Source organism: Camelina sativa, chromosome 10, assembly GCF_030686135.1.
Source record: "Camelina sativa cultivar CO46 ecotype springtype chromosome 10, ASM3068613v1".
In the NCBI taxonomy this organism is placed as follows: domain Eukaryota; kingdom Viridiplantae; phylum Streptophyta; class Magnoliopsida; order Brassicales; family Brassicaceae; genus Camelina; species Camelina sativa.
The window spans coordinates 20,423,141-20,566,652 of NC_141889.1; the positions used below are offsets into that span (position 1 = coordinate 20,423,141).

The window sequence follows — 143,512 nt, forward strand, 5'->3', positions numbered from 1 at the left end:
AGAGAAATTGAAGGACTGGAATTAAGGAGAAAGAGCCGACCGACGCCGGAAAAGCCAGCGCCGGCCGGAAGTTATGGAGATAAAAAAAACGGTTACTATAGAAACGGCACTTTGAGAGAGAGAGGTTACAAAAATCGTTCAACTTATACACCAAACTTACACCCGTAAGTTAGAAATTACAGACCCGTAAATTAGAACAGGATGCTAAGTCAGATTTGTCTTCATTTAATTGTGTCTGTATTAAATAATTACTGTCTTTTGATGGTGCATTATTAATTAATTTACAACAATGAATTAAAGACCACATGCATACAAATCAACAGAATAGCAAATATTACTCAGTTTTATGATTTGTTATTTAATTCGAAATATTAATTCGAAATACATCAATTTAAATATTTCGAATTAAATAACAAATCAACAAAATAACAACTATTAAAATTTAATTCGAAATACATCAATTTTATGATTAACAATTTATTTAATTTAAATTAATAAATATTTGATTTTTTTCTTCTTAAATTTTACAATTCATCATCAATAACTAATAAAAAAATACATAAAACATAAAATGCTTATTTTTATATATAAAAAAAATCTAAAACTTAAGTTAGATAGAAACACAGGGAGTAATAATTTGTGACAATTTGCTACTGTAATCCAGTAATAATATGTTTCTAAACATTTTATCTACATTAGAAGTTACATGACTTTGCTATTGACAATAACAAAAACAAAATAGCTGCAACCTTTTTACCAGAAAAGAAAAAGAAAAAGAAAAAAAGCTGCAAACCTTGTTACGAAAGTAGGAGATAATTTCAGAAGGAATATTTTAATCTTATTTAATTTAATTTAATACAAATTACTAATTGAGAATTCTTTTTTTTTTTCTGAAAACTATAGACTTTCAAGTTGAAAAAATTAAGATAAAATTAGGGGTTTCCTCTACTGACTACAACTCAAATTTAAATGATAAACTATTCATTATAACTTTTGTATTAATGAAAAAAAATATATGTTATATATATATCAGTATTAAGAATTAATGTTTTTTTTTTGTTAATAGGACTTGCCTACTACATACTGAGAGCAAGTTTATTGGGGGGTTCATATAAGGGGAGTTCTTAAATTTTTTATGAATTAATTGTGTACTGTTTGGAATATAAGAACTCATGATCTCTTAGATAAAATTTTCTCTTTTATTGGTAGGTTCTTATTTTGGGTCTCTTATTTTTGAAAATATTGTTTTTTTAAATTTTAAATAGAATAGAAGTGGTATAAATGTGTAAACATTAGAGATTTTATAAAACTAAAAAAATATTCCATTTTTATTAATTTTCAAACATACAAAACATAATAAAACATTAATACATATTACAACAGAAGTGCAATTTATAAATGGAGAGAATGATTAATTTTATAAACCTAGGAAAACAAAAATAAAGATATAGAACTCAAAACCTTGATGTATTGTCCTCACCAGCAACCTAATGTATTGTACTTGTTCTTGTCTTTGTTGGTAAACCGGACAACAAAGAGATTGGTACTCGATTTATTGTACTTGTTCATGTCTTGGTTGATAATACGGATCCTTCTCCTGTAATCAGTCTTTCCATCTACATAATCATGAAAAACATAAGTGTATTAGCGCATCAGTGATCTCTATAACAGAACAAAATGCTAAACTCTCACTCATTAATACTTAACCAAAGGTTATCAAAGTTAAGACAGAACAACAACATATCCATCTACATAATCATGAAAACAGAACAAAAAAGGCATCAATGATCTCTATAACAGAACAAAATCATCTTGAGTCTCAATCATTAATACTTAACTCAAGGTTATCAAAGCTATGACAGAACAAAAAACGTATCCATCTACATAATTAAAAAAAAAGAACAAAATACGAATCAGTGATCTCTATAACATAACAAAATCATCTTGAGTCTCAATCAAACATCTCATAAAGTATAACAACTCCAAAATCACAAGGCTTATACGCAAATCCCTAATTTTCTAACTAACATCAAATAACCCTAATTTAAGATCGAAAATCAAAGAACCCTAATCATAAAACAATCTGTGATTCATGCAATTGTACTAACAAACGTACCTTGTGATTCCAATTGCTTCAATCTCTTCCAATTTATTCGACTGAAACTCGAATCATGCAATTGGCGATTAGCTTCCAAATCGCCATCGCTACTAATCTTCTTCTCTCCAATCCCATCGAATCGCCTTCTCTTCATTCCCAACTGAATCCAAACCATTCTCGGTCCTTCGATTCAAACCCATGAAGCTTCTGATTCCAAACCGTTTTCTTGTTTCGGAGATTCCAATCGCGAGAGAACAAGAAAGAGAGAGAGAGAGAGAGGAAAAATAATAAAATCAATCAGATGAATTTTTTTTCGTTTTGTATTTTCTGTTCGCCCAACAGACAGCTGACACGTAGCAATCTCTTAACCCATGATCCAGTATACTATATAAGAGGAGATCTTACATATTTTCTTTTCTTCTGATTTATTTTTTTTCATCAAAACACTAAGAACTCCGGCCTGAACCCACCGATAATCATGGTCTGACATACATAATGCCTCAGTACGCCGCGTAGCACCTAAATTAATCACTTCTCTTCCTACTTGAGAGGGTACGTGTTTCGAATCCCGACATTGCGATCATCTTCGTTTCGAAGTTTGTTCGGTTTGATGAATCATATCGATGCTTAGCGTGAGTATTTCACTTCCCTCTCGTCTACTAAAAACTTTTGAGGTAAAAAAAAGTTATATACTCCGGTTGTAAAGGTAATTTGGCTAGTGTGTGATTCTAGGTTTTGGTAATTTGGGTCAATCATTTTTTTGTTTGCTTCTCCTCGTGAGTTTGAGGGAGAGAAGACCTCCAGTAATTTCTCACAAGAACCTTTTTTGCATTTCTCACTGGTGTCTTTACATTACGATTTAAAGCAATCTATTATGTTCTTAAAAGGTCCCTCTCTCACTCACTCTTCAGAAGAGTTTGTACTTGAACCTTGTTTCTACTTGTTTGGTTTACATTGTTCCTCTTATTGTTTTTCCTTTTCAGGTGTTATTAGAAGTAATATTTTCTTGTTTGTTTTGGCTGCTCTAGGCATTGGCAGCTAAATGGACGTAGAGTGAATACAATTCTTGCTGGCTTTAAGATCACTTGGACTCATTTTTCTGCTGATAAAGTTAATTGGTTGATATGGTTGCAATAAGCAGACTTCCTACTTATGACTGCTTCTGCAAGCGGGACTAAGACAGGTGATGCTGTCACTGATAACGTAGAGGCTGGAGCGACCACTGGAACTGGAACTACAAACTGCGAGTCAAAGAAGATCATCAATGAGCTAGGCTTGGCTTGTAAAAGCCAGCAACTTCAAGAAGAGACTCTAAAACCGTACCACTGCAAGGAGCCTCAAAAGGGTGCCTGATGTAGATATTGCTTCTAAGGGATCAGAAAAAACATTCACAACTCTTGAAAGTACTGGCTTGTCTTTGCAGTCTGGTTCAGAAGGGAACTGCCCTTTTATCGGTGAGAAAGTACTGCAAGACGGGTACAATTGTCGTAAATATGAGCAGAAACTGGTTAAAGGAAATGAATTTACACATTTTCAAACAAAACTTTAAGTTTCAGTTGCTTTATTATTAGCAATTGAATTGAGAACTGGTACTTCACAATCAAGTAGCAAAAAGGAGGATACACACAAGCAGAATAATCCTGAATTAAAAAGAAGGTATTGTTTGTTTATCGATGTTTAAGATTCTAAATGCATCTAGAACAAGCCATTTGCATCAATGTTCCTTCTGTTTAGTTTGTTATACGATTATTACGAAGAAGGAAGGTGGAATATGTAAACCGAAGTACAGTGCACTGGTTCACACTCAGTCATTGGTTATTGTTGTGAATGATGGATACTGATGGCGTATATATGGACAGAAACCAGTGAAATGCAGCCCTTATCCAAGGTCGTCTTTTAGTTTCACCCTTGTTTCTATTCTTATTTTGGAACTCCCACTTGCTTCAGTCTGATTCTCTTAATGGCCTGTATAGATGTTCAAGTTCTGGTAGTAAATCTAAGTAGTAAATCCGCATAGTTCAGCTCTTTTGACCATTAAAAAAGGCCAAGGCAGGAAAAATTATTAATAGACTGTATAGTTAGTTCTTCAGGCGGCACCAGATTAGCTAGTATACAATGCAATCATTTATTACAACAAGTATAGGAGAGCTTGTAAGACAAGATTGATGGATCTCCTATGATGTATACGACTGGATCCAATGTTTCTGATTCCAATGTTGTTATATGGTATCACCGCGTGAGGACCACGTACTCTAAACAAAAATGGAATAAGCCTACTGCTGCGACTACATATTGTGAAGTAATTAGATTGAGGAATAGTGACCAGGTTGATGTATATTTGATACTTTGGAAAAAATTCAATGCACAATAGAAAGCATGTTGTATTGAAGAAATTTTATCAAAGATAAAGAGTAATGAGAGAACAGTTTCCAGGGGAAGCACATTACATAGGGATAATGTATAAATGCAAAATTATAGCTTTTTATCTTGTTGTATCATTTGAATCAGGGGTTATACTCATAGTGGCAAGAACCATGACCTGTGACAATTATATCCAGATCAGATGCTGATTATTCACTATCTGCTAAGATTAAAGTGATATAGATAAGGAGAGAGCTTACTGGGGTCAAGCTCAGTGATCATGGCAGCACCTTTGAAGTAACAAGAACCACCTTTATGCTTATAATTTTGGTAATAACTATTGAAGGCAAAGGAAGCATGATCCCTGATTGTGTTGGGCAAAAAGCATGGCTGGTTCTCCTGCTGCATTTTGCTGCAGTCAGCTCCACCGCTACCGCATGCCCACGATAGGGCTGCCTGCAACTCATCGTCTGGCGTTTGTTCATCCGCTACGCACTATTGTTCCGACTCTGCCTCTGTTTATACATACACTCACATACATATCTTGTAAAAGCCTAAAAAGGACATACACTAGTGTGAACATTGCAGTGATAGTTTTACCTGAAAATTGCGGAAATGTCATATGACTAGCAAAGGAAGAAGTATCCTTATCAAGAAAGTTGACATCTTTCCCAAGAAGGCAATGAGTGGTACAGAGAGATTCAGATCTGATCTAGTTGATAAGTTTGAGAGCTATAACAATGAGTGCAATTTGACCCCTTTATACTAGTTAGAAAGAATCAGTACTTTCAAGATCTGAGTAGGGAATCTTGGTTTGCTTCAGATGCAATCATGTGCCAGATCTGCATTTAACTCGTTTTGAGGAAGATTTTGTTCTGCTTCTGGAAGCTTTTCGAAACACAGTCACTTATACACTTCCTATCATGTAATCAAAGGCCATAACTATTTGTACACAACATACATGCTGTTTTACAGTTAAAGGGAGTTTGAGTTTTATTCTAAGAATGAATATAATGGAGCTATACACTAGAAATCTGCTATACACACAGGTGGAGATCAAAGATGACAAACTGTCTATACAAAGAGAGTGACTGCGGCTTTCGCAGTTTCTTCGCATACTCAACCAGACGAGGTCTAATAGCGAAAGTGACCTGTGAAGGACAATCAATAATGGACTGGTTCTTGCCTTGACCTCAAGTTGAATTGCAGTGTCATGGATGTTCAAGATATACTACCCGACGTCAAAAAGCTCTCGGGTCGATATATATATATATATATATACTCCTACAAGGGAATGACTTTTCAGTCTTCCCTTTTAACACGGTTCAAAGAATCTTGCAACCGCTGTGTAGAGCACTTCCTCTTCAAACGGTTTTGATACATAACCATCCATGCCACATTTCATGCATTCTTCGTGAGTAGCCTGTATAACATCAGCTGTCATTGCTAATATCGGGACGTGCCAACTACTAAATTTACAGAACAATTCAGCAGAAACTTCTCCAGAAGCTATTTTCTTGTTGATTTCATACTCCAGATCACGGACTCTCCTCGTTGCTTCAAATCTGCACAAAAAATCATAAAATTACTAGGGACCACATTCAAGAAATCAACAAGCTGAAGGGACCAGATCGAAAAATAGTTAGTTACCCATCCATTTCAGGCATCTGGAGATCCATGAAGCAAGCCTCGAAGTTGTGAGGCGGCTTAAGCATTTCCAATGCAGCCTTGCCACTCTCAACACATGTAACTATAGCTCCATATTTCTTAAGTGCACCTTCGGCAACTCGTCTGTTCACCAGATTATCGTCCACAACCAGAATCTGCTTTTCTCTGAGCAAGTGTCCAAGATTTCTTCGTTTTCTGTTTGGTTGCCTCTTCTTGCCATTGACAAGTGTTTCTTGCAAGCAACATATTAAGACACTCATCCGAAGGGGCTTTATTACTACCTCATCGATGAGACCAGAAGACTTCATCTCACTTCGCTCAGTAAGAGTTGCAGAGGTCGCCAAAAGTAAAATCTTGGGGATTCTTGTTAAGGTTACTTTGCTAAAGGTAAACAACTTGTCAAGTGCTGCAAAGTCTTTCTTGTTCCAGGCGTCTTTGTCAATTAGAACCATAGCCAAATTGTCTAATTTGCTGCAAAGAGTCCAGAAAAAATTGAACGCTTTTAGTGAACCAACTATAATCTCTACAAATACAGCTTTCTTGCAAAGCAAAGCAAAGCAGTTGGAAAAGTAAAGAAAAACAGACACTAGTACATGTAAAGTACCTGACACAGGTGCATGCCAATCTAAGACTCGAAACAATGTCTGCAGATATTCCCAGTCTCCGAAGATGGTAACTGGTCACCTCAGCTCGAATGTTTCTGTTATCAATAACTAATGCTCTCAATCCTGTAAACTCTTGAATAGCTAGATCGAATCGTTCCAACTTAGTAACAGACGAATTTGTTTCTGCTTTACTGAAAACTCCAGTAAATGAAAAAGTACTGCCTATCCCGGGCTCACTCACAAACCCCATCTCTCCTTGCATGAGTTCAACCAGACGCTTGCTTATGCTTAAACCTATGCCAGTCCCACCATAAGTCCGCGATGTGGAACTGTCGGCTTGCATAAAAGGCGTGAATATTCGGCCTTGTGCATCCACAGGTATGCCCACTCCGGTGTCCTCCACTGTAACTAGTAACTTGATTTTATCAGAATTATGATTCTCAGTGCTGTAAAATGTCTTGAAATTCTTCCAGCTTCCACATGCATTTACAGCAGGAAACCCGCTAACTGTCTCACCGGACTCACTGCATCCTAGCGCTAGTCTCTGTTTGAGCACTGCATCTTCGATACTAAGAGGCTCCCTCACCTCATCTGCAAGATGCACCGAGATAAATATGTGTCCTCTTTCCTGTGTGAACTGTTATTACAGAAAGAACAAGTGAGTATTATAGTGGTCAAGAAGTATGTCGTTTTGTAAGATGGAAGCCATTTATCACCTTGATTGAGTTTCCAACCAGGTTTGTAATTATCTGCCGAAACCGACTTGGATCACCAACTACAACATCAGGAACTTGACTAGAAACATAAACGGCCAACTGTAACAAGAAACCAAGATTTCATTAGATATGGAATTTGTTTGCTATTTGAAAACATTAAGAAGCTGGAAGGTCATGCAGTTTCTAGTATACCTCAATTCCTTTTTCATTTGCCTTGCCAGAGAGGAGAGATGAAACATTATCCAGAATAAAACGCATATCAAAAGGCACATTCTCAAGCTCGAGCCTTCCTGATTCGATCTTTGCCTGATCAAGAACCTCATTTATGAGTGATGTAAGATCCTTCCCACTTCCGTGAGCAGTTTGCGCATAGTCCATCTGCTTTGCATCAAGATCCGTGTCCATCAGCATTTTCAGCATTCCTGTAACAGCATGTTTGAACTTTTCAGCTGATTTTCTAGAGAACATGCAATGACAAAGCTGGATCAGTAGAAGAAGTACCTAAAACTCCATTCATTGGAGTCCGTATCTCATGAGAAACAGTTGCTAGGAACTGCAAATAAGAAGCAATTCAGTTTTTAAAAAATGAAGCATTTCAGTGACAAAACAACTCTTGTTAACAAAAAAAAGGTTTGAGACTATTTGATTCACATAGTTGATAGTTCACCTGTGATTTTGCAACGTCAGCAGCCTCAGCACGGGCTTTGAGTTCCCTCATCTTCTGACAGTCCTCTTCAACTGTCGCAATTCGATTGAGGGCTTCATTGAATATATAACCAACAAGAAAAGTAATAACCAGAACTAAGATCGACGGTGTTATCGCTGTCCAAGGAATGGGAAGTTTATGCTTAAACCTATAAATGAACAATGCCATTTTCATACTTCAGGAAAGAGAGAAGTGAACATATCTTACAAAAATATCACAAGAATTAAGAGTTAACCTGCAGTGCATCTCATGATTCCTTGATGGATCACCAAAATCAAGGCTACTTATGTGCTGTTCACTTGTATCTCCAATTTCTGAGCCATACATCTTAATTAGACCTGAGGCGTTAGTTGTGTCATAAACATCCACAGCAATCGTCTGTTTGCTGGCAAGTTGGTGTAGAAGTTTCTCCACCAACGATGGCATATCGTATGATGCACCAAGGTACCTGTTTTAGGTGTACCGTATTAATATTTTCTAGTACAGAGATCAGTCTTTGCTACATAGGTTCAGTTTCTTGTGTCCAAGAATCATTTTCTATCAGCAAAAACCATTTATTTTTAAAGTAAAAGCAGTACCCAATAGTTGCTTCAATACGTTGTTCTTCTGTAGCATCGGGCACTAGGCTCGTGTCATACACAGCAAAGGTCAACACGACGCCAAGATGATTTGACTTAAGAAGCTTAAATGGAGATGTTAATACTCCTTTTCCTGATGCCCTTGCCCGCAAGATGTTTTCACGGTCTTCCTGCAAGACAGTAAGACTTTTGAATTCTCTTGTAGCACATTGGTTTGGCAGTAGGACAGGAAACTTTTAAACGTTACTGACTTCTCCAGACATCATGTCGACCGATACAATATGGGAAACAGTTTCTTGAGCAAATATAACTGGCGCATATTCGTCTTGAGTAGGTGCTGGGTCAAAATTTTCAGGGACACAATCTTGGACAACTGTCTGGTCCTCAGTTTCCATTTTCTTTATTGACCATCCATGCTCCTTTTCAAAGTTCTCTCTTTCCGAGTGTGGGACTTTTAAAGCATACGCTACACCACTTGTAAGAGGCCTCTCAAAGTTTGTTCTCTCAGTATATTCTTCAAATGTTTTCTGTAAATGTAAAAGACAATGATGATTAAACATAACCTTGAGATACGAAATGTAAGTAGCAGTAAGAAAAACACATCACCTGATCAATGGCAGAAGGGGATTTCCCATGGTGAAATGTAGATACAAGAATAGACAAGGCATGAACATGGTTGAGGCTAACATTGAACTGATCTTGTAACACGCGGGCTCTTTCATCACACATGTTTGCTAAAGTCTCCCTTCTTTTCATTATGATCTCCTCATTGGTGTCCCAAAACCACCATACGGAGAAGGAAACTCCTCCTAAGATACCGAGGAGAAGGATGTTCTTCCTCCATCTTCCAGCCCCTCTAGAAGAAGTCTGAGCACGTTGTTGCTGCTTCTTTTGACCTAAAGGCTCTTGCAGATGCACTCTTTCTTTACTCTCAGTTGGTGCTTTAGAATGAAATATAAAAATCTTATGGCACAGTAACACACCAAGGATTAGACACCACCATGCATTTCTTATATAAGATGATGATAAACCCTGATCCGCCCCATCTTCATAGTCTTTTTCTTCAATGTTTTCGGGGTTTTCGGGTTGATGTAAACTCTACCAATAACCAAAACATTCAAAATAAACTTTTGTGAGAGCTAGATAACCAAATTTGAAGGCTTCTTCACATATGCTAGAATCCAATGTTATCTTACCTGCTCAAGATTATTACAGAAATGAGATGTTGATGAGACAGAATGTGCTACGCCTGAAGGATGAAGATTCCAGGGAACCCCTCCAGTCTCTTGTTTCTCGGAAAGCATATTTAGGGAACATGTAATACCATAATTTGCCCAAATTCCAGGGGTTGATTCCTTACGACATTCAAAGGATAATACCTGCAACAGATGCAGAGAATGGTAAAGTATTTCACTTTAAGGCAAATCAGAAGCTCAAACAAAGTCAATTTCAGATAAAATTACCTGATCTGAATCAGAGAACAAAGAGACCAAATAATGAATCTCACTCTTGGTAACGTTTTGATGTCTATACAGCACCTTAGCTTCTCCATTACAAGAACATCTCTGCTCCTTCTGAGTCCTACCTAACCGTGAGAACATAACCAGAACGATAACTACCATAGAGCCACACAGAATCAAGAACAAGAGAGGCTTTTTAAGCCAATTCTGGCCACTGCTCGATTCCTTTGCCTTCTTTGAAGTAAGATTCGAGAGTTCACAAGTTATAGACATGGTCGACTTCTAGAAAGAACACTAATCTCAGATTCAGCTAGTGGGGTTGGGGTGAACTCAGATCTCTCCGAACCCAGAACTGTAAAACTCTATCAACAGAACAACAATCTCATGATGTAAAGTTGAGTTCTTGAAACCACCCCAAGAAGAAGCTGTGACATAGCCCGATGCGGAAAGATTTATTTTTGTTTGTTGGGTTCTCTTACTTAAGACGCAAGAGGACAAGATGAACCAAGCCCAGTGGTTGCAATGGGAGAAAGACATTGTTCAGTAAAGAAATGGAAAAGAGAAAAGGACAAAGCTTTAACTTCTTCTTTCATGGTTTCAGAGTAAAAAAAAATGTTCAAGCTTTCTCTCTCTTTCTCTGTTTCTTCTATTTTCAAGATGCTTGTGTGAAGAAAAAGACCCAGCTGGTGTCTCTCATTACCCAACTGGACTCAATGATCAGACTCTTTGGATAAAACAAGTGCATTTTGTTTGGAAATTATTATGACCAAAAAGAAAAATAAAATGTCACTTCTCTTTTTTTTTTTTTTTTTTTAATCTGATATTATTGATAATATTGGAAAGTATACATTGTAAACTACATTTTAAGCCGGCGGAAAACATGAATATTCTTGGAGTCTAAGGCTTAAGGCTAAGCCGACGGACAACGGATAAGTTCCCGGAAACAACTAAAACTTACAACAAGAGAAATTTAAAGCAGAAAGAGAACAAACCCAACAACTAAACCATAGACACTTCTCTCTTTTCTCTTTTACTCTATTTTTGATTATTATTTATTTATTTGTCTTTTTGGTGAAAAAATTAGAGGTTTTGAGTCTATAATTTGAGGTTTTGAGTCCATGATTATCTCATCATCTAGGTGGGGAAGGTATTACACAACATTTTTCAGTTAAATAATAAAAATGGATTGGCTAATGACAAATATAAATAAACTCAACTAGACTACCAAGAATCAATAAAAGTGGAATTGTTTATTTGTTTGTTCTTTTGTGTCTTTCGAAAATTGTTTGTTTTATCACCATAGTTTAAAATATAACGATGAGTGGGTTTTAAGAGAAGTGGGTAATTGATTGATTCTACATAGACACCTCTTATTTCTTTAATCAGTTTATGTATCTTTGTCTCCCAACCATAGTTTAATGATTCTCTGAGCCATTTTGTAAGAAACTACTATTCTTGAATCTTGAAGATTGTGATATTAGTATAACTAATTTATTTAGAAATCTACATGCATAAATTGAAATGGATTCAGATAAATAATCAAGTGGTTGGTGATAGAATTGTTGTTGTATGTTATCCTCATTCAAATTCATACTCGATATAATAATACATGTAGTTGATTAAAAATATATTTTGAAATGGTCAATCAAGCAAAAGTTTTAGAAGTGGAGGGTGGGATCGATTGACCCTATAAGTCTATAACCTTTATTAAATGGGACTAGACTACAAACTTGAATCAATTGTAATGTTAGACCCATTTTTTTCTCTCTCTAATATTTGCCGTTTTCTCTCTATTAAATCTTTGTTTATTCATTGTATTCACAAAAATGCCATTATTTATGATTTATTTGAATTTCTTGCGAAAATGTTTATTACATTCATATCCTCATCTTCTTCTTTTATTTACGGTTGTACCACCGCAATCAATTTTCCAACAACTATGAACAACCAAATTTGAAGCTCTTAATGCTTCCACAACCTGAATTTGTAAGCTTAAATAACAGTTAATGCTAAGAGAACTTCATTTTCTTCCATCTCCTCTCCATTTTAATCATAGAAAACATTTATCTTGTTATATATCATGATTCTTGGATAGTGATTAAGTTGGCGCTGGGTTTCTTCCGTGGTGACTTAAGACGACATCCTTGGTGTTTGACATTGCGAACAACCACCGTTAGGTAATTTTCCGGTAGATTTCGTGATTTTCCTTGTGTTTTTGTTGAAATTAGACTTCATTTATTAGTCGACCCATCATAATGTAATATAAAGTCTATTATTTGGTCAGTTTTGCAATTTAAAGTTTATCGAGTTTCGAGCCCGTATACTAAAATGTCAGTCTCCTTAATTTCATTTGGAAACAAAAAAAATATGTCTTAGACTGCATTATAATATTTCTAACGGATACTTCCTTTACAGTCTACTGAAGTGTATTTTTGCAATTGACCAAATTATTGACTTTTTAGTCCAGACTGTCAGACGAAGTCTTCGCATGAAAAAAGGTAGTAGACTTCTATAGTGGTTAGTTTTGCAATTGACCAAAATATAAAAGTATTGACCATAATATTATTTATAAAAAAAATTACCAAGTTGACTGCAAAAGAAGTCTACTAGTGAAAAAATTAAAATGTTGGTCAACTCCAAAAATGACTAGGGCAGACTGCAAACGAAGTCACCATTTCTGGAGACTTCGTAAGTAGTCTAATTGGGAAAAGTCAAATTTGGTCAATTGCAAAACTAACCACAACGAAGTCTAACTTTTATAGTTGACGGATTTACGAAGTCTACTTGTTAGATAGAAGTCTACTACAAAGTCAATAGTTTGGTCAATTGCAAAAATAACCAGTGTAGACTGCAATCGAAATTAACTATTTGAAACTTTCAAAGAAGTCTACTCTTTTTTATGTTTTGAATTGCAAAACTGACCCAAAAATTAACAAAGGAAGACAACAAAAGAAGTCAACAATAATAGTAGACTTCAAAAGGTGTCTGCTTTATTAAATTGTAATTGCAAAAATAGACCACAAGTAATAGACTTCACAAGTAGTCTCTGTATAGAAACTTGTTTATGTATACAATGTTGACATCAACATGAAGTCCTCAGAATTTGAAAACCAATTTGCAACAAGTTGGTGAATAATTTTAAAGATTTTCTTGTTGTACTCTTTGACATATGATATGTACTTGCTTCTATATGTTTTTGAAATGATTATGTATTATACATATGGAGAAATCAAGTTTTTGGTTTTCATAGGAAATTAGGTTATTAAATTATACTTATTTAGGAAGTCAAACTGTTGGATTTATCTCTAAAGTCTGTACAATTGAAATGGTCTTAATTGGAAATTTATAAAGAATTTTTTTTTGATTTTTTAGTTCGTTTGTGTTATATCGGTTATGTAATTGCCTATGTATATTTTGACGATGATAAATTTTTTATACTTTTTGCTTTCCTTAGAGGGTTGAGGGTTTAGGGGTTAGGGTTTAGGGTTTAGGGTTTAGGGTTTAGGGTTTATGGTATTTTAACTTGCTGCTTATTCTTTCAGGTAAATGGCGCAAATACCTGTTGTTTTCGGAGTATGGCTGACGAGAAATGGGTCTTGGCATTTGACATGGATGGACGCAAAGGTGGGAGAATGTTTTTTTTGCGGCACGGTTGTACATACGCTGAGCTTGTTGAAATGACTGTAGAAGATTATCTGATTGACAAAGAAACAGATATGGTTCAACTATCGTATCCCTTAACAGAGATGATGCTTCAGCAATTGCTTCAAGATACCCCTCCAGTCTATGTCACAAATGATAGATCAGTTCAAAACTTGATAGATTTTAGTTGTAGGAATGTTGTTCGCCTTTGCGTCTCTACGCAGTGCATGGATGGACATCCGGTTATGCCGCTCAACTCTCGTTATGTTGACAATGGAGAGCCAACAGCTGAATTTGGTAACGATGTAGAACCAGGTGCCGATGAGTGTGCAGATTAATGTGCAGAAGAATGTCATGAAACTGATCATACAGATGAGAAGCCGAAAGATGTTGATGACATGGATTTCGATTACAGTGAGTACGGGAAATTTAAAGATGAAGATGACGAAAGAGATGGAGATGACCTTGGACTAGATGCTGAAGAAGGGAAACCGTTTTTTGGTGGTATTCATGGACAGTTAAATAATCCTTGGATAGACCAACTGAAAGTAGGTCAATGCTTTGCATGCAAAGCTGACGTCATATCTGAGATGCGTATGACCGCGGTTATGTTAAAATTCTCTTTCTAAATTAAGAAGTCCACAAAGTCTTTGTTGGTGGTAATATGCTCTGTTCCATGATGCACATGGAGGGTCGTAGCCATTGTGACGAATGATCCAAACACTTTTTGGGTCACCAAATATCTGAACGTCCATATATGTTCTATTGTGGACCCTGTAGCTAACCGTAAGCGTTGCACCTCAAAATATATTGGGAGGCTTTTCGTCGACCGTGTAGGAATAGTTGGATTACACCACTTCGTACAGGGATTTACAATATGCGCAAGAATATGTGAGAGGAAGCGCGGAAGATGGATATTCAAAGTTGCCTTACTGTCTTCGGAAAATAGAGCAGTCAAACCCGGGCAGTGTCGTTGACCTTGTTGTTGATGACGAGCATAGGTTTAAGTATCTTTTCATATCTTTCGATGCTTCAATCCGTGGTTTCAATTACGTTAGGCGAGTTATTGTGGTTGATGCGACCCATCTCACTGGCAAGTATGAAGGTGTACTGTTAATCGTTTGTGCACAGGATGGTAACTTCCAGATATTTCCGTTGGCTTTTGGAATTGTCGACTCAGAGTGTGATGCTTCATGGAATTGTTTTTTCACCAAATTAAGTGAGTGTATCTCTGATGAATATCCTTTGGTTGTAGTTTCGGATAGGCACAGTTCAATAGCTAAGGCATGTTGCAATGTTATCCCATGGGCAACACGAGGGATATGTTATTACCATCTTCAACAAAACATAATTTCTAATTTCAATGGAAAGCAACTGATGTACTTGGTGAAAGGGGCAGCATATGCGCATACGCATGATGATTACAACCGCTACATGGCTTCGCTCACTAACATAAATCCGGCTCTTGCAGCGTATTTGAATGAGGCAGATCCAGCTTTATGGTCTTGAGTTTACTGTCCAGGAGATAGATACAATATCAAGACTAGCAAAATTGCGGAATCTATCAACTCCATGCTAAAGAAAGCCAAAGGTTAACCCATAACATATCTCATCGAGTTTATTACGAAAAAGTTAGGTAGGTGGTATTGGAAAAGACGAGAGGATGCACTAAGTCTGACCACCACTTTTAGTCGGGGTGTTGAATATTTATTGGCTGTAAGGGAACATTACGCAGATATGATGATAGTCGAACGCATTGATGGTTGGCGTTTCCACGTTCGTGGTGGGCAACATGACTGTTTGGTTGACTTAGAAGAAAAATCTTGTTCATGCGGGGTGTTTGGTGTTGCGAAAATTCCATGTTCACATGCAATTAAGGCTATCAAGTCCGCTGGATGGCATATATCTACCGTGGTGGAAGCTTACTATAGAAAAGATTATGTTTATGCATCGTACGCGGCTAACATTATGCCCAATGTCGAACACGCTCCGATTGGGCCAGATATCCGATGTATACCTCCAATACCGAAGCGGAAGCTTGGTAGGCAAAATAAGTCTCGTTGGCTTACATGGCTAGAGCTGTCACGTAAAAAAGGTATCAAGTCGCGGAAGACACAAAAGTCATATGCTTGTTCAAAATGCAGACAACCTGGATATACTCAACCTCATTGCGTGAGTAACATTCAATCAGATTATTTATAATGTTGTGTGGCTGTTTTTGGTGGTTATACTGTTAGATCTTGTTCAGGTTGCTGAATCTAAAATCGACGAAACAATTACTTAATATGACATAACTATACTACAAACTTGAAATAGACGAAACAATTACTTAAAAATATACAATATAATTTGGAATTTCTCTTATATTTTCTAAAAAGACACTTTTGTAAAACTTCGGAAAACAAAAATAATTCCGATTAGTTAATTTCTACAAATACTTTAATTAGGAGGTAGAAATTAAATAATATCCAATTTAACAGTATTTTAGCCGTAATTAGTTATTCAAATTTCTAAAAAGTTACAAAGGGGGAAATTTATTTTTGATGAATTCAGTAAGCCTAGTTAACCAGAATCAACCTTAAGCTACAAACATGCACTTGTTTGGGGTTTGGTGACTACTGATTAGTAAATGATCAAAAAGGTATTGAAGTGGTTTACTACTAGAGTTGAGATTCAATGCTTTGGGGGAGCAGACTTGACGCTTAGGTTGCCACGTGGGAGTTCTAGATCTCTTGTGTGGAGGGACAAGGGGATGATAGTGTTATTACAAGACACTAACTAATGTCTCTTCTCGGACAACGTTTCTATCTTTGTCTTTTTCTCCCCCAAGAGCTTAATCTCTTACCAGGTTCAAGATAACGAGCTTCACGTGTATTTGATCGTTTCTAACCGAATCCAAAATAAATAAATAAAAAACAATACAAGTACAAAAACACTGTTTGATCTGAAACAAATTGAAGTCGATGGAACTGATGAAACCAGAGTAACCCACATGTAGTAGATTAGCCAAACTTTTGTGAAGCAAGAGTGACAAGTAAAAAAGCAGAATGACCTTTGGCTACATTTTATACTAAGGTTAATACAGATAGAAGGAAATATAGTAATGTAAAAACAAACAACAAGTCAGACTATGTTTAATTCTTCAACATTTGCTAATACAACAGCTCCAATGAACAAACAGAGGCTTGCCTGTATATATAGTTCCTGACATAATAATAATAATCCACAAATATTTTGGATATAGAGTTGGGTTTCTACACTGAGTCAAAAACCGTTAACATTGATGATACAAAAGCTCTTACTCTTGTCTCTTGCAGCGACAGTGAATGATAATCAATCAGTTCCTGCTTCAGTGTGAAAGCAACTCCTCTGGTATAGCAGCTGGGTCCAAGTCCCAACAGTTTCCGGGCACACCACTAGTTTCTTCTTTAAGAAACCAAGATGGCACTTGATGAGAAAACCGCAGCATCTCTCTCCTCGGTATCCACTTTCTGCTCTCCTCCGTACCTCTCCTGCAATACACGGTTTTGTAACCCTCTACTTTCACCAGCGGGGCGATGCAAACCCCAAACTGTTCAGAATATTCATCAAGGATCTCAACCATTTCGTACTGGTGCCTCACTTCGTCTGGAGTTGAGTTGTTCCAGTTTGGTGACCAGTTCTTGTACACAGCCCAAATATCTCCGGTTTTGGGGAATATCCTAACACAACCGCCTCTTCCTGTTTTCTTGCCTTTCAAGAGATGGGAAAATATGTTAACATGGTCAACTATGTCAGTGTTTCGTATCCTGAAATGTCCACATGACTTTGTAAACCCGTACTGCACCCATTTCATTGTACCAAACTCGATGTCTGTCTTGGAGCTCAAGTAGGCTATGTCAATCTTAAAAGGTTGCACGGAGAGTACTTCCCGGACCATGCAATATAACCGTGGCATACCATCATCTTCATCATAAATTGCCCATATTTGCCTAGCCTCGAAGCACTCCTCTGCTCTGTTTTTATCAAAGTCATGGAAGTCGGAGTCTGGAACTGTTATAGGCCCGTTTATTTTCCGAGCAGATTGATGACCAGAGGAAACTGTTTTTCCTATTCTGGATACATCATCCCCTACCTTGGAGGAGGCACTTATTTGATCAAGGGGAGCCGCGTCCATAGTAGCCGCCGTTGCCTCTGAAGCCAATCTCATAATCTCTAGTCTTTGCTTAATATCTGTTTTAGCTTTGTTAATCAATAGCTTTCGCGCATCCAATCCTGTTGCAGAAGACCACCGTCGCATTGAACCATAACTTTGCCCAGGATGTTTAAACTCATGTTCCATGTTTGTATCCAAATTTGTTGCTTTTGATTCTGGATTAGATTTTGTAATGTTCTCAACAGATCCATTACCAGATGACCCCAAACCAATATTCCTCTTCTTCTCAGGTCTGCTGGCCTTAATCACTGACAGATCAGCAGACCAATTGGCTGGGCTTGGATATATCAGCTCAGAGGCCATGCTTTTCATTGAGTTCGTCCTGTTAGGGCCTTCTTTAACTTTTTTCCTTCCCCTACAGGCTACCCCATTGGTGGGCTTATAAGGATATCCATTGGATACTGACGACATGCGGTTTGACTCCAGATTCCCAGGAGGTGTTCCCACATATGAGCTCCAGTCATATGACTCATTTGTAACATATTCATATCCATGTGCAGGATACTGTCCTAAGAAATACGTAGAATTGGTAGGCATACGTGAAACAGCATCATAGCCATGACCTCCATAGCCATTACTTGTTGCATGAGATGGAGCTGCATATTGAATTGATGCACTAAGAGGAGCCGGCCCAGTCTCCAGAGCAATAAATGCTCCTCGGCAGTTCTTACATGACAGCCTCTTATTCACATACTTCCGCAGATACTCGTATTGCACTTTGCAAGAGGTGCATACAGTCCAGAAAGTATCAAGTCTTTCTGAAACTGGTGGACAACAATCGAATCCTGCGGGTGAGGGAGCATACTCTGTACTGTTCTTCTGGACCACCATGGAATCGATAACTTTCTTTCTTTTGTAATAAAAAGTGCTTTTCTTAAACTCAGCTGACAGGAAACTCCAAGCTTCAGATATGATCTGAAATGCCCCGTTAGCTCCAAGGCATTTGTTCTTGTCGGGATGGAGCAATACAGCCATCTTCTTGTACTGTTTCTTCACTTCTCTTTTTCCAGCTGATGGTTTTAGTCCGAGAACTGCATAGTAATCAATCTCCCCACTGCGCCTACTCTGAGAAGCTAAATAAACTTCGTACGTCGTGAGCATTTGAGACAAACCCTCCAAATCTGGAAACAGTGACTTGGCCCTCAACGCATAACTCCTTGCCCCTGAAAAATCCTTCTCAGCAAATCTTCTCTCAGCGATCTGCTTCGCTTTAAAAGCCTCTTCTCTGTATGCTTCCATGTAGAAATCAACTCAATTTCACCACCAAAAGTTCTGAAAAAGGAAACTAAGACCGTTCTGGGCAGCTAAATCGCACAAAGTTGTCCATTTACACGCACCATATATACCATTATCTGCAAACAACATTTCACCAGAGTAAAATTAATACCTTCGGGTCACTTCACTACAACATAACCCAATACTTAAACCAAAGAGCTCAAAACACAACATTATTATGACAATCCCAAGAACCCATCCCAATCACTAAAAAGATCACACCTTTGCTCAAAACTTAGGACTCGAGATCAATCTCAAGCTTAAAAAAAAAAAAAAAAACCCACTTCTCTACGGCTAACACTGATACAATAACAAAAACCCTCGAGTAGATTTGGGTATCTAAAAAAAGCCTCATCTTGAAGTCAAAGTAGCTTAAAAATCTCTCCTTTTTTTATCAGTTGAAACAGGTACATCATCAAATGTAAGCTATTAACTTCAACACAAAACCTATCAAGTAAAGATTTACATTAAAAACCCTTTTACTTTAGATTCGCTAAAACATCTCAACACACGACAAAATCAAATTCATCTTAAAAGAGCGAGAGAGAGAGAGAGAGAGAGAGAGAGATACAAGAAGCGATCTTACTGGGTAAAAATGGGTAACAACAATGCTGGCGAATTCTTCTTCCAGAGCTAAAGAAACAGATCAAGCTCTTGCAAAAAGAGAGATTTGTTGTGGATCTAACAAACTATAAATTAGGGTTTCAGATGAAGTGAAGAGGTTTCTTCGATTGACATATACACATCGCGGAATGGAATTTGCCGGCGAAAAACTCGAGAACTTCTTTTTTTTTTGCCGTCGATCGGAGAAATCGAAAATTTAGGGGAAAATTAACGATAAAAAAAATAAAAATTGGATTTTTATGTTTTTGGGTTTTTTATTTTTGATATATTTTGGTTTTAAGTAATTTTATTCACCAGTGAAAGTAAACGATGCTAATTTGCTAATTGTACTACTTCATGCTATCGTGCACTGTAATGAGCAGTGCGCATATTTATATACACATTTCTTTAATTTTGTTTTAAATCATATATCTAATATTTCGTTTCTTCATATAAAATTCTTAATGAAAGAAAAGGAGGCAAAACTTGAAAACATGAAAAAATAGTCTCCCGCCAATGTCCACACAAATTTGCGCCAACATGATTTTAAAGCATATGTAGGATCAGTTATATGGTTGAGCTTTTGGCATGACAAGATTTTAAGGTATGTAGGATCAGTTACGGTTGAGTTATTGACATGATATCACCAAGCATTATGTTTGTATTGGGGTGATGAAACAAAGACATGCTTGGCTTAATTAAGATCAGTGGTTGTCTTTCGTCCCTACTATTTGATATCCCCTTCATTGAATTGAAGATTGGTCAGTCTAGGGTGAGAGATGTTGGAAAGGAGGGTTCAATTTGAGTTTCCTTTTCTTGCTAGATCGCGGAGTCGAGGGATAGGGTCTCAATTATCTAAAATCATGCTATTCCAGAGATAAGTTCTAGGATTCGACGGGCTAATGCTTTGGTTGAATAAAGGAACTGCTAACTCAGGTCAAGAGCTCGAGGTCATCTTCATCACGACAAAGGAGTAGTTCTTGTTAGCGTCGGGTATGGTAGACTAGATTTTGGGTTTTCGATCTACCTCTCGTTTATCAGATTTCCTTTTCGGTGGTTTTCTTCTTTCGTCCCGACCCTTTTCCATAACTTTGTATTCCGATAGATCCAAAAGTCCAATGCCATTTAGATAGATGCATAAAAAATGTGATGGATGCAGAATTGGTAAAGGATGCAGAAGAAAAAACGAGTCGTAGAGAAAAATGATAGATAGAATCATATAGAAGCAATTAAGAAGAGATGAAAAGAATGTGAAAACCCTGAAAATGGAAAAAGCCATGGAAAGAATGTAAAAACCCATGAAAACACAACCCTTTAAACAATAAAAACTTTATGTATTTGCTTTTTCATCTAGGTGGATATATGATATGTTAATTTCTTAATGTACTTGTTCCATAGCAACATATTTCAAGAGTTGATTTCAATAATAACTAACACAAATGATCGAGTGAGAAGCATTGACTAAAGAAGACCTCTCGCACAAGGAGCAAATTTCATTTGTAAAAATCTATTGAGACAGCTCAATCGAACTCGGTAAGCTGATCGAGTACAATTGGACAGATCGGCTATCATTCGAGATGGTAAACTATGATAACTTAATAACATGTGGACGAATAACACATGACCAAAAATGCATAAATTAAAACTATGTGTATTGGTAGGTTTTTGTTGAGTTTGTCATAATTAAAATAAATCAAAAAAGTAATTTTTAATCAAAAAAGCCAAAAATGGATTCTAAAAGTTTCTCATTTGAGAAACCCATGAGAGGCTGTGACATGGTGAGTGGTGACAAATGTCACTTTTTAAGTACGTAGATTTTATGATCATAAACTAAATCCTTAATAACTTCTTTAATTGATTAAATAGTTTAAATATTGTTATTTTTATTTTTTTTTGGTAAATCATTAAAAAGATAAGCTATTTAACAAATTCTATTATGCATAATGTTAAATTATACATTCATATTATTTTAAATTAATATAAGTTGATATAATAAAAAATATTAGTATGATTAAAACAAATTATGAGAGTTGAAAAAAAATATATTAGTATTGTGACATTGTGACTAACTATATTAGTATTTCTAATTATGTTATTGATACAATATGATATATGGTATAAAATATAACTAATTAATAAAATTAAATATATTTAATAAGTAATTTTTTATTTCTAAAAAATATTAATATTAATATTTTTTATAATTTAAGATAAAATGCAAAACAAAATAACAAAATAAGTATTCAAATAAAATAAAATTAAAAATATTAGGTTACATTAAAGATACTGATATTATATTAATTAGAAACTCATATTAGTTTCTCACCAATGGACACACAAAGTTAAGTAAGGTTTTTGAAATTTTTCTACACTAAAAAAATTAATACTATATTGGTGGGAGACTCTTTGGGTTTCTCACAAATGCACATGTTCTAAGTGATTACTAAGAGGAAATGATGCAAAGAAAGATTGTGTCCTGGACATATGCAACTAATGGTAGGAGTTCTTGACTTAACTGATGATAGGTCCTGAAATTAATCCCATTAAACCATACATCACTCATAATCTACTAGGGTAGCACCTTTGGTCTATAAACAACTAGAACATAAAACACAATTAACAATAAAATTCCATGATTTTTTTCTTTTGTAGAAACTAAAATTAAGAACACAAATTTCAAATGTCTATGAATGTTTCAAACCTTTTCTAGAATTTATATTACTGAATCATGCACATTTATATCAATCTCAAAATATTTTCGCATAAAAAAGAGTAAAATCGTCTATATATTAAAAAAGTGTTTTTCTTTTCTAAATAGTATTTGGTTGACAAAAAAAATCAGTCACTTTATTATTTTATTTATTCATTTAATTCTATTATATTATCACATTTATCAAACACATTATTGACTATCCGTGTTCTCTTTAAACCAATTGCCAAACACAATTAAATATTTTATAATACCTAAAATTGGCAAATTTGGATACTTTTAAGTCCTCTATTATCAAGAAAATTAATATTTTACATATTTTTAATGCATATTAATTTTAATGCCTCAATATTTTTAATGCAAATTAATTTATAAATTGAATGGTTTCTATTTTAAATTAATTTGCATTATTACAAACTGGAGATAAGGAGTTTACAAAGGAAATTGCAGAAATTAATGATCTAAACGACCGGACAAGACAATTCGCCTTCAAATTCAACGAACGAGAAATCGTGGACAAGGAGAAGTGAGGGAAGGCGGTACAAAGAAGCTGAAAATCATCTAGAATATTAGAGAAGGCCGGCCAATCCTCTGGGGCATGAACCATTGCGATTAAATCTGCACAATCCGTCTCAAAATGCTGACAGGAGACGTCGTTGGCAAGGATGCACTCTATAGCCCAAATCAGAGCTTCCAACTCTGTAGCGGGGAAGGACTTTGTTAGAGAGATCTAGCACCCAACAATAAAGTCTGGGCATTACTATTACCACACCACCAACCGAGGCATGAATTTATCTCAGATGCTTTTCAGGAGCCATCTATTTGACAATAAAGACCAGGACCCGGAAGCCTCGAGGGAATCAAAGAGTCCGTAGTATCGGAACTAGCGAATGGAATCCCTGCCTGAGACTGCACATCTTCCCATAATATTTTTTCACTTGCAGCTTGAGTAATCACCTCATCTAAGGCGAGCTGCGTACCTTGAAAAATCTTTTTATTTCTATCCTTCCAAATCGACCATATTATCCAAGGCAACTGATTAAATGACTCTCGATCTCCAAAGAGAGATGCTCCACCCCAATAGATAAAGTCAAGATTCGAATACACGGAATCATAAGGAAAACCCCCTGAAGAAACCTGAAACGGTGTCAAACCCCAAATTTGACCTGAACGAGGGTATAGAAACAAAGCGTGATTAACTGTCTCACACGCTGAATCACATCTTTTACACCTGGTACCACACGGGATACCGCGATGAGCTAAACGATCCGTCACTGGAAGAGTGCCAAAGGCAATTTGCCAGAAAAAATGCTTAATCTTTGGAGGGACATGGAGTTTCCAATCATGAGCTCTTAAAGCCATACATGTTGGACAATATTCTAACTCTTTCGCCATCTCCCTAGTCAACCCATAACCAGATCGCACCAAGTATTTCCCAGATTTAACATAGTGTCATACCAACCGATCCGGCTTTAAAGACCTGCTTATTGTCCTTCTTAGAATAATCGAAATATCTTCCGGATCCATAAACTCCTGAAGAATAGGTAGATGCCACTCTCTGGTGACCGGATTAATTAAGTGATTAACCATTAAATTTGGGTGCAAAAGTCTACTCCGACCATTAGCGGGTCAAGGATGTTGATCAGGAATCCAAGGATCACGCCATACCAAAATATTAGAGCCAGTACGACGATCCATATTGCACCACGCATCACTAGATCTTTGATCAAAAAATGCTCTTCTAACCAAACGACGGTGAATAAGGCTTCTTAGCCAAAAACGGATTCTTGTTCCGGAAATACCGACCCCGCATCACCTGAGCAAACAAAGAGTTCAGAAATTGGACCAATCGCCAATACTGTTTAGCGAGCATCGCATTATTGAATTTATCCAAGGCTCTAAATCTCAAACCTCCATTATCTTTACCTTCACACAACTTATTCCAAGCCATCCAATGTAAACCCCTATCCTTATCGTTGGAGCTCCACCAGAAATTTGAAACAGCGCTAGTTAACTTAGACGTCAAATCCTGGGGAAGTTTGAAGCATGACATGACATGGGTTGGGAGGGCCAAAGCTACTGAGTTAATTAAAATTTCATTCCCACCCCTTGATAGATACTTCGCCGACCAACCATTTACCTGATCTTCCAATCATTCAGAGTATTCTATAGTTTTGTTGTTTAGTTTTCTAAAATCTTGTAAAGTGCTGCAACAATATATGTATTTTTGTGATATTTTCCATGACTTTATTTTGTGAAGAAAATATATAAAACTATGAATCAATAATATAATAATTGAATTTATTAACAATACTAGATTCTTTTGTTTTAATTGAATAACACAAAACTTTTATTAACTTTATAAAAGTTTGAAACCAATAACCCATATTTTATCTAATAATAACTGATTCTATGTAACATTTAAAGTATTTAACACTCTATTCAAATCTCAAACCAATAATCCTTGCTAAATCTTTTGAGATTGTTGTCATTTAGAAATTTTGATTAGCAACAAAACATAGAAGAGTCATTGATACAACAGAGAAATTTTATACTCCATTTCTCGTAACTGATTATGACAAAATAGTTGCAACATATATTCATCACAATGTTGTTGTGACTTTTTGTTACATTTTTTTTTCTTGTGACCATCGTTTTGCAACCGTTTACAATTTGTCACAGTATTTATTTTTTACGGAATTTTTTCCTATTGAGACAAAATAGTTGGTTCAATAAACTTAGATTTTTTTGTAGTCGTAAATTTGTGTAATGTAAGGACAAATAAATGTAGTATACAGTATATCAAACACACCTTGTAGTTTCGTATATAGAAAAATCGAATTGATCGTAGCAATTCATTCCGATGTATCATAAAAATGGGGATGTGCTTCAATAACATTCTTGGAATAATATAACAAACAACTCTTTAACTCTATATCTAATGATTCATATTTTCTATACCCTTTCTTTCGATTTTGATCATGTTTCTGATTCTCTGACAACACACCTCGTTACAAAAAGTCCAAACATTTTTAGAAATTATTACACAAAATAGAATCAGCTGAAGAAAAGAGAAAAAAATCGATAAATGAAGAATTGAGAGACAGCCCTAAAATAAAAAAAAAAAAAAAAAAAAAAAAAAACAAGAGCAATAAGCAAAAGTCCACTTTGTTTGGTTTTAGACAAAAACAGTAACGTACTTTTGGTCAAACTCTGTTGAAGGAATCAATCTCTTCCCTTGTAAATCTCACCCTCCTGTCACCATCTCACCCTCCGTCACTTTCCCAATTTAATTAAAAATCAGAAACCCTACATATACACCTAGGTTTAGGGTTTCGCCTTTTTCCAGAGAAAAAAAAAATACTAGTTTCTTTCTTTCTTTTTCTTCAAGTTATTAGTTATTACTACTAATCTGGTACGCTACAGCGCACCGAAATCCCACAGATGTATAATGCTCTGAGCCGTTGATGAAGATGAAGCAACTGCCACATGTCTTTCATCAGCAACAATGGCGTCAACTTCTCCTACTCTCTCCCTAATACTGTACAGGTACGCTCCACTCTCTACCTCCCACACGCGCATTACACCTCCTGCGCACATTAGCGCGTGCAGTCTATTCACACATCCCATCACTCTTCTCTGCGCAGCTCCGCTCACACGGAACTCGCACACCGTTTCTTGCGTGTTCACCCTGCGCACGCTAGCGTTACCTCTGCTGTCCATCCTAACGTAAGCCTCTTCGTTGGCGTCGAAACCTGTCACCGTTAGTCCTCTACGTTGCTCTTCGTCTTCTCCTATGATCACTCCTTGGTTTCTCAGATCGATAGCCATGATCCTCCACCTCGTGCATGCTACCGCCGTCTCGTTACCGGAGATTCTTAGGCGGCCAAGCGACGTTGTCAGCTCTGTTAACGTGTGCCATCCCATGACGGCTTCAGGGTCGGTGAGCGTGCCACCTACGAATGTTGTCTCTTCGCTGTTGCAGTCCCATATGTGGAAGGCACGACCTGGCACACCCGCGAAAAGACCCACCCACCAACGTCCGCAGCCAGTGAAATCAACCAACGTACCGTCGTTGACTATATCTCCCGCGTAAGCCGTGCGTGTGTGACCAACGCCGTCTATATCCGCCACGTGGATGTCTCCGTCCATTGTAGCGAACGTCAGTCTTGAGTCGGAGATAACAATGCCCGAGACGGCTCGTGAGAATCTTCCGAAGCGGTCACGAAGACGCGGCCGTAGAGTCCTGACATGGAGACGGTTGTTCAAGAGAAAGAGCCGGACGGTTCCGTCGGCGAACCCTGCTGCTAGATATATGTCGGAGAGAGTGAGACAGCGGCAGGAGAGACTGTCTGGCTCGTCCACATCAGACGGGTCAAATTGGAGTGTGAAGTAGGTGTGAGTACGCGTCCTGAAGTTTGTGGCCGTCCGATGACGGTAAATGAACTCGTTCCGCCACGTGTCGTGCATCAGATGTGTTCTAGCCCAAACTTGGCGAGAGAGGAGTTGCCATAGATGGTCGGAGCGAGAGACAGCTTGCCACGTGGTGCAAACCTGCAATTTAAAAAACATATCAAGATTATAATAAGTTTAATTAGTACATTAATTAAATGTATCAGTACTAACAGAAGCAAGAGATTGGTTGAATAATTAAAATAAATAGAGGAGGGGGGGGAGAGAGTTAAAATGACATAGAAAGAAGATAAGTAGGCCTGCAACGAAGCATGAAAGACTCTATATAGGGACTAGGAAGATAGAAAGACAACGACAGACTCAGACACAAGCTCTGCGTATATTTGTCTTACTCATCGAAAACACAACTCATTTTATAAAAAAAAAATCTATTTTATGACATATGTTCAATTGACGCGACTAATCAATCTCTGCAAAGCTACAACAGATATTACAACAGAAGCCCTAGTGTAAAAGGAATAACGAGAGAAGCCCTAGTCCCATGTCAAAAAAAAATAATAATAATGTGACAATAATACAAAACAGATGATATGGTTTTTGTTAATTTATTATAATAGCAGGACAGATGAGTAGACTTTAAATGAGTTGAGAGATGAACATGAGATTACGACTTTGCCAACAAGCGTGCCCTTCTCTCTTTCATTTCCAAGAAAGGATAGCTTTAAGCCTTTGTCTTGTTAAAAGTAGAGCTTCCCATAAATACTCAAATATTACACTTATATATATTTGTACTACTAAGTAGATTTTATTTTCTCTCCTCTCTCCAACAATCCGTGGACCTACATTCTCTACTTTCATGTGTACATTCTACACAGTACATAATTTTTTTGTTTCTCTATTAATTAATATTCATCAAAGAAAACCTAAAAACAAACTATTTTGAACTCTATTTTAAAAGCATTGCGAAGTCAAAATGTCTAATGTCTACTAGTCAGAAAATCAAATAAGACAATAATAATCGCAGGGCACGAAATGTATCATTTTATAAAATGACTAAATCTATGTTCACTGCAGATGGCGAACTCAACTTTTCTATAAGTTTATCTCAGTTGGACAAGTAAACTATGTTGGCATGGCCAATCCAATCGATTATTCTGCAAATTACCAATCAAAATCAAAAATCACATGTGGCTAGTAGGATTTATAAACACGGAAAGAAAGTATTTCAAATATTCCTGAGTTGTGTAAGATGACAAGATTCAGAATACTTCACTTTTGTATTTTAATGTCATATATATTTCAAATGTAAGAACATAATATAATCTAGGGACACCACGTGCTCTAAGAGACCCTTAACCTTAACATTGGGTTCCATGTGCTTTCCGGCATATGTAGTGCCCATACTGTCGTGTCTTTTGACTGAAAAATTAAGGAAAGGAGAAAAGATAAAAACCCACTTCGATAGAAAAGATGAATCCAGCCAGGAAAAAAAAGAAAGATGAATCCATGATCGATTTCAAAGTGAAAACAACAATGAAGACTCTATGTTTATGGCCTTAATTCTCTGACAAAAGTGTTATGCTGTAACCACACTGCAGTTTTCTTCAAATGCTATACTTTAGGGCAAATTTGAAAATTCAATTTATTAGAAAATAATATGGAATTAATAAAGATTTAGAATTAAAATAGAATACTTACATATATATATATATAGAGAGAGAGAAAAAAAGAGAATGAGAAGTTGTCAGAAGCTCTGCATGCATTACTCACTGGATCATAATATATATTGGCAGAGAAAAACTAATAAAAGCAGGACGCAAAAAATGTACATAAGTACTTATATACTATTCCTCGTTACTATATATGAGGAAAAAAACTTCAGCATTATATATATGTATTATTATTTATTTATTTTTGATGAACAAAAGAAAAAATAGCAATTTTCAAATATGACATAGGATTATGAAAAAGAATATATATGTATGGCTGATATAATACATGGATCATGTATATGTCGATGAATAGAGTTTGCATGTATGTAGATAATAACCTAATGTGGTAATATAAGACTAACATTGGCAAGGCAAAAAGACAGGACCTTACTTGGGTTTCCTTTTCAATCTCTTTTTAGATGTTCTTAAATGTGCAACGACATTTTCTAATTTTATGAGCCTGTCGTGAGAGGTCACTTTCTAACAGATATTTTATTTTTAGACAATTGAAAGATAAATACCGTTATAAATATACAAGAGAAAATATATTAAATGTATTGGGCAATGGACTAAAGACTACTGTGCCTAATGTCTATCAACATTTTTTGGAGCTAGTCAAGAAAGTGCTTAATTTGATTATTGTTGTAAGAACTTTTGAGTCAAAAAGTGGATTTCTTGATCTCAAGAAAAAAAAGAGGCTTTCTACATGCCAAGAAAGGAAGATTTAAAGCCAAAAAAATTATATCTAAACCTTGATTTTGTGCCCTAAGGGATCCAATCCATATTATAATATTAATATTAGAGTTACATATCCCAATTTTCACAAAGATTACACAAGCGAAATGGGGTTGTATGGTCTCCTTGGAGGATCCAAAAATAGACATTAAAAGGTATCAAAAGTGGACGAGAGAACAAAGGAAAAGAAATAAACTTATTGGGTAAAAACGGAAGACAAAAAGTTTCTAAATGAATAAAAAGAAAAACAAAGTCCCCAAACCATATGATATGTGAAAGAGACATCAAATTAATGTCGTCTTGTTAGACATAAAAAGTTGGACTTGGACCCATCATAGAAACACAGAAAGGGCGGTTACCTTTCCAAAGGTCAGTTTGTTTTTTTAATAAAAATTCTTTAATTTTGATTTGTCTCTTCAGAATCCCACCCTTAAAAACTACTTTCACATTCAATTTAAGTAACTTCATCACTTAATGATGATCTTAAATTATAAGAATTGTTTAATATAATACCAAAAAGAATTGGAACGGCGAAATCAAATCTAAGCTTAGAAACAACTAAAGTACAAGAGACTTGAAACAAGTAGTACATTTGACTTACGACCACTTTGACTTTGTATTGTCTGTATAAGATCTATGTCTCACTATATATTTTCAAGCTCAAGCTAGTAAACAAATTCAGATAGTGTAACGCACGTAGAGTGAGATCTACTTCTATAGAAATGAAAATAGTTTTTCCTACTTTAAGTATAGACACGAGAAAATTGATGTGTCTCGACCGTTATGAAACTAAAAGAAGGGTATTCAAAGAACGTCAGAACTGACCCGGAAAACGTTGGCAAGAGCCGGAGCTGCGGCGAGGAGGCCAGCGGATGAGGAAGCGTCAACAGCGACCTGAACGGCGAGAGATTCAAGAAAAGGCTCCGGCCAGACGTCGTTGGCGCCGCGGCGAGGGCGAGAAGGAGATGGGGCCTCGAAAACGCCGCCGCTTCCACCGGCGCCGGAGTCTCCGTTGGAAGAAGAGGAGGAGGAAGACATGAGAAGGAACAGGGGAGGAAGAAGAAGAAACGGAGAGAGAGGAGAAAAAGAATGGTGGGGGAGAGAGGAAACAAAGGACAAAAAGTGTAGATAAAGACATACTTCTACGAGGTGGGGGACCCAGGTTGTGGAGGGTATGTTTTTCTTTCTATTTTTTGTTTGTCAAGAATCAAGATACATGTTATTATTTACTTGTAAAGTATGAGAATAAGATATATATATATATATATATAAAGATTTGTATAGCACATTTTAATCATATTATCATCCTACTACATATTATTAATATTTCAGTCAACTATTGTAAAAATCACATCTAAAATATTGAATGTTCGGAATACTGTTTGGAAAACATAAAAGTTAAAAATGAAATATTATAAAAACGAAAATTGAAAATTTAAACAAAGAAACAATTTATAAGAAAATCAAATAAAAAAATAAATTTTTAAATGATTTTTTTTTTTTAAACAAGATGAATGTTGGAATTATAAAAGTTAATTGCAATTAGTCACTCATCTTCAACGACATTTAACCATGCCTATATCCACTATCATCTTCTACAATATTATGTATTTTCATATAATCATATTATCGATCAAAATCATTGGTTAATCTTTTATTTGTGACTCTCTAAATCTGATAATTTGAAAATTATTGAAATGGAAAACGTAAATTATATTTTGTTTAAAAATTATACTATTAATTATGATTCGTATAGTATTATGTTTGCGTTCACATTAGATTTTAACCAACTATGCAAAATAACATACAACTTAGGATCATAGTTCTAGAAAGAAAGAGATTCTTGAGCTATTCTATTGGCTACTCTATTTTCTTCACGCTTAGAAAACACCACCTTACTAATGTCGAAGTTTTGAAGAAGTTGTTGTATGTCTTGCTTGATCGGAGCAACAAAAAGTCTAACTTCTTCACCGTTCAACTGAGATACCAACTCTTGGGAGTCCGACTCAAATATGACACAAGGGTATTGAAGACGTACCATATATTTGCCACCGCACACTTAAGAGCTTAAACTTCTAAGTCCAGCACACACCTTTTCTTCGGTACCGCTCTAGCTCCCAGCTATAATATCATCCCTCGTTCATCTCTAAGAACCCATCCTATACAATCATTGTTCCCTCCTCTTGGCCATGCTCCATCAGAGTTGCATTTGACCCATCCTTGTGGTGGTTTGGTCCATCTTACTTTTGGCATTGGATCTATGGGATTAGAGATTGAACCTCTTTCTTTAACCCTTAGCTGCCATTCCTCAGCGTCCTCCTTAGCCAATCTAATTAGTTTGATTGCTTCATTCTCTCTCCCTTTATACAGGAGATCATTGCGGTTTTTTTCACAGTTGCCATGATATCTAGGGGGATAGATAGGAGGAGTCTTTGCACTGAGGATGCTCCTTCTGAAAGTTAAAAGCCCAAAATAAATTGGCATACACTAAGTCTGACCATTCCCCCCTCTTGAGGAGCTAGAATTGAAGAAATTGCCCACACCAATCTTGAAAAGGAGCGAGTAAATAACATGTGGTTGACAGATTCTCTAATATTTGGACATCAGATGCAACAACCTTCTCTAGAGATATGTCAATGGTAGAGGTTCTCAGCTACACCAATGTTGTTGCTCACACACTTCCATATGAAGTGTTGATCTTTGGTGGCACATAGAAGTGTTGAATCTTTGGCGGCACATCCAGCTTCTAGACCTGTTGGTAAATCCGATCCAAACTGGGTTGATCCACCAATTGTGGTTGAGCTCTCCTTTTTAGCACCTTATTTACAACCCAATAGCCAAATTTTACACTATACTGTCCATAATTTGAATAATCCCAAGCGTAGAGATCATTTGTGTTTGAGCCACTCGTTCTAATTTGTTTTATTTCTCGCTTGTCCTCCTCTTCAAACAGTAAGTTTAACAACTCCCCATTCCATTTCCTTCCATTCGAAAGAAGGAGCTATTTCGCTGTTTTAATTGAAGAAAAAACTCTATGATGCTACCTTTTGACCTGTTGATACTTCTGGCCGATTTTTCTTCCATCCACTGTTGTTGCCAGATATTAACATTCTCACCATTTCCAATGATTTCTCTAGCTCCTTGTTTAACTAGCATATGTGAGGCATGAATACTCTTCCAAGCAAATGATGGTCGCGATCTCAATGTAGTGTTCAAAGGATTTGATTTCTGGAAGTCTACTCTTATATATAAACCTTTGCTAACAAAGAATCCGCATGAGTTACCATTTTCAATAGGTGTTTTCTCAATAAAGCTAGATTAAAAGATTTTATGTCTCTAAAACCCAAACCACCTTCTTGTTTTGGTTTGCTCAGAGCCTCCCATGAACTCCAATGCATACCGCGTGATTCTTGCTTGTTCTTCCACCAACAATTAGACATCACAAAAGCCAACTAATGACAAATTGTTGTAAGTAGCTTAAAGCAAGACATCATGTGGGTGGGTAATGCCATAGCTACTGCTTTCAAGAGCACTTTCTTCCACCCGGGGACAAGAATCTAGACTGGCATCCATTCACTTTATGATTCATTTGTTCCTTGAGATGGTTCAGTGTATTTACTTTGGATCCCCTAAACGATTATGGCAGTCCAAGATATGTGCCTTCCCCTCCTTCCTGAGTTATTCCCAACTTTTTCTAATACTTTTGTGGTGCTTCATAGGTATTAGCTTCCCAAAAAATAAACACTGGATTTCTGATAATTAGCCCGTTGACCTGATGCTAGATTGTTCTCATGTATGATACTGACCACTTGATCCCATTCCGAGTATGTTCTCTTACAGTACATCATAATGTCATCAGTAAACAGGAGATGAGAGATAGCGGGTGCACCTCTTACAACTCTTAACCCTGTTATTTGTTCGTTTCTCTCATTTTGACTAGCATCTCCGTACAAATGACAAACAAGTATGGGGAAAGTGGGTCACCTTGCCGCAGTCCTCTCGTTGGTTTAATATTTAAAGAGATGTTAGTTGATGTTTATGAAGTAGATATCAAAGTAAGAAAAGTGATTGTAAAGAAATTTAATATTATTAACCAGATTTTGTTTTCTATAATTATACAGAGGTATATGCCTATATGGTATGTTAGTGTGTATTTTTATGAGTATACAATTGTTTTCTTTGGAATAATGTGTTGTAGTATGTGTAATATTTTGTAGTTCATATATTAAATAATTTATAAGTTAATTTTCAAAACTATGACTACAAATCTATATTATATGAAATAAACTAATAGTTTTAGTGCTGGTTCTATAGTCCAAATCCGCTATGCTAGGCGGGTGACACAACATGTTCAAAGATTTTTAGTCGACAAAAACTCATCATACGAAAACTGTGAAAATAAAATATAGTATGTGAGGCTAAAAGTCACTTTTTATCAAATCAGTTTTTCAAATTTTTAAAGAACAATAACTCTTCACTAAATAAATTAAAATTTTTTTGTACATGTTTACAATTATGTTTGTTAATTTTTAAAATATTTAGTTTCTATAAAAAAAATTGAATATAAGTAGAATTATTTTGTTTATTAAATTAATTATTTAATGTCAATGACATGCATGTAATAATTGCTAACTTCAGGATTTATTTTATAAATGTCTCCAAAAATATTATTATATAAAGTTTAATGTCAAAGTTACTCATTAACAAGATCTTGATATGTGTCAAATATATTGATTAGATGTTGACACATTTCAATTTTTTATTTTATAAACGTAGTAGGACAACTAATTATATTTACGGAATTTTACATGTTTATATTTTAAAACATTTATCTTGCTAAATCAAAAAGGAAAACTAACAAAATTAATATATTTTCCATTGTATGCTAATTATATTATATGTGTGTTCTTAATAAAATTTGACATGTGTCAGCAAAAATTTAATTTATCAAGAGGGAATATTAATCAATAAATAATGAATAACAAAACTAAAAAGAATAACATAAGTTATTTAACATAATTTTAGTCGGATATAATTTTTCTTTATCATTGTAATATAAAATTTTATTGTAAATAAGTACACAAAATCTTGAAAGAATAATAAACTTAAAAAAAAAATTCAATACATGATGTGTATTAGTATAGTTTTACATGTTTTATTTTAAAGATTTTAATGCATGTAGTCATATGAGAAACCTGGAGAAAAAAAATAAAAAAAATGATTTTGTAGGAATGAATTTTTGGTTAATTGATGAAAATTGACAAAAGTATTACTTATGAAATTATGACATATAGAAGAATAATATTTAGGATACTTTAGATTTCCAAAATTTTTGTGGATGTCAACTGATTTTTTACTGATTATTTTTACTGTTAAATTTAAAATATTAAACAATATACATATTATCTCATATGATGCTCACATATTATTTTTGTTATTAAATTTTTACCCTAATCCATGAAGAAGTGAATTATGGTTTTACTATGATATAGATAGTTAAATGTGATTACTAAACTGAATATCTAACGATGAAATTTATTTTAGAATAAAAAATTTCAAATATTAATATGTCATTTTTAAAAATCATTTAAGAATATCAGTAATTTTTTAAAATGTTTTATTTTATAATTTCAACAAATATATTTTTGTAATGCATATGCCAAAACATAAGATAATTCGAAATAAATTATAATTTATAGGAATGAATCTTCACTCATTTGATGAGAATGTCTTCTATATCTTTATATATTTTTTTATTTTATAAATTTCACTCATTTAAAATTGATTAAGACATGAGTTAAAAATTAGTACTTATGAGATAACAACATAACAAATATATCTTAAATAACTTTGATTCAGTTTTTTGCGAATTATATTTTGTTAATTTTTATTTTTATTTTCAATTCTTACTAAGATATAGATTTGATATGATGTATTAATTGTGTTTAATATAAAATATTTAGTTCTATGCATTAAGATGAACTGTGTAATTAAACTTAAAATATGGTTTATTATGATTGTATAGATATTTAAATGGTACTCCCTGTCCTATAAGAGTTTTAGGGTAAAAGCACAACGATTAATAAACAATAAATATTATGTTATTTATAAAACTTCAACCAATAGGAAAATATACTGCATAGTTCAAAATAATAAATATTGTATATAGAAATTTGAGAAAATATTATAAAATAGAGAAAAAAACACATAAACTCTTATATAATGGAAGTAAGAGAGTATTAAAATGAAATATGAGATATAGAAAAGATCTAAATATATATTCTTTGTTAAATTTAATTTTATTTTAATAAATTTGAACTCATCTACAACTATTTTCTTTAACTAAAAAGTGTATCTATTTATTCCTTTTTTTTCAACCAAACAATAAATTAAAAGGAAATTCTTTGGTTAGTTGTTCAAGCTGGAGGGAAGGAATTTACAAAAGAAACTTTAGAGATAAGAGAACGCGAAGCACGGCCAAGACAATCTGCCTTCGTATTTGACGCACGCGAGATCCAAGAGATATAGAATAGTGAGAAGGACTCCAGCGAGTTAAACTCATCGAGCAGGTTGGAGAAGGACGGCCAATCTTCAGGGACTGTATAATAGTGAGTAACTCAGCACAATCAGCCTCGAAATGTTGACAAGCGATCCCTGCAGTATGTATCCGCTCCATGACCCACAACAACACTTCTAATTCCGAATGTAGGGGGAGGGGCTCCATCATAGACACTTGACCCTAAACAACAAGGTCCGCTCCTCACCAACGCAACACCACCAGCCCAATCCTGAATGCACATTGGTTGCTTTCCAAGAACCATCAATCTGACAACCAGGTGAATAAACCTGGACATCCGAAGACAGAGATGAAGCTGACATGACCGCCATAAAAGAGAGCGCCACTTCCCATGCTAACTTATCGCCCCAAGCTTAAGCAATTTATATCATTCGCCTCGATATCTAAACCTTGAAAAACTTTTTTATTTATGGCATTCCAGATTGTCCATAAAATCCATGATAATTGAAAAAGTTGATCAGGATCACCATGTTGAGAGGCATTCCTCTAGAAAACAAAATCCAAATTTGAGTACACCGACTTGTATACATGTATTGAGATTAGATAAAATAATAGAAGGAAAAAAAGTAAATGATGATTTTTATAACAAAAGGGAAAAAAGTAAGAAACAATTATGAAGAACTAACCCGCAAAAAACTGTATTCGCAAATATATCAATAAAATCTGCTCTATCATGTGATTGTGAGTAATGCAAGTCAACCCGTGTATATTTAAAATAAATATGACAGCAAAATGAGTAATATTTTTTGTCACACTTGAAAATGTAATATTACAATAATATATTTAGTGTCAATTGAGAATATCAATTCTATTTAATATAAGAAATTAAATTAGAAGTTTGTAAGACAATATGATTTAGATAAACTAATACTTCAAATACAAAAACTAATAAAAAATGACCCATTATTCTTGTACAAAAACTAATTGTTGAATTTCGTTAATATTTTAATCTTAGTATTATTAGTTTTTGTACTTGAATAAGAGACATATAACAATAGAACTGAGGATGAGAATTACAAAATTTTCATTTACAAAAACCATAACACCCACTAAAACAAAACTTGTGTGTCACATAGTATTCACACATAGTATTTGACCAAAAAAAAAAATATATATAGTATAGTCTAAATATAATTTTCTTTAAGATACTATTAATTCAAGTTACTTAGTTGTTTTGTTGTTGTTGTGTAGCCAATCTCCCTTACTTCTCATCATCCAGACTTAATTCTTTTGCTCCATTGCTTTTTTCTTGTTGCCTGAAGCATACAATTTTCTTAAACCTGTTGTAATTATAAAGAAAGAAATAAGAATAATAACTTGATAAAGTAAACCAAAAACTCATTAGTACCTTGATCTTGTTGATCTTGATTTTCTTTTTGATTTTGTTCTCCACGACATGTGTTTTAATTTCACTCATGTTAACCACCTAACCAATGACATCTACAATAACACGTATTGATTTAGAAAATAGATGTATTGCCTCCAAGAATGAATGATCTTAACTTAATCCTTCAGCTTGTTTTAGATGGATTTTAAATCGGTTATTGTAGGAGGAACAACCATGATCATTAGCACCGTAAAAAAAATGAAGAGGAAGATATTATAATCCAGCCGATGTAGACCTCATATTTATAGCACTACGGGATAACACAAGCAATTAAATTTTTACCGTATCTTTTTTTTTTTGTATAAGTTAAGGAAAATATTTTATTTGATTTTCTAATTGTTTTCAGTGAATCACGTAAAAGTTTTGGTTTGATACGATAAAGAGAATATTTACTAAAGATTGAGATCTTACTGATTTGTGCAATAAATTATCTTGTTATTGAGTTGAATCTTTTTAGGAACAATAAATCACGTATTTTTTTATATTTGTTAGTTTCCTAAATTGTAGGAACAATATTATTTATCGTAACTATTATGGTTTATTTTTGGAGGAATTTATTGACGTTCTCATTTATGATTTATTTTTTGGGAAAACTTATTGGGAAAATTAGAAATAAAGGAGGTTTTTGCAAACCTTTGTCCATATACATTTTTTTTTGAGATTGTCAATTGTGACGAAAATATCTCTACTAATAGATATAGTGAAGTTCTTAGGAGTTTAAACCAAAAAACAAAAAGAAAACTCATCTTAGTATACAACTGTGTAAAAAAATGTTTGAAAAAAAAAATGTTTTGGGCGTCAAAAATCAGTTTGTAAATTGATGATTTCTGGTCTAAATTGTTCAGAAAAGACTTTCTACGATTTTTTCAAGTACTGAAACATTTAGATTATTCATTCTACAGTTTATACATGTTCTACAAAGTTTAGACGAAAAATTTGTTCTAAAAACTTCAGAACCTGAATTTTGTATGTTCTACAAAATTAAGAATATGTATTCTACATTTTTCTTCGTTCTACATCAATTCAGAATATATTTTCCACGTTTTACCATGTATACTAAAAGAAGTAGAAGATATATCGTAGATTTTTTAGAATTTATAATCTGTAATACTTAGAACACCTTAAAAATAGAAAGAAAATAAATTAAATAAGGAAAGTGAATTTTTTTTGAATAATCTTAATTTATGGTTACGATTCTGTATTTATTGTTTAGATATGTTCTAATATATTTTAGAATGTGTATTCTTAATTATTTAGAAGGTAGAAAAATACAGAAAAACGACATTCTAAATGACCTATTGGTTGTTTACCATCTCTTCCACCTTCTACGAAAATTTCACTTACCTGTTTATGATGCAAATCTATGTTACTTGTGGTGTATGGACACTGAATGCCAAAAAGGGGTTGAGATTTATTGATGATGAAGAAAAACAAAATTTGAAACTAATTTTGACGTTCTTTCAAAATTTGTTAATTATAACTTTGATGGATATTTGTTAGATTAGTCTAGTCATTGAATATTCACTTGGACTTTGGTTGCACACCATATGGGTTTCAAAAAAGCAAACTTGTTCACGTTTAATTGTTTTCAGTTACAAAAGATAACACAAGTGACACTAAGTCTCGTTGACACAAATTACAAGTGACACAAGTGCTAAACATAACCAAACCACTTTTGATTATTGAATCAAATAAATTATAGTTTTTTTTCTTTCAAATTACGATTTGGAGGAAAAAATCAATTAAAGGGTTAATAACTAATTAAGAGGTTTCCGTTCTAGTTAGAATAACTAATTAAGTAATTAAAGGGTTTCATTTCTTCAATTAAGTAATTGTATTTTTTAATTAAGGGTATAATTGACTAAATTTTTTTTTGTAAAACCTATTTCACCAAACTTATCTATATAAAGTATAGATGGACAAACTTTTAATAAAACATCCTTTATTTCTAATTTTCCCAAACTTATTTATGATTTATATTTTGGAAAACCCGATAACCCATTTATAACGTTGCAGGTATTTTTCACCTGAATCCAACTCTCTTAATTTCGGGTTATTTTTGTGAAATTGACCCGACCCGAAAGCACTTTTGTAATTCTCTTTTACTTATATAGGAATATCACATTGGACAACTCCGTGTATTTATTTATTTTCATAGATTATTTTTACTTACTAAATATATTTAATTTATATTCTTTGTTAATTTTAGTTTTATTTTAAAAACTGTAAACCCGCACATCGGGCGGATCCTAATCTAGTGTATATATATAGATTCTTGTGAGAGTAAATATTAAATCTTCCATCACAATCTCTCATCAGCCTTTCGACGAAAACAACACATTTTGTTTTTTCTCCTAACCAGTAACCAGAATATCACAATTGGACTCAACAACGTATTATTTTTGATTTTGTATGATCATTTGCATTTTTAGGAGGTAGAGGGTAAAGTTACAAAAATTGGCCACATGAAGGAATTTTTTGGCAAAAGTAGTTTTTATGAATAACAAAAATGACACTTTGAACTTATTATAGTGTTTATGAATAACGAAATTTTCTCCATCTAAAGTAGTTAAGTATAACCAGTGTTCAAGAAAGGGTCTAGGCGGCCGCCTAGATGACCACCTAAACCGCTTAAAATTACATAAATTTTATTTTAATATTTATTTTTGATTTTTAAATAACATATATTTAAATTATTATGTTTTATATCAATATACGTAACTATAAACATTTATATGTTGTTAATATAACTTAAATAAATGTATTTTCTTACTTTTTTATAATTTTTATAACATAGATTTTGATATAATTTTATATATATATAATGTTTTAGGTTGTAAACGCCTAAAACGCCTAAAAACTGTCTAGGTCCGGACTAAGCGTTCTAGGCGCTAATCACCGCCTAGCGCTTTCTTGAACATTGAGTATAACTCTCTTAACCTCTGTTTAGATTAAATATTCTTAATGGATGATGACCCAAGGTCCAAAAAGCTCACTGTAATTTCAACTCTCAACCATACACATAAAAATCAGAAAATTTTTCAAGTTTGAACTTGTTCATTTGGAATCAGTCAAACAAGCAACTCTAAAAGCTTATACTTTACATTAACATAATATTTGGCCAAGGATTCTATCTACAATATGAATCATGGTCCACCAAAATAACAGAATCTATGTATAATTTGGAAAGAAACAAATCACACATAGTTTTTGGCACCATATCATTTAATATCACCAAATCATATTGTTTCTGTCAAAAGCTTAAGCGTCTCCAAGATCTCCCCATCTCACATTGTACTTAGATGCAAGGTAATGTGCACCAACAGGACCTCTGCTCCCATATGGATAGAGCTCAGGAACAATTTTCCTCTCCTCGAGCTCCTTCAAAGCCGGTGTGAATAGATCCCATGCTGCATCTAGCTCGTCACTTCTGATAAACAACCTCCTCTCTCCTTCGATTGCATCAAGAAGCAGTCTTTCATATGCATCTGGTATCTCTCTTGGATACCTATCAACCCATAAAGAATAAAAAATAAATAACCTCAGATATGAAAATTATTGTCAGATATAGTATGTTACTGTTATATATATACCTGGATCGATACAGAAGGTTAAGGTCGCTGCGATCTAGTCTCATTCCAAGACCAGGAACTTTGTTGTTGATCCTTAGGTATATGCCTTCATCAGGCTGAACTCTGATCACTAGTTCATTAGTTGCGTTATCCAAATTAGTAGCAAAACTTTTCTTGTACAAGTTTCCTGGGACATGTCTGAACTGAACTCTGATCTCTGCTCCTCTCGTATGGAGAGCCTTCCCGGCTTTCATAAGAAAAGGAACACCGTCCCATCTCGCATTGTTAATGAACATGGCTGCTGCAGCAAATGTAGGAGTGAGACTGTGATTTGGAACCGTTGGATCGTCTGTATAACCTTGATAAGTCTTTCCTCCCTTGCTATGCCCTTTGTATTGTCCAACAACTACATCTTGAAGAAGTAACGGTTTCATTGATCGCAAAACTTTCACCTGACACCGGAACGCATTATCATCAGCAGAGTATTTTACATATTACCAACCTACATATTTGTTAGTGAAAAAGACTCTTACCTTTTCACTTCTTATATCCTCAGCATCTAAGCTCACAGGCGTCTCCATTGCGAAAAGTGCGAGTATCTGCAAGAGATGGTTTTGCATGATGTCTCGTATGATTCCATACTGATCAAAGTACCTGCAGTGACATAACATTAGATAAGGTTGTTCCATGCTTGTAACATTGTAAGTTTTCTATAAAAAGCTTACCCTCCGCGTCCTTCTGTTCCAAAATCCTCAGAAAAAATCAGTTGAACGTTGCGTATGTAATTTCTTGACCATAGAGGCTCGAAAACAAGATTCGAGAATCGAAGCACGGAAAGGTTCTCAACAAGCTCCTTTCCTAAATAGTGGTCAATCCTAAGTATGCCAACAGAACATTGCAATTAAGTTCCAACTTAGAAATGAAAAAAGATGGCGGTGATGTTTGTAGTGGGCAAAGGGAAATAGCTTAACCTGAAGATTTGCTCCTCTGTGAGATACTGTTTAAGAGATCTAGTTAACTCTCCAGATGATTCAGAGTCACGACCAAATGGCTTTTCGACAATGACCCTTGTCCAGCCGTTCGTAGAGGAAGCTCTAAGGCTTGCACACTTTACCACATCGACGAATATGTTTGGGGGTATAGACAAATAGTAAAGCCTGTTTGCTAGCTTTCCTCCCTAATAAGAAGAAACCAAGCAAGAAGGTGCTTAGTACCATGTCTTGAACAGAAACGATCACACTGACTTTGGTACTAGAAGTAACCATGGAGAGAATGTAGAAATTTTTACCTCTTTCTCTTTGAGCTTAATGTTTAGTTCTGCAAAATCCTCTTCCGAGTTATACTGACCCGAATGGTAAAAGCATCTTTTCAAGAACTGATCCATTTTGTCCCCACAATTTTCCCTGTTAGTCATATAACCAAACCATAGAGTTTTAACTGAAACATACAAACAAACTAAAAAATACATAATAGCAGAATATCTTCATAACCAAAAACAGTAATACATAATACCTTTGATCAATCCGGCAAGTTAAAGTTCTACTAATCATGTCACGAAGCTCGTCATGAGTGAGTTTGGTCCTAGCATAACCAAAAACAGTAAATTCCTGAGGAAGACAACCCTCATAAAAGAGAGCAAACAATGCAGGGAATATCTTCTTCTTGGCCAAGTCCCCAGACGCTCCAACCACCGTAATACTAAGAGTAGACTCTTCTTTTGTGACATGTTCCTCTGTAAGATGATCTCCGGCTGAAACATTTGGAAACATACAGAAGCTGTAAAAACTACTTCAACTCATAAAAAGAGAAACTTTACTAATTGCTACCTAATCTTCTATACTAAGTCCTAGAATAGTAAAAGACACAAAATTTACATGAAAAATGGTATCTTTGAGTATGAAAGGCCATAAAAGATACAATCTTGAACTAGTTTACATTACTATGATCTCTGTTCCAATTCTAACGACAAAATCAACGACAGGGGCAAGAAACTTCAACAAGCATTACATGTCAAAGAGACATAGTGATCTAATCAAGGAATTGGAGAAGAAAACTCACAGTCTTGTAAAGAAGCGAAATTAGTGGCACAGCCATTAGAGGACTCTAGCTGCTGAGAGTGTTTCCCAGCAAAGAATCTCAACCGAAACTGAGAAAACCAAGATTTTCTCGGGAATGTGAGAGATCTACTGAAGAGTGGTAGAGTCTCTTTAAACGGAGACGCAGTAGCAGCGAGAGATGAGGAAGAAGAAGAAGGAATGATCATAGAATGTGTCGCCATGCAAATCTTCTTGGATCGTCAAAAACAAATGTGAGGCCATTTGTATCTCTCTTAACGTTATCCACAACAGTAGTTTTATTATATCTCTCGCATTATCCACATCTATCTATATTACTTGTCAAAATACTCCAAACAAGTTTGATTTTTCCTACTTTAGCAAACAAAAAAAAAGTTTGATTTCTTTTTTGTACATTTTTTTTCCCAAAAAACCTTATTAAAACCCATAAAATTTTCATATGCATCTAAATTTATGATTACAATAATTCTATAAATAGCATAAAAAGGTAGTTAGGTTAATCACAACTAAATTTAATGTTTTATTAAATTTTCAAACTCACTAATGAAAATATGAAATTGTATAAAAATCTAATCTCATAATTCTTACATCTTGTTTACTTAATTCAAATTTCATTAAATGTTATCATCTCTGAATTTTTCCAACAAACAATAACACAAAAGCACCAATTATCCTCTCTTTAGGCTGAAAATGATATCAATTTAATGTTTCAAATTCTTACACATTTTCAATTACATTTTAAACATTTTAATCTTAATCCACAAATTTCTTAAGCCCATTATTTCCAAAATTTTCTTATGCTTATAACAAAATCAATATGAATTCAATTTTTGATTAATTTATCAATATTTGGATACATTTAGGTCAAATTATTTCCTATATATACAATGTATCAAAAATGAAATACCCACATTTTTTCCTTTTTAACACTCCAAATCATCTTCTATTTCTTTTACCTTATTATTTAACACTCATTTCAATTTTAACCTTTACAATAGTTTTATTTAATAAAATTCAACACCTTATCCTAGAAGTTTTATTTATATTCTTTTTTTTTTTTTTTAAATTTTGTAACTACAAAAACTAAAAATATCAATTAATTTTAAATTACAATTAAAAAATACATAAATTGTTAATAGTTTTATTTTATGTTTAATTTATATTTTGTAACTAATTTTTTAAAATACAAAAATGAAAACAACAGTTATTAAAACACACAAAGTTACAAATACTTCAATTGCAATACGATAAAAGTATACGAGAAACTAATGAAACACACAACTTAATTAGAACAATAAATTCAAGTGACAAACAATAAAACTTTTAAATCATACACAGAGACATAAACATCTCTTTAATCACGAAACATTCTGAATTTTGTCCATATGTGTTTGACTAGATCTTCTTGCAATTTGTGATGTACATTTGAATCACGTAATTCATATATCGCACGCACATGATTCGCAAATGTAGGTAATAACTCGGTCGAGAATGGTTGCGGTGTACTAAAATCACTTGCCTCAAATTGATCATAATCAGTCCAATGTTGAACATATGTATCTCGTTCATCCTCCACATTCATATTATGTAATATGATACATGTCTGCATGATGATAGCCAAATCGGTTATGTCCCACACTCTAAATGCACGTTTGATGTCCTTCCGACATCCTTCTTGATGTTGTGCAAACAACTTATCTGGTTCACTTTGAGGAAGTCGAATTGATTTGACAAAAAATGTATGAGAAGGATATATACCATCAGCTAGATAGTATGCCATATTATATGGGCGTTGGTTCACGAAGAATTTCAATTTTGGAGTATTTCCTTGTTCAATATCATCAAACAATGGTGAACGATCTAGAAAAAATTTATATCGTTCAATGTGCTGGGGCACCCGAAAAAGGCATGCAAGATCCAGAGATCATGAGATGCAACTGCTTCAAGAATAACAGTGGTAGTTCCCTTATCGCCCCAGGTAAATTGACATTCCCACGCCATAGGACTAATTTTCCACTTCCAGTGCATGCAATCAATACTTCCAATCATTCCTGGAAGCCCTCGCATCTCGCTGACATATAGAATTCTTTGTTGGTCATCTTGAGTTGGAGCTCTGAGATAGACTTGCTCATACAACTGTATGATCCTTTACAGAATCTTCATAAGCACTCAAATATTGTACTACCTTCTATTTTGATGTATTCATCGATTGCGTCAGCCGCCACAGCATATGCTAACATCTGCATGGCCGTGGTACATTTTGCTAATGGAAATATACCTTTTTTATTGGCTGCGTCAACTCGTTGAGAGAAGTAGTTGTCACTACTTGATAGGTCCTCAGCGATCCGAAGAAAAACATTTTTTCGCATTCGGAATCGCCGACGAAACATGGCATCGTTATATGTAGGTTGATTGGCAAAGTAGTCGTCAATCAATTTTTGGTTCGCGGCTGCATGATCTTTCTTGAAATATTTTGCTCTTGCTACGAACTGGATAATCTTCCTCTATTTTGTTTCGACGCTCTCTAAAACGGTTCACGATGCATTTCACTTCAATTTATGACTGTCAAAAGAAAATTCAGATGGATCCATTGATATTTTTTAGTAAGATGAGGATTTTGTTATTGGTATTGAGGATTTTTAGTAAGATGAGTTTATGAGAATTTGAGTGGTTGATATCATCGGGTTCCAACCAAACATTACATTTACTTAATTAATAGATATGGATTAGATTCTATGATAAAAGCCAAAGTCACAGACTACAACAACTGTTGGGAACAGCTGATGGCATGAATTTTTTTGGTGAAAACCCATAATTTGGTACATTTAGGGATTGATTTGCAGATCCGTTTTGAAACTGATAATTGTTAGGATTTGGATAGTTGAACGGATGATTAGAATAATTTTGATTGTTAAATGGATTATTACTGGGATCCATTTAACAAGAAGAAAAGTTTTAAAAAATATAAAGAGTTGATCGAAAGATAATAGAAAAGTTATAGTGAGAAATGAAGTTTGTTTTTTATGTCCAAATGAAATGAAAGTAGTCTTTATATATAGATTTTAAAAAAGATGAATTTTGATATAAATTTCTTTATAAAAAAAACTGATTACAACAAAATAATTTAGTACAAATAATTGGGAAGAGATAAGAAACACTAAAATCTGGATTACCAATAGAAAAACAACAGATATATTAAAAAAAAAAACTTTCTCACAAGGTGAAACTTGACATTCATGACCCTATTTCTTTTGCATTCAACATGTCTAAAAAATATTCAACAGGTTCATTGTTGATAGTCTAACAAAGAACATGATACATCAGTTCTATCGATAGCAGGTTGTCATACATACGTACTGCTAGTCGGATACACGTACCACTGATCGAGTAAATATGTACTAGACAGACGAATTAACCGAGGGAAGTGCAGACATGAATGATTGAGACTTTGTGCTACTATCAGACATTCACATTACCAACTATTGGACATGCACAATTACCACTATCGGACATGAATAATACTGCTACCGAACATACACAATATCGCTTAACTAATTGTCTACAAATCATCAGAACGATAGGGACGGTGGTACTAGTACCAAACAGAAATACAGAGGCAAAAGTTGTCGGATGATTGTGATTCGGAGGAATCTTGGTCGGCTCACTAAAATATAAACACAAAAGGATAGAAACAATAGCCGAACGGAAAAAACAAGGAAATCTCGGACATAAAAGGTTAAAGTAGTGTCTAGTATCAAGGGTGATCAGAGGTCAATTAAAACCTAATGTATACTCAACCACGATCTAGTGGTGTCGTCGTAACACTTCAGGGTCGAATCCACAGAGACCAAGCAATTTCACTATGAAATTATGAAGATTAAATATAGCTAAGACAAAAGATGAAGTTTTGTGAAACAAGTTACTATCAAAAACGGAAAGTGAATAAGCTGTTTTAAATCAAAAAGGAAATATTGGTGATGCGTGGTTTATTTCGCTTCAAAATCTTTTACCTTAAAAAGACCACACAATAGCTTCAAGTGCACATCTAATCGGTAGTAGTATTTAAGGATCGATCCCACAGAGAGAGAGTTGTTGTTTAGAGAATCCGTCGGAAGAGATGTAAGGCTAGGACTCAATAAAAATGGGGTTTTGGTTGTCACGGTCGTAGTAAGCAATAAACGAAAATAAAAGCGAATAAAAATAAATAAAACAGGCGTTGGGCATCAAGGGAAATCGCAGGGGTTTGATGATCTATCTATCTAGGAAAGTTTAGGATAAGTTTGTTTATCTAAAACTCGGACTACGAAACACGAATGAACCGTTAACTTATAGTTCACAAGCTAGCCATCTAAGATCCCTATACTCTGAGACTCAACTGTCGCAGGCAACGACGCATAGATCAAAGCATTTTAAACAGGTTCGATTCTAATCCATGAGATTCCATAGGTAAGGGGTATGTGCTTCCTATGACACCTCACACATCTAAGCTAGGTCAAGCACACATGCAAGCTTGTGGCAACGCACACACACTTTAGATCATAGTTAGTTCATGAGTCTAACTTAAAGCATTAAGCAAAGACTTAGAATTAAAGCATAGAATAAACTAGAACATAATTCTAACAAATCCTAAAAATTGCCACCTAAACTAAGATCATCTCCCCCCCTTTGTTTATCCCTTTAAACCCAACTAGAAAACTACTAAAGCATGTTTAAGAGAATCATCAAAGCAAGGTTTAAACAATTCATAAACATAAAAGAATAAATAGAGAAAAGGGTTTTACATATTACTTCAATGATTGTCAAACAAAGTGTAGGATCTTCTTCCTTTAGAAAACTAAGAACAAAGAAAATAGAATAGAAAAGAGTTTGTGGATCTCAAAGCTTCGAGAGAGGGACGAGAGAGAGAGCTTCTAGACGTCGGCTTCTCCTCTGGTCGTGTCTCTTGGCTGCTCCAATGATTGCACACTCTAAACCCTAGGGCTTAGAAGAGTATTTATGGGGTTTTGTCTAGGTTTAGGGTTTTGTAAGGGTAAAAACGTTTTTTCATGTTGATTACAGGACAAGGGGCGGCTTAGAAAACTTCTGGAACGTGGTGACTCCTCTGGGCCGGGCCGCTGTGATGGTTGCTAATCGGGCCGTCATTAAAGTCCACTTGGCTTCAAACTTATCTTCTCGTCGGTTTATAACACGTCTCGGTAAATCGGGAATAACTTCATGGTGAGTGAACGGATTGACCTGATTCTACCCCGAGGAGAAATATGACTCTTCCAGATTTCCATAGACACCAAGCACGTTAAAATGTGAGTTCTGAAAGTTCTTCAAAAGTTTCCTGTACTGTAAAGCTCTGAATCTGTCCTGAAACGTATTTTCTTTGTCTTTTTGTCCTTTTTGCTATAAAACCTGTAAAACCTTCTTGAAACCTAAAATACTTGATAATAGACATTAAAGCCTTGAAATCATACTAAACTCTTCCTAAATGCATACTAAAACTATAGCTAAAATGGGTAAAATAATGATGTTATCAACTCCCCCAGACTTAGACTTTGTTTGTCCTCAAGCAAATAATAAAACTAAATCATGGAAAAGAGGTTTTGAAAATAATGGGAATTCACTTATCTTTGGGGATATCGTTTTTGCACTCTTCTTCGGTTTGACATTAGGAACTTCCATTTGTAATCCACCATGAGAATCATCAACGCTCCTTGATCCCACAATTCTTTAGAGTCTCCACAATGTCCATTGTCATCTCTTTACATAAATTACAACAATAATAAAAAGTAAAATCTTACCAAGGGAAAATCGATCAAAGGCTTGTCGAATATCTTCAAACCAAGACTTTCTTCGTATGATTCATTTCCTCTCCCTTTTCTCACTTCTAAGGAATCTATTTCTCCCTAATTTTCTAGGGTATCATTTTTTTTTAGATCCCTTCTTCCTTTTCTTGTTTTTTTTGTTTATATACACTAGACAAGCGTCCATGAAATCCAAAGTATGCACGGGTTTACGCGACATCCCTTGGCTCACTTCTTACGCGACATCCCTTGGCTCAAAGTATGGTCGACATCCCTTTGCTCACTTCTTTGAGTGTAAGGCTAGGACTCAATAAAAATGGGGTTCTGGTTGTCACGCTCGTAGTAAGCAATAAACGAAAATAAAAGCGAACAAAAATAAATAAAACAAGTGTTGGGCATCAAGGGAAATCGCAGGGGTTTGATGATCTATCTATTTAGGAAAGTTTAGGATAAGTTTGTTTATCTAAAACTTGGACTATGAAACACGAATGAATCGTTAACTTATAGTTCACAAGCTAACCATCTAAGATCCCTATTCTCCGAGACTCAACTGTCGCAGGCAACGACGCATAGATCAAAGCATTTTAAACAGGTTCGATTCTAATCCATGAGATTCCATAGGTAAGGGGGTATGTGCTTCCTATGACAGCTCACACATCTAAGCTAGGTCAAGCACACATGCAAGCTTGTGGCAACGCACACACACTTTAGATCATAGTTAGTTCATGAGTCTAACTTAAAGCATTAAGCAAAGACTTAGAATTAAAGCATAGAATAAACTAGAATATAATTCTAACAAATCCTAAAAATTGCCACCTAAACTAAGATCATCTCCCCCCTTTGCTTATCCCTTTAAACCCAACTAGAAAACTACTATAGCATGTTTAAGAGAATCATCAAAGCAATGTTTAAACAATTCATAAACATAAAAGAATAAATAGAGAAAAGGGTTTTACATATTACTTCAATGATTGTCAAACAAAGTGCAGGATCTTCTTCCTTTAGAAAACTAAGAACAAAGCAAATAGAATAGAAAAGAGTTGGTGGATCTCAAAGCTTCGAGAGAGGGACAAGAGAGAGAGAGTTTCTGGACGTCGGCTGCTCCTCTGGTCATGTCTCTTGGCTGCTCCAATGATTGCACACTCTAAACCCTAGGGCTTAGAAGAGTATTTATGGGGTTTTGTCTAGGTTTAGGGTTTTGTAAGGGTAAAAACGTCTTTTCATGTTGATTGCAGGACAAGGGCGGCTTAGGAAGCTTCTAGAACGTGGTGACTCCTCTGGGCCGGGCCGCCGTGATGGTTGCTAATCGGGCCGACATTAAAGTCCACTTGGCTTCAAACTTATCTTCTCGTTGGTTTATAACACGTCTCGGTAAATCGGGAATAACTTCCTGGTAAGTGAACGGATTGACTTGATTCTACTACGAGGAGAAATATGAATCTTCCAGGTTTCTATAGAGACCAAACACGTTAAAATATGAGTTCTGGAAGTTCTTCAAAAGTTTCCCATAATGTAAAGCTCTGAATCTGTCCTGAAACGTATTTTCCTTGTCTTTTGGTCTTTTTTGCTATAAAACCTGTAAAACCTTCTTGAAACCTAAAATACTTGATAATAGACATTAAAGCCTTGAAATCATACTAAACTCTTCCTAAATGCATACTAAAATGGTTTTAGGATGAAATGGGTAAAATAATGATGTTATCAACTCCCCTAGACTTAGACTTTGTTTGTCCTCAAGCAAATAATAAAACTAAATCATAGAAAAGAGATTTTGAAAATAATGGGAATTCAGTTATCTTTGGGGATATCGTCTTTGCACTCTTCTTCGCCTTGACATTAGGAACTACCATTTGTAATCCACCATGAGAATCATCAACGCTCCTTGATCCCACAATTCTTTAGAGTCTCCAGAATCTCTATTGTCATCTCTTTACATAAATTACAACAATAATAAAAAGTAAAATCTTACCAAGGGAAAATCGATCAAAGGCTTGTCGACTATCTTCAAACCAAGACTTTCTTCGTATGATTCATTTCCTCTCCCTTTTCTCACTTCTAAGGAATCTATTTCTCCCTAATTTTCTAGGGTATCATTTTTTTTTTAGATCCCTTGCTCCTTTTCTTGTTTTTTTTTGTTTATATACGCTGGACAAGCGTCCATGAAATCCAAAGTATGCACGGGTTTACGCGACATCCCTTGGCTCACTTCTTTGCTACCTATATCCTTATTCTTTTCTTCTCTTTTATTTTTTTTTCTTTTTTCTTTTCTTTTTCTCTCTCTTTTTTTTAGAGTTACGAAGGGAAGAGAGAGGGGAACATACTTTTGAAGAAGTGCAATATCTTGTGTGGCTTGAATGTAGAGATCTAGTCAAATGTATACCAAATCCCTCGCTTGATAATTAAGTCCGGTTTAGGTCATATAAAAGTTAGAGACAACGTTAGATTATCTGAATATCAATCGAATAGGGACTTTGGGGATTGTTGAGTCGGCTCACAGTCTTTCCAAACTTTGGCTTTGTTGTCAAGCATAATCAAGAGTCATAAGAGTGTTAATCCAAATCAAATAAACCGTTAGAATAAGATCATAATCCCCTAATAGTTTTGACTCAATAAAAAAAAATGTGACTGGATAAAAACGTCAAAATAATTGATGTAAAAAGTGGGAAAAGGTCTCAAGTCAACAAAATAGAAAGTAGCATTAGTATAGGATGGAACATCCTTTCTCCCAGACTTAAATCACACCGTCCTCGGTGGGAAAAAAGAAAGAGTTAAGGATTAAAAATCATAAGGAAAAGTGTAGGGTTTAAGAACAATGTCACCTTGATGGAGTGATGTTGTGTCGACTCTTAGACATTTAATGTTTGCCAAAAAATTGTCTTAGAATTCGGCTGTGGTAATGAAAATATGGTGACTAAGCGTTTGTAACTTCCTTTGGTTGCTTGACATCGAGTTTGAACTAGGCTAAGTTCATTCGATTTGTGTTTGATATATCTCTAAATGCATCCTCCTTGAAACAAAAACCTAAAACCATCAATAATAATGATAAAATAAAAATAACAAAAACATACCTAAATAAAAGAATGGTGATGGTTGGTGGTTCAGATTTGTCTCGCGGTACACGGGTGAACAGTTGCGGACAGCAGCAAATGGTACGCTCACAAACATTAGCAGCTAACGTTGGACGTGGTACATGGTACATAAGACATGGCATCGGCTATGGTTGGTATGGCTGGTGGGGACTCTCAGCATCAATCACATGAGGATTGTGATTGATCTGTTGCCTTCGACATGCTTCGGACATGTTGAACATGGCTGGTCAATAAGTGGTACTTGCCACTAGAACTTAATTAATCCATGGACCTTCTTCTTCTCTCTTTTTGGCTTTTCTATTTTATATTTTTTTGTGTTTTTTTTTTATGAAAACCTGAAACTGGAATGTAAAAATATTAAAAATAAAAGAAATTAAATCCTAAAAATAAAAACTTACTAGAAATGGGTTTCCTCCCAAGAAGCGCGCTTGTTTAACGTCGTTGGCTTGACGTTAGCGTGCTTTCTCAAGCAGGGTGAAGAGATTCGGTTGTCCTTAGACAAGCTCTCTTGGATCTTTCTCCAATGTAGACATCATGTGGTTCTCTTGCATAATCTTCTTCTCTACATCTTCGAGTAGGTGGGTTGAATGGTTTAGCTTCATAGAAAATGTCTCCATTGATGTTGGTAAGAGTCATTCTTCGGTTAGGCCAGTCCATGACGGCTCCAGCTGTGGCTAGGAATGCTCCTCCAAGTATAAGTGGTGTAAACCTCCCTTTCTCGGCATTGATAATTTGAAAGTCGGTTGCAAGAAAGAAACGGTCAATGTGATAAATAGAACAAGCTTTTGCGAAAGTGGTACCTTGTGGAAGTCTCCCAACTGCTCGGTTGAAATCGCTTAGATCTCTTAGGCTTATCATGCGTGTGTACCAACGGTTGTTCAAGAGGGTGAGATGACGTGGTTGATGTTGAAACTGAGTTCCCTTGAATAGCTCATCTTCTTCTTCATAAATCTCCCCTTCTTCAAGTTCTTGTAAAGGTTGGGCTCCTTTGAAGGTTGTGATGGTGTTACAAGCCACATGGGGTATTGATTCTTTTTCTCCTTGTTGAGAGGTCTCGTGTGAGTTGGGGTTGAAGGTTTCGACCTCCATGGAACCTTTTTGCTTGTTCTCCACGAAATCCTCTTGTGTATTTGCAAAAGAAAAATTTCCTTTCTCTAAAAGAAAACTAGAATGTTTTCCTTTTTCGAGTAGGGTTTCCTTTTCTTCTTCTTCCTCCTCGTCAGGTCGAGTTTCTTCTTCGTGTTTGTGTTCAGCAACACATGAGGTGAGATCCTCAATCTTAGCAGCAAGGTCTTGGTTTTTCTCCTTTATTTCTGATTCAATCTCCTTAAGTAGCTTGTGGCTCTCCTTTGTGAATGTAGACTTTTCGGACATAGCTTCTTCAAAACGTTTTTGTTTAAACTCAAGACCAAACAGTTTCCTCTCGCCTTCAGAAACTCGGTTTGTAAGCTTCTCCACTTGCCTCTTTGTGTCTATATTCTTGTTGAATAAAAACCACACTTGGACTCATGGTCCATTGTTAAGTTGGTGACTTCATTGGCCAAGTCTCTAATGTTGATAACATTATCTTGAGCACTCTTGAGATGTCTCTCTTGTTTTTACTCAAGAAAATGGAGCTTCTTCTCCATGGCTTCAATATCTTTAGATCTTTGCTTCTAACTCTAACAGCAATGTCATCCATTTTTCTTGAAAGATCAGAATCGATTTTTTCAAGCTTCTCATGTAGCATCTTCAAAGTCTCATCTTGAAGGTCTGCTAACTGTTAAATTAAGTTCAGCATCTTTTCTTCTTCAGCTCTTTGATGTGTAGACATATGAAAGTTGTCTTGATAGACTTGGTGTGGAAGTCGGAAAGGGTCTCGGTAAGAATGGTTTAAATTGGCTTCGGCTCTCCTTGGATAGGGTCTTTGAAAACGTGATGGACGATGACTTGGGACAGGTTCCCAATCTTCATAGACTTCAAATGGTGCTGGAGATGGTCTGGTTCTAGGGTTACCTCGGTAGAAAGCTTCTTCTTGGTGGTGAAATTGTCAAAAATTGTAGTTTTCAGGAACTTCTTCATTAGGGATCCGAAATGTCATGCAACAGTAGAAGTCTTTGAGCTCTTTTTCTCCATATTCTTTAGTAGATGATAGATCATAAGACTCATCATTCTCTCTTGGCAAATCTTCATAATGGTTCTCCTTAGCTTTTCCTTCAAAATAAGCTTCTCCTTCATCAGTTTGATAGAACTCTTCTCTAATCCACTCCTTGGACTTTTTAGGATCGGTTGGGTACTCATGTGAGCAGCCCTGGGCGTTCGGCAAGAACCGAGTAAACCGAACCGAGAAAACCAAGTTTTTTGGTTATCGGCGCCGAACTTAAGAGAAAGAGTAAACCGATCGGCAGAAATTTTTGGGGATTTCGGTTATCAGTTCGGTTTGGTTCGACAAGCCACAACCAAACGGTTATTCGGTTCTCCTCCAATCATCACCTATCGTCGAAGATCCGCCGTAGTTAAGCTTTTGAAACGAGATCGAGTTGCAGATCCGCCGGATGATTGAAGAAAGACGATGATGGAATAAAGAAAAAAAATAAACAAAACATATAGGTTAGTTGCGTTTAAATAAATCTAGGTTTTTTTGGGCTTATCTAATGAAGAATATGTTATATGAATAAATTGTATGGTCTGGCCCAATATTATTACAACCGAGCTATTTAATATCTATTTAATAAAATATAAAACCCTAAATCTAGTTTATTATTCTTCCACTCTTGCCTCCCTCTAAGCCGTTTCTCTATTTCTTTTTGCCTCTCACAAATCTGAAATCAAAAGCGAGAGAACAACTCTCTTTCATTTTCCCAATTTTCAATTCTTTGCAGTTGAAGCTTCACCTTTTTTCAGTTCTGATGTCGCTTGTATCCTAACTTTTCCATCTAATCCCCTAAGCGTATTAAATCTATGAAGCCATAGTTTTTGTGTTTGAAGCTGGAGTTTGCTTGCTATCGAAAGCCATTGGATCTTATGATTTTCATAGAGGAATGATTGTTATTCATATTCGGTTAACCGAATTAACCGAAATAAAATACGAATCGGTTTATTTTGGAATAGATTTTAAAGCAGATAACCGAACCGAATAAACCGATTACCGAATGAACCGACCCGAATAAAATTTCGGTTTAATTCAGCAGAATTTTTTAAAAACCAAAATTTTGGAAAACCGTATAAACCGACCCGATTAAACCGAGAAAACCGAACGCCCAGGGCTACATATGAGGCTCCATGTTCTTCTTCAGCATCAATAGGTTGAAAGAGTTGATCATAACTCCAGTTGTTGCGTTCGTCCGGGTTGTTGAATAAAGTTTGTAAGGCTTCAATCTTCCATTCTAGGCGGCTCTCGATGGTGTCAATGGTGTAACCCATGTTGATAATCTTCGTCCTATCATCATCAATATACTCAATGTTGTTTATGACTTGGTTGTTGACAGCATTGATTTGTTCCTCCAAGCGTGTAACGTCCTTGGTGGTAGTCTCGAGTTTAGCTCCAAACTGATTACTCATATTATCCAATTTAGCATTTAGAACTTTATCAGCCTCCTCTTGACTTGATATAAGCTCTTCTATCATCTTCATGAGCTTGTCTTCAGTGTGAGAGCTCCTTGAAGTGATTGGTTTTCGAGTGTCATAGAAAAAGTTTTCATTGGCATCAACATTCATGACTTCTTGCGGATTAAGGTACTGGCCCGTTGCAAAGCATGGTACGTCTGTGTGGTACGGCATGTATGAATGGTCAGCTGGGCAGTAGGCTGGTCCCATAGGTGCTGGGCCTTCAGATAGTCGAGTAAGAGAACGACAACAAGGGCGCCTAGGTGATGGTACATGGACTGGTCGGGAGTGACCATGACATGGACCATGCATCGAGTGGGCTGACAGTCCGGATGGGTCTCCGTCCGTGGCTCGGTAATGTGACATGAGCTGTGCGATTGTGAGATTCTCAAAATCTCTTGGGAGATCGTCGAGGTTCATCCTCAGGGTCTCCTGAAACAATGAAAATCAAAAAGAAAAATTAAAAAGCAAGGTGTCCTAGACGTTACTCTAGTTCCTAGACTCTTGTAAACAACAATCTCTCCCCAGCAACAGCGCCAAAAAGATTGTGATGTGTGGTTTATTTTGCTTCAAAATCTTTTACCTTAAAAAGACCACATAACGGCTACAAGTGCACAGCTAATCGGTAGTAGTATTTAAGGATCGATCCCACAGAGAGAGAGTTGTTGTTTAGAGAATCCATCGGAAGAGATATAAGGCTAGGACTCAATAAAAATGGGGTTTTGGTTTTCACGGTCGTAGTAAGCAATAAACGAAAATAAAAGCAAATAAAAATAAATAAAACAAGCGTTGGGCATCAAGGGAAATTGCAGGGGTTTGATGATCTATCTATCTAGGAAAGTTTAGGATAAGTTTGTTTATCTAAAACTCGGACTATGAAACACGAATGAACCGTTAACTTGTAATTCACAAGCTAACCGTCTAAGATCCCTATACTCCGAGACTCAACTGTTGCAGGAAACGACGCATATATCAAAACATTTTAAACAGGTTCGATTCTAATCCATGAGATATCATAGGTAAGGGGTATGTGCTTCCTATGACACCTCACACATTTAAGCTAGTTCAAGCACACATGCAAGCTTGTGGCAACGCACACACACTTTAGATCACAGTTAGTTCATGAGGCTAACTTAAAGCATTAAGCAAAGACTTAGAATTAAAACATAGAATAAACAAGAATATAAATCTAACAAACCCTAAAAATTGCCACCTAAACTAAGATCATCTCCCTCCTTTGATTATCCCTTTAAACCCAACTAGAAAACTACTCTAGCATGTTTAAGGGAATCATCAAAGCAAGGTTTAAAAAATTCATAAACATAAAAGAATAAATATAGAAAAGGGTTTTAGATATTACTTCAATGATTGTCAAACAAAGTGTAGGATTTTCTTCCTTTAGAAAACTAAGAACAAAGCAAATAGAATAGAAAAGAGTTGGTGGATCTCAAAGCTTCGAGAGAGGGACGAGAGAGAGAGCTTCTGGACGTCGGCTGCTCCTCTGGTCGTGTCTCTTGGCTGCTCCAATGATTGCACACTCTAAGCTCTAGGGCTTAGAAGAGTATTTATAGGGTTTTGTCTAGGTTTAGGGTTTTGTAAGGGTAGAAACGTATTTTCTTGTTGAGTGCAGGGAAAGGGGCGGCTTGGGAAGCTTCTAGAACGTGGTGACTCCTCCATGCCGGGCCGCCGTGATGGTTGCTAATCGATTCCACTTGGCTTCAAACTTATCTTCTCGTCGGTAAATCGGGAATAACTTTCTTAGTGAGTGAACGTATTGACTTGATTACACTTCGAGGAGAAAAATGACTCTTCCAGATTTCCATAGACACCAAGCACGTCAAAATGTGAGTTCTGGAAGTTCTTCAAAAGTTTCTCGTACTGTAAAGCTCTGAATCTGTCCTGAAACGTATTTTCTTTGTCTTTTGGTCCTTTTTGCTATAAAACCTGTAAAACCTTCTTGAAACTTAAAATATTTGATAATAGTCATTAAAGCCTTGAAATCATACTAAACTCTTCCTAAATGCACACTAAAACTATTGCTAAAATGGGTAAAATATTGATGTTATCAATTGGGCACAGGGGGAGTGCAATTCTTGGACCTATGTGGTTAGATGGGGTTGCATTAGACACCGTTCTAGAACTCAAATCACTGTTGTAAAGCTAAACTACTTCTGCAGCATTAGCTATCTATGCAATGAAATCTACTAAACCCTAAACCGTCGTTTGGACCTAGCAAACCAAGCAAGCAATAAAAGTTTAGGTTTGATTTGTTCACAAGGTGCTTCAACTTCAACTTCCGTTGGCTAAGGTCCACCTTGCTCACCTATGTTCTTTTCCAGCAACTCAACAACACTTTTGGTGCCACGATGAGTTTAACCTAAGATCTTAATCTAGGTGATCAATCTAGCTTAAGCGTTAAGAACAACAATAGATGAAAGACAGAATAGATCAACCCGAAATCTAAAACACCATAGTTAGAAAATCATAAACCCTCTTTGAAACCAGAAACCCAATAGGAAAACTACTGAGACATAGAGAAACAAGAACAACAAATCAATGATGAAGAAAACATAATTAAATTGCAAAAGAAATAAAAAGGGTTCAGAAATCTTCTCCAAAGTATTAGAGAGGATTAGAGATCTTCTTCCAAAGTTTACAAGTACTCAAAAGCTGCGTAGAATAAAAGTTATCTTTTTAGAGGTCGTGCCTCATGCTTAAATAGTAAAATAAAACCCTAAAAGTCGGATTAAAACGTAAATAGAAAAGTTGCTTCGGGTTCGGGACTGGTCGATCCGAATGTGGATAAGCCGATCCAGGATTCTTTTTTTTTGTGTTTGCTCCATCTGCTTGCTAGTCCGATCAGTCTTCACCAAATTGGCTCCAGATGCATGTTTTCATCCCCATAACACTCAGTTCCCTTTAAAAACAACCTATAACCTGTACAAACTCATAAAAGACTAAAAAGACTCTAAAAGCACACTTCAACTCAATAAAAGACTCAAAACAAACCTAAAAACTATGGTTAAAACCTATAAAATACAGACACATCAATTCCGCCGGACTTGAATCTTTGCTTGTCTTCAAGCAAGAACAGACAAAAACTCAGGAACAGACAAAAACTCAGGAACAGAGAAAAGGTTTGAAAGTGGAAACTCACATATTCTTGGGAACCTCTTCTTTACACTCTTCATCAAATCAAATTAGAACTAGTTTTTGTAGTCTGCCCATGATTAGGATCAACACTCCTTACTCTGAACTCCACAACCTTAAAGAACCTTCAGTATCCCCATTGTTGTCTCTCTACATAAGATTAATGAAAATGTGTGGTCTCACCGAGGGAATATCGATCACTGAACTTATTGACTCCTTCAACCTTTTAATGCCCAAGACTTCCTTCATATGCTTCCTTTCCTCTCTTTTTTCTCACTTCCAAAGGATCGATTTTTAACTAATTTTCTAGGGTATCATTGTATTTTTTTTGTCGATCATTTGCTCTTTTCTTTAGGACAGGTTTCCATGAATTCCGAAGGATGCACGGGTTTACGCACAACCTTGGTTCACTTATTTACTACCTATATCCTCTTCTTCTTCTCTTTTTTTTTTCTTTTTTTTTATAGATTATTGAAGGGAAGAGAGAGGGGAAGCATACTTTGTGAGGAGATGCATGTCTTGTCTGGCTTAAGGGAGGAGTATTGTTCGGTGTATACCAATTCCCAAGGAAAGAAGTTAAATCCGGTTAAGTCTTTTCAAGCTAGAGACAACGCATGATCAACTTCTAGTTCTCTTCAGTGAGGGTCTTTTGGGGCGTGTTGATTCTGCTCATGTACATTCCAAGCTTCATTCTAAAATCAAAAGTACTAAAGCAATCATAAGAGTGTTAGTTCAAAGCAAAGACTCCTATAAATGATCATAGTTTCCCAACAATATATATATATATATAACACTGTCTCGATAACAAGACTCAATGAAAAGAAAAATCCAAAGAAAACAACCAAAGAAAACGACATCAGTAATCTGGAGACATCCCTCCCCCGGACTTACTTCACACCGTCTCGGTGTGAAAGCAAAACCAAGGAAAGAATGAAACCCACAAAGAAAATAAGAAAAAATGAAAATGAAAAAGAAAGGAAAAGAAACAAAAACCGGTGATCTCACATCTAGTGTTGGAGTGGTGTTGGCAAGGTAGGGACTGATCGGTCTCAGGATGGTATCGACCGATCTACAACATTATTGAACTTGGAGATACCCGCAGCAAACCAACAGGATCGACCGATATGTAAGGAGGATCGACCGATCTACAACATTAGTGGTCGATCCGAAGCTCCTAAAACAAAACCAAAATCCTAAGACAAATAAAAGTTAAAGGGTAAGCCAGCAAAACAGCAAAAACCCCATGGGTTGCCTCCCATAAGCGCTTGTTTAAGGTCTATAGCTTGACCATGGTTTCAGGTGTCAAGTGATGGGAGGATGAGAACTTGTGTCAAATCAAGCTCTCCAATTCGTCAGCTTAAGCTCCAAAATCTTTTTTATCATATCATCCATTGCTTCTTGGCCTTTCTCTTTAAACTCTGGAGTGAGGATGGCTTTGACTTTAGAGAAAGGCTGAGATTTTCCTTTACACTTCACCTTGTACTCAATGGTGTCTCTAACATATTTCTGGGGTACCAAGGTTATGTGAAGATCTCGTATTACTCTCTCTATCTTTGGCTTGTCTATCTTATTAACCTTCTTAGAACTCTTTTCAGAAGAATGAGTGTGTCCATCCAAGACTTCGTTGACCTCATTCTTCTCATCATTCTCTCCCATTATCATGGCATCCACCTTCTTCTCATTTTCTACAGTTAGATAATGTCTTGTAGCTTTATTTGTAGTGATTTCGTTGTAGAAGACTTTATCATCAATGTTAGAGAAAGTGATCCTCTTATTAGGCAATTCAACAACTGCTCCCACTGTTGCTAAGAAAGGTATCCCAAGAATCAAAGGCATAACATAACCCTCGCTCATTTCCACAACATGAAAATCTGTAGCAACCAAGCAACTCCCAACTTGAGCATCTAAATTACTAATGAAGCCTTGTGGAGTCGTGGTGACAGCATTTGCAAACTTAAGAGAGACCATAGAAGCCTTCATATCATCAATCCCCGACCTCTCTGCAACAGCCTTAGACATTACGTTCACACTAGATCCAGTGTCACAAAGGGATTCCTCAAAGTTCACTCCTAAGTTGGAGCATAGAACAACAAATTTTCCTGGATCTTCTAACTTGGGTAGTCTTTTCAAAGATGGAGAATGAATGTTCTTTTCTAGAGCAAAAAACGTCTTAACCTCCACCAAATCTTTTTCTCCAACCACAACATCATTGTAAACCTTCTTAAACAAAAAGATATGCTTTACTGCTTCTGTAAAGGGAATGTCAGCGATGAACTCACTCATAACTTCTTTGTACCGATCATACTTCTTTTCATCCAGAAGTTTCTTCACATGTCTTCTTGGAAAAGGAATCTGTTGCCTATAGGGCTTTGGTTCCACAAGAAGTGATTCCTTGGTATTCATATAAAAGAAATCAACATTTCTGGAAGTCCACGTTAAATCTTCTTGAATCTATAACAACTGGTCTTAGTTTAGTTTCGTCCAATGTTAAGATTTGTTTTTAAAATTGTAAGCAAAACTGGAGTGCCTGATGATGCTATGGTTTGATGGGTATTTTGGTTTCTACAATGAATTTTAGCTATATTAAATCTACTTTTTAACAGTGATAACATCACAAATTATACATTATATATGAGCAAATCAATGTATACGAAACCCGACCCAACACACATTTGTTTTAGAAATATGTGAATTTGTTTGATGATAAATATAATTTTAAAATATAACTCTATATACTTATTTAATCAATATCTCCTATATATTAATATAGAAACACAATTTCGAAAAAGCTGATGTGTCGCCGCTAGAGAGCTCTTTGCACCTTTTAGCAAAATACCGTTAAATTTTCTACTTAATTAAAAAAAACATTAACTGAATAATAATTAGATATGTCATCATTTCTCACACAAATTTAGATATCAAATATTAAAACTAATTAATTAATTACATACTATTTTAAGGCAAAATTTCACTAAAATTTACTTACAAATATACAAGTCAAAGTTATATTGATTTCTTAAAATCAATATCAATATTGATTTCTTAAAATCAATATAAGTAAAATATTCTAAAAAGGCTATAAAAACATATCAATTAATATAAAGTTAATAAAAGTAAAGAACATATAATTTATTAAAAATATAACTTATTAACATAATCTACACCTACAGAAAGGCAACGACTTAAACGTGAACTCAATCAAGCATACATTGACGAAGAGATCTTCTGGAAAATCAAAAGCAGGAATACGTGGACTCACGTAGGTGACAAGAAATGAGGATCTAACTAAAGAAGTCAACATTGCTGAAATCAAAAGAGCAGATTTTAGCATAAGGAAACATAAAGCTCCTGGACCGGATGGTTTTACTGGATTTTTTTATCCTCAGTTTTGGGTAGATATTCAACACACCATTATACATGAAGTGCGAAGATTCTTTGACGAAGGAAGAATGTCACCACATCAAAATCACACCAATATTTGTCTTATCCCAAAATCAGAAGCACCAACAACCATGAAGGAGTACAGGCCAATCGTTCTTTGTAATGTAAGTTATAAAATCATATCCAAGATTCTGGTTAATCAGCTCAAGAAACATCTTTCGAGGATCATATATGAGAATCAAGCAGCCTTTACTCCGGGAAGGATGATCACAAACAACAATATCATAGCACATGAGATTTTTCATGCACTGAAGGTGAGAAAGAGGCAGTCTAAATCCTACATAGCGATAAAGACAGACATAATGAAGGCATATGACAGACTGGAATGGATTTTTTTAGAACGAGTTATGCAGTATATGTGTTTCTACGGTTAGTTTTTCTGTGATGATAAATGGTACACCTCATGGCTCCATCATTCCAGAAAGAGGGATTCAGCAGGGAGATCCATTGTCTCCCTATCTATTTATTCTCTGTGCAGAGGTATTATCCCATATGGTTAAAAGTGCAGCGACATCGAGACAACTGCAAGGCATGAAGATAAGTGATCATGGTCCATCCATTACTCATCTTCTCTTTGCTGATGACTCATTTTTCTTCATGTTGGCCAATGATAAGTCTTGCAAAGCAATAAAGCAGATCTTAAGCAAGTATGAAGAGGTTTCAGGACAAGCAATCAATCTACACAAGTCGGCAATAACTTTTGGATCAAGGGTTAAACCATAAGTAAAGACAAGAATGCGACGCACTTTGGGTATTCATTACGAGGGAGGTGGAGGTAAATACCTTGGTCTACGAGAAGCAGTGACACAGAAAAAAGCAGAAATGTTCCAGTTTTTAACTGATAGAGTCAAAGCAAGAACACAAGGATGGAACAAAAGATTTCTATCAACAGGTGGAAAAGAGGTTTTTTCTCAAGTCTGTTGCTATAGCATTACCAGTCTATTCTGTGAATATTTTCAAGCTTCCAAAAGAGACATGTGAAGAAATTAACTCTGTCCTATCAAAATTCTGGTGGGGAGACAGCGATACTAAAAAGAACATGCATTGGTTTTCATGGAATCGAATGGCAAGATCCAAATCAGAAGGAGGTATGGGATTCAGAGACATTGAGCATTTCAACCTGGCTTTGCTAGGTAAGCAAGTTTGGAGAATAATTCAACATCCAACCTGCTTAATGGCTCGAATGCTTAAAGCAAGATATTTCGGTGATACATCAATACTGAATGCAACCAAAAAACGAAAAGAATCATTCGTTTGGAAATCCCTTATTCAAGGTCGAGATCTTCTCAAACAAGGTATGCGATTCATTGTCGGAGATGGTTCAATGATCAATACTTGGATTGACCCATGGCTTCCTTTACATCCACTTCGACCTCCTCAAGTAGTTAGTCAACAAACAGAATTTACTCTGGTTAAAGATTGGATTCACGCAGATACTGGCCAATGGAATGAAGAACTTATCCGTGAATTGGTTGTTGAAGAAGATGCAAATCTATTTCTCTCGCTTAAACTCTGCAATCAGAATCATCAAGACATTTTAGGATGTCATTATACGAAGAATGGGATATACACTGTTAAGTCTACGTATTGGTTGGCAAATCAGTTGTACTCTGATCCACACATCTGGCCACCACCAGGCAACCCGGCTCTAAAGAACAAAGTCTGGAAACAAGATACAACACCAAAGATCAAACATTTCCTTTGGAAAATACTGTCAAAGTCACTAGCAAGTAGTGAGAATCTACGACTAAGACACATTAGTACTCATTCTACCTGTCGAAGATGTTGTCAAGCAGAGGAATCCACACAACACATTTTGTTTGAATGTCCATATGCGCAAATGGTCTGGAGAGCTTCAGGTTTACCTCTGAATATAATTCTTATGCAAACAAATTCTCTAGAGGATAAGATGGAGGCTATTCTATCTGGTTCTATTGCACAAAGTGATCATCTTCTACATCAACTGGCAATTCGAATCCTTTGGAGATTATGGACGAGTCGAAACTATCTAGTCTTTCAGCAAAGGAGTTATTCATGGTTTTCAACACTGGTTAAAGCAAGGCAGGATGTTGAGGAATGGATACAAGCACAAGAGTATATTCAAAGTTGAGCTGTGAGATAGTTACTCCAGGTCCTATAAATAGGACTGCAAGAACTACCACGATGTGGCAGCAATCTCCGATTGGATGGATAAAATGCAATGATGATGGCTCTTACAATACGGTTACAAGTCAATCAAAGGCAGGATGGATTTTGAGAAATGAGAGAGGAGCATTCATTGATGCAGGACAAGCTACTGGAATTATGACTACATCTCCTTTAGATAGTGAACTACAAGCTCTCCTCATCGCAATGCAACACAGTTGGTGTAAAGGTTTCTAGAAAGTAATTTTTGAAGGAGATTGCAAAAGCATTTCAGAGATTCTTAATGGCAAAACTCTTAACTTCGGGTGCTACAACTCGATAAAGGAAATCAACTATTGGAAAACCAGATTTGAAGAAGTTGATTTCACTTGGACACCAAGAAAAAACAACCGACCAGCTGATTTATTAGCAAAAAAAACTTTACCAGATAATATTTCTTATGATGTCTATTCCTGTATTCCTACTTTTCTTCTGCATGATCTAAGTTGTAATAACTACTAAGTTTCCGTAATAAAGAAGCCGTTAAAAAAAAAACTTATTAACAGAATCATATAAAAACAAAATGTTATTTTTTTATGTTAGTATTGTTACAATAATTTAAATAACAAGCTTTCAATATTTATTATAATTGATTATAGAAAGAAGTATATCACCCCAGAACTCATTAAAAGAAACTTAATTCCCAATAAATATAGATTTATATATATTTATAAATAAATATAAAAATGACAACAAATTAGGGGATATCATGATGTGTGATTGTTTATATATATCTAAGTATGTAAACTAATTAATCTCAACATTTAGTGTCATTATTCATTAAAAATGGAAATATTGATAACCGAATAGGATTATACATTTTTTATTTGACAACAAAAAGATCAACTCATATGAGCCAATTGGGAGGAAAAGAATCTACAAAAAAAGCATGAGACGGATATGAACGCGCTTGGCGTGCCAGTGAATCCACACTTACATTTTCATTTCTTGAAATTAGAGACAAAGAAAAAGAAGAAAACTCTTCCTTATCTATCTTGATACCGTCGAGGTAGGTTTTGAAGGCCGGCCAGTCCTGAGGAGAAGACACCATCTTCACCAAGTCTGAACAATCTGTATAAAAAACCATATTTCGATAGTCATGTCCAATCATGCACCGCATCGCCTAAACAAAGGCTTCGACTTCAGCATGTAGTGGGGAAAGACTTCGTCGAAAATTGGCGGCTCCCCTCGTCGTCACTGCATCAAAAGAGGACGAACACATCCACCCTGCACTTGCAAAAACATCACCTGCATTCCACGAACCATCGACAAAACACCAATACCCTGAAAAAAGAACAGGATGGTGACTTGCGCGCCCCGACCCTGAAGCTCCAAAGGCACTGGGAATTGGGAATGATTCCTCATCCACATCCTCTGCCTGTGCCTATAACCATGTATATGCCTCCCCTATCGCTACCCTTACGACATCTTCCGGGTTTTCCATTTGATTCTCGAAGACTTTAGCATTCCTCGCCTTGCATATATACCACATAATCCAAGGGAAAACCGCTATCTGAGAACCCAGATTCGAAGAACCCAAAAAATGATCCACATTGGCATACAGAGAATCTGTGGGGAAGGAGACCGATCCGATAGGCACCTGAGCTAGAGCCCAAGCCTGCCGTGCCGGTGGACACCAAAAAATAGCATGATTTATTGTTTCCCGCATCTTACACACCCAGAATCACAAGAAATGCCTCGCCGCCGCAAATTTGTTGTGACCGAAACACACCCTGATAAAACTTGCCACATAAAATGCTGAATTTTGGTGGACAGAACACCCTCCAGACCCCTGCTAGAAGGGGAGTAATATCCGGCCCATACCGAATGACCTGAGTAGTCCGCTGTTTCGTTAAGCGCTCCGTAACATATCCTGATTTCACTGTGTATTTCCCGGTCTTCGTAGAATGCCAACCTAGAGAGTTTTCAGAATGAGAGCTACCCAGCGGTAAAGCCACTATCAATGTAACATCCTCAGGAATATACGTTCTAATTGTATATTCATCTATGTGCTATTAAAAATAAATGAGACAATAACCCTTATCATTTTAAATAAATTTAGTACCCAAAAAAAAATCACAATATATTTAAAATGAGTGACCATTAGATTATGCAAAATTGTTATAGTTACTCGATAAACCATAAATATAAATTTGATTTTTAAAAACACACAAAAGTATATATTGCCATAAATTGTAACATTTTTATAAATATTTTCTTTACCACATTCACATATTTCACGGGTGAAATGTTGATTTTGGAATTTCATTAACTTTTTCATAATGGTTTTTTTGGTAATAATCAGTCATTTATAGAAAATATTAACAAATCTACTAGCTCAAAAATTTTAAATAGCCTAATCAAAAAAATTAAATCAATAAATGAGATTATCTTCAGAAAATTTAGTTTAGAATCTGATTGTTACTAACATATAATAAAATTAAATAATAAAACTACCGAATAATTTAATATATATTGTTATGGTTACATAAGAAACATGCAAAATTGTTACGATTACAAAATAAAACATAAGAAGATATGAATTTGATTTTTAAACCACACAAAAAACATGTTGCAAGAATTAGTAACATTTTATCAATATTTTTTCTACCGTAAAACCTCTTACACATTCAAAGATTTCACGGAAGAAACATATTTTTAAATGAAAAATTGCAGCTTTGAATAAATAAATAAAAAAACTTTAGTTACAGATTATGTTTGACACAAACAGATATTGGTTTTAGGATAATAATTTTACTTATAATAATTTTCTTTAAATCGATTTATCCCACACATAGTGCGGGTTGTTACCTAGTTGTTAAAGTTTAATCCTACTATCATGTGGCATATTACAAAAATGCCATTACATTTTAATTAACTTAATAGCTATCAAAAGAAAAACTTATATTGGTTTATAAAATAATAAAACAATACTTTCGAAATTATTTAATAAAATTATTGAACAGACTCTATTTATTTGTTCAGAAATCTTAGGAAACAATAACAAAGTATTTAAAAAAATTATAAAACTTAATTTTATTGATAAAACTAAGATTAAATATTTATATATCTAAATCGTCTAATAATGACAGATATATTTTAAATTTAAGATACAATATTGCTTATATTTTTAAAATATCTCTATATACTTATTTAAGCAATTTTGTTAGAACTTTAACCAGCTTTGATGTGGCATATTACGAAATATGCTATTGTATTTTAATTAATCTAATAACTAACAAAAGAAAAGTTTATATTTGTTTACAAAATAAGAAAATAATATTTTCGAAATTATTTAACAGTGTGACAACCCGTCCCGCGGAACCCTCTAGCCCACCGCTAGCCTCCCCAAACAGACCCCAATCTGGCCCTGCAGGGCATCGATCCTAACCCCTCACCGTGGACAGGAACTATTCATCCAAATCCACCAGTAGGTTATTGGTGCGCCGAGCGTTCCTCAAACCCTGGTCCCCACCCTTTAACAACCTTCCCACAAGACAAGCTGTCACCAATTGATCGATGTCCTGCAGGGCCAGCTTGGGGTCCGTTGGGGCGGCTAGCGATGGGCTAGTGGAATCCGCAGGACGGGTTGTCACAAACAGATTCTATTTATTGTTTCAGAAATCGTAGAAAACAATAACAAACTATCTAATTGTAATTTTCACATATAAAGCTAATATATACTAACATGTTATAACAATAACTGCAATGGTGTTAATATTAACACCAATCATTATTGTAAAGTTGGTATATTAAGATATATAAACATGAACACATCGATTTGTAATACCAGATCACAGGTCAATACATGTTTTGATGATTTTGTTTTAGACTTTACCGAAATTATAATTAACAAATTTGATATTGCACACAAACCAAAATAGTAGTACTGACTACGGGTCAAAATCAGAGTATGAAGTTAAGTAAATTAAATATATAATTTTATAAAATGTACGGAATAAATAATGTTTCTACTATTATTTTGTAACAAACAATCCAATTTTACGTAAATACTTTCCACGCTATCTAGTTAGTTTGTAAACATATATAGGTTTTCTTAGATTGAAACTCATCTATTTGTTTTAACAATTTTAAATTTCAACGATTTTCTAATGATTAGTTGTAAATAACATTGTTTTGTATGTAATATGAAATATTTGAGAACGTAATTTTCATAAAATTATATCAGATTCTCAGTTTTCTTTTTTTAACAAACTTCTAAATGTGAAAGTTTTTCTAAATTTATATAAACGCAAATGACTGCGTTTGTAATGTAGTGAACAACTGGAAATATAATTTGGACAACATCTAAACACTTTGTGTTTTAAATAGCCGTGGGCGTTCGGTTTTCTCGGTTTAATCGGGTTGGTTTATACGGTTTTCCAAAATTTCGGTTTTTAAAAAATTCTGTCGAATTAAACCAAAATTTTATTCGGTCGGTTCATTCGGTAATCGGTTTATTCGGTTCGGTTATCTGCTTTAAAATCTATTCCAAAATAAATCGATTCGTATTTTATTTCGGTTAATTCGGCTAACCGAATATGAATAACAATCATTCCTCTATGAAAATCATAAGATCCAATGGCTTTCGATAGCAAGCAAACTCCAGCTTCAAACACAAAAACTATGAAATCATAGCTTTAATACGCTTAGGGGATTAGATGGAAAAGTTAGGATACAAGCGACATCAGAACTGAAAAAAGGTGAAACTTTAACTGCAAAGAATTGAAAATTGGAAAAATGAAAGAGAGTTGTTCTCTAGCTTTTGATTTCAGATTTGTGAGAGGCAAAAAGAAATAGAGAAACGGCTAAGAGAGAGGCAAGAGTGTAAGAATAATAAACTAGATTTAGGGTTTTGTATTTTATTAAATAGATATTAAATAGCTCGGCTGTAATAATATTGGGCCTGACCATACAATATATTCATATAACATATTCTTCATTAGATAAGCCCAAAAAAACCTAGATTTATTTAAACGCAACTAACCTATACGTTTTGTTTATTTTTTTTTCTTTATTCCATCATCGTCTTTCTTCAATCATCCGGCGGATCTGCAACTCGATCTCGTTTCAACAGCTTAACTACGGCGGATCTTCGACGATAGGTGATGGTTGGAGGAGAACCAAATAACTGTTCGGTTGTGGCTTGCTGAACCGAACCGAACTGATAACCGAAATCCCCAAAAGTTTATGCCGATCGATTTACTCTTTCTCTTAAGTTCGGCGCCGATAACCAAAAAACTCGGTTTTCTCGGTTCGGTTTACTCGGTTCTCGCCGAACGCCCAGAGCTGGTTTTAAATGAGGCCGATCTAAACACTAACATGACGAAAACGGCACGCATGTAGACTCTTAATACACGAGACAACAGTTATTGTGCTCCGTGCTTCAACCCGCCACGCAGTTCTCTTTATTTAATTAAAAAAAAGCATGGCGTTTTGACGCATCTATCTTCTTCCCCCTTCCTCTCCCAGCTTCTCTCTCAGACCACTGAGGAACATTCCAAAGATCCTTTCTCAGATAAATTTGTTGCAGCAAAATCTAAAACAAAACGAAACCCTAATGAAGATTCATTCGGATCCTTGAAATTTTTGGGGTTTTCTCTTACCTCCACTTCTGAAATTTCGAAAAAAGCTTTGTGATTCTTCTGCAGATTCGTTTAGAATTGAGTGATGTCATCGAATACTTCACGAAGCTGTTCCACTCGATCTAGACCAAACTCCCGAGTTTCTTCACAGGTCCTTGTCGATGCAAAGCTAAACAGAAGTTTCGAAGAATCTGAGCGTTTGTTTGACTACTCAGCTTCAGTTAACTTGAACATGCCGAGTTCTTCATGTGAGATACCTTCTTCAACTGTCTCAACTTACTTACAGAAGATTCAAAGAGGGATGTTGATTCAGCCTTTTGGTTGTTTGATCGTTGTTGATGAGAAAACCCTCAAATTTATTGCCTTTAGTGAAAACACTCAAGAGATGTTGGGTTTAACTCCACATACAGTTCCAAGTATGGAGCAGGTGAAATCATTGTTTCAGTCTCCAGGTTGTTCTGCTTTGCAGAAAGCTGTTGACTTTGGTGAGATTAGTATTCTGAATCCCATCACGCTTCATTGTAAGGCTTCAAGTAAGCCCTTTTATGCGATTTTGCATCGGATTGAAGAGGGTCTTGTTATAGATTTGGAGCCAGTTAGTCCGGATGAGGTGCCTGTTACTACTGCAGGGGCTTTGAGATCGTATAAGCTTGCAGCTAAATCGATTTCAAGGTTGCAGGCATTGCCTAGTGGGAATATGTCGTTGTTATGTGATGCTCTTGTCAAGGAAGTTAGTGAATTAACAGGTTATGATAGGGTGATGGTGTATAAGTTTCATGAAGATGGGCATGGGGAAGTGGTCGCTGAATGCTGCAGGGAAGACATGGAACCTTATCTTGGGTTGCATTACTCTGCCACTGATATACCCCAAGCTTCGAGATTTCTCTTTATGAGAAACAAGGTTAGGATGATTTGTGATTGTTCTGCTGTTTCGGTTAAAGTGGTTCAAGACAAGTGTCTCTCACAGCCAATAAGTCTTTCTGGATCTACTTTGAGAGCTCCTCATGGCTGTCATGCACAATATATGAGTAATATGGGTTCAGTGGCGTCTCTTGCCATGTCTGTAACAATCAATGGTAGCGATAGTGATGAGATGAACATAGATCTACAGACTGGCAGACACTTATGGGGCTTGGTGGTTTGTCATCACGCAAGTCCTAGATTCGTGCCGTTTCCGTTAAGGTATGCTTGTGAATTCTTGACTCAAGTATTTGGCGTGCAGATCAACAAAGAAGCGGAATCAGCTGTTCTGTTGAAAGAGAAGCGTATTTTGCAAACTCAGAGTGTGCTATGTGACATGCTTTTTCGCAATGCACCCATAGGTATAGTCACTCAATCACCAAATATAATGGATCTTGTTAAATGTGATGGAGCAGCCCTTTATTACAAAGAGAAACTCTGGTCTCTGGGGGTTACTCCGACAGAGACACAAATTAGAGATCTAATCGATTGGGTTCTCAAAAGTCATGGAGGAAACACTGGCTTTACCACTGAAAGTCTAATGGAGTCTGGCTATCCGGATGCTTCTGTTCTTGGGGAGTCAATCTGTGGAATGGCTGCCGTATATATTACTGAAAAAGATTTCCTTTTCTGGTTCCGGTCTAGCACTGCAAAACAGATCAAGTGGGGTGGTGCAAGACATGATCCCAATGACAGAGATGGTAAGAGGATGCATCCTAGATCCTCATTCAAGGCTTTTATGGAAATAGTAAGGTGGAAAAGTATGCCATGGGATGACATGGAATTGGATGCAATTAATTCTCTGCAGCTAATAATAAAAGGCTCGTTGCAAGAGGAGCATTCAAAGACTGCTATGGATGTCCCGCCTGTGGATAATAGGGTTCAGAAGGTAGATGAATTGTGTGTTATCGTGAATGAAATGGTGCGCTTGATTGATACAGCCGCTGTTCCTATATTTGCGGTTGATGCCTCTGGTGTTATAAATGGTTGGAATTCAAAAGCGGCGGAGGTAACTGGACTGGCAGTTGAACAAGCAATAGGCAAACCTATATCAGAACTTGTTGAGAACGATAATGCAGAAACCGTTAAGAACATGTTAGCATTGGCACTTGAAGGTAATGCTAACATGTTCCTCTCCAGTATGGAAGCAAAATTCCTTTATCTGGATTCTGGCTTCCTTTTATATTTTGTTTTCATCGTTTTTGACTGTTTTCGCAGATTTTCATCTGTGCCTTGTGTTCATAATACATAATAGGTAGTGAAGAACGTGGTGCTGAAATCAGGATCAGAGCATTTGGTCCTAAAAGGAAAAGCAGTCCAGTTGATTTAGTTGTCAACACTTGCTGTAGCAGAGATACGGCAAATAATGTTCTTGGTGTATGCTTCATTGGACAAGATGTTACAGGCCAGAAAACACTTATTGAAAACTACAGCCGTGTGCAAGGAGATTATGTCAGAATCATGTGGAGCCCTTCAACACTCATTCCGCCAATTTTTATGACCAATGAGAATGGATTATGCTCAGAGTGGAACGATGCAATGCAGAAGCTCTCCGGGATAAAGAGAGAAGAAGTTGTCAATAAAATGCTTCTTGGGGAGGTTTTCACCTCAAATGATTATGGTTGCCGCCTTAAAGACCATGACACGTTAACTAAACTGAGAATAGCTTTGAATGCTGTGGGTTCTGGCCAGGAGAACATAGAGAAGCTTTTCTTTGGCTTCTACCATCGTGATGGTAACTTCATCGAGGCATTGCTTTCAGCAAACAAAAGGACTGATATTGTGGGAAAGGTTACTGGGATTTTGTGCTTTTTGCAAGTACCTAGTCCAGAACTCCAATATGCTCTACAGGTTCAGCAAATATCAGAGGAGGCGATCACCTGCACGCTTAATAAATTGGCATATCTCCGCCATGAAATGAAGGACCCCGAAAAGGCAATATCCTTCCTTCAAGATTTGCTACATTCATCTGGATTAAGTGAAGAGCAAAAACAGCTCTTGAGGGCAAGTGTTTTATGCAGGGAGCAGTTAGCCAAAGTCGTAAGCGACTCAGACATAGAGGGGATCGAACAAGGGTACCAAAAACCTGATTCTTCTGTAGTTCTCATTAGCTTAGTTGCTAACTCTAGAATCTTCTGTTCTAATCCTGTTACTTTTTATTTATGGCTTTTAAATCAGCTATGTGGAACTGGATTGCAGCGAATTCAGCCTGCAAGAATCCCTAGAAGCAGTTGTAAAACAAGTGACGGAGCTCAGCATAGAACGTAAAGTGCAGATCATCTGCGACTATCCTCAAGAAGTTTCATCAATGAGACTGTATGGAGACAACCTAAGGCTTCAGCAAATCCTCTCAGAGACACTGTTAAGCAGCATACGATTCACGCCTGCATGGAAGGGATTATGCGTGTCATTCAAGGTAATGGCGCGGATAGAAGCTATAGGGAAAAGAATGAAAAGAGTGGAGCTAGAGTTCAGGATAATACACCCGGCACCGGGACTGCCTGAGGATCTGGTAAGAGAGATGTTTCAGCCGTTGAGGAAGGGAACATCAAGGGAAGGTTTAGGACTACACATCACCCAGAAGCTGGTGAAACTCATGGAGAGAGGAACGTTGAGGTACCTGCGAGAGTCTGAAATGTCAGCCTTTGTGATCCTCACACAATTTCCCTTGATTTGAAGCACAACACCACCTGTCTTCAATATTTCCATTATTGTTGAGAATAAAAGTGGTGCTTTTGATAATATATGCTTTAGTTACTGTAACTGTGTAACATAATTTGGATAACAGTATATACATTATTATATCATACTGTATGTTGTTTATCCTGATTGGCTTATTTGAGTCATACTACAAATAGTGAAAAAGTAAAGAATAAAATTAGTGGTGATAAACAGAACCAAACCAAACCGAACCAATTGAACTCAAACCAAACCCAATTTTACACTGTTCGGTTATGTTTCTTTTCAACTCAAACAGTTCGGTTCTATTTAAAACCAAACTGACCAATAACTTAATGTGCTTATTAAATATATTAATTAATAAAGTTGTAAATATATGATCTTAATTAGTACCACTTGTGTTTGGTTTCTATTTTTCTTTATTTTCAAATTTCTAATAAAATTAACTAAATATAAATATAAATTTAATTATCTTTAATATTTATTTTAATATGGTTAAGTTTTTCTTCCTTTTCTAATTTATTTGATTAACTCTCTAACAACTTGTTGATTATCAAACCACAATAATTTTATTTTGTTACATTAATTGATTTTTAAACCAAACCCAAACCAAACATAAACCGATGCAAACACAAACCAAACCAACTGTAACTTTGGTTGAGTTTAGTTAGAGTTTTACCAAAACCATATAAACCGAACCGAACCGAACCAAATCCAAACTTAAACCGAAATGACCATCTCTAAAATAAAATTAAAAAAACTGGTTCAGTTGAATAGTGCTTTGGGCCTAATTGATTTTAATTGAGCTCGACTGACTCCAATTTTCTCACCGAACAAATAAGAAAAAGGACGCCGCTCTCTCGAGTTTTACTTTTATGGTATTGCACCCAGTGGCGGATCCAGAAATGTTTTGAACTAGGTGCAAAAATTTATTTAATAATTAAAAAATATATATTTACAAAAACTTAATACTCTACGTTCACTCATAGACTGAAATCTCTTTATCACTATTTCATTAATGACATAATCAAGCAACTTTTTTCAATATAATATACAAGACAGTCACTTAGAAATGAGTTTTTTTTTCTCTAATCCTCTGTTTCACCGTTGAGAAAGGAATTCAATACAGTACAATTAATGTAGTTTAGAAAATTATGGAAAAAAAAATATTTGTATAAGGGATTTAATTAGATTTATAAGAAAATTGCCTATTATTATCCTCAGATCAAAAGAAAAAGGAAGAAACTTAAGTAGATTTATAATTTGGTATATCTATTGGGCTTTAAACATTGAGGTGCAACTTTACATTCAATGTGGTGCATAATATACATATATTTTTTTTTTAAATCCATATGATGCACTTGCACCCCATGTATATGGTGGATTCGTATACAACCCGCCGCCTACTATTCTCTCTGTCATAAAGCTCCCTTAACCTCTCCATCGATTCCGGTTTCGCTTCTCTGAGGTTTGTTTTGAATCTCAAAGTAACTTACGTAAAGATTGAGGATAAGTCAAACTGTTCCCAAGTTCTGTTCTATTCGTTAAAGATTTGGTCCATTTGGAATCCAAAATTTCTGCGCCATTATTATTTCTCGATGATGGATATGTTTCCAAAACTTAGGAAAAAAATATTGCGATTTTTGATAACTGATGGGGCTTATTTTTGTTTGTATTTGTAAATATGGGTGTCTCATGTCAGAGAAACATGCTATTAAATGGCTGCAGAGACTGCGGAGGCCTTAAAAGGGGATGAACGTGATGCGTTCACAGTGGTTATGGGAAGCAAGACCCCAGTTCTTGAAGGAGAAGACACATTGGATGCGAATGATAAAGATATAACGATCAATTCTTTCTCCGTCTTAGCTCGAGGGAAAGAACTTGTCAAGAACGCCTCCCTCATGATATCACTCGGGAAAAGGTATGGATTGGTCGGGACTAATGGAGTGGGAAAGTCCACAATGCTAAAGCTTTTAGCATGGAGGAAGGTTCCAGTTCCCAAGAACATAGACACTTTTCTTGTTGAGCAAGAAGAGGTGGTCGGTGATGAAACTAGTGCTCTGGATGCAGTTGTTTCTGCTAATGAAGAGTTGGTTAAACTAAGGAAAGAAGCAGCAGATCTGGAAGCTCTGAAAAGTTCGTCTAATTGTGATGATGATGATACTGGTCGAGTGAAGCTTACTGAATTGTATGACAAGCTACAAGAGTTGGGATCAGATATATGATGCTGAAGCGCATGCTTCCAAAATTCTCGCGGGGTTAGGTTTCACAGAAGGTAAGATAGCGATTCCAACTAAGTTACTCAGTGGTGGTTTGAGGATGCGGATAGCATAGGCTAGAGCTCTCTTTGTGCAACCTACTCTACTGTTGTTAGATGAACCAACCAATTATCTCGACCTGAGAGCTGTTTTGTGGTTAGAGGAGCGTTTGTGTCGCTGGAAGAACGTACACCTTAATTGTTATTTCACATGATGTTGATTTCCTCAACATTATCTGTACGGACATAATACATTTGCACAACCAGAATCTCAACCTCTATCTATAGGACATAAATATATGTAAATATAAGTTTAGGGATCTAAGTGTAAATATCTCAACCCTAGTCTCCTCCTCTGTTGTATAAATATGTAGCAACTCATTAACTTGGATATATAAGAAACATTCAGCTTCTATATGGTATCAGAGCAGCACACGACATCTCCCACCTTACGTTTCCTCCTCATACTCCAGAACACAACGGGATTTCAGAATGGAAGCATCGTCACATCGTCGAAACTGGCCTCACCCTCATGTCCACTGCCTCGGTACCAAAAGAACATTGGCCATATGCTCTTGCTACTGTTGCCTACTTAATTAATAGGCTACCAACACCTGTACTTGCTCTCCAGTCACCGTTTCAGAAGCTGTTTGGTACCCCTCCTAATTATACTAAACTTCGCGTGTTTGGCTGCTTGTGTTTCCCCTAGTTGCGCCCTTATACACAACATAAGCTTGATGATAGGTCTCGAGGCTGTGTTTTTCTTGGGTACTCGGCAACTCAAAGTGCTTACTACTGCCTTCACATTCTGACTGGTCGTATGTATACATCTCGACATGTCCAGTTTGTCGAGCACGTGTTCCCGTTTCATGAATTGCCTTCGCTTCCACAAGACTCCGCTGCCACTACCACCGAACCTTCGCTCTTGTTGTCCTCGTCGGTGGTTTCTCCTGTTGCTGTCCACTTTCCACCACCGACAACTGCTCCCACATCTAATCCTGGTCCGGCGGCCCCAGCTCCCGGCGGTTTTGATAATCCGCTGTCTCTTAACCGTGATAGACGCTTTACATATCAACGACGGAATCCCCGTGTCCAACATGGTCCACTACCATCGACTTTAGCCCCACAACACGACCAACCACACCACGATCAGGTTCAAGACCGATCTTCATCGTCGTCCTCTGGTGCAACTCCATTGTCCTCCTCCACGGTGTCACGACCTTCATCTATAGGACCCTTGTACTCTGATCCTCACCTGTCGACGTCTTCATCATCCCATGTATTACCCTCTAACTCTACCTCTTCTTCTTCCTCCACTTCTAACACGGAGCCCACTGCTCCCCATGAAAATGAATCGCAACCCACGATTCAGCCTCACCCTCTTCCTAACGAGCCCACTGATCCACGACAAAATGAGTTGCAACCCCCAACTTAGCCGCAACCTCTTCTCCATCCCCCACCACGCCAAGCTATCCCAATACAACCACAGAGCCAAAATAACATTGTTGAGCCACCACAAAATAACCACAAAATGAAAACTCGAGCCAAAAACAACATTACCAAACCTAACCGTAAATACGGCCTTCATGTTACCTCTCAGACCATTTCCAAAGAACCGAAAACAATAATCCAAGCTTTAAAAGACCCAAACTGGCGACGTGCAAGTTCAAAGGAGTATAATGCTTTAATAGGAACTCATACTTGGGATTTGGTTCCACCTAATGCACAGCAGAATGTTGTTGGTTGTAAGTGGGTCTTCACAACCAAATATCTTGCTAATGGTGATCTTGACCGATACAAGGCTCGCTTAGTTGCAAAGGGATATCACCAACAGTACGGCAAGGATTATGCAGAGACCTTCAGCCCTGTTATTAAGTCGACAACAATCCGCGTAGTACTTGATGTTGTTGTGAAGCTTGCTTGGCCGATCAAACAGTTGGATGTCAATAATGCTTTTCGTCAAGGTGAATTAACTGAGGAGGAAGTTTACATGTCACAACCGCCTGGCTTTGTTGACCCCGACCATCCGCATCATGTCTGTCGCTTACGGAAACCGATCTATGGTCTCAAGCAAACTCCGCGTGCATGGTATATGTCTCTAAAACAACATCTCCTTGATACTGATTTCACTAATTCACTTTCGGACACTTCATTGTTCCTTCGCGCTTCGGGTTCCACGCTCACCTATGTACTTGTTTATGTCGACGATATCATCGTCACTGGCAATCATTCCGCTGTTGTTGAGAAAGTTCTTCAATCTTTTGCTGAACGTTTCTCCATCAAGGATCCTACTGACATTCATTACTTTCTCAGCATCGAGGTCTCACGATCATTTGGTGGACTCCATCTCATGCAACATAAGTATATTATAGACCTTCTTTTCAAAAACAACATGCCTGAAGCAAAACCCGTTGCAACACCACTTCCTACTTCTCCAAAGTTAACCATTCATGGTGGTACCCCTCTTGAGGATGCCTCTCAGTACAGGTCTGTTGTTGGAAGTTTACAATATCTCTCCTTCACGCGACCTGAATTTCCTATGCGGTAAACTGCATGTCTTAGTTCATGCACTGTCCGACACAAGACCATTGGATTGCAGCAAAACGAGTCCTGCGCTATCTCGCTAGCACTCCCACACATGGTATATACATGAATGCTTCCTCTCCCGTTACTCTTCATGCCTTCTCCGATGCAGATTGGACTGGTGACATGGATGACTATGTTTCTACGAATGGTTATGTTGTCTACAATGGTCAGAATCCGGTCTCATGGTCTTCAAAGAAACAAAGGGGTGTTGCACGTTCCTCCACAGAAGCTGAATATCGTGCTGTTGCCAACATGGCGGCTGAGGTACGGTGGTTATGTTCTCTTCTCTCTGATCTCCACATTGTCTTACCCACCACACCGGTCATATATTGTGACAACATTGGAGCGACCTACCTTTGCGCAAATCCTGTTTTCCACTCAAGGATGAAACACATTGCTCTCGATTATCACTTTGTTCGGAATCAGATACAGTCCAAAATGTTACGAGTCTCTCATGTGTCGACTCACGATCAGCTGGCCGACACACTCACCAAACCACTCCCACGAGCAAAGTTCACTGACGCATGTTTCAAGCTGGGTGTAGCAAAGCTCCCTCCATCTTGAGGGGGCGTATATGACATAAATATATGTAAATATAAGTTTAGGGATCTAAGTGTAAATATCTCAACCCTAGTCTCCTCCTCTGTTGTATAAATATGTAGCAACTCATTCACTTGGATATATAAGAAACATTCAGCTTCTATACTATCGTGGTAATTTTGATGCTTTCGAAACTAGATACATTCAGCAACGTAGTGAGATGTACAAAAAGTTTGAGATATACGAGAAACAGGTCAAAGCAGCAAAGAGGTCTGGAAACCGTGCGCAGCATGACAAGGTAAAGGAAAGGGCCAAGTTTGATGCAGGGAAAGAAGCATCATCCAAGCTTAAGGAAAAGGATGAAATGCTATATGATTTTTGAGAACCAATCAACCTCCCTCGTTCTCTTCTGCAATTGAGAAGTTAGCTTCTGCTATCCCAACAGGAAAGATTGAAGGCTCTCAAATGTTGATTTAGCCATAGATATGGGGAAACGAGTAGCGATCTTTGGGCCTAATAGAGCTGGCAAGTCCACTCTTTTGAATCTTCTTGTGGGGAAGGGAGAAGCAGGAGGTTCAGATCCAACTGAGGGTGAAGTGATTAGAAGCCAGAAGGTGAGGGTCGGCAGTTTACTCTCAACACTTTGTTGACCAGTTAACAATGGAGGAGACACCGGCTCAGTATCTTCTTCGTATGTATCCTGACCAAGAAGGATGTAGCAAACAAGAGGTGGTGCGTGCGAAACTAGGCAAGTTTGGTTTACCAAGTACTAACCATTTAACTCCATTTGCGAGATTGACTGGAGGACAAAAGGCTAGGGTTGTGTTAGCCTCTATCTCAATGAAGAAGCCACACAATTTGGTTCTTGACGAGCCAACAAATCACCTGGACATGGAGACTATAGATGTGTTGGCAGATGCACTAGTTGGGTTCAAAGGAGGAGTTGTGTTAGTGAGTCATGACTCGAGACTCATATTTCGTGTCTATGAGGACGAAAGAAGAGTGAAATTTGGCTTGTAAATGACGGAACAGTGACTTTCTTCCAAGGCACGTTTGAAGAGTACAAAGACGAACTCATTGGAGAAATCAAAGCAGAGGTTGATGACTTATTCTCTTCAAAACAGAAGAAGAGGTTGATGAGTTCCCTGTGAAAATAATAACAATCCATCTATTATTCTTAATGTTGATCAACGACTTTTTATTAAATCTTTGTGTATTCTTAAATTAATTCGAGTTTCATGAACTACAATGTTTAAAGATCAAATTGAGATGAATCTTTTCTATCATAAATTCGTTATAATTTGATCATTTATATAAGAAAGAAAAAGATGATTCAAAAAATATCAACTAGTTTTTGGGAAGTAAACCTTCACTCTAAAATTTTGCAAGGGAAGTATTTTGATCAAAACATGATCTTCTAGTTTCACTAGATTATGAGGATGGTCCAGACCACACCACACACGTACGGGTCCCCTCGTCGAATTGAGAAGATGGTCCCCAATCTCCTAGTTTCACGACATTCCTATCGAGTTAATGTCACTTCCTACAACTTAAATTATAAATTAGTTAATCAAGAGATTTGCTTGGTAATTAAGCTGTTAATTCATTGTTTCAAGGTGCTTTGTACCCAAAACTTCAAACAAGAGGATGCTTAGCTACTACCTTTGCAACTGGCCGACAAGTGGCACCTGCTTTTTTTTTTTTGGTGCTTTTCTTTTTTTTTCTTCTTCTTTCGTTCCAAAGTTATTGATTGCATTATTTTTGTAATCTTGTTTACGTAATTTATAATAGTAATTTTGTATTAGGACCATTTTTTGTTGAACGCAATTTTTAGTCCTTTTTTTGTTGATTCTTTTTATGCCTGCTTGATCAATGACACTTTATACTGTTTGACATGCGTTGGTTACAAGCTAAAATTAGATATCTCTCTCTATATATATATATATAGATATATCTTTCTATTATATGTAACATATATTTTTGGCATCTAAAGGTTTTTTTGTGTGTTGAATTCTATAAACATGTGCATTCTTTGATATCTATTTTTTCCAAAAACTTTTTATGGTTTTTCGATTTTAATCTTTCTCTTTGTCTCGTTATTGTAGGTACGTGCAGAGAGATAGAAGATGTTCCAGTTTATATGCTACAATAATAGGATTGGAACGTTAAATTCATAAGGAGATTATAACTATACATCTAGAGGTGTGTGAATATAATTTGTTTCAGTTTCACTCAAAGTAATAGTGCGAACAGAGGTCTTGGTATTTTTCGGTGCGTGAAATTTATCAATTTTACTGTTTATCATCCAATTAATCATGTTCAGTTTTAGGGGACACATCCTCGTTCATAGCTTCCAAGAGTCTTTTTATATCCTTTTGGTTAGTCGTTACACACAAAATAATATGCATTTTTTGGTGTTTGCAAGAACAATATAAACTTTTTAATCAACAAAACATACATTCTAGACACCAAAACATACTCTATATATACAATATATCTATCGAGATAGGATATTCTATTTTCGCTTAAGAAGTACTCTACATATATCTTAATATCTAAAACTTGGTTTAAATGATAACACATAAATTGGTAAAAAAAAATTAAAACTAAACTAAAAAGAGGGAAATGAGAGGAAGTAACAAAGAAATGCAAGCAAGAGAGATTTACCTAAATTTCACCTCAATGTTAAATGAGATGGCAAATGTGGTCGGTGACAAAGGACGAAATTAGAGTCGGCAACATGGTAAGTGGCTGCATATAGTTTCGGCAGTGGCAGCGGCAAGTTTTGTGGATATCTGAGTCTAAGCGATTTTGTTTAGAGCTTAAAAAAGATGAAAATATATGTATATACAATTTAGTGATTTTTAAGGTAATTACTGGCGAAATATATGAGTTTTCCACTTTTTTTTGTCAAAAAACAAAATAAAAAACTTACCACTTATTAATTATTTTTATTTTAGTGTGTTTTGATAGGGTATTTGCAAAAATACTTTTTGTTTATACTTTTTACAAAAATACTTTATCTTGTAACTAAAAATCTTAAGTTTAAGTTTTAGCCAATGAATACTTTTTAACAAAAAAATTGGGAGATTTTTTATAAAATTTAAAACCCATGACCAACTACTTCGCCGAAGATCTAGCAAGTCTTTTTTTTTTTTTGTCGTAATTTAGCAAGTCAACTTAAGTAAACTTTGGATTGTAGTGAACTTTTTAGAGACGGGAGGAATTAAAATGTCGCCAGATGGTAATTGGTAAGCAGGGAGGGTTGCACATGGCTCACCGACACTCTCAAGTCTCAAGTCTTAAAAAGCCTTGGTGAATGGAGGAGCATTGAGCAAGTACAGTTAAAAGGTTTATTAGTTATGGTCTTTTTGCTCTTTTGGCTTCTGCGATTCGAAAAGAATAGACTACGAACGTTTTTTTTAATTTATCTTTCACTGTTTTTCTTTTCTTGTTTTGTAGTTTGTACTACAACATATTTGTCTAGTAAGAAAGTGTTAATTTTGTACTACAAAATTAATCTTTAGGCATGAGTGATATATCAAAAATATAATAGCAATATTATAGAATAATTGAATTTTGCTAGCGAACAAACTGAACCCTGTAACTTTTTTTTATCATAATTATAAGATGTTGAAAGTCTAGTTTTAAATAGATTTTTAGCTTTTTAGCGTTTTACAACTTTTCTACAAATTTTTTACCATGTTTAGCTAACCCACTATAGATTTTAGTTATTCATTATTTTGCTAATTTATCTACGAAATAGACCCATTATTGTATTGTATTTTATTTTGTATTGTTTGCGATATTCAAATTCCAGCATATTCAAACAAAAATGATCTAGTTTAATGTAGGGTGGTTTATCTCGAGATTCCAAATTTTCGTTAATGAGGAGGACTAGTTAAGGATTGAGCTGTTGCTCCTGATCAAATCTCGATGCAAATAGAAAGAAGAATATAATAGTTTATGCTCAATCTTCTTCCTATAATTCACCTAATTTATAAACCCTTTCACGTTTGATTATTTGAAGTACATTTACGTATTAAACTTTTTTTGGAGTCCTCTCTCTTTATTATACCCACTATTTCCTAGTGGAGTCTCTCTCTCTTTCTTTTTTTCTTCCAGATTTGTACATCTACTCATAGTTCTCTAGGGTTTTTGTTTTTGAAAAGTGTTTCAATCAAGCAACATCTTTTTGAGAGTCATATAAAATGGTTGAACTCTTGTTTCTTCTATCTTTTTTGGTGGAGCTACAAAGTAATTGCTTTCATATGAATCTTGAGAGCATAAAAATGAAAGAAGGGGTGAGTTATATTTCATTGCTTTTTAAGAGACCAGTTTCATGGTTGTCTTTTCTTGCCCCACTACTTCTTCACATCGTAGGACTTGGCTTCTCCCAAATCCTAGTTACCTCAGCTGCTTTGTTCTTCTCATCTTTCTTCTTCCCTCTCACAATCCAAAAACCAAACTTCAAGGTTCAAGATCTTAGTCAACAAGATCAGTACTCTCTAGGAGAGACTGAAGTATCTACGACGACCACTGATGATATTGTCAAAATTAAGGACGAAGACGACGGAACAATCCCTGATGAGGAAAGCCTCATAGAGCTCTCCTTACCAAGTGGTCACTACGTTGGCCACCGCTATAGTACTATGATTGTACAACAAGATCAAAAGGTCATGTACAACAACATCCCAGATTTCAGGCTTATCCAACTATCAGCCGAGTATGAAGACGATAATCTGATCGAAATTGACATTTCCATCGGATCCATCAAGTGTTCAAGGTTCCAGATCAAAGCCTGATACATCTTTCATATATTTCTATCACTATAAAAGCTATTAATAATATATCGGATGTATAGTAATATTAATTGCGGTTTATTTTTGCACGTCACAACTGCTCATGTTTTTTTTTTTTTGTTCTAAATATCTCCATTCATGGGGTTTTTCTATATATTATTTAGCTACAATACTTAATCCAAAGTTTTAGAAATTTTCTTTGCCTTTTTACTACTGATTTGTTTTCAAGATATTGCGTAATTAATTTGCATCACATCATGTGGATTAGTACTTTCCTTTCGTTCGATAAATGTATTAAACTCCAAAACTCGTATTCAGATAGCATAAATCATGCATAACACTTTCGCCACTATCTTACAAAGTAGAACTGCATCAGTGGAACCAAAGCTCTCTATCTGTATTGAACGGCCTCAGTGGAACAATCAAAATAATGGCAAGTTTGTTATGGCCGATCTCGGTGAATGAAATCCCTATCTGGTTACAAGATATTGGAGAGTGATACCACTCCAAGTGAAACACTAAATCGGATATATCAAAAGCATAGTGACACAGGTTTGATAATTTGAACTGTGAATCAGATTTGAAATTTCGAACAAAAGAGTTTGTGTATCCTAAGTCCCATCAAAGCGGGAGTTATGTAGTAGATAAAATGAAAACGATCAAACAAAATCACCATTGGCCAACACCAAAATGAAAAATGATTAAAAACTTAACCATACTGATTGCCAGAAGATCAGTTGGTACTTCAGGATTCAGTTGGAGAGAGGGTAAGAATTTGTCAATCTAACTTTTAAAGGTCGCACTTCGGTTCCCCGATGCCGGAAAGGCTTGACGACGTTTTCCTTGACCAAACTCTGACTGCTCCGGACCAGACCCCTTCTTTTTCTGACCTGCTCCAGCTTCTTTCTTTCCTTGCCTGCCCTTGTGCCCTTCCCCAAATTTCAACTCTTTCCTTGCTGCTTCATAATCAAACGGCTCTATGTTTATAAACTCCGTCTGCTTTTGGGCCTTGTTGCTCTTTTTCATGGAGTTAAAGCACTTCTGAAAGTTTGTGGACAACTCCGAGAGAGACATTGGTTCATCTTCAGTCTCAACTTTTTTCGCATCACCATCATCATTTTCTAATAGTATAGTATCACCAGTCTCGGAACTAGATACTTCACACACTGAAACTCTACCCGAAGTACCAACAATTTCTGAGGCTTCTTTTGAATCATCTTTCAACTCTGTCACACCATCCTCCTTGGTAACAGAGGCTGGCATAGTAGTGGACACCTCTTCAGGCTTCCCATGAACCTTCGATGTTCCAGTAGCTGACCTTGACTCGGGAAGTTTTTCTGTAAACGACGGGAATGACAGGTTTACAGATGATCTTATCTGTTCGAGCTTCACATCTTCCTTCACCTGTAAACATTTTTATCAATCATTCTGCAACCAAAAGCAGCTTTAGAGTTTTCAAATAAATAAACTCACCTTCTCATCAGTTCGAAATTTCTTCTTCGATGCTGCACTTCCCAGCAATGCTCCTAAACCACTGCTTGGTTTCTTAGAGATCCGAACAGCCGCAGAAACCTGATAAATGACAGACATGTCTTTGAAAGACTGGCATGGATCATAAAGAGCACCAACCAGAAGAAATAACTAGTAGTCACCTTAGCAGAACCAAATAAGCCGGTGCCTAAACCTCTCCCTTCACTAGTACTTGCTGCAACCGTATTTAGGCCTCTGGTACTTTCAACTTGCAAAGAATTATCCTTCAAACTTGGAGAAGCTACATCTCCTGTGTAAACGTCTTTCTTCTCAATAATAGGTTCAATATTCTTATCCATTACCTACAATCAAAGAAGGTCATAGTTAAAACAGACATGAAGAATACAGGAAAACAGTAGAAACCAAAAAGCAGCACGTGCACTTTGAGTCTGAGCTATTGGTGAGGTTTCAGAACTAAAAATTTGGATTCACATTTATCCCTTGACATTTTTTCAACTCTAGGCTATGGCTTTCTTTGCAGGTGAGTAGCAGAGGATTTCAATACACTAATCGGCTCTCAACAGAAAGCTTAACAATTATAACTAAAAATAAACAGAAAGAGACAAGAAAATAAATCAGTAGTGATATCTTACAGTTCCTGGAGACGCATCTTTTAAAGATAGAGCAGCAGACTCAAATGCAGCATAATTTTGCACCGACTGCCTGATGACACTGACCACCGAATCAACATTCCGCTCGATATAAGGATGCTTTGTTTTCAACATCCGGCGCAATTTGCCAACACTAAGAGGCATCTCCTTGGCTATTAGGATAACAACATTAGACCAAGTTAGTCATTGCCAAATAAATTCACTCTCCAGATGGTAAACTTGAACTGTCAGCTATATATACCTATATCAAGGAGAACTTTGTTTGGTAACACATAACCAGTGCTCTCGTCCTCTGCACGTGCAATAAAATCCCTCCATTCACAGAGCCCCTAAAAGAAAGAAAATTCTAAGTTAGCTTTATATAGTATAAGAAAAAGGAGAGTACGTATGCATCATTCATTACATCACATGAGAACATCGTACCGCAACAATGGCAAGTTGAGCTGCTTTGAAGCCCGCTGCTTGAAGCCTACCAAAATGCCAGGATAGTAAATATAATACTGGTTTACATATCTTAGCTTAAGAGAAGCCAGCTTATGAAACATCAAAACAAACGCATACAGTTTTCCTGCTAAAACAAAACAAAACTCAAGTATATTGATTCTCTCAAGAAAATATAACAAACCCATAGACATGAAGATATGAATTTTCGGTCAATAGCTCTTTCTCATATAGTTGTGTGCACACATCATAACTCCGCTTGTAGACCTGTAAGAAACAGTAAGACAACATATAGTGAAAATATTGAAGAGAAAGAGCATATTCTTCCTAGGCTATACATCCACTGGATTTAACTAAATCTAGACAAGCAAAGATGTTAATGAGTCAATGGAGTTATCACCAATTATAGACAAATATGAATACCAATAACCATAGTGAGTTCCCAAAATGTGGTCGGGAGATTTTCGACTGTGGTTAAAAAAAAAAAAGAATTTAGCCAGAGAGCTAGTTTATGCATGACAGATAACATTGAAAGTTCTCTTAAAAGTATAAGACTGATGCATAACAAGAATAACCTAGATGAGGCACGTAGTTTACCATAAGAACACTGAAATTCCAATTACTGTATGCTGTAACACAAATGACCAATTATCTAGAACTGACTAGTTCCTCCTAAAGTCTCTCTAAAAACATAAGAATGTTGTAAATGTGAAGAATCACCTAGAGTAGCAGCAAATATAATAAGAATATCGAAAATCTAATTACCCTACAAGAAAGCAAAACTCACCAAAATACACCCAACAAGACCACACATCATTTTCCACAAACAATAATACTATGCCATCAAGTTTTTTAAGCCACACAAATTCCTACTTGACCAGTGTGGGAAACTAACAGAAAGATAGTAAGAAGAAAGCTACTTTTCAGCATAATTTGATGATGACTACCTCAAGCAGAGGAGAATCGGTATGCGCGTCATCATTTGCCATTCTTTGCAGTTCTAGTCTCATTCCATCATATATGTACAAAAGGTAGTGGGTATCTTCTCTTGCATATCTGCAGTGAAATAAAAAAACTGTGAGCTCAAGTCAACTGATGCCAGAACAGTAAGACACAGGACGGAGAAGATTGACCTTATCATTTCCTCTGGAATGGGTCGTATTCTCCAGTCTGCATTTTGGTATCTACAGCAATAAATAAATAAAAAGTTGAACGACAAGTGAGAGACGAGAGTGAAAAAAAAATCCAGATAGGGCCAGCCTAGTACTCACTCTTTATTTGCAGTAACTCCACAAAAATGTTGCAAAAGAAACTCCAGGCTATTTCTCTCCAAATTTAGCACCCTTGAGGCCTGAAAGAAAATCTGAATCAGAATTTTCCTACTTACGGAAAAACGGCTAATAACTAAAATTTCTTTCCAGTAGGTGCTTCTTTGTCACCACAATATGAGATCCAAATTTTGACCTATTGACTAGTTTCTTACAACAGTCAAGACATACCAGAAGTTACTAAAAGTCAGGAGGGTGTTAAAAGCATCTGTTAAAGGACAAACCCATCGATGGCGTTAACTATAACCCTTTGATGGTATAGTTCTCAAAATAGTTTCTTAGTTCAGGGTACTTTTGTAAGGGAGAAAAAAAAAGGAAGAAAGCTGGACAGCCAGTTCAAATGCCCATAAGTTACCATCATCCTTCTCCCATGTAGCAAAAGTTCATTTTTAGATAGCCAGTTCAAACGCATGTTACGGAAAATGGATATACTATGTTTTATAGTAAATATCGCGCAAAACAAAAACAAAAAAGAAGAAACCATTGCTGAAAGAACATCAAACCTGTCCTGTGTCAAAGAGATTGCAGACATATATCCCGAAGTCCCTTTGAAGCCAGATAATATCTCGATCTGCTCCATGCATTACCTAATTACATAAACAGATTTCAGAGTACATAACATATATATAGGTCTTTTATAAAGAAGATTAATGTATAAAGGAAAAACCTTTTTCTTTTTGGGGTCTTTGAATATCTCCCTTAGGTAAGGACCAATGTGAATACGAAGCTTAAATGTATCAACTATATAATCTTCTGTTCTGGTGGAAATTTGCATCAAGCATGTCAATCCTTGAAAAGATCGATACTGATTATGCTCCAGATCAACCTAAACAAAGGAAAACAAAAAAAAAAGATAAATAATAATAATAAGAGAAGGGAGAGGCATCAGCCTTCGCAACTCACAAATTGAGTTGTTTTTGGTTTATCTAATCAAGTAAAAAATTTAGATAATGCAACTTTATATTCTCCAAACCAAAATGCTGAAACCCATATGGTAGTTTAGTATTATTTTCAAGAGGTTCTGTAAAAGTGAATGATCGAGTAACAAGCCATTACATAATAATGATGGAATTCTCAAACTTCTTACTAATTCTACCAAAAGACATTATGGTAAAAAATACACTCTTCAACACTACGCAAACTCTTCAACACTAAAGAAAATCAGTAAAGAAAATCAGAAAAGAAATTTACCGCGAGCTCTTCAACACTAAAGAAAATCAGAAAAGAAATTTACCGCAAACTCTTCAACACTACGCAATTTAGCAACTAATTCTTTCAGATCTTTCACGTCTTGAACAAACTTGAATGGAGTCTCTTCCAATGAAAGGGGCTTAACAGGTTCCATCTCGTTTACATCTTTGTCAACGAAGTCAATCACTGAAAGTTTCTCCTGCATAGTATTATAAAAATATAAGATGATAAGATAACTGCCAAGAAAAGGCCAAATGCAGACAGCCAAATATTAAGCATAACAGAGTTATGAGCATATCTATTCCCAAGCCACAATGTCATCAATACAATACAGTAAGCTTTCAGAGCCTAGAGTCTTAATGAATCACTTATAAACATAGATAATGCTAATCAAAAACACTACACTATTAGCAGCACAGGGCAGGTTTTTTTAAAAAATAACTTCACTACACTCAAATAAAAACTCTCTCATTCTACACTATACCATCAGCATCCTCCCTAATTAGTGTTGGTTGAGTCAATTTTCATATAAAGTTAAATTTTTCAAAGGTAAATCTAAACAGATGATTCTGAAGAAAACGCAAAACACTAACCAGGGGATGCATAACCCGCTGATCGTCTTCGCTCCGCTCCAACCAAACATGCTCAAAGGGTTGATTAGCGTTGTTAACCAAGATATTATACTCCTCTTGAGGCTTCTTTATGGTTGGTACATGGAAAGGAACTTTAGCTTTGCCAGATGAATTCCTCTCCCTCTCAGCCAACTTAACATCAATCATTGAACCACCACCGTCAGTATTCTTAGCCGCCGAGCCAGTAATCACATTACCAAACGGCTTCTTCTTCTTCCCATAAACCATCTGAAACCCATCATCCCCATCGTAAGCCACAGGCCGACCAATTTCCTCTTCTTTCTTCCTAATCCTCTTAAACTCATCAACCGAAACATCAAATCTCTCGATAAACTCATCATTCACGTTACAAAGCCAATCCTCGGCGTCAACTTCATCAACATCGCCAGGGAACTTCATCGATTTCTCCCAAACCTGCTCGGATTCACCGATCGTCTCGAGAACCGACTGCGAGGTTGCAGCTATCTCGTCGATTGGGCGTTTGAACTCATCGAAATTGTAGTAAAAATGGAAATCTCTACTCGCCGGAATCAAACGGGAAGACGATGAGAGTTTTGAGAGAGACTTCGAGAAAGAACCATCGACTAATGCTTCCAGGGACTTTACCTTCCAAGAAAGCGGTGAATCGTCGACGTCCATGTTACCGTCGCTCATTCTCGGCTTGAGAAAGAGAGAGAGAGAGAGAGAGAGAGATCAATCAGAAGATTGTGATTTTAGGGTATCTCGGCTTGGCTAGGGTTTTAGGAACACCATTGATTGAATAAAAGTACTGTGGGAGCTATTTTTAATTAGTATATACACTTAGGGCAATAACGTAATAATCTGGTCTTTGATCAAGATTTTTCAATAATTTGGTATTTGATTTAGGGCTGATATCGAAATATGAAAACTTTGTAGATCTTTTAGGAGATTTTTAATTAGTTAAAAAATTACTACGCTAAAATTTGTTAGGGTCTGAATGTTATTCGATCACAGCGGACAAATCCGTTTAAAGATCAGATCGCTCTGTTTTAAGTATGGACAATAAATCAATATAGTTCAACTTTATTTGTAAGTAAAAGCGGTCCGCACTTGGTCCACTACGGTTATATCTCTGTTGTCTTTGGACCGTACCATTGCGGGGTATACTTAATGAATAGTAGATACAAAATGATCTAATCCATAGATAGATTTGTCTGCCCCAACCGCTACAACTATTCATACCCTTAATGTGATATTTTTAACTAGTTAGATAATTTGAAGCGGTTTAAAGTTTACAAGACAACCAAAAATAGTTTACAACATAAACATCACAAATATGATATTATATATGAAAAATTATACAAAATATATATGTAAATATGAAATAGTCCATAAGAATTAAACAAAAAAATCATGTTATTCATACTAAACAATATATGAACATTTATAACCCACATAAGTGGAGTTAAATTTATTTTAAATATAAAATAGTATAATTTAAACATATGTAGTTAGAAATTATACACTAAACGAATTTTGTTTAGAGCATCTGGAGAAATCACCTTCATTTTAAGGGGATCAAAACTTCAAAATAAAAGCTTGAGGGTCACTTTCTCCAATCATACACTCTCAAATTCATTTTTAAATTTTTTTTATTTACATTATAGTCCATAATATTACTAATTATTAATTATAATGATAAAGCTTTCATATATACATATATAACATACAATTACAAAAATTAATTAAAAATATTAATGAATACAAAACCTTATATGATAATACAAAATACTCCATCCGTTTCAAAATATAAGATGTTTTGGCTAAAAGCACATATAATAAGGAATGCCTACTTTTAAAAAGTTTAACCAATCAAAAACAAGACTACATAAAACAACTAATAAAAAAATATGAAATTAATCTAAAAGTTGCCTAAAAAGTTGAAAACATCTTATATTATAAAACAAACCAAAACCTCTAAAACATCTTATATTTTGAAACGGAGGGAGTAATATATAAGTTTCTTAAAATAAAAAATAAAATTACATGTAAAAATATAAAATTACTTAATATAATTATTTTTATAATGCTCCCATATATGATTAATTAGTTTGTTTTAAAAAAATTATGATTATTTTTTTGTTGTATAAATTTTCTTCTAGATGGTATATCTTTCATGTATCATTAATTTCAACTTTAATTTTAATTTATTTAAATTTGTATAGATATATTTCAAAGAAATGAATTTAATAGAATTATTTGTAAAATATAGAAATGATAAGGACTCAAATGAAATATGAGAAAGATTTTGAGGGTCTTAATAGTGCACAATCAAATTTGAAAGTTCATTATTCAACCCATTTAAATATAAGGGTTTAAGGGGTTGTTGGAATTTAAAACTCCTAAATATTTGAAGGTTTGAGAGGTTGTTGGAAATGCTCTTACAAATGCCTATGACCCCTTAGTTAGCTATGATATATAGCTTAAAACACTAAAAACATAAAAATGTATAATTTTAATATGTAAAAAGGTATTTCTACCGTGTAAGTGATCATATGGGTCGTGTGAGCGTTTTAGCAACGCCTAAAATGACCGTCTAAATTGGTTTTCGAAAAGTTAATTTTTACCTTGTTCATTTAAGATTAACACAACTAAACGAGTGTGAATAAAATAAGAAAGAAAGGCTTTGGATGGTTCATCCATGAAGCATGATTGGGGTTTGATGAAGCTGGTGCTTGCCTGCTTGGTGACTTGGTGTAGTGTATGTCTAAATTCTAATGTCAAATATTTAGTGAGTTTGTGTTTTATATTCATACTTCTTTGAATAAACGTCAGGAATTTTAGAAAAAAATATATTCTTGCATGTTTTTATTCTTTTCTACACCAGATATCCTCCACCCTCGCCCAAAATCATCTAGTACTATTTTTGTGATTAGTGAAACAGTGTTGGACGACGGCCTATTCTTTAGAATTTCCTGAATCAGTTTTTAGATATGGGCGATATTTGATCAGTTCTTGGCTCCTAAACTTTGTTGTTCAATTTGTGTTAGGCTAAGCTGTTAAAATTTATATATCTAGATTTGTCTTGTATTGAAGAGCATCTGGTTTAACTTAGTACTATTTGCATGATAAAATAGTACCTTTTGAACCCTACCATGATAAAATGTGGTCTATTTGCAGTGAAAATTTGGATTTAAACATATGATCGTGAGATTTTATATAGATTTTAACTTTTAAAAACCTTTAATTTCTTAGTTTTTCTTAACCTCTTAAAACTATAACTTGCATTTTTAAATAAAGTTTTAAAGATGCATTTTTAATCTTTGGTATTCGGTGTTAGATACATAAGATATTTTTTTTCTCGACTTGCATCTAACCAAAGGCCTAACTAGAAACAACAATTTTAAATTTTCCAAGAATTTTCAAAGTTATAATCAATTCTCATTGTGTATGTCATCGATGACCACACTAATTCTATGAGAGATTTTGATATACCCATCAACACATCCACGTCAGTGTCTGATTCCGATCCAACCTCCTCTCATTGAATACGTAATCAAATAAGCTTCATTAACTCTTTTTCGTTTTTTTTCCACCTAGTTAAAGGGCCCAAGCAAGCAACCATTAGTGGTTAATTAAGGAACCAATTGAACCATTAAATATAACGTAAAGTAGAACCGAGTAATTGGACCGGTTTGGAAACTAACCCACCAATTGAATTGAGAAGTTGGATTAATCATCGAAGAGGCAGACAGTGAAGATGATAGAACCCTAGCCACGAGAAACCAAATTGAAGATTCTTGTAACCAAAGCTAGCTGATTTCTGAAGCTGTCAAAAATCCCCCTTTCTCTACAATTTTATTGATCTGATACAAGAGCGATCTCAACCTAGGGCTTTTTCCTTTCTTCAGTCACAAGTTTCTTCCTTTTTTTTTTTTGTTTTTCTTTTTGTCTAATTCCTGCAGTGACGCTGATCTGCAATGAGTGCGATAACGATGCCTTTGACGATGGAGGAGATGGGTTTTTGTACTGCCAAAAATGCTCTACTCAGGCGAAGGGGTTTCTCCAAACCGGCGACGACCGCGATGATTATCTTTATCTACACACTCGTCCTGACTTACCATTACCAAACGTAGATCAGATCATCAGTTACGAGGATTATTACAAGGAGACAAGAGAGAGATACGTCAAAGGTTTACTGATGATGATAACTTATCAGGGCGATGCATTGTTGAGAAATTTAATGTGACGCCGTTGATTATTGGTTTGGTCGGACCTATCTTCTTACGGTTCGTGTCACTCTCTGGCGTCTTCGATGGTGGTTGGGCTGATAAGGCCATTGAAGACTCCGAGCTTCAATCAAATGGTAATTGCTTTTTGCTTCTTCTCTATTGATCTTTAAAGTTTCCACAGTTCTGTTTGTAAATTTGGTTTGTTCCTAACTCTTCACTCTTTTTGGTGTTCAGGAGAAGTAAGGAATCGAGAGGTAAAGAGGTATAAAGCAGAAGAACCTCGCAACTTATATGGTAAAAGAGCAGTAACGTTATGGTTAAGTTAGCTTAAAAGGGTTCTGCCTGTATCGACTTCTCTAGCGATATCTTTCCTTGCTTGTCACAAAGCTGGATCACCGGTTCTACCCACGGATATAGTGAGATGGGCTCGAGAAGGAAAGATTCCGTACCTTTCTTGTTTTCTCAAGATTCGTAAGCATATGGGAGAGCGCTCAGCTGCGTGTCCTGTATCAGCAAGTGTAATGTTTAGACCTATTCAGATTATTTCTGCTCAGAGATTAGAAGCTCAAGCCGCTTCGATTGCTGACATTATTGGTTTGCCTTTACCTCCTGTGAATTTTTATGGTATAGCTTCAAACTATCTTAAGCGGTTATCTATCCCCGAGGATAACGTTCTTAAACTGGTGTGTCTCATTAAGAACTGGTGGATGCCTTCGGGTTTATATTTGTCGACGAACGAGCTTAGGCTTCCCACTCGTGTCTATGTCATGTATATAATTCTTGTAGCTATAAGGATGCTTTATAATATCAATGGTTTTGGTGTTTGGGAACGGAGTTTGGGTTTTGCTGAAGCTAGTGAAGTAGATACAGAGTTTTCAGATGTCACGAAAGAAACTGAATTTGACACTGAGGAGCTTTTGAAGAATCTTGAAATGAAATATTACGAGGTTGCAGCTGAAACAGTTGAGTATGAAAAGGGTCTCTTGTCATATTTATTACACGGGAAAGACGAGTTCTTTGCTGGTTTAGAAGAAGCATCAGCTGATGACACATACAGAATTGTTGATAACTTGTGGAATAGTTACCCGAAAGACGAGGTATATATAACAAGCTTATTTATCTATGTTCTAAACTCTACTGTCGAATATGTGAAAAATTAGATCTTATAGACTATCTCTTTTACGTGCATTTTGTAGGATTTTGAACGGTTTCAGACTCCAACCAAGAGGGGAAGAGACTGGGAAGATGATTTACCACTTAACCAACTGTCCCTGAACGATGACAAGTTGAGGGATGGAAACAATTCTTGTAGTAGCCATTCAAGAAAAAAGAAAACCGAGTCAGAGTATTGTGATGAGCCATCTTTGGAATGTGTTTCATCATCACCACATAATCATAATCACAAAGAGAAATCCAAGGAGAGAGTGATACGAAGACTAATAACAGACATGGGGGAGAATTTGTTCTGTTACATACCGCCTCGCGAGAAGGTAAAGAGAGGAGATTATCTTCAATATGGGAGGAAAAATATGGTGGAACATTGATATACGCGGCTCATGCAGATTACTACATTCTTTTACGGGTTTGCGCGAAGGTCGCGGAGATTGATGCGAGGAATATGCATAGAGCTGTGTTGAGCTTTGAGAGAAGATTGGCTTGGATTGAGAAAAAGATAGATCATGTTTTGCAGCTAGCTCCATCTTCTATCCGGAATAGAGACACAAAGACACATTTGTATGAGCCGAGCCTAGAGAGTAAATCTTTTTCAGAGTTGGATGTTTTCAGCTATTGTAAGGATATCCACATTGATTTGGCGAGTAGAGATACTGTCAGTGTCTGATTTGATGAATATATATATAATTATATGAAGTAATGTTAACAAATTTTTATTGCCATTGTCTGATCCGATAACCTATCGCCTTTTACTGCAAAGAGCACATATGCCTGGTGTCCCTTCATCCCAATCCAATGTATTAAAGCCAGCGGTTGTCTCTGCATCCAAGATAAATTCCTCTGTTTTCCCTGTCTTTGCTATTAAGACATCTCTTACCCCAGTGGGCTTTGGCTATAGGTTTGGCTTTACTTCTTTCCTAAAACAGATTCTTCGCCGGACTCTTTTGCCCTGTCACTGTCTGCTGATGCTTCTGACGCGGTTGACCTTTTTGAGTTATTTTTCTCTAGCGAACTAGCAAAAATTGATGTTGTAGCACCTCTTAATATTTGAATAAGATAGCACCGTAAGATAAGTCCGATTCATCGTTAAAAAAAAGGTCCTGCAAGGTGAAGGTGACATCTGAGATAAACCTTATCTTAGGTCAGCTTACTGTGGATGTCTACAAGTATGATGTCATCCATTTGTTAACATTAGTTCCTATTTTTATGTATTTCCAATGAGCTACTAATGCTTGTTTTTCTTTTCCATTGTTGCTGCAACTAAAAAGTTCATCTGCTTTATGATATTTTCTCATTCACAACATTAGGCTTTACTTAATAATATATACAACAACTACAAAATGTCCTTGGTTCTTCCATTGGTAGGTAGAGCTATAACCTCCCCTACCTGCAACTATCAAGAGAGAGGCAATGCACATAGTCGTCACGACAACCGACAAATATCCGGCCACCAATCATCACTGGTGAGGAGAAAATGTCTGCCTGCAACTCCAGCCTCGCGATTTCTCCTACTTTTGAGTCATGTGAATCTCTGATGAGTATGGGACTCACACGAAGGACGTGAACTATTCCCGAGCTAGAGCATACAGTCACCAACCTGGAAAATACATGGAAACACAAGGAGGTATCATCATACATCCATGATAATTACCTATGATGCACGGGTACGTCTATTTGGTAGTCGTCCCCGTACCGAGGACATGTTGGGGACGGAAACTCTACGGGGACTCTATGGGGACGCCTTAGATGCTTTAGGGGAAGATAACATCGAATTTTTTGATATTTGTATCCATTTCATTTCATTCAAAGCACTCTTATCATAAGCATATTTTCATTTCTTCATGTTTTTCTACTTTCTAGACTCTTTTCCCCTCTCTCTTTTTCCCATTAGCTTTACTAATCCCCTCTTATTCAAGGTATGGGTATATTTTCTTATATGTTTATTGAAGTACCCATACCGTACCCGTATCTATAAATTTTTACTTCACCGTTTTCCATCCCCGTTTCCGTACCCGATTCCTGTTCCCGTACCCATTTCAGTGCAACCTAGATAATTACATACTTTCATATGTGCTTATTCGTGTAATTAATACCTGTCGGATGCAAGCAGTTGATGCGATTCAAAATGCAGATTCTCATCGATGTATGCAGATGCTGTGATCGGTTCCCCGATATTGTATTCCCACACAAGACACCCGGATTCCTGAAGTGAATTCCACAGAACAGTCATGACTCATTATTCTGAAGTTTTGAAACTAGCGCCACAACAACTAATCCTCATGAACGTCCCTATCAACGTCAAACCTAATATAAAGGTGATTAACACAAAACTAAAACTGACTTCCCTTGGAATATAGTTGACTCCACTGATTTTGCTACAGATCCAAGTATATCTTTAGTGCATTCACAAGTTTCTTTCAAGAGAGTATCTTCCTTTTAATCTAAACACAGATATCAATAAGCCAATGAAGGCAGGAGACTCTATTAAACATGATGTCTCTCAGAATGGACTCCTTGAAAATGCATAGGAAGAGATATGGTTTAGACTATGCATAGACATGATAACGTTGTACTTGCATGCACATAAGTCTACTTAAAATAAAGTCTTATCGCACATAAGGTTAAAGAACTTTAAAAAAAAGCCCCTCTCACAAAATAAATATTGGTAGACAGGATAAGTGAACTGTACACGACCGATGTCCAAGGGATATAAGAACGTACCGGTTCTAGTGAATAAACACTTCCATTTCTACAGCACACAAGCACCTGCAGCAAAATAGACGTGTAATCAGCCTTACCGAGAAATCTCTACACAAAAACGGTGGACTGCAGATGTACTGGGAATCAAGAGCACCTGAGAAGGAAGCATATGTGACATACAAGGCCCAGCAAAAATTGGTCCACCAGTCCTATACTGCATCAATGTAACAACTGACTAAGTTTGAGCACTATGAGATGACCACGACAATCTGACAGGAACAAAAGATGTGGAAATCCCTTTTGACTAGATAGTAACTCCTAAATAGTGTAAGAATCAGGGAAAGCCATATGAACTTTATGATATCATTCAAGTGAACTGGGATCAACTCATACACATACCCTCCAAATAATAGTTCCAGACGGACTCATTGCGATAACGTGGCCATCAACTAAGCAGCAAATAACTGTGACAAAATAGAGATTAACAATGATACTGAAATCAAGGAAACAGAAAGAATATAGTTAAGGAGGAAGAAAATACCGCTTCGGCTTGTCGGGCTAATGCATAGGGAACCAAAAACCGGTGCCTCTAGTTCAAGTAACCACAAGGTGTGGAATGGAGAATCCTGCATTTGCAAAATTAACCCGAATAAACAAGGGTCTATCTCCAATATGGCAATATTAATCTATAAGACCAAATCTCCCTCTGGAGCCAAAAAAATGTTAAGTCTGATCAGTTAAGCTAAACATCTCTATAGGGTAAGGCAGGCAGACCATACATGACCAAATTCGGCCCAAATATTAGTAGTGAACCATTACTTCCAAGGACTGTTCTGCTTAATTTATGTAGAGCAGAAAATTTTAATTTCTACATCTGACATGGCCTATCCATATCGTAACGGGCGACTGGAATGCAAAAAATGGGGCAAAAACGGAATACAAAAGATATAGAAGAAAGCACATACCTCTATTGATACAGCTATCACGCGACCGCTTGTAGAAGCCACGTAAAGTGAACTATGACCCTGGGTGAGGCATCAAAGATGAATCAGGTGATATCAAGAGACTTCAGTTATCAAAAAAATATCTGACCACAGACGACATGTTTTAGCTGTGGACAAGCAACTATGCTTTGGATAGAGTAGTTAAAGTCTGCACCTCATCAATTATAGGTGAAGCAAATATGCTCCCACCACATTGCAGCTTATAAACACAGCGTTGACTCCTATAGTCAAGGGCATAAAGATTGTGGTCATGTGATCCGCACCTGCATGAATGATACAAAATAAAGCTTAATGGTTGGTGACTTTACAAGAACTCTAGGCAAAATCTAGTCTACAAAGTCAAAGAAAAACTTTAAGTAAACACACAAGGAGCTAAAACAGTAACACTATTTTACTTCAGTCACTGCCCCTAAATTTCTCTTCAAACTTCTTTATCAGTTGCTATTTATCTTTACTAAGGTAAATCCTTTCACAGACCCAGTTCAAATTGGTTGTCATAACAATTTTTCAAGGACCTCACGTATTTTCTATGGAAAAACAAAATAAATAATCAGCAGTTTAATGTGAAGAAAACCATAAAATTAACTATTGGTTACTATGAAAGTATGAATGTAAGGTCCACTCCAACAAAAGTAAGATTGGAAAGAAAATAAATATGTGGCACAAATGTTATGACTATGATCACAGAATCACTCCTCTTCAACTCAGTACAGTGACTTGGTGGGATGTGATAAAAGAAAAAGTCACAGTGTATTACCATATTAGTTGCGAAGATGTATCCATAACAGGTTGGCACTTTATCTTCATCCGAAAAAGAAACAAATTGTCTTAAGTCAGCTAGCCATCTGAGAACAATTTCTAGGAATGAACAAATATATGACACGGAAATTAAAGCGGCAATAAGGTAGACAAACAGAGTACAAAGCTATGAACGATCAGTTTTCATTCAGAGCATACCTCGCCACATGCTTGGAATGTCCAAGATAAGCTTCCAGTTGAGAAATCTAAAAAATATAATTTTCCTTTGTAGCATCCAATAACGACCTAGCATTGGAGATGTCACTAAAACTGTTCAAGTATATTAGAAAGGATACAGTGATCTATACAAATTGATGAGAAGACTAACCTGACTAAAATCACCAACTACCATGGCTGAACCTTCTATCCTTCCCTCTAGAATAGTCTCCCAATATATACAGCCACTAATTAGCAAAATAAAGTGTATCATTTGTTATAAGTCCAGCCTATTTCGTGAAAATAATAAACACAAACCTCTCATTTCATATTAGATCCAATTCCAGTGATCACAGTTCAATAAAAACTTAAAAATTCATATGCTAGATAGTGATTTTAATTTAACCAGAACGATGATGACACCTCTTTTATTATGATAACTTACATCTGATACATCAGATTAACAATGATGCATACCTTTTGGCGTCAATGCACGAAAATTTGCATGAGTGAGACCCAATGAATAGATAAGCTTTTGAATGCTTCAATACAACTAGGGGCGAGGCATCTACACAAGACTCCATATGAACTTTCCATATTTCTTGCATAGAGACCATTTGGTTCCTTGGAATCTCCACCGACCAGTTTTCTTGGTTTACCTCTTCATTACTACATGAGTTTGGAAAGTACACCTTGTTGCACCGACTGAATGCACATTGTATTTGAGAAAATCCTGAATCCCATGATTTATTTTCTTTCATTCTTTTGGGAGAAAAATGTTCTGAATCAATTTTCAATCGCTTTGGGGAATTACTCTCCTCACACTGCAATCCTGAAGGTGTTGGGCCTGACGTAACACCAGAATGAAGTGAAACAGTTCTACTAATCAACCCATTACCATTCTGACTCTCTGTCTTGAGGTCTAGTTTCTGAGTGGTGTTGTGTTGCATATCTTCTCTCACCTTACCTTCCGTGTTTGACAGACAGATCAAAAGCCTAGATGGACTTCGAAATTGGTAAATCAATCTCATATCAATACCAAGACTATGTGAAAGATGTGCTGCGGCTAAGGAGTCTCCACCAATCGCAAAGAAATCATCATCGTCTGAAACTTCTTTGACCAGTAATGCATCACAAACGGCCTACATCAAAAGTGAAGGAAATGATATAACTCCTCTTCTATCATCAATAAGATTCTGAAGATTAAAACAAAACAAACAATGTTCTCTACATTTTTCATAAGCATAATTACTCAACCAAAAACTGAGATTCTAAACTTCTCTATTCCCAAAGAATTTAGATTACCATCGTAACAAGTATTGCATTTGCTATTAAGTTCCTTGCACCTTATGTTCTCTACTCCGTGTTCCTACACTCCAGGCTCAACATTATGATCAACATTTGACAGAAAAATACCCTTAAACACCCTTACACCCTAAACAGTCACCTTTATTACCAGATCCCTTTGCAAAACTCTAGTTTCTCATTTAAATTATATCTCCCACCCAGAATGGCAACTGTCCAAAGGTTACCCAAAGAAAATATTCAAAGATTTCATTTTTAATATGGTTTAGAGAGAGAAAGAAGCAATCAGATACCAAAAAGGCTTACTCATAAGGAGAAAATAAAACGTGTATGTAAGCAGAGGAAATTGTCTGACCTTTTTAATAGTTTGCAGTAAACTATTAGTTACATTGCTATGCATCATATTTTGAGGAAGGGTTGTAGGACATTTCAACCTTGCTAGTGCTTCATAATCAACTTTTCCACTTGAAGTAAGTGGGAGTGACTCCACCAAAAAAAATTGGTTTGGAACCATCACCGAAGGAAGTTTTTCGCTCATCCATTTTCTGATAGCAAATATGATACCATCACTGGAATTGCTTTCCTTGTTCAGCACTAAAAAAGCCTTAAGTGATGCAAGCTGCTTCTCATCTCTGCTAAGTAGTACAACAGCTTCAGAAACATCTGGATTTAGTTCGAGAGTTGTTTCGATCTCTTCAAGGGCCATGCGTTTTCCATTGAGTTTAACAGTTCGATCCCTTCTCCCAATAAAAACCAAATCACCACAAGGAAGCTGTCGTCCATAATCACCAGTTCTATAATAAAGCTGGCTTCCACAATCATTCTTTAAGTGATTACAGAGCGAGTTATTATGTAGCTTTACGTAGCTTTGGGACTCTATCGAGGAATGCATGTACCCTTGTGAAAGACAGAGACCACCAACACATATTTCTCCTTCAACACATATATCAGCAGGTTTATCTTCGTCCCCAAGAAGTACAACTTTGCAATTGGAAATTGGCTTGCCAATAGGAACACTACTAATCTCGTCGGTCTTCAAGAGTCTTGGCAACCCACTGCAGTCAAAATAAGTGCAGTCCCCTGATACCTACTAACAAAACAGAAAGCTAATTCATACACTTTAAATTTCAACAAACTACTGCATAAGTAAAGAGAATGCATAAAGGATATATTATTACTCTGACCAGCTACAACAAGTTAGACAATGCCTAAGTATCAAATAAGTGAAATTAAGAAGTCTTCAAGGTATTTAAATCTTTCAAATCAAAAGCAGATAGTAAATCTCGACATCTTTTAAAACATAAACAATAGCTGGTACCAACCAGCTGACACTGCTACAAACTTTTTAAATACACCCCCGTAAGAAGATTTTGTAATATTAAATTATGGTAAGCATAATTTTCTCACCTCTGTACTCCCATATAGATTCAGAAAACATGTTTCAGGAAGTAGGTTGTGAAGTGAATCCCACAAGCTCACAGGAAAGGGTTCGCCACTTAAAACTACCAGCTTCAGGCACATTTGAAGCTTATTGTGTCCACGATGTTGTAAAGTTGGTAGAATAGCTCTCATCATTGATGGGACAGCTAGGAGCCTACTGATAGAATAGACCTAAAGATGGATAAACTTTCATGAACCTTACTTAAATGCAAAGTAAAAGTAATACAATGAAAGATAAAGCAATTTTCCTCTAATGATAGGAACCTTAACTCAAGCAACCAACAAGAAAAGCTATATCTGTTCTTGATGACGACTTAATTAGTTACATTATTCATGATCCAACAAAATATTCTAGTCACACCATATGCTGTTCTTGAAGATAAATTATAAGTAGATTGAAGTTAAATAAAAGAAACTAGAAAACTATCATTATGCAACATGGCATCCAATCGACTATAAGATATGATACAATACCACTTTAAGCATTGGTTATTGCTATAAGTTACCTATTTGATCCCAATATGCAGCCTAATGAAGATGCTTAAACCAATTTTCAGAGTTTAAAATGAATAGTTAAGAACAGAAAAACGAGAAACGGCTGATGAACAAAAATATATTGGCAACAAAAATAATTTGGTTAGGAAATATTACAGAGTTCTCAAACAACATGACACCTATAGAAAGTGGTTGTTTTTTTCTTTCCAGACTATAATAGAAAACACAACTCTCACCTCCAAAAAATCAATGATGGATATCATATTCTCTTTTAGTAGAGAAAATGGAGGGATGACTAATGGGGTGGAATTAAGAATAGCACCAAGAAACTCCTGCAGATGATCAACAAAACCAACTGAAGTCTTAAACGCCAATCGCTGCTCCCCGACAACAGGATAGAAATTTTGCATCCACAAGAAGCGATTTAAAAGTCCTACAGAGAAGGGACATGAATTTCAGATGTTATCATTTTGTATGAAAAAGAAGTGCAAAGACAAAAAAAACTATAGATGGATTCATTTCCATCAGCTACAAAAAAAAAGTTACCTACCATTAGATACACCATGTCACTTACAATAGATAGAAAATAAATCATAGAGTAATCAATCAATAGAAAGATTGAAATATATGAAACAGCTAGGGGGAAACCTTGGACAAACTAAATGTATAAGATAAGCTACAGATATGCTATTCCAACAAGATATGCAAATATCACAAAGGGTCTAAGTTTTGATGCAAGTCCAGAGAGTTATAGCTACCATCTTCACAAAGAACCAATAGCAATCCAACATTGCAAACTATATTACCTAGAAGGGAGAGGTATATTTTTCCCATCCATTTTAAGGTCAAACATGTGATCTACTATTGATAATGCCGAATGCTATAAGCATATCTCTTTATCGAACTAATAAGAACTTCGAATTTCAGGGTCATCATACCTAACAATTTATTTGCATTTAGCAGAAACAGGTTCAAACAGTTGTATAATGAAGAAGAAACAAATCCTAACCTTGCTCAGTGCCACAAACTCCTTTTGGCTTCCCAGTAGATCCTGAAGTATACATGAGATAACAAAATTTTCTTTGCCTCTCTTTCTTGCAAGGCCAAACAAAGCTTGAGCAACCAGTTTCCACATCCAATTTCTCATCCATTGAAAAAAATAATACAGGGCAGACGTTGCTCGCCACAAGCCAATGTGATTTCTCAGAAGAAGAGCCGCAAGCAATAACAAGAGAAACATTTGAAGAGGAAATAAGAGACAAAACCCTTTCTCTAGGCCATGAAGGATCTAAAGGTAAAAAAGCTTCCCCACACCTCAGAACAGAAAACACACTGACTATGTATTCAACTGAAGGTGGCATATATAAAGCCACCACCTTTGGAATATACACAGCTGAATCAACCTCTGCAATGTAAAAAGGTTGAAACTTTATCAGATAAGTAAAGAGCTTTAATACTCAGAGAACATTACAGTTATTAAAAGAGCCTAAATGGGTAACCTCGAGAATCATCGTCACCGAGGAAATGACGGAGACGAGAGGTGAGGGAATCGATGGATGAGGAAAGCTCGGCGAACAAGAAACATTTGTCTCCGTCGTATACAGGCGGAGAAGTAGAAGGTTCAGCTGATTCCGAGCTAATCCTCCTCGCCGTCAAGCCTGAAGCTTGAATCACGGCGATTTTATGAGGGTTTTTGGAGGCTGCATGGAGGAATTTGTGAGAAATGCAGCAATTCTCCGACTTGCCTCCGTTGCTTTCACTCATCTGCCGCCGCTTTCACCAGAAAGCTGTTTACTTTTTTTTTGGTGTAGAAATAAAAATTGAGAGGGTAAATGACAAAAATGTCCTTCGAAGCATCAGTGATTCAGTGACCTCATGCTCGTTGGTCAGCTAGTTCTCTCGACGTTCTTATTTCTTAACATCCATACCAAACACTCAAACACGTTTGCTCTTGGAGAAAAACATATGCTTGTTTACTATAAATGGCAGAAAATAACTAAATTTACATAGGATAAACGTTAAGGATACCTTGAGGATAACTTCAGAAAAGACAAGAACCAAACAGACTGTTGATGTTTATTTCAGTGAAAATCTGGCTCTGTTCAGTATAGTGTCATGCCATTGGCATTTAATATTTGGTTACCAAAATTCTAAAATCAATTCTGTGTAATATTTAAGAAAACCTAATTAAAACATATATGTGATTTTCGTTTCACTTTTATTTGATATTATATTTAAATTATTTTAAATAATTATATAATAGATTTAGTTAATAAAATTATTTTCTGTATGTATATATATATATATATATATATAACTTATTTAAAATCCCAAAGCCATAGACATTTAAAATATTTAGTTACCAAAATTCTAAAATCAATTTTAGGTAATATTTAAAACACAAGAAAATCTCTCAACCTAATTAAAACATAAATATTTTCACTTTTATTTGATTTTATATCTTGCCAAACATTAGGTTGTATATGGAAAAACCCAAAGTTGTGGTCTTTTTAACACTGTACAAAGCTGTGGTCTTTGGGGGTTTGCTTCATCATTCATGTGCGTTTTGGGATATCTGTAACATCCGTGTTTAGGGAATAAAGTTGGGATATGTTGAGTAAACCAAATGAGTGAATTTTAATTGATTTTTGGTTTAATTAAATCCTGGTTTATTCAAATTAAACCAAAAACCCTTAATCTCCCTCAAAGTCAAGCCTCCTCTCTCTTCTTTTGTGCTTTTGTCGACATTGTCATCTGAGGGAGAGAGAGATTGAGAGATAACTCTTGGTTATTTGGTGTAAAGGAGAAGGAGAAGGAGATCAACCTTTTTCCTTAGAGTAAAGAAAGAAACAGAATTGTCAGGGTTTGGGAGAAGGAGGATCCGACGGTCAAATCGTTTCAAAAGGTATTGATTTTTGGTAGGGTTGTAGCTAAGATATTTTCGTACACTCTCATTTTTACAGAAGTGAATTTAGGTTAATATTCAAGGAGACATGACAGTTTAGTGGAGTGTTTCGTCTCAGTCGCGGATTGAGACCAGCAGGTGTTTCGGGATCGATTACGGTTTCACCTGGGATCTGATTGTTCTGAAATTTTGTTGGAAGCTTCTGGACGTGTATACCCTGATTTTAACCGGAGGGATTAGAAATTTAACGGTTCGTTTTGATTTCGTAGTTTCACTTGTGAGGTTGTTCTTTTTTGTTTTTCTGGCAGTTTGTTTTCAATGTTTGTTTGTTGTTGTGATTGGTTGTAGGAGCGAGTTTGGTTGTTCTTGGATATTGTAGAGTCTCTCATTTGGTTGTAGTTAGTTTCATGAATCACTTGTTAAGGTAAGTGCATGACCATGGCTTAACTAAGCTAGAGATTCTTTGATCTGTTTATTTATGTGTTGTTTGGCTTGTTAGAACGTTGTTTAGATTTGTGTGAGGCTTTCTTGTGGCTTGGGATCGTGTCTTGTGGTTCCAAGAACGAAGATCCGGCGAGAAGCTCGGGGAAAACGATGCTCGGCATGTGCATCGGTCGATGCAAGTGCGAGGACGGCGCAAATTGACCTAAGAGCATCGGTCGATGCCATGTGGAGGCGTCAGTCGATGCAATTAGGGTTTCCGCGTGATGTCGAGCATGCGTCGGTCGATGCAATGGGAGCATCGATCGATGCAAGTGAACTTTGCATTGGTCGATGCATATCATGCGTCGGTCAATGCAGTCCCCAGTTGGTGTCGGTCGATGCAAGTTTGGTATCGGTCGATGCAGAGTCCTGGTTTGTTATTGGTTATTGTTGATTGTTGGTTGATGGTTAGAGATGTCTCTATTCCTTGTGTGTATAGCCCAGTAGATGGGAGGATTGCCTTACTGAGTGTTTATAAAATACTCATGCATTGCAATTTGTGTTTGTGGTGGAGGTAAAGGCAAAGTGTGATCGTGGAATCAAGGTAATGAAGAGGAGAATGTTCTAGGGACTCGATTGGATGTTGTCTGACATTGCTAGGTTGCTAGAGTTGGTTCTTTAGAAACATTGCTAGGTTGCTGGTTCTATGGTTTCTGTTGTTTGAATTTGGATAATGTTTTATTGGTTATTGGTATTGGTTATTTCCGCTGTTGGTTGTGGTTGTGGTTAGATGGCTAGTGGATATGGGACCACTAGTTGTAGTTTATTATTTATTATTTATTATTATTTATTTTAAAAAAAAACGGGTCAGGTCGTTTCAATATCTAAGTTCCGAAGTGTTTAGCGATGGCAGAATTTTTGTCTTCATTCTACACCTGTATATATGAGGTTGTGAACGATCATTCGTTGGATTCAATAATCTCGTGGGGCAAAAGCAAAAATAGTTTCATCATTTGGAATCCAAGAGAGTTACACAACAAGCTTCTTTCGATTTCGAGGCCCTCACGTCTTCCTTGCGCCAGTTTCAAAATGTTCTTCTACGACCTCAAGTATTATGTAAGTTTTTACAAATGATTCATCTCTCGTCTATCGCACAGTTTTGATGAATCTTGCTATATACAGGCCCGACCCTTCACCAATTCTAATGAAACATTCGTATTGGGCCTCAAATTTTTGAAGCCCATCTTGAAGGTTTTTTTAAAACTAATAAGGCCTCAAACCCCCCCCTCCCCCCGCCCCCCCAATTAGTAAAAAGGCCTCCTAATTTAAAATATGTCCAATAATAGGCTCCCAAAAAGTCCAAAAATTAGTTAAAAGGCCCTATAATTTGAAAAATATCCCATAATTAAAATTAGCAAAAAAAGTCCCATAATTAGGAAAAAATCTCAAAATTTTTGAAGTTAATATATAAAAAAATTTGATGGCCCCATATAGTTAGCAAAACAAATATCAACTTTTAGTATTTTATTATTTTGTAAAAAGAGAAAATTCTAATTATGGGAGTTTTTTTTGAAAAATATCCCATAATTAAAATTAGCAAAAAAAGTCCCATAATTAGCAAAAAATCCCAAAATTTTAAAAGTTAATATATAAAAAAATTTGACGGCCCATATAGTTAGCAAAACAAATATCAGCTTTTAGTATTTTATTATTTTGTAAAAAAAGAAAATCCTAATTTTGTGAGAGGTAACCCGAGCTCTTGCGGAAGATGCAGCGGAAGTCTTTTGACAAGAATCTCCGTAAATATCAGGCAAATGTTAGAGCAGAGGAAGCAGCGGCTCGCTTGCAACATTTGCGAATTTGATATTTTTCACAAGTTTGTTATTGTTGTTCTTCTTCTTCTTCTTCTTTTCATGCGCAAGATCTTGCTATTTACTGTAAGATATAGCTTTATGATTGTTCATTTGCGCTTACAACCAAAAAAATCACTCTCGGGAATTAGTAGTGGCTCCGATGAAACAAATATAGTTTCCAAGTAACCCTTTTGTTCAAATCCTGTGGTTGGTAGGGTGGTACTCTTTGAGTCGTCGTCTTGTGCATATGAGTTACCTACCCTACCAATGCCAGATATCACAGACTTTGTTTAACACCGAAGAGGTTTGGATTCATCAACTTCCTCGATATTGCTAATTGATCCTCTCTTCTCTCACTTAGCCCATCTTCTTGTGTTCATGTCGTTGCTTAATTATGATCATTCATTATTGCCCACCCTGAGAATTTGGACTAGCTCTTGTTCTATAAGGTATCATATCAGATCTTCCTCATGTATGTTTCGTAGCCACTAGATCCATCTGCACTTTAGGTTTAAACTTAAACCTCTCTCCCTCTCTCCCTCTCTCTCTCTCCCTCACTGATAAAAAATGCATTTCAGTCCAACATCCAATGCAAAACTGTGTGCAACTGTTGAATACTTGGTTGATTTCAAGTAAACTGTTGAATACTTGGTTGATTTCAAGTAAACTGTTGTATACTTGGTTGATTTAAATTGAATATTTTGTATAGCCTTAGTGTTGGTTTACAAATTCTTATTCGTAGCCTATATTTGTCTGGCCACCAAAATGAATTTTAAAGCGTTTGTTTAATTGTCTACCTCCCTAACAATTCCAAAACTGGTTTTGGCAGCTTCAGTTTATTTAGTTATGCAGTTTCACTTTCGTGCAATGCAACCATGTCTTTTGCAAGTAAGAACCCTCCATTTGTTTTCTTTCTTTAAGTTTCTTCTTTCTTCGTCTCATCATTTTATTAATCTTTAACTTTACACTAGTATTCACAAATGTTTTATGTTGGTTTTAGTACATCCAATACTCTCTTAGTAAAATCTTTGGCCTTCCCAAACCGTCGTAGAGGTACTCCCCGTGCTCCTAATTAATTGGTCTTAGAGTCAGCTTTGCCTATTGCTAAACAAAATTTGGAAATGAGTTCGACTTTTTAAAACTAGTTTTGATCATTATGTAATTTGTTAGAGATTCGAGGTGCTTCTCATATGGATAGCTTGGTGAGCATTTACAAGCAACGTGTTCTTAAGCCATAAAAAGCAATCACTATATAAGGATTAATTGGCCTTACATGTCTAGATAATATAGGTCTTAGTACAAGGTTCGTCGGCTCCACGGGATCCGTACGAGGTTCTTTGTGTATCAAAGGACGCAAACGATCAGGAAATCAAACCCGCTTACAGAAACTTAGCTCTCAAGTAAGCTTCTTATGCTTCAATGTTTTTTTTTGAATTTTGTGAATTCCATATTTTAGTATCGTGATGACTTGAGGAGTACTGTATAAAGTAAGCCTTGTGTTAGTTTGGTCCTAAGTAGTTTGTAGCATTGTTTCAGCTCAACAACTATTGTTGAGTGAGTACATTTTAACATGAAGTTTAGGCAGACAGAGTTGTGGATTCTGGATTGCTCTAGGATCCTAGTTTGACTTTAAGTTTGACTTTACCATAAACCTCCACACTCCAAAGCTACTGATCAATAAAAGTTTTCAAGACACGTCTAGATCCCACAAACCGTCATCACACACAAGTTCTAATTACTTTGGTCTCAGTTTCAGTCCCATATTCAACAGTCCCACATATATATATATATATATATATATATATATATCGCATTATAGCCATGTAGACGACAATATCAAGCATACTGCATACACATCGGGGCACTCATAACACCTGTAAGTAAACACAGACACAAACCATTATCAGTCTATGTGTCACACACTCGGCTACACAATTAAGCATGTTTGAACTGGAATAGTCTTAGGATGGGTGACCTTCCGAAAAGTGATTGTCCGAACTGTGTGAGTGAGGACAAAACACAGGAAAAGATCATGTGGTTATTTGTAGGGACGGTAACAAGTCTTTTAAACCTCTCGGACGTAGCAAACCGACCGTCGAATATGGTTGGGTCACGGGTCTAGAGAGGACGCGAGGCTCATTAAGGATTGTGGGCCCATGTACTGGGAGTGGATATTGGGCCCACTAAGAAGTGGCGGTCGGGACGTTACAACCACAAAACCAAATAGAGTTTTCGAGAAGATTCAGAACGTGATTAGACCGGAATCCAAATAGCTTTGCATTTTAGGTGAAACTAAAGTAAAGCAACTACACCATATTAATTAGGAAATTACCATTATCCAAAACGGATCTACAACATGACCACGATCAATCTAAGATTTGCTCTACCTTGAGTACTTTTATCATGTTTTTAGATGATTTAGGAAAAAAAATTCTGAAAGCATAAAATAAGATAATTTTTCATAAATCCACTTTTTGGTGTCTTTTGCATTTTAGCATATGAGAGAATCAAAGAAGAAAATCAATTCAGTAGATAATTAAGTTACTGAGTGTAACGCCCGCGAACCAAAACTCTGCGTTTTGGCGGTGGGTGTCGATCGATACTCATGTGGTGTCGGTCGACACCACTTATTTTCTGGTTCAACCAGATTGATTTAATTGTCGATTTTGGTCGGTTTTGGTCGTTTTGGTTTAGAGAAAACCATCTAAACAAGATATTTAAGTGTGGAAACGACCTAGGTCGTGTTTTGTTTTGTCTCAAACCGTTTCTGAGAACAATACAGAGAGAAAAGGAGAGAAACTGTTCTTGAGGTTTTAGAGAGAGTTTGTGAGATTTGAAGGTGTTTTTGGAGAGATCTTGCTGTGAGAGTGAAGATCCAAGGCTAGGAACGTGGTGGGAAGGTTTTTGTGGTGGTAGCTTCGTCTTTTGGGCTTAGATCTCTTTGTTGGCTAAGGTGAGTGTATGACCATGGCTTATCTAAGCTAAGATCTCTGTTTCTGTGATATTGTGTGTTGTTTGGTTGTTTGTTTGGTTGTATGTGAGTTTTTCGTAGCTCCTGAAGCTTGGATTCATTCCTGGGATTGTGTGGGACGAAAAGGAGCAGTTTGGAGGCGAGATTCGGAGGTTCTGTTCGAAGGAAATCACTACTCGACAGTGGTGTTGGTCGACACTAATGCGAGGATGGCTCGGGAACTTAGCGAGTGTCGGTCGACACCATGTGGAGGTGTCGGTCGACACCGTTAGGGTTTTGGGGGTGTCGAGCATGTGTCAATCGACACCCAAGTGGGGCTAGTCGACACCAGATGTCCAGTGTTGGTCGACACCTTCTGGTATCGGTCAACACCCTTCTGATAGTAACTGGATCGTGTCGGGTCACTTGTTCATGTTCCGGTTTGTTTTATTATTGTTGTTTGTGGCATGAGAGATCTTATTGCTTGTATGTATAGCCCAGTAGATGGGAGGATTGCCTCACTGAGTATTTATCAAATACTCATGCATCTCAATTTGTGTTTGTGGTACAGGTAAAGGCAAAGTGTGATCGTGGAATCAAGGCAATGAAGAGGAAGATGTTCTAGGGTCTCGATTGATTGCTGTCGTGCATTGCTAGGTTGCTAGAGTTGGGTCTTTAGAACTTGCTAGGTTGCCGGTTCCTTGTTTCCTATTGTTTGACATTAAAATGGTTAGGATTATTATTGGTTATTTAATTGGTATTGTTATTCCGCTGTTGGTTGTGATTGTGGTTAGGTGGCTAGTGGGTATGGGACCACTAGTTGTAGTTTACTATTATTTATTATTATGATTATTATTATTTATTATTTATAATAAAAAAAAACGGATCAGGTCGTTTCAATTTGGTATCAGAGCCCTTACGGTTCTAGGTTTGGGTTCATTAGGTTTCTGTTGTGTTGTCTGGGATTGCATGTCTTGATTGATTATGTGAGTTAGTCAATTGTGTGTGGCATGGAGTCCTAGAACATCTTCTTCGAGCCTACAGTGTGATTCCACGGTGAGTTTTTGTTTGTGTGATATGTTAATTGTGTGCTTAGCCTTCTGCTCATGGTAGTGCAGATGGTTAGAGAGGATGCTGTTGCTGGTCGTGGTCATGTACGCGGACTTGGTCATGGTAGGGGTAGGATCCCAGTGGTTAGTGAGACTGCGGACCAGAGTGTGACAGCAGAGGGTATCAGCGAGTCGCAGGGTGTCCAGGGGAATTCCGTGAGTGTGGCCGGAGGGGGCGGTGTTGATGCTCCAGTAGCCAGTGATGTTAGGGCCCCAGGTGTGGGTGTCCTAGTGGGTGGAGTCTCGGGTGTCGACCTTGCGGGTTTGCTGGCACAGTTGTTAGAGCGGTTGCCACCTGTGGTACCGACTCAGACTTAGGTAGTGCCACCAGTGGTGGCGGAGGAGCGGCAACCAGTGGCAGAGGAGCGGCAGCCAGTGGCTGCGGATGTGGGAGTCCATTCTCGTTATATCAGCATGCTGCAGAGTAGGCCGTATTGGTACCGAGCGGTTTTCAGGAGGTACAGATCCTACTGCTGCGGATGCATGGAGGAGAAGTGTGGAACGTAACTTCCATACTCTGAGGTGTCCTGAGGGGTTTTGGGTGGACATTGGGGTCCACTATTTGTCTGGTGATGCTTAGTTGTGGTGGAGTTCTGTGAGAGCCAGGAGAGTGCAGAGGGAGATGTCTTGGGCTGACTTCGTCTTGGAGTTCAACCGCAAGTATTTCCCTAGGGAGGCATTGGATAGGATGGAGGTGCAGTTCCTTCAGCTAGCACAGGGAACTCGGTCAGTGCGGGAGCTTGACTTGGAGTTCAGTCGACTTTTGAGGTATGGGGGTCGAGATTTCGAGTCTGAGGATGCTCAGATCAGGAGGTTCTTGAGGGCCCTACGTGATGACTTGAGGGTTCACTGTAGGGGGCGGAGTTATGCTTTGCGTGGAGAGCTGGTTGAGACTGCAGCAGGGATTGAGGAGGATATCCGGGCACAGTCAGTGGCGGCTAGCCTAGCAGTCCAGCCTAGTAGGGCTCAACAATAGGGAGGTTCTAGCAAGGGCGGTAAGCCTGCATAGGGAACCAAGAGGTTGTGGTAGGCTAGGCAGACGTCGAGTGGTGCGAGTTGCTTCAGGTGTGGGAGCAAGGATCACAAGATTGCTAGCTGTCCCAAGAGGAGTGCCCTGTTGACAGCAGATCGTGTGTGCTACTATTGCAGGGAGCCAGGGCACATCAAGCCCTATTGTCCCAAGTTGCAGCCGGTAGCAGTAGCAGCGTTGCAGCAGGTGCAACCGGGAGGGCAGCAGGTGGCACATATTGAGCAGGCGCCACGGGTTTACACGACTGTAGAGAATGGTGGAACCAGCGCCGGGGCGATCACAAGTATAATCTTTGATACTTTGTCTTTGTGAATTCTTAGTAAGTTCAAATTTTATGTTGTCCTGTGATAAAGTGTTAGGTTCTCAACACATGAGGTTTGTGTAGGGACCTTGTTGGTGGGCGGGTTTAATTCCCATGTTATGTTTGATTTTGGAGCTACTTATAGCATCATTACCCCGGAGTGTGCAGAGAGTGAGAGTATCGTGGGAGATCCCGGAGAGCGTACAGGAGTTGTCAGGTTTGCTAGAGGCAAGTTTCTGAGGGTCATTGGTAGAGCGAGGGGTATCGATATTCAGATCGCGGGAGAGTCTTGGCCTGCGGATTTGCTTATCAGCCCAATGGAGTTGTATGACGTTATCTTGGGGATGGACTGGTTGCATCAGCATATGGTTCATCTGGATTGTCATCGTGGTAGAGTGGAGTTTGAGCGTTCAGGAGGGAAGTTGGTTTATCAGGAGATTAGACCAACATCGGGAAGTCTCGTGATCTCGGCTATTCAGGCTGGGAAGATGATCGAGAAGGGCCGTGAGGCTTATTTGGTTACTATATCTATGCTATAGTCAGTGGGGAAGTCTACGGTTAGCGGTATCCAGGTTGTGGAGGAGTTTGAGGATGTGTTCCAGCCATTGCAGGGATTACCACCTTCAGGTCTGATCCTTTTACGATTGAACTGGAACCAGGAACGACACCGTTATCCAAGGCTACTTACAGGATGGCTCCAACAGAGATGGCAGAGCTGAAGAAGCAGCTAGAGGATTTGTTGAGCAAGGGATTCATCCGTCCTAGTGTATCACCGTGGGGAGCGCCAATGTTATTCGTTAAGAAGAAGGATGGGAGTTTCCGCTTGTGTATTGATTATAGAGGTCTCAACTAGGTCACTGTGAAGAACAAGTACCCTCTTCCGAGGATCAATGAGTTGTTGGATCAGTTGAGAGGTGCTACTTGGTTCTCCAAGATAGATCTGGCGTCAGGTTATCATCAGATCCCGATAGATGAGGCAGATGTGAGGAAGACTGCTTTCAGGACGAGGTATGGGCATTATGAGTTTGTAGTGATGCCGTTTGGGTTGACTAATGCACCAGCTGCGTTTATGAGATTGATGAACAGCGTGTTTCAGGAGTTTCTGGACGTGTCAGTCATCATTTTCATTGACGACATCCTGGTTTATTCTAAGAGTCCTGAAGAGCATGCAGTGCATTTGAGGGCAGTTCTTGAGAAGTTGCGGGAGCAGAAGTTGTTTGCTAAGTGGAGCAAGTGTAGTTTCTGGCAGCGTGAGATGGGTTTTCTGGGTCACATTGTGTCTGCAGATGGAGTTTCTGTAGATCCGGAGAAGATTCAGGCTATCAAGGATTGTCCTAGACCGCAGAATGCCACAGAGATCAGGAGTTTTCTCGGGTTGGCAGGGTATTACAGGAGATTTGTGCATGGGTTTGTGACTGGGAAGGTTGTTTCTTTTGTCTGGTCACAGGAGTGTGAGAAGGGCTTTGCAAGCCTGAAGGAGATGTTGACTACTGCTCCGGTGTGGGCCTTGCCTGAGTAGGGAGAACCCTATGTGGTTTATACAGATGTATCTATAGTGGCTTTGGGATGTGTGTTGATGCAGCATGGGAAGGTGATTGCCTATGCTTCGCGGCAGTTGCGGAAGCATGAGGACAACTATCCTTCTCATGACTTGGAAATGGGTGTTGTAGTTTTTGCCCTGAAGATTTGGAGATCTTATCTTTGTGGTGCAAAAGTACAGGTGTTTACAGATCATAAGAGCCTGAAGTATATATTCACTCAGCCCGAGCTTAACTTGAGGCAGAGGCGGTGGATGGAGCTGGTGGCGGATTATGATCATGAGATAGCCTATCATCCCGATAAGGCTAACTTGGTTGCAGATGCTTTGAGTCGGAAGCGGGCGGCTTCGGCTCATAAGCAGGATATGGATTCTCTGGTAGGAGAGATCAGTGCGTTGAGCTTGTGTGCGGTTTCTCAGGAGCCGTTGGGATTGGTTGTAGCTGATAGAGCAGATTTGTTGGGCAGAGTGCGGTTGGCTCAAGAGTCGGATTTGGGGCTGGTGAATGCCTCAAAGAATGTTGACTCAGAGTATCAGGTTTTGGCTAATGGTACTATTATGGTGCATGGGCGGATCTGTGTGCCCAAGGATGAGGAGTTGAGGCAGGAGATTCTGAGAGAAGCTCATGCTAGCATGTTCTCTATTCATCCAGGAGCGACTAAGATGTACCGAGATCTCAAGAGGTACTATCACTGGGTCGGGATGAAGATGGACGTGGCTAGTTGGGTTGCGAGGTGCGAGGTGTGTCAGCTAGTGAAGGCTGAGCATCAGGTACCATGTGGTTTGCTGAAGAGTCTTCCCTTTCCAGAGTGGAAGTGGGATATGATAACTATGGACTTCGTGGCTGGTTTGCCAGTTTCCAGGACATTTGATGCTATTTGGGTCATTGTGGACCGGTTGACTAAGTCGGCACATTTTCTGGCTATTAAGAAGACTGATGGAGCAGAAGTCTTGGCTAAGAAGTTTGTGAAGGAGATAGTCAGGTTGCATGGGGTGCCAACGAGTATTGTGTCTGATAGGGATTCCAAGTTCACTTCGGTGTTCTGGAGGGCATTTCAGGCAGAGATGGGCACTAAGGTGCATATGAGTACAGCTTATCATCCCCAGACAGATGGACAGTCAGAGAGGACGATCCAGACGTTGGAAGATTTGCTGAGGATGTGTGTGTTGGATTGAGGTGGCCATTGGGCAGATCACTTAAGATTGGTAGAGTTTGCTTACAACAACAGTTACCAAGTGAGTATTGGCATGGCTCCTTATGAGGCTTTGTATGGGAGGCCGTGTCGTACACCTTTATGCTGGACTTAAGTGGGGCAAAGGAGCATGTACGGGGCAGATTTTGTTCAGGAGACCTCAGAGAAGATTCGGGTTCTCAAGCTGAACATGAAGGAAGTTCAGGGTCGGCAGAGGAGTTATGCCGATAGGAGGAGGAGAGATCTTGAGTTTCAGGTTGGAGATAGAGTGTACCTCAAGGTGGCCATGTTGCGGGGTCCAAACAGGTCATTGACTGAGACTAAGTTGAGTCCGAGGTATATGGGTCCGTTCAGAGTGATTGAGCGAGTTGGACCAGTGGCATATAGGCTAGAGTTACCTGAGGTTATGCGTGCATTCAATAAGGTTTTCCATGTGTCTATGTTACGGAAGTGTCTCCGTGAGGATGATCAGTTGTCGGCTAAGATCCCTGAGGATCTTCAGCCCAACATGACTTTGGAGGCAAGAGCAGTGAGGGTTCTCGAGAGGAGGATCAAGGAACTTCGGAAGAAGAAGATTCCCATGATGAGAGTCCTGTGGGACTGTGATGGTGTTGAGGAGTAGACTTGGGAGCCTGAGGCGAGGATGAAGGCAAGGTTTAAGAAGTGGTATGAGAAGCAAGCCACGACTTGAGCTTGCCTAGACTGGTCCCATCTGTAGTCCATGGCTGGAGCGAGAATGGAGTATTCCAGCCCATCTCTCTTGTTTACTCGGTCGCTTGGGATGGTTGGTTGTGCGACTCAGTAACAAGATGAGGTGGTGTTTGGGGTACAAAATTCCCGCAAGGCAGTGTCTTGGAGGAAAGTTTCCTGATTTAGAAGTTTCTATAAGTGGAAAGTTTCCAGAAGTGGTAAGTGCTAAAAATGGAAAGTTTTATGTGAGTTAGAATTTGTCAATTTTTGGTGGCGGAGAGCTTGGGAGAGGGCTTGTGTGGCCTTTGTGGCGGGCTGTTTAGCCGTAGTGTGGCCTTTGTGGCGGGCTTTTTAGTCATTGTGTGACCTTTGTGGTGGGCTGTTTAGCCATTGTGTGGCCTTTCTGGCAGGCTGTTTAGCCATTGTGTGGCTTTCGTGGCGGGCTGTTTAGTCACTGGTTGGCCTTCGTGGCGAGCTGTTTAGCCATTGTGTGGCCTTCGTGGCGGGCTGTTTAGCCAGTGTGCCTGTTGAGGCGGTCCTTCGGGACAGTTGGTCTTCGTGACGGTCCTTCGGGACGAGTGGCCTTGGTGGCAGTCCGGTTTAGGACATTTGTTTGGCCTTGGTGGAGGTCCTGTTTAGGATATTTGTTTGGCCTTTGTGGCGGTCCTGTTTAGGATATTTGTGTGGCCTTCGTGGCGGTCCGTGGGGCAGAGAGATGATCCTTGTGTGGTCATCGGGTATTCTGGTGAGGGGATATGTGGTTGGTAGGACATTGTGTTGTCTTACGCGAGCCACAGGAAGGAAACCTGGTTAGGGATAGGACTCAGACGTGTTCAGAATTGTTTGCTCGCGACTCTTGGGGGACTTTGGTTCTCCTAGTACCACCATATTCTAAGACTTTGTGGCTTGGGAGTGTGGTTGGTATATCGACTTCGGACGACCGAGAGACGAATATTGGATTTCTCGTTATACATTTTGGCATGCGGGTTTAGGCCCGATGGGGAGCCAACATTATGGCATGCATACTTAGGTCAGATGAAGAGCCAATCAAAACTCTGTGTTTTGGGAGTGGGTGTCGATCGACACTCATGTGGTGTCGGTCGACACCACTTTTTTTCTGGTTCGACCAGATTGATTTAATTGTCGATTTTGGTTGGTTTGGTTTAGGGAAAACCATCTAACCAAGATATTTAAGTGTGGAAACGACCTAGGTCGTGTTTTATTTCTCAAGCCGTTTTTGGGAACAATACAGAGAGAAAAGGAGAGAAACTGTTCTTGAGATTTGAAGGTGTTTTTGGAGAGATCTTGCTGTGAGAGTGAAGATCCAAGGCTAGGAACGTGGTAGGAAGGTTTTTGTGGTGGTAGCTTCGTCTTTTGGGCTTAGATCTCTTTGTTGGCTAAGGTGAGTGCATGACCATGGCTTATCTAAGCTAAGATCTCTGTTTCTGTGATATTGGGTGTTGTTTGGTTGATTGTGTGGTTGTATGTGAGTTTTTCGTAGCTCCTGAGACTTGGATTCGTTCCTGGGATTGTGTGGGACGAAAAGGAGCAATTTGGAGGCGAGATTCGGAAGTTCTGTTCGAAGGAAATCACTGCTCGACAGTGGTGTCGGTCGACACTAATGCGAGGACGGCTCGGGAACTTAGCGAGTGTCGGTCGACACCATGTGGAGGTGTCGGTCGACACCGTTAGGGTTTTGGGGGTGTCGAGCATGTGTCAATCGACACCCAAGTGGGGCTAGTCGACACCAGATGTCCAGTGTCGGTCGACACCTTCTGGTATTGGTCGACACCCTTTTGGTCGACACCCTTTTGACAGTAACCGGATCGTGTCGGGTCACTTGTTCATGTTCCGGTTTGTTTTATTATTGTTCTTTGTGGCATGAGAGATCTTATTGCTTGTGTGTATAGCTCAACAGATGGGAGGATTGCCTCACTGAGTATTTATCAAATACTCATGCATCTCAATTTGTGTTTGTAGTGCAGGTAAAGGCAAAGTGTGATCGTGAAATCAAGGTAATGAAGAGGAAGATGTTCTAGGGACTCGTTTGATTGTTGTCTGGCATTGCTAGGTTGCTAGAGTTGGGTCTTTAGAACTTGCTAGGTTGCCGGTTCCTTGTTTCCTGTTGTTTGACATTGAAATGGTTAGGATTATTATTGGTTATTTAATTGGTATTATTATTCCGCTGTTGGTTGTGATTGTGGTTAGGTGGCTAGTGAATATGTGACCACTATTTGTAGTTTACTATTATTTATTATTATTATTATTTATTATTTATTTTTTTTTAAAAACGGGTCAGATCGTTTCACTAAGCCATTAATCTTATATAATAGAATAAAATTCCACAAAATCAAATTTAGGGGTAGGGTCATGTGTTTCATAATTTTCTGACATATCTCATTCTATTAAACATTATTATATAAAATCTATATATTTTATTAAGTTATTAATTGAAAATTCACTAAAAACTATTTTAGAGACATAGAAAACAATATGGAGTGTATATCAACACTAACACATTGGATATTATCGCTCAAAAGCTACGATCACAATTGAACATTGTCTCTTCCACCTATTTAAGCATTTGAGGTGATATGCATGCCCTCATGCGGTATATGCGAGAACATCTCCGAAGTGGTTAAATTCCACCAAACATATCGGTTAGTTGGTGTTATACTGAAAATAAAAATCGTCGGAAATAATAGGTTGAAGCTCCACATCAACAATGTCTTCAACCGAACTACAAAACTGTTTATAACAAAATAGAAGAAAATCAAAATTAGAAGAAGAACAAGGAGTAAAATCAGAAAAATGAAACTGCCGCCATGGATCAAGCATCTTTAGAGTTGTGTCATTCTATTAAATTTTAATGAATAAAATTAATTTTATTCAGTTATTAACTAAAAATTTGCTAAAGATCTATTTTAGAGACATAAAAACCAATTATACAGTATTAAATATGAATACAATTCCATATTTCTTTTATTTTTATTAAGAGAATATTATATAATGTATCATATGTTTAAAGGAAGACGAAAAACTATATGAAACTTGAGAATCTATACTAAAATTTTATACGAAAAAGACATTTTTAGTGAACAAAATACTAACGTGACAATAAAAAGATGGTAGTCTATTTTATTTCTTGTAAAAACACATACTTAAAAGTATTTTCCTTACGTTTTGCTTATATTTTACATATATTTTGCTAATTTGTTTTTGTGAATTACCTTTTTGATATTAAATTATATATATGTAAGATGTTATGTAAAAGCAAGATTTTATCTGTGAAATAAGTTGTAAAATACTTAATACGTTTTCAATTTTATGATGTTAGAAAACCGCTTGAGAAAACTCTCTATGGAGAAAAGGTGATATTAGATACTAAATATGTAAATCATAATGGATATATTTTAGTAATTTTAAGCAACATGTAATTTGTTCTCCATCAACTCTTTTGAAAAAAAATGTTTCTTGTAACAAGATGAAGAAGATTTTATTGTGATTTGTGAATAATAACTATATCTATTCAACATTTCAAAGAACCGGAAAAAAATAACTAATTTGTTGTCATATATAAACAATCACACCTACAATTTGTATTTTTATAAAATTTAATGTAAACTATACTCAATATATGTATCAAACAATCAAATCACATATATATATATATATATATATATATATTATATAATTTTATCACAATCATAAATCAATAAAAATATATAAACACCTAAAAATACATCATCCAGACCTCGCGTGGACAATCATCTAGTTATTTAATTACAAGGCTAATATATTGTCATTATAAATAATATTTTATTAACAAACTAAATTGAAACACACAAATTAGAACTAAACACATAATCAAACTGAATTCAAATAAATCAATTAAAACTAAACACACAATATTCTTGGTACAAATTATGAAGAGCAGGATAGATCTTGTTACAAATGAAGAGCATTTTCTCAATAGTTTGTGAACCCAATTATATGCTATTTTTCCCAATAAGGTAGTTAATTCCATATCAGTAAATATGATTTGTTATTTTTGGGTAGTTTTGACATTGTGAGTAATGATATTTGGGTTCCTAGTAGTGATTATCTGTTTGCACGTAATCACTAACTAGAAACATATAATCACTACTAGGAACCCAAATATTCGTACTCCTAGTGTCAAGCAACTATCCAAAAATCTTGTGAAGCAATAGATGCTCTACTAATGAACTGTTTGTTTTCTTTGTTTGTAAGAGGGATTGAAAATCCAACGACCATTTTTTTTTTCTTTTTTTTTTTGATCAAAGAGGTGTTCTTATATTAAGATTAAGGCCCAATACAAGAGGAAAGTAAAGCGTTTTTTGCAAGCCCATCAGCTAGCTGATTCGACTCTCTGGGAATAAAAGTGAAATTGCAACTACAGAAAGAACTTGAAAGGTTGGAGATATTGTAGAGAATCCCATGAAGATCCTTGTGGTGGAGATTCAGATTAATGGCCTTGATTAGCAGTAGCGAATCTGAGACGAAAGAAAGATGGGTGAAATCCGATTCGATTGCAACTTCAATCGCAGTTAAAGTTGCCAACGCTTCGGCCATCAGAGTTGAGCGGACTTCAGTGACAACACACGAGCCTTGGAGGATTGTTTGATCTAGGTGGTTCTTGCAGATCCAACCAAGCCCCGCTGTCCCATCACACCTCCAAGAGGCATCGGTGAAAACGGTTAATCCGGAGTTTAAAGGAAGGTTTCTTGATCTAAGGCAACCAGAAGGAGCAGCACCCAGTGATTGAGGTTTACGGGTTTGAGCCTGATTCCATTCCTTAGCTCTGGTAATAGCTAGGTTAAGGGACTCCTCCGCCAAGGTTGAAAGCTGATTAAATAGAAGTCGATTGTAGGAGGTCCAAATGGTCCATACGATCCAAGGAGAGAGGGGGCCATCATCGAGGCCTAGGGGGGGGGGGAGACAGGTAAGTCGATTGGCAAGTGTTATCCCATCCTGAACCAATGTCAGCTGTTGTAGATTGAAGTGTTCTTTTAAAGGGGCTTTATTCCATATCCGGATAGCAAAGGGGCACTTGAAGAGTAGGTGTAGTTCCGATTCCACCCCGTTGCAATGAGGACATCTGGCTGAATCCGTAATATGTCGGGTAGACAAGTTTTCTCCTACAGGTAATGCATTCTGGGCTGCCTTCCAGAGGAAGAGCTTCGTCTTAGGGGAAGTTTTAGCTGCCCAAATAGTTGATTTCCAATTAAAGAGGTTCGGATTTTCATGGCTAGAGGGTTCCTGCTGTTGGTTAGAATTATTCAGCGCTTCAAAGTAACCGGACTTTGTGGAGAAGATTCCATCCTGGGTAGGTAGCCAAGCCCATCTATTGGGAGCTGAGGATTTGCTAGGCTTTAGGCGAAGAATATCCTTCTCATAAGTGGGAAGAAACCGTCGGATCAGATCATTGTTCCAGATGGAGGAATTTGGTAGTAGGAGGTTTGCAAAGGTAAAGTTCTGTGAGTCTTCAGTGGGGGTCCTATAGGAGCTATTGGCTTATCTAACGATAACCAAGGAAAGCTCCAGATGGGGGTGGACAGGCCAGATCAAATGAGACGTCCAACCTTTGGTTTAAGGAGGTCGCGTCCTAGACAAATGCTTCTCCAGCCATGAGAAGCTGAGTTGGGTACTTTGTACTCCAAAAAATCTCCATTCGGGCAGTATTTGCTTAGGAGGACTCTAGCCAACAGACATGTCGGGGAGGTGAGGATACGCCAGCTAACCTTGGCTAGCAAAGCATCATTAAAGGTTTGAATATCCCTCAAACCCAATCCTCCTTCCTTAAAAGATTTCGTCATGGTTCTCCATGATATCCAGCACATGTTTTTCTTTTCCGCTTTATTTTTCCACCAAAAACGTGTTAATGCTGATTGAATCCTCTTACACAAGTTGTTTGGGAGCTTAAAGCAGGACATGGTGTATGTAGGCATAGCAGATAAAACAGACTTCAACAAGGTTAGTTTTCCAGGAGAGGATAAGAAGCGTGATGACCAACTGAGGGCTCTTTGTTTGATACGATCGACAATCATACTGAAAAGATCTTTCTTTTTCCGGCCAAAAAGTTCAGGAAGACCTAGGTACTTGCCATTTCCTCCCTCCTTTTGGATTCCGAGAATATTTTTTGCCTGATCCTTGGTGGAAGGTGGGGGGGCTTTTGCTGAGAAAGTTATCTGTTGCCCCGAGGCTTGTTCATATTGTTATAGTATTTTCTGGAGGATGGTGCAAGACTTGGCGTCTAAGCGACAGAAAAACATATTATCATCAGCAAAGAGCAGGTGATTAACTCGAGGGCTTCTCAATGAAATTCTGATCCCCAAGAGGTTCCCCCATGTCTAAGCTTTGGAGCAGAGGCCCGAAATAACTTCGCTACAGATGATGAAGATCAAAGGTGAGAGAGGATCGCCTTGTCTAATGCCTCTTCCTGGATTGACAGAGCTTTTAGCTTGACCATTGAGCAGGTAAGAATAAGTGACAATACAAATACATTGCATATCCAGTTAACCCATTGTGAATGAAACCCCATTCTCTCCATGGCCATTTGAATAAAATCCCATTCAAGCCTATCTTAACAGCCATATAACACCTTTTCTTTGCTCTAGAGGTCTTCAGGTAATGGAGGTTTTCATGTGGTATCAGCACATTGTCAGTGATGACACGATGGGGGACAAAAGCTGATTGATTCTCTGAGATACAAGTATGCAAAATAGGTTGCAAGTGTTTTGATAGGATTTTGGAGATGATTTTGTAGTAGACAAAACATAATGCTATTGGTCTATAATCTGACACTTTTTGCGGAGCATGAATCTTGGGGATGAGCCTGACGTGGGTGTGGTTTATTCTTTGAGGTAAGGATCCAAATGTGAATAAGGATTGGATTTCAGCACAGACTTTCTTCTCCACCACATTCCAGTTTGACTGAAAAAAGCTGGCAGAGAAACCATCCGGACCCAGAGCCTTGTATCCATGAACTGAGAAGCAAGCGTTTTTTATTTCAGTATCTGTTGGTAGAGAGATGAGTTTGTCATTCATCTCCTGGGTAATGCACGGGGTGAGACCTTCCTCAATAGTGGATCTTGCATCTCCAGGAGAGGAGGTAAAGATTTGTTGGAAATAATCTGAAATAGAAACCACTATCTCTTTTTCTTCAAAAACCGGGTTCCCATTAGTATCCTCGATGACAAATATGTTGTTAATCGCTCATCTTCCTTTTGTTGTAGCATGGAAGAAACTGGTATTCTTGTCTCCCAGAGCAAGCCACAAGTTTCTACTCCGCTGTTTCCAATATGATTCCTCCTTTTGATAGGCCAGAAGTAGTCTGTTGTTTAGGCTATCAATGGTTTCTTGAGGAGCTGTATCATCAGTCATAGCATCCTCTAGTTGGTCTTTAAGCGAGAGGATATCCAATTGGCTGTTTAGCATCTGGTTCTTGCTCCATTCAATGATTGCTTTTCTGCAAGCCGATATTCGTTGGTCCAGTGAAGCTTCCAGAAGTGACTCCCAAGTTTTGCTGACTATTTCTTTAACATCAGGGTTGTCCTTTAGGCGTCTGTCATACCGGAAGATTCCTTTGCTCTTTTTCTTCTTTGGATCAAAGTAAGTAACCAGAGGGCGGTGGTCTGAACCCTTAAAACAGAGGTATTCACTGCATCCTGAAGGATAGTTGAAGATGTACTCACTATTTGCCATAACTCTATCCAATCTACATCGAACCAGATGGAAGTGTCTAATACCCCGCCAAGACAAAAAGTTGCATGTGTGTCGAAGATCATATAAGTCACAAGACGACATAAAGGATCGTAAGTCAGAAAAAGAACCCTCTGATCTTGGAGGTCCACCAACTTTTTCGGAGCTATGTATGATATCATTGAAATCTCCTGTTATGATCCACGGTTCGGTTCTTGCTCCACATTGGTCCTGGAGGGTAATCCATGCTTCAAGCGTCTTTGCCCTATCAGGCTCTCCATACAGGAAAGTAGCAAAAAACCATTTGCCTTTAGCTTTGATTCTGGTATCAATAAAGTGGTTACATGAATTGATGATCTCTACTTCCAGGTTTTGTTTCCAGAACAGGGCAAGACCACCTGCTCCAGGAGTGGTAGGGGGAACCAGATGGTTGAATTGGTAGTCGAGTCCCTCAAGGTTCTTTAGCACTGTTTCTGAGTTATTCTTTGTTTCCATGAGGAAATGAAGGTCAGGGAAAATTTTTCTCCTATTCTTCCTGATTCGTTGGAACGTTATGGGGTTCCCCAGCCCACAACAGTTCCAACTCACCATTCTTAAGGAAGAGGGTTTGGCGGTTTCTGAAAATCCGCCTTGTTCTTTTTGCTCGTAGGGATTAAAGTGATACGAGGTGGTTCAGGGGGATATGGAAGTCGAGAAGAAGTATTTGTGGGATAAGTAGTGTTGTTTGCAGCAGGGGATACATTACTTGGTACATCGCAGTGGGTCGAGGAGTTAGAGGTCTGACCTGTTTTTGTAGATTTTCTCTGATTTGATTTAAGGACACCTCCCGTTGAGCCAGCCTTTCTTTCCACAGGTTTTCTAGGTGAGCCTTGAGTGAAGTTCCTCTTTTGAGTTCTAGCTCCCAATAGCTTTTGATTTTATTTGACAGTATGTTGCTTTTGTGCAGGAGGGCGGCCTCGTCCCCGTTTACTAGATTTAGCAACATCAGAGGTTCGAGTGGGAGGGGCCTTTTTGACTGAGTTTATGGGGGATAGGCACAAAGCATTCTCCGTGGTGCTGGTAGTCAGCAGGGGAGTATTAGTAGGGTTTCCAGCCAAAATCATATCAGCAGTCCGATTCATAAGGTCTTCGGAATCACTCTATAGCACACGCATTCGTCGAGCTGCACTCTCTGCCGGATCGGGACAAGCAATATATTGGATAGTGACCTCTCTTAGTTCTTCCAGCACCTGTTCATTTGAGGGAGGATTTACTGTCGTTTGATTAGGGAGCAAAGGTGAAAGGGTTTGCAAATTAGCTTTGGATTGCCCCTTTGGTGGAGGTGGTGTTTGGGGATCAGGACTAGTCATATTTCTTTCCAACGGTGGTCTTCTCGCTCTCGAGGAGACCGGGGGTTTTCCTTGAAGATCGACTGAGGGCAAGCTTTCCCTCTCCAAAGATTAGTACGAGGCGTTTTACGATGCTCGTGGGAGTTTGCTTGATAGTAAGACGATGAGAGTTCTCGGTTGTGGGAGTAACGGGGTAGAGGATTAGGTCTTAAACGCCTAGGGTGGTAGTGGTTGTAAGTCCTAGAAGGGGACTTTTGGAAGATGCTGAAGCCATTGGGAGATTCCAAGTGCTCGAAAGCTCTTTTCCTTGGACTAGTGTTCCTTTCTTGTCCTTGGGAGGATTGTCCTGGGGCGTATAGTAGTTGGCATCCTTCAGAACTCAGCGGCGTACACCATTTTGACTTCACGACGACCAGCCTTTAATATTGGAGCAAGGTAAGCCAACCCATCAACTGCGAGAAGCCTGACGATTTCAACAATAATATCATCAAGTAGATCAGGTAATTTGGTAATCGTAGGCGCCATTTTTTTGTTTGTGGAATTTGTTATGTTTTGTTTTCAAACCTTCTCGAACTGTTTAGACGGAAACAAAACTACTGCCCTTTATATTTGGTAAAAATATGAGGAGTTGGTTGGGGAGATATTCGAAAACCGTCTTGTACGACACTTGATTGATGACATCTTAGTTAATGCGTAATTTAATATTAGGAACAAGGAGTTTAAAAATAATGCTGGCAACAAAATAATAAGTAATTAAACACTAGGTACACCGTCTTCGAAGATCGTCTTGCAAGAACAGTTAAGTAAACTAATACCACATACACAACGTGAATGGTTTGAATGTACGTAAACAGTATTTATAATTTGAGTGTACGTACGTAGATACAGGAAACCGTATTATAAGAGAGACTTACCATCAGGACAGAAAATGGTATTAAAGAACGTAAATAAGAATTAACAGGAGGTAAAAAAGAAGACATCATGATTTACAACGTTAATGATGACATTTAAACGTATGCAATAATTAGAAAACAAAGGAACGTCAACATGAAATTTCTTAGTGCGATGTGTACGGAACAAATAGGCATTGTTAACCGCTTTAGAGTAGGAACGGGTTTCTTAACTGGTAATCGCGGTGAAGTACAGAGAGAAACATCTTATCTGTCGCGGAGCTTATGAGGATGAGGCGAGGATAAAATATTTCGAGAGGGACATTGTCAGACTGTCAACAACGACGAACAATCCCATACGGTATGCATTCAAATTATACAGCAAACACGCCTGGACAGCCAGAATAAATAACATAGGTCGCATTGGTTTTCATTCAATCCATAAGCAATCTCGCAGTCGATTGCACACGCGGGCCAAGGTATTAATCCGGATGTTGTTGGATAATGACAACTCTCGTAAAAACGGTGACTATGCGTGTACTGGAAAGTACACAACGTGTTCACCAAATCTTCTCCATACGGCCGTACACCAGGTCTAAACAACCGCTGATGCGTATCATTGAAAACTTATAGGTAGTGTGCAGCGGCTTCTTCTTCGCCAGTTAACATGTATAGTACTCCATAACACAAGGTGGCAAGGGACGAGTAGGGTACATTGCATTTAATCAGAACTAGCCCTCTGTGGATGTCCCCTTCTTGAACAACGATCCGCGTGCCTTCATAAAACATAGCCGTCTTATTTTCGGCGAGCAGACACCGCTCGAAGAACCGATGGTGCCTCCCCTCATGATGAACTTCGGTGTTTGGATGTGTGAATGTATTGTATAATTCGGGGTAAGTACAGAGCGAGTGGATGCGTGCAGTCTTGAGGACGTCGTCTCTGTATACCATATTCTGACCCCTGCGACCAGCTCTCAAGATTGGGCCTAATAACCACCACTGATCTTCAGCAACACGGCGGACTATATCCCCCAATATATCATCAGGGAGTTCAGGGGTTGACGGAGGCATAGGTGGTCGATACTGTATAAATAAGTTCAGGGGTTGACGGTTCGATACTGTATAAATAATTATAAAGATGAGTTGGGGTACATACAAAAAGTTTACATTTGATTTTCTTCTCGAATCGTTTTTAGCAACATAATTATGCTAACCAAATATAAAAATTAAAATATATATAAGTACCCCTATACTGTATTTGTTGGAATACATAGTTGGTAGACTTAAAATACTATTGTTCGGTTTACTAACATCATATCTATGAATAAATAACATAACACAATGATGAGATTTGGTTCATTTGTAAGTAAAAAATTCTACAAGACTTTGCTGGATAGATAGAGTTGTCAAATTAGAGAACCTATTAGTGTGATGTATGCTGCTACGGATTATATTATGACAGCATATAAAGGGTTGGCAAATCAGAGGACCGACTTTTTAAATCTATTTCATATTTTGCAACACAATATTAATGCAGAATTAACTGCAGCTCCCACTTATATTGGGAGATTTAAAGCGAAATACACAATAACACAACATATACATCTCAGAGGGTCAAGAATGAGTGAAACGCATAGTTTAAGTTCAGTATCCATGCCGGCCATCACTGACCCGGTATGCCATTGCGGTGAGTTTCCTGAAGTAATGACATCCTGGACTGACGGAAATCCAGGTCGTTCTTTCTACAAGTGTGCAGTCATAAACAACAGATTCAATAGGGGATGCGACTTCTTTGCCTGGGCAGACAACGAAGCACCTAGTGGTTGGCAAAAACTTGCGTTAATCAACGCAAGGGAGCAGATCCATAAACTGAAGTCAGAAGTCGATTTCTATAAGCATCAAAAAGCTGTTTCAGATGCAAAGGTAGAGAGCAATGATGGGTTGAAGAACACGTTTGTAGGGTTCCGGAGAACCAAGTCGAATAGCCTGCTTGGCCTTTCAGTCTTAGCATGCATGCTATCTGTTTCCGCTATAATCATCTCCCACACCAGCTAGTCAAATGTACTCGCCAATACGCAAGTTTTTAACTAAATAGGATTGTTACGCTTTTATGTGTAAAGCAACTTATGAAGCATGTAGTTCTTGGTACTAATAACCAATTCACATCCAATGATAATTTATTGGACACTCATGTTGAGACGTTATATAACGACCAATGTTGCGTCTTACTGTTATGTGTTTGGTTGTTTATAGACTATTCGGTCTACAAATTTTGTACTGCATAGTGTTAGTTCTATTGTCGCACACCAATCAGAAATCAGTAGGAGTGGATAAGAGTACAGTTTTGCTAGGGCGTATTCGTGACACCAAACAGCTAGACGAGCAGATGGCGTATTGAATATTGTGTGGTGGTTTATATAAGAAACTCTCTGGATGACATTCACTTATGAAGACCAATGTAATGGTAATGGTGTGATATTACTCAACTTGGCTTCCTCTTCCGGATAGTTAGCCAACCCGTACACCTATTACAAACCAATATAATCTAATGGAAGAGGGTTCAGAATTAAATGAGTGTACTGTGAACATTATACAATAAATGCGAGTACATAGAACACAATGATAGTGAACAAGCAGTGGTGAGGATAATACATCACCAAAGTTTGTAAGCTTGTACACCATAGATAAACCTTAAATCCTGGATGAGGGTACATAATTCAGCTAGCAAAAGCGTACACAATAGTGGAAAAGGGGACTCGTCAGTATGTGTACCAACCTGTGCGACGACCGAGTAAGTCATTGAGAAGGACACATGGGTGGGTGAAAAACAATACGCTGCATCCACAATAGACCAGAGATCCTCAACCCCACTATTATTAGTGGTCTTAATTGACCTACCACCACGACGGACGTCGACTGTGAATCCCCACCCACAATTATCATTCCGAATCCATCTTCCGGTGAGGACAATTATAATGACGACTAAATCTCCAGACATCCAGAAAATGTTTATATTTGTGAATGTAAATGTACTTTACTCAATACTGGCCTGATGACTGGATTGATAGGCCAAACGATACATTTAATTAACACCCAAATTATTTTAGGTCAACAACCGGTAGACAAACTATTAGGTGTCGTTCATTGGGAGTTTACGTTACTGTTAGCCCGACGTATCCCATAAAGAAGAAGGAGTGTTCGATGTGAAAACCAAAATCTCTAACATTAAACTAATATGATTTAGATTTAAGACAATCCCATGGGTTATACAACAATATGAATGTCAAAAGAATTAATTAATACCCTAATATCATTGTCAAATTTAATTATTGAATTATTTTTTGATTTATCCAACCAATAATAAAGACAGTTGTAGACACATTTTGACAAAAATGCAAATATAAGTAAGCTTTTAAGTCTAGGTGATCGATTGTCTGTTAATGAACAATACGTTCTTTTTTCTGTTGCGTACGTAAGGAAATACTATATAATATTTAGGTATATTAAGGTAAAAATGAAGATTCAACTATAGTACAGTCGTATGTTAACAAAATTTTATTTCAACACAACGGTACATGCTTCTTATTATATTAATAAATTATCACTATCATTAAAGGACTTAATAGAGTAACATCAATAGAAAGAGAGTCCAGAAATTGAGAAGTAAGAAATACAGAATAGGATGGTGGTTTAAGTATTATAAATGAACACAACACTCCGAAATGCAAAGATAAGCTACGCATCATCTTCTATCCTCTCACGCTGGTTGAGGTATTCCAACCTGAGTTTGAAATCTTGCACCTCTGGAAACAACGGATCAAACAAAAACAACACTTTTGAAACACCCGGTTGACTGACCAACTCCATTCCTCCTTCGCCTACATATACAATTTGACACATCAATTTTCTTGTAATGTAAGGTCTCTCTCGTCGAAATTATAAATCTGGTTTTTATATTGTAATGTCATATTTACCTCCATCCTTAAACTTCGCCCTCCAAAACCTTAAGATCGCAACAACTGGTTTGCCTGCTGCGCCCACCCAAAAGTTATGGGTAAAGTAATCAACGGCCTCGTTATAAGCTACACATGGCAAGTGATGACCTCTACATCCGAAAACATATATGTATTGGCCCCTTCATATTAATAAATAATTAAATTTAAATATCGGAAAAACGACTCCCTCCTAATTCCTTAACGAAAAGCGTTTCATCCGCGATTTCTCGGCAAAACGTGGAGCAGTGGGATCATCAACGTAAATGATTGGTTCGACGTTGGTAACTTCCCCCATCGTATCTAGCAGGTCATGTGATTAGAATGATGAAACTGAAAAGAATTATATTAAAAAGGTATAACATCATCTGTAACTGAAACGTTTCCTAAGCAGCAGTTTTTGGTGAAAGCAGACCATCCACCATATATATTGTCGAAGTTATGGTAATCGATGAAGTGGTTGTTCGACAAGCCATCAATGTTTTGAACAACGGTGTCAGCTGTGAATTTGATCCGGTAGTTGGTGTCGACGACCTTGACAGCGGATTTGTCGTTTACAACCGCGAAATTGGAGAATGTTTTCCACTCATCCTCCTCAATCCTCCGACGTACACAGAACTGGGCCACAAGGTTCTCACTAATTGTGACCTGCATCTTGTCGCCCTTATGGAGTGGGGACAAAAGGTTAAGAACGAATTAATGGTGATCATGATTATAAAGTAAAAAAAAAGATAGTATGATTACGACGGTTACTTACGAAAACATCGGTGACAATCAGTTCAACAGTGGAGACGTTGGCTTCCCTCTTGTTCCATTTCCTTAAGACCTTAACGAAGACTTTCCAATCAAAACGCCACGTATGGAAATCGGTAAGTATGTCGAAATGAACCATGGCTTAGTTGTGCTTATGTTTGCAGATGATGTATGGTTGTAATAAAAGAATGAATATGAAACCGATGAGTTTTTGTCTATTTTTATAACCAGCGAACGGAGACCTATTGGTTTTCCCTATTGTGTCTTTTCAAACCGTCGTAACTGCAGTCTTTTAGGATATGTGTCATGTAAGTACCAGATGCGTTGTAAGTGCACCTTTTGCACGAATATACATTGCATTTAGTTAGTTATGGTCGACCCTACAGTTGATGTTATGACTACCCGATTAATAGATTCTAATATTTGGGCCAGTACAATTAAATAAAGGCCCATACGATTTATAGGCCGAGAAAGGTGAAGTGGGAATTATATATGTGTTGGACACTCGCACTTAAAAATAATTTTCAATAATTCACGAATTCGATCCGTGATGATAAGGTATTTAAAATCCGTACACCTTCCAATACCACTCTGTGGATCGAGGCCGGGTTTCTATGTGTAGGCATCATCGCCAAGTTATGATGTGTAGACACTAGACATACAGCAGAGTTGATATTAGACACTACAAAATTGTCAGAACAATTCACACGTATTAATAGTAACCCTGTACTCCATATAATGTGGTATTGGAATCCAAAACATGGATTCATGCTTTTTCCACAATTTAGTACACATTTAGTCGGAAATTGTAAGTGGTTAAACACAACAAAAATAAGTCAATAAGAGAGAGAGAGTCTATACGTAAGTAAATGTTATTTACAGAATTTGTATATTTATTTGATTTTGTACTTACTTGTTAGATGTGTCTCTTCGTATCACAAATTTATCTTCCAATATTACTATGGATGTTGGAATGGTAGACTTTCCTAGCATGTACCCCTTCATGAGGATTATAAAATTGGCTAGCGAATCTACAAATTGCTATTGCGAAATTGACACTAAGGTGCTTTGATTAGACAACTCAGACCTGTCAAATATAGAGTTAAAAAGTTGTATTACCTTTTATGTAGATGTGAGTTATATGTCATCATTGTGTTATGGTGGATTATAAATTATTTATAATTTATGAGAAATTTCCTCATTTAAAAACTATATGGTTGTGTTGTGTCTAGTTTAAGACGCCAAACACGACAACGTATTAAAAATGTCACAAAGGCGGGTAAGTAGGTCTACTCCACATATAACCCCTAGACCATTGTGTTTATATAACATGTTTGTTGTTTAGTGTGGTACCACTACTCATCTTTCCAACATTTGAATCTATAAATCCCAACAATATGGTGTCTGCGAGAAAAAAAACCCAGATCTACCTGATGAGAATATTGGTTAAAATCTTCGGACATCTCGCAATTGATGGTTTGTTGTACCTTGCTCCAGTATTGAAGGTGGGTCATCGAGGACTGAAAACAACACTTAGCCCCGAAGTCCTAAGGATGCTAACATCTTCCACATCTGTTGGGAGTCTTCATGGTTTCAAACATCACATAACCCAAATGGTGGAGTCCAAGATGAAGGGATGCATCGGCGCATATTCGAAAGATGCATTGAATCAGGTAACAAAATTGCAATCTACAACGAAGGTCTCCGGGTTGTTGCCGAGGAGAGAGACATTCGGCGAGGAATTTCACTTCTGTCTCCTAACGTCTCCGCAGAACCACATGCCACACTAGCATGTGGAATTTTTTATATGTTAGATGGGAACGAGCAGATGGCGCTTCATTTTCTGCACCTGTTTGATGTAGTCCACTATCCACTAAAATCGGAGAGAGCAAGGCGTATTGGGCGGAGGGTGTTCAACGTGTTGTGTAGATTCAAGATGGCGCTTCAAAACACTTACAGGGATTCATTTGTGTATCCTTTAAGTCCATTGATCCCTTCTCCAGAATGTGTTGATATGTGTGTATTCGACAGTTCGTTCCACTCTATCGACTTTAGAGAGTATGACATGGTGTGTACCAATTGCGGCCTATGGTGGGTGGCTCAGTATATAGCTGAGATCCTGTAGTATTGTATTTGTACTTTAGGTGTTTCAACTAAACTACGATCTGAAGGTGTTGTATTATGTTCGGTATTTACATCTACTACAACCTTTGAAAACTGTTTGTCCTAGCGTTTACGTTGTTTGGATATGTAGTATATTTGTAATGAGTAGACTAATTGTGTACCCTTAGTTTACACCCGTTTTCATATGCCTATATCCATTTGCTTACATAACGATCACTATAAATTTCGGGTATTCTTCATTAAAACAATTTAATGGATTGACTGACGTATTCAAAGACACAATCCGACCCACAAAAAAATATAATGCTAGCACTGTAAGCCTTATAAATTGGGCCACACTACTATCCATGATAATTGAGCAGAAAATTTTGGTGTTTGCATGATTACATTCATATTTACAATTAATTACTTAGTGAAATATTTGGACCTTACTGATAATTAATTTCAAGTTCAATACACAATTGCACAATCAATATCTTCCACATTTATTTAGTGACAACAACGCACAGTTCAATTAGTAGTTTCTACCGCAGTAGCCGAAGACTTTAGTCAGGTGAAGTAGTTGTACTTACGGAAATTATTAGACAGACGCTGCATACTTATTTTTAATTATAGCATCACTTATAGTTGACGTTGATAAATTGTGCACAAAATGTTTTAAGAAACAAATTGTGCACACTAGTGAGTCTTTGAATAATGTCCTCACAAAAGCGAAAACCTATCCGATTGTGTACATGGTGGAATTCATTAGGGAGGTAATAATGCGATGGTTTGGTGAAAGGAGGAAAATAGCTGCCAAGTGTATGTCTTTGGTAACTCCTGAAGCTGATGACCAGTTTTTGCAAGAGCTTCCTGAATCTGGGAAGTTTTCAGTTATGATGTCAGGACCGTGGAATACCAAGTGACTACTAAGACAGGCGAGCATTTCCATGTTGTTCTAGACCGGTGTACGTGTACCTGTCTAGTGTACACAAGGTTAGGAATTCCGTGCGAACATGGTCTAGCGGCTGAAATACATTTTGGGATCAATCCGAAGTCTGTTGCTTCTACGTGGTATCTGCTTAACACTTTTACAGCTTCTTATCAAGAACCTGTTTTACCATTTGAGGATCCAAAAGACGTTGATATCCCAGTTGATATCTTTGAACTTCATTTAATCCCTTCACATAGTAGAAGACCACCGGGAAGGCCAATTTCAAAGAGGATTAAATCAAAGGGAGTAAACCGGGTTAGTAGTTATTGTATCGAATTTGTTATTATAGTTACGCACCATACTTTATATTAGATATGGGACACCTCAAGTAGCACTTTCCATTTATTATTAACAGAAAAGAAGAAAGAAACGCTCTCGTCCAAATAAGTGTACAGGTGTAGAAGCTTGGGCTATAACAAGAAGACTAGCAAAAATCCAATTTCAATAAATTGCTTTCACTGTAAACCGCCCAATGTAGGGTGTGTATTGTTATTCACTTGTTTGGTTGTACGGTTACTGAACCATGTGTACATACACATCATAAACTATGGCTATGTACGTACATATAGAAGTTGTTGGAATACTAATAACTTGTTTGGTTGTACGTTTACTTAATCATGTGTACGTACACATCATAAACTTTGGCTATGTACATACATATAAGGTTTTCGAAATCCTCTTCACTTGTTTGGTTGTACGTTTACTTAACCATGTGTACGTACATCTTAAACTTTGTCGTTGTACTTACAAATACAAGTTGTTGGAAAATTTAGCATACTTTTTATAACTGTTTCGTTAGACCTGTGTACCTGTGAACGTACTCAGAAATTAATTGTGGGTGGTAATAAATATCAGATAACATCCTAATTATTCAGAAATAATAACAGAGTCCGTGGAAATAAAACATTTAACATCCTAATTATTCAGAATTAGTTCAAGCATAAAGAGCATTTAGATCTTACAAAAATATGATAAAGTACATTAAACTTAATCCTCTCCATTTTATTCTTCTGTTCCTGAACACTCTCCATCATCATCTATTGTATCGTTTTGAGTCCCTGAGCTCCCGCCTGTCTGCGCAATGCTTTCATTTTTGGTTTCTAAGTTATCCCCATCCTGCTCCATCACATGGTTTATGTGGTAACATGCAGCAAACTCAGATCTGTAATTATGGATAGTGGATTTCAACCTTTTCGCATTATGAACATTTCTATTTGGAAGGTATCATACATAATAATTACTTACATCGACTGGTAATGTTCAAGTCCGTCGAAATCTGGTTTTATGAAGACTCTCGACGAGGCTACTGTGTGTACAAGACATGGTGCACCTACAGAGAGTCGCCATATTATGTATCAAACAAAAGTACATGTTTTTGAGACAATCATAACAATTTAATCGTCCATACCTTCATAACTCCCAACCTTCCAAAACCGCATGACACTAAAGATTGGTTCGGATTTGTGTAACAGATGACACCCGTTTTCTTCCTAACAAGTGATGAATGAAGAGGCATAGTTGGCTATGGCAAGACACTTTATACTTTCATTCCTAACGTGTTGTTACCCAGTTAATATAAATCCTACCGATGAAAATATATATACATTTAGGAAATGTGGTTTACCTGCCATTGAGTATAGTGAAGACAACTTCACTACACATGCCATTCTCATCTCTTCTTTTCACTTCCACACGAACAATGCACCCACAAACATCTTTATTCGGGGAAAAGGGATAATTTATACATCCAATTTTAGTAACTCTCGGATATATACATATAAACATTTCTGTAATTAAAGATAATACTTACCGAAAGATATGGGATAAGTAACTCTGCCATGATATATATCTTCCAAATCCTCGAAACGGAAGTAATTTTTCTGATTCAATGGTTCGAGCAGCTTCATCGTCGATTCATCCGTAAATTTGATTTGGTATGGATGATGAGTATTCCTCTCATCGTGAGTTGGGTTAATTATTTTGAAGTCCCGAATCATATACCACTCACCATTTTCAATATCCCGCGGGAGTTTTTTCAGGGTACCCTCTAGAAACGTGACTTCGATTGTTCCACCCTATACCAATTACATTTATATATATATATATATATATATATATATATATATATAAGTACTGTTAGATATACCGAGAGAAGGATAAATTGTTTAACTAACTGCTCTAACATGTTCATCCACAAGTAGTAGAACCCTTTTTTGTAAGAAAGTGTGAATACTCCAAGAATCCAACACCTTCGCGACGATAACCCAATTTTTTCTCCCGGGTCGAAGATCAGCTATAGAATCGATGTTGATAGTCATGGTTTTCTGAGATTACGATTTCTTTTTTTTGTTCCTGAACAAAAAAGCGAAAGGTGAGAGAATTTTAAAGAAAACGAAGAGCAAGGAAGAAATGTTGCGTCTTACACGTGCTGCTTCGTCCCACCTTTTGTTATTAGCGTCTTTTCGAGTTCCAATGTCTTATTAACTGATGTATGTATTTCACGTGTTTCTACGTCCATATTCGTAGTTACCGATTTTAGGTTTATGGTTTATTTTCTATGTTATGTTTGTCTCTGATGTTATGTACGGTGCCCTACATTTGTGTACGTACAGTCGTTTGGCTGCCATCAACTTAGCGATTTTTGCCAACAAATCGTTAGGAAGATCCGGGTTACTTATTTTCTTAATAGAATGTAAGAATTATGTGATCATAGTTCAATCTTAAATAAGAATCGGTTATTGACATGGTTGAGGAATTTGTAGTTTGATTTAAAGGCTTATTGATATAAGTGCTTGACAAGATAGCGAGGTGACATCAAACCACTAAATGTAGTTTCGTGGATGTTGTAATAGTTCTTATCGGAAAGTATCTGTGCATAAACTCCAATTCAATAATAATTTATAGAATCTGGTTTTTACCGACATATACATTCTGTTAATGAATAAAACAATGTACGTACATTACACCCATGTGTGTCATTTAACAGCCAATTTAGTATCGTGTACGTACATTGTCTTATAATCAACACTTTCGATTTGAAGGTACTTCTCTATATTTTGCCTATACCCTGAAACTGTACGTAGACTATGTACGTACATATATGGAACCTACGTACATAGATATAGTATACGTACATAGATATAGCCTACGTACATTGTTGGAACCTATGTAAATAAACAACAACCAACCAACTTAAGAGAAGGAATTAAACAACAATTTGAAGTCAATAAACTTGTCTCATCCTAACATACGGTTTTGGGACATTAGAATAAACAACGACAAGATAATAGGTAAAACAAGCAAGGGTTAATGGAAATTCAAATTGTCGACCCAATCCCATGTTCATAGACGTCCATCGCGTACTTCATACGTAAATCGTCAACATTTTTGTCGCTGATTCTCAAGCAGTCAGTCTCCGGATAACCCATGCTTACCAATTCTAAAAATTTCATAGCAAAAGGTCCACAATCTCTTGTCCTATCGTTTTGACCTAAAGGATTAACTGATAACATCATTGTTTTACCCATTTTAGCAATAGTTTTAGTATGCATTTAGGAAGAGTTTGATATGATTTCAAGGCTTTAATGTCCATTATCAAGTATTTTAGGTTTCAAGAAGTTTTTACAGGTTTTATAGCAAAAAGGACCAAAAGGCAAGAAAAATACGTTTTAGGAATGTTTCAGAGCTTTACAGTACGGGCAACGTTTGAAGAACTTCCATAACTCACATTTCGACGTACTTGGTGTCTATGGAAAGCTGAGAGAGTCATCTTTCTCCTCGATGTAGAATCAAGTAAATCCATCTAAACATCCGGGAGTTATGCCCGATTTACCAATACGTACCTTAAACCAACCTAAGAAGAACCATCAAGCCAATGGGCTTTTATTGAAGGCCTGACCAGCTACCACCACGGAGGCCCAGTCCAAGTCCTCACCACCGTTCTAGAAGCTTCCTACGCCGCCCTTGCCATGCACTTATCAAGAGAAGACCTTTCTACCCTTACAAAACACTAAACCTAGACAAACCCCTATAAATACTCTTCTAAGCCTTAGGGTTTTGAGTGTGCAATCATTGGAGCAGCCAAGAGACACGACCAGAGGAGCAGCCGACGTCCAGATCTCACCCTCGACCCTCTCTTTGAAGCTTTGAGATCCACCAACTCTTTCTATTCTATTTGCTTTGTACTTTGTTTCTAAGGGAGAAGATCCTACAACTTTGTTTGACAATCATTGAAGTAATATCTAAATCCTTTCTCTCTATTTATTCTTTTATGTTTATGAGTTTATTAAACCTTGCTTTGATGATTCCCTTAAACATGCTAGAGTATTTTTCTAGTTGGGGTTAAAGGGATAATCAAGGGGGGAGATGATCTTAGTTTAGGTGGCAATTTTTAGGATTTGTTAAATTTAAATCTGTTTATTCTATGCTTTAATTCTAAGTCTTTACTTAATGCTTTAAGTTAGCCTCATGAACTAACTATGATCTAAAGTGTGTGTGCTTTGCCAAAAGCTTGCATGTGTGCTTGACCTAGCTTAGATGTGTGGGGAGACATAGGAAGCACATACCCCTTACCTATGGAATTCCACGGATTATAATCGAACCTGTTTTAAATGCTTTGATCTATGCGTCGTTGCCTGCGACAGTTGAGTAACGAATTGTAGTGATCTTAGACGGTTTGCTTGAGAACTTTAAGTTAACTGTTCATTAGTGTTTCGTAGTCCGAGTTTTAGATAAACAAACTAACCCTACACTTTCCTAGATAGATAAATCATTGAACCCCTGCGATTCCTCTTGATGCCCAATGTTTGTTTCATTTATTTTATTTGCATTTTATTTACGTTCATTTGCTTGCTACAACCGTGACAACCAAAACCCTATTTTTATTGAGTCCTAGCCTTACTTACCTCCGTCAGATTCCGTTGAACAACAACTCTCTCTTTGTAGGATCGATCCTTAAATCTACTACCGATTAGCTGTGCACTTTCAGCAGTTGTGTGGTCTTTTTAAGGTAAAAGATTTGAAGTGAAAAACCACACACATCATTAACCCTAGAAAAGGTAAATGGAGCGAGTCGGTAATTGATGTCAATTACCGAGTGAAGTAGGAACGGTATCATCTCAATCATTGGCTGCATCTTCGTCTTGAAAACAGCATCTCTGGTGTTACTAAGCAAAGGATCATAAGTGGATACATTCCTCGTTTTAAGATTTATGACCACTCTGACCCAATGCTCCAGTTTCCAGTTCATAGCAGCATATACAACATCAACATCTTCAAGCCACTTCAACCTTGGTTCGTGATGCATCCAATCTCCATTGACGATGTTAATGAGGACTTTGTCCCATACGATATTCTCTTTCTTCAAGGTCTTGGAGAAAACCTGGAACCTTTTCGTCAACTCGTAAAATAGAACATAGTCAATAATGACGCTCCCTCGTTTTATCAATTCTTGTCCGTTCTTTTTCCACAGCATTAGGGCAATCATTTCCATGTGCTGCACATGTTGTTAAACCGAACTCAGTTTAAAATCACACCAGAAACAACAATATATGTATAGTTTAAACTCGTATTTACCCAATAACAATTACCTATGTGTGGACCCATTGTTGAGGCAATATAAGATGGGAGAAGAAGAGGTGATCTGCTTTGCGGAATCCGAATAGGTTGTGTATCCTGCACAATATAATATGAGTAGATAGCCAAAAACAACCCAAACCGAATAAAATATAAAACACTTACACATCTTCACGTTGAAGCAACTCGGTGAATCTGGCGTATTTACCATGATAAACATCTTCCATCGGATCGTATGCAACAGATCCAGCTTTTATCACTATCGGTAGAGATGGTAGAATGTCAGGTGGGTTGATGATGACCATCGTGTCTTCCCTTGCTGACTCATCGACAATAATAACTGGATGAGTCACCAGTTGATGTGATCCACTTGAAATAACTTCCACTCCTGAACAGTTATCTGGTGGATCTGCAGTTTCTTCACAACCCACCACTAATTCGCCTTCCTTCTGTTCTACGTCTCCTTCGACCTAATACCATGTACGTACATAAAATTATACATATATATAGAACAATACACTTATTAAGTAGACAGTACATGTTCGTAACACAAATAGTGTCGAAAATCAAATGTGTAGTTACAATTAACTGCCATTGGTCTTCAATTGTGGTCTCACGAACAGGTCCTTCGGTAGTGTTAAACACCTCTACTGTTTCACCCTCCTGATGCAGTTCTTGCCCATCCACCTATTCAAAATAATCGACCGTTGGTTATTCGTATATGTTACCGAATGTATTTTTGAAGATGGTATAGAGGACATCATTTAAATAAACCATCGCAGGTGATAAAGAGATAATCACATATTTAATAGACTTACAAATGGAGATGCTTTGATGTTTGCTTCATCATAAACCAAAATGTTACAACCATGATCATCAGGTACCTCATTTCTTTTTGATGTGTTCAGGTGCAGCAAAATCTACAACAAAGATGAATGAAGTTGGAATAAGAAGGTCCCTAATTATAAATAACATATAATGTCATACTTACATTGGATACTAATGATTTAGTTGGTGATACCTCACCACCAAGGGTATCTTCACCGCCGACATCATCCGGGCAACTATGATCGCCTACCTTCTTATAACATACAATGTATGTGTACGTACATTAGCTATATCAAACATATATGTAGGTATACAAAATTCAACAAACTAAAGTGTGCGTACATTTGCTCCATCGTCCCGAGATGGATGGTTCATATCATAATCGCGAACATCGGCTTCCTACCCAGCAGCAGGATTATGGGTAGTATCCTACAATAAACCAAAATAAATGAAGGAGGAGGTTAAACAAAATGTTTGACAACGACAGTTATATCGGAAAACTTTATTCATAAACACAAACACCAATAGTAAAACTGATGTCATCCATTTGTTGGGGTCGAACTACTCCATCACCGCTCACCGATTTTTCACCATGTTTATCATCATTCTGACCTTCAACGTTTCCAACATCCTGTGCAAACCACGAGAACAACAAAATTTAATATATCTACGATGTGGAAATCATACAACACTGATGTTAGTGGGCATAGGAACCCTAGCAGTGTCACCAACTTCCATGATATGAACCTTCTCTCTTCTTTATTTTCTAACCATTAATGAACTCATTCTTCGAAACTTATTCCTTTTCCCACTTTTTCTGTGTGACTGTTGCTTTGACTTCTTCTCTGAACCCATCTGACTACCAGTAGAAGATTCAGGTTCCTCATAGTCGTTTCCTTTAACCTCCAATAATGCAGCTCTTATCTCTGTACGGACGAAGCTCTTCAACTCTGCATGCATTTCCTTTAGCATTGCTTCTTGCTTCCTGAATAACCGGCTGAGTTCAACTGCATACCTTTCAAATCACACATCGTCCAAAGCTTGAACACCATTGGGCGTACCCCCCACTTCCACATTCACTGCCGTAGATGTCTTCAGTTTCTTATTTTCAGTTGTTGATGTTTCTCCTTGTTTCCTTTTTTGACATCCACCTGTAACTATAACACCAATAACCAAATATCAGTTCATAAAATATGCTTCGCATAAGATTTTAATATCGCTTTCAAACAATAACACAATTGTCAACATACCTTTCTCTTCAGATCGTATCTGTTTTGGGAACTCAGCATCACCTCCCACCCATATTGCCTCATCCCATTTGTGGCCAGCATTAATGAGATTTTCAATGTTCTCGACTTGATGGTCTTCCTTCTCATCACGCCAGGAGAATGATCCACGAGAACAATGCTCCACTGATTCGACCATCCGCCTAATAATCAACAATAAAATGATACATGTATAAGAAAATATACACCAATAAGAGAACTTATACTTTTATATCACATGTGTACGTACAATATCAAGCACAACCAAGTACGTACCTCTTTAGCAGCCTCACATGCAAAAATGCTTGTTGTAGATTGGGCGCAGTTTAGACAGATTATGAATCGATCTTTGAGAAAACTTTTGATCATCTTCGTCAGACCGTATTGATTTTGCAAGTGATGGGACAGTTTCAAATGCCAACAGTTGTAGTGAAAGAGGAAATCCATTAACAGCTACTGACCGTCGCTTGCAACTTTTCACTAATCTCTCAACATCTGCAGGACAATTAAACCCTGTAATGTTCTCCAACGTCCTCTCAAATGACAACCTTCCCCATGGGTATTTGCAGAAAAATTCAATATTCTTGGTCATCTCCACTGTTTTGGATGTAGGTTTGACTGGCTGAGTAACGCATGTGAGTACACCATCGACAATTATTATCAGCGACAAAGCAACTTTCTTCCACATTTCCATCTCTTCAGTCTTCAACATCTGGACCAAGTCGGCGATTGTTAGTTCCTTTTTCTCCCCGAATAGAGTCTTCCAAACACTCTTACATCCTTCTTCCTTTTTAACCACTGCGTTCACATCTCTTTTTTTTGGATATTTACCACATTCGAGCCCTGTCAACTTTATTGGATGACCACCAAAAACAATCCACATCTCATGCCGTTTTTTGGTCACCAACTGACGGCAAACTAATCCATGGATAAGCTTCCCTGAGCTGCCCAAATGGAGACTTTAACAAGTTTTCCATTTTTGTTGTTCCATTCAGCACCTTTGATATTGTAGCAAGATACTCCGGTGTAGAATACGCATTGATCTTGGTTTCGAGAGGGTAATGGTCAAGAGCAAATAACCTCCTCGGTAAATCCAAACTCCTTGGAGGAACATTCTCTTGTTCTTCCAGATCCATCCTACAAAGAACAATTTGGTACATATTAGTCTATACGTACACAAGAACTATGAACCCAAGTTCAATGTGTACTATATTTCCAATTTATACCCAATTACGGTTCTACTATCTAACCCCATCCACCTCGAATACATAATAATCAAGAGAATTCATATAATTACGGTTATACTTTGTTACCCCGCCCAAAATACATCGTTAATA

General features: G+C 37.1%; 8 protein-coding genes, 3 long non-coding RNA genes, 1 other non-coding gene and 6 pseudogenes across 22 annotated transcripts; 7 read left to right on the forward strand and 11 right to left on the reverse strand.

Annotated features, from left to right (window-relative positions):
* Nucleotides 1–1,299: 1,299 nt before the first annotated feature.
* Nucleotides 1,300–2,371, reverse strand: LOC104719280 (uncharacterized). Its single transcript, XR_015568372.1, has 2 exons — nt 2,117–2,371; nt 1,300–1,616 (listed from the first exon to the last, which is right to left on the reverse strand). It is a non-coding gene; the product is annotated as an uncharacterized LOC104719280 (long non-coding RNA).
* A 149-nt stretch (nt 2,372–2,520) lies between these two features.
* Nucleotides 2,521–4,598, forward strand: LOC147936292 (uncharacterized). The gene is made up of 2 exons (XR_015568618.1): nt 2,521–2,730; nt 3,127–4,598. It is a non-coding gene; the product is annotated as an uncharacterized LOC147936292 (long non-coding RNA).
* LOC104719282 (glucan endo-1,3-beta-glucosidase 1-like) lies at nt 4,460–5,250 on the reverse strand (annotated as a pseudogene). Its single transcript, XR_015568617.1, has 3 exons — nt 5,060–5,250; nt 4,720–4,974; nt 4,460–4,637 (listed from the first exon to the last, which is right to left on the reverse strand). The product of XR_015568617.1 is annotated as a glucan endo-1,3-beta-glucosidase 1-like (transcript).
* A 133-nt stretch (nt 5,251–5,383) lies between these two features.
* On the reverse strand, nt 5,384–11,016 carry LOC104720481 (histidine kinase 2). The gene is made up of 13 exons (XM_087469397.1): nt 10,196–11,016; nt 9,929–10,111; nt 9,339–9,830; nt 8,984–9,259; nt 8,733–8,902; nt 8,390–8,602; nt 8,116–8,302; nt 7,950–8,001; nt 7,641–7,870; nt 7,449–7,547; nt 6,732–7,369; nt 6,110–6,598; nt 5,384–6,024 (listed from the first exon to the last, which is right to left on the reverse strand). Exons 1-13 carry the CDS (start codon nt 10,463–10,465, stop codon nt 5,775–5,777), a joined length of 3,549 nt encoding a protein of 1,182 aa, XP_087325523.1. The 5' UTR covers nt 10,466–11,016; the 3' UTR covers nt 5,384–5,774.
* A 2,751-nt stretch (nt 11,017–13,767) lies between these two features.
* LOC147936293 (uncharacterized) lies at nt 13,768–16,118 on the forward strand (annotated as a pseudogene).
* An 820-nt stretch (nt 16,119–16,938) lies between these two features.
* Nucleotides 16,939–20,032, reverse strand: LOC104719283 (uncharacterized). The gene is made up of 2 exons (XR_015569188.1): nt 19,891–20,032; nt 16,939–19,381 (listed from the first exon to the last, which is right to left on the reverse strand). It is a non-coding gene; the product is annotated as an uncharacterized LOC104719283 (transcript).
* Nucleotides 20,033–25,631: 5,599 nt separating this feature from the next.
* LOC104719284 (transcriptional regulator STERILE APETALA-like) lies at nt 25,632–30,636 on the reverse strand. Its single transcript, XM_010437168.3, has 2 exons — nt 30,303–30,636; nt 25,632–27,171 (listed from the first exon to the last, which is right to left on the reverse strand). The coding sequence occupies exons 1-2, from the start codon at nt 30,513–30,515 to the stop codon at nt 26,038–26,040; spliced, it is 1,347 nt and encodes a 448-aa protein (XP_010435470.2). The 5' UTR covers nt 30,516–30,636; the 3' UTR covers nt 25,632–26,037.
* A 9,842-nt stretch (nt 30,637–40,478) lies between these two features.
* On the reverse strand, nt 40,479–43,446 carry LOC104719285 (glucose-6-phosphate 1-dehydrogenase 1, chloroplastic). Its single transcript, XM_010437169.3, has 8 exons — nt 43,072–43,446; nt 42,526–42,763; nt 42,302–42,416; nt 41,985–42,190; nt 41,739–41,888; nt 41,547–41,667; nt 41,035–41,465; nt 40,479–40,949 (listed from the first exon to the last, which is right to left on the reverse strand). Exons 1-8 carry the CDS (start codon nt 43,289–43,291, stop codon nt 40,703–40,705), a joined length of 1,728 nt encoding a protein of 575 aa, XP_010435471.2. The 5' UTR covers nt 43,292–43,446; the 3' UTR covers nt 40,479–40,702.
* A 996-nt stretch (nt 43,447–44,442) lies between these two features.
* On the reverse strand, nt 44,443–45,623 carry LOC109126872 (uncharacterized; annotated as a pseudogene).
* A 24,089-nt stretch (nt 45,624–69,712) lies between these two features.
* LOC104719286 (phytochrome C) lies at nt 69,713–73,699 on the forward strand. Of its 2 annotated transcripts, none has more exons than XM_087469561.1 (3): nt 69,713–71,989; nt 72,130–72,949; nt 73,053–73,699. In XM_087469561.1, exons 1-3 carry the CDS (start codon nt 70,000–70,002, stop codon nt 73,549–73,551), a joined length of 3,309 nt encoding a protein of 1,102 aa, XP_087325687.1. In that variant the 5' UTR covers nt 69,713–69,999; the 3' UTR covers nt 73,552–73,699. The 2 variants fall into 2 exon arrangements, 1 of the variants encoding a protein (XP_087325687.1); XR_015568718.1 differs by having other exon boundaries at nt 69,771–71,989; nt 72,093–72,949.
* Nucleotides 73,700–75,271: 1,572 nt separating this feature from the next.
* Nucleotides 75,272–80,087, forward strand: LOC104720483 (ABC transporter F family member 4 pseudogene; annotated as a pseudogene).
* A 2,948-nt stretch (nt 80,088–83,035) lies between these two features.
* Nucleotides 83,036–83,931, forward strand: LOC104719287 (uncharacterized). The gene has a single exon (XM_010437172.2). The coding sequence runs from the start codon at nt 83,148–83,150 to the stop codon at nt 83,739–83,741; it is 594 nt and encodes a 197-aa protein (XP_010435474.1). The 5' UTR covers nt 83,036–83,147; the 3' UTR covers nt 83,742–83,931.
* Nucleotides 83,932–84,296: 365 nt separating this feature from the next.
* Nucleotides 84,297–90,355, reverse strand: LOC104719288 (protein RRP6-like 2). The gene is made up of 14 exons (XM_010437173.3): nt 89,433–90,355; nt 88,883–89,038; nt 88,316–88,474; nt 88,152–88,235; nt 87,592–87,671; nt 87,454–87,504; nt 87,268–87,376; nt 86,505–86,587; nt 86,303–86,348; nt 86,121–86,208; nt 85,862–86,031; nt 85,391–85,570; nt 85,212–85,310; nt 84,297–85,142 (listed from the first exon to the last, which is right to left on the reverse strand). The coding sequence occupies exons 1-14, from the start codon at nt 90,123–90,125 to the stop codon at nt 84,522–84,524; spliced, it is 2,619 nt and encodes an 872-aa protein (XP_010435475.2). The 5' UTR covers nt 90,126–90,355; the 3' UTR covers nt 84,297–84,521.
* A 3,132-nt stretch (nt 90,356–93,487) lies between these two features.
* On the forward strand, nt 93,488–95,557 carry LOC104733799 (TATA box-binding protein-associated factor RNA polymerase I subunit B-like; annotated as a pseudogene). The gene is made up of 3 exons (XR_015568578.1): nt 93,488–93,798; nt 93,899–94,761; nt 94,861–95,557. The product of XR_015568578.1 is annotated as a TATA box-binding protein-associated factor RNA polymerase I subunit B-like (transcript).
* A 515-nt stretch (nt 95,558–96,072) lies between these two features.
* On the reverse strand, nt 96,073–104,835 carry LOC104719289 (putative acyl-activating enzyme 19). 8 transcript variants are annotated; one of them, XR_015568580.1, is made up of 17 exons: nt 104,235–104,713; nt 103,745–104,140; nt 102,972–103,168; nt 102,208–102,411; nt 101,156–101,887; nt 99,973–100,637; nt 99,668–99,743; nt 99,499–99,585; nt 99,299–99,386; nt 98,696–98,804; nt 98,503–98,562; nt 98,079–98,163; nt 97,937–98,001; nt 97,692–97,751; nt 97,559–97,603; nt 96,931–97,040; nt 96,073–96,434 (listed from the first exon to the last, which is right to left on the reverse strand). XR_015568580.1 is itself a non-coding variant. In XM_010437174.3 (17 exons), exons 1-17 carry the CDS (start codon nt 104,497–104,499, stop codon nt 96,221–96,223), a joined length of 3,414 nt encoding a protein of 1,137 aa, XP_010435476.2. In that variant the 5' UTR covers nt 104,500–104,835; the 3' UTR covers nt 96,073–96,220. The 8 variants fall into 8 exon arrangements, 2 of the variants coding, with proteins under 2 accessions (XP_010435476.2, XP_087325487.1); XR_015568579.1 differs by having other exon boundaries at nt 99,299–99,399; nt 104,235–104,701; XR_015568581.1 differs by having other exon boundaries at nt 99,299–99,342; nt 99,499–99,609; nt 104,235–104,701.
* Nucleotides 104,836–121,049: 16,214 nt separating this feature from the next.
* On the reverse strand, nt 121,050–125,039 carry LOC147936294 (uncharacterized). The gene is made up of 4 exons (XM_087468672.1): nt 123,995–125,039; nt 123,654–123,880; nt 122,330–122,935; nt 121,050–122,222 (listed from the first exon to the last, which is right to left on the reverse strand). Exons 1-4 carry the CDS (start codon nt 125,037–125,039, stop codon nt 121,050–121,052), a joined length of 3,051 nt encoding a protein of 1,016 aa, XP_087324798.1.
* A 5,217-nt stretch (nt 125,040–130,256) lies between these two features.
* On the reverse strand, nt 130,257–131,605 carry LOC104719290 (uncharacterized). The gene is made up of 3 exons (XR_756585.2): nt 131,416–131,605; nt 130,641–131,321; nt 130,257–130,544 (listed from the first exon to the last, which is right to left on the reverse strand). It is a non-coding gene; the product is annotated as an uncharacterized LOC104719290 (long non-coding RNA).
* Nucleotides 131,606–134,296: 2,691 nt separating this feature from the next.
* LOC147936295 (uncharacterized) lies at nt 134,297–135,323 on the forward strand (annotated as a pseudogene).
* The last annotated feature ends 8,189 nt before the right edge of the window (nt 135,324–143,512 follow it).

What these genes read in the sequence shown, in the direction of transcription:
- LOC104719286 (XM_087469561.1), top strand. Translation starts at nt 70,000, where the DNA reads ATGTCATCGAATACTTCACGAAGCTGTTCCACTCGATCTAGACCAAAC. An exon ending in GTTAGCATTGGCACTTGAAG is followed by an intron (nt 71,990 to 72,129) that starts GTAATGCTAACA and finishes AATACATAATAG; the next exon opens with GTAGTGAAGAACGTGGTGCT. An exon ending in ATAGAGGGGATCGAACAAGG is followed by an intron (nt 72,950 to 73,052) that starts GTACCAAAAACC and finishes CTTTTAAATCAG; the next exon opens with CTATGTGGAACTGGATTGCA.
- LOC104719289 (XM_010437174.3), bottom strand. Translation starts at nt 104,499, where the DNA reads ATGAGTGAAAGCAACGGAGGCAAGTCGGAGAATTGCTGCATTTCTCAC. An exon ending in ATCTATATGGGAGTACAGAG is followed by an intron (nt 101,888 to 102,207) that starts GTGAGAAAATTA and finishes TTTTGTTAGTAG; the next exon opens with GTATCAGGGGACTGCACTTA. An exon ending in TACTGCAAACTATTAAAAAG is followed by an intron (nt 100,638 to 101,155) that starts GTCAGACAATTT and finishes CTTTTGATGTAG; the next exon opens with GCCGTTTGTGATGCATTACT.
- LOC104720481 (XM_087469397.1), bottom strand. Translation starts at nt 10,465, where the DNA reads ATGTCTATAACTTGTGAACTCTCGAATCTTACTTCAAAGAAGGCAAAG. An exon ending in CTGACGTTGCAAAATCACAG is followed by an intron (nt 8,002 to 8,115) that starts GTGAACTATCAA and finishes TCTTATTTGCAG; the next exon opens with TTCCTAGCAACTGTTTCTCA. An exon ending in TTGGCATGCACCTGTGTCAG is followed by an intron (nt 6,599 to 6,731) that starts GTACTTTACATG and finishes GACTCTTTGCAG; the next exon opens with CAAATTAGACAATTTGGCTA.
- LOC104719287 (XM_010437172.2), top strand. Translation starts at nt 83,148, where the DNA reads ATGGTTGAACTCTTGTTTCTTCTATCTTTTTTGGTGGAGCTACAAAGT.
- LOC147936294 (XM_087468672.1), bottom strand. Translation starts at nt 125,039, where the DNA reads ATGGTGAGTTGGAACTGTTGTGGGCTGGGGAACCCCATAACGTTCCAA. An exon ending in GGAATGTGGTGGAGAAGAAA is followed by an intron (nt 122,936 to 123,653) that starts GTCTGTGCTGAA and finishes TCGGGGCAACAG; the next exon opens with ATAACTTTCTCAGCAAAAGC. An exon ending in GCGACCTCCTTAAACCAAAG is followed by an intron (nt 122,223 to 122,329) that starts GTTGGACGTCTC and finishes GAAGACTCACAG; the next exon opens with AACTTTACCTTTGCAAACCT.
- LOC104719285 (XM_010437169.3), bottom strand. Translation starts at nt 43,291, where the DNA reads ATGGCGACACATTCTATGATCATTCCTTCTTCTTCTTCCTCATCTCTC. An exon ending in TTAAGCTCAAAGAGAAAGAG is followed by an intron (nt 42,191 to 42,301) that starts GTAAAAATTTCT and finishes TCTTCTTATTAG; the next exon opens with GGAGGAAAGCTAGCAAACAG. An exon ending in GGAACAGAAGGACGCGGAGG is followed by an intron (nt 41,668 to 41,738) that starts GTAAGCTTTTTA and finishes ATGTCACTGCAG; the next exon opens with GTACTTTGATCAGTATGGAA.
- LOC104719288 (XM_010437173.3), bottom strand. Translation starts at nt 90,125, where the DNA reads ATGAGCGACGGTAACATGGACGTCGACGATTCACCGCTTTCTTGGAAG. An exon ending in ATCTCTTTGACACAGGACAG is followed by an intron (nt 87,672 to 88,151) that starts GTTTGATGTTCT and finishes ATTTTCTTTCAG; the next exon opens with GCCTCAAGGGTGCTAAATTT. An exon ending in ATTCCAGAGGAAATGATAAG is followed by an intron (nt 87,377 to 87,453) that starts GTCAATCTTCTC and finishes ATTTCACTGCAG; the next exon opens with ATATGCAAGAGAAGATACCC.
- LOC104719284 (XM_010437168.3), bottom strand. Translation starts at nt 30,515, where the DNA reads ATGTCTTCCTCCTCCTCTTCTTCCAACGGAGACTCCGGCGCCGGTGGA. An exon ending in CTCTTGCCAACGTTTTCCGG is followed by an intron (nt 27,172 to 30,302) that starts GTCAGTTCTGAC and finishes TTTAAATTGCAG; the next exon opens with GTTTGCACCACGTGGCAAGC.